Genomic DNA, 113,793 nt, shown 5'->3' on the forward strand with positions numbered 1-113,793 from the left:
ATCTTTTTTGTTAACACCTGCCTATAATAACCTGATCCCTATATCCTACATATCATATCATATGTATATGTGTATTATATGTGGTACGTATAACGTCTCTATGTCCCTGGGTCCCCCGTATTATAGGGTGGTCGCGAGGGTGTGTAAAACGGGGATATCGCCCCATCCTCGACCGACGACCGACGACGAGGCATTCGGTCCTTACTTCTCGTGCAGCGAGGGCGAGTCTGGGGGCCCTGAAGGCAGCTGCGCTCCGTACTGTCGCATTATTATACATATACCTACCCTCTGTGGACTCTGCGGCCTCCCGGCGGCCACGTGCTTCAACTACACTGATATGTTTGCAATTTGTCGTTTATTTTTTTTTTGTTATTTCTATTTTTTATTTTTTTTTTATTTTCTTTATCCTTTTTTTTCTCTTCTCCTTCGTTGACACGCGCGGCGCGTGCATATACACAACGAACGTGCGACGTACACGAACCGTCGCGTACCATTATATGAGCAATACACATATACGCACACCCATAGTATACGCCTCCGCGTCTGGCATAGGTGTATGATACATATATCTATATTACGTGGGGCATCTCTCTATAATGTGATGCATACGTCGAAGGTACAAAGGGTTGCGGCGCGGCGACGGAGTCGAGCTACACGAGGCCTCGCGCGTTCGAGGGTTTCGACGCCAGGTGAACCAGCCGAACCGTCGGGTATAACGTGCTACGGTGCCATAGAACGACTCCGAGAGCCGTCGCCAGCAGCAGGCTCGTCACCCCGTCGCTACCCGTAACTTCCCGCATCCCCGACGCTCCGCTGGTGCATTTTTCGCCGGGGCTACTCTTCATGTTCGCTGAAACACATAGGATGCAATAGAGGATCATGGTTATTTCGATCATTTGATAATTCTGGGGAATCTGGTCTCTTCGTGCGCCAAAATTTCTATCTTGCAGCCTATGCATACCGAGTTATTTTCTTGATGCGCCCAACAGTGATGCCTAATTATAGGCAATTCAGGGCACTCACACACTCTGAGCAGAACTAAGCTCAGAGTTTCATCGGTAGACCCTGGCTGTCGGTCTTCTGCTAGCCATAGACTTATAACTCGGAGATCTGCTCAGAGTGTATGTGTACCCTGAATTGCCTATAATTAGAGATCGCAATGAGGTGCTTTACGGAAATAACTCCGTATACACAACGATGATTGCTGACACAACAGTCGTACGCTACAACGCATGCATAATGTACAATGAGCTACAAGACGAAAGTTTGATTGATCAACGAAGAGCAGAAATTAGGTAATTCTGTTATAACGCTTGGATGTCTATGCGGCATATAGGAAGCGATTTCTAATGACGCATTGCTTCTTAGAGTGGACTTTTTCGACGCAATTCATGCGCACCGCAGTGTCTCACGTTATTACCGCACATATGGGGCGGCAATGACGGAGGTAAATTTCGCGGGCGCGGAAGTATCGGCAATGGGGCGGGAGGGGGGGGGGGGCGTACAAGGGGGTTCCCCTTGCCATCGAATGCGTAGAACTACGCGCTATCGGCTTGACCCGGTCCCATAGCCCGCGTATGTATGTACGTGCTTCGGTCTACAGTGTGTATGCCGTGACGGCATTGATCCAACTCGGGCCGCCGGTTCGCCGCTGCTGTCTCCGCAGGGTAGGGGGGTGTATTGTAGGTCGGATACAGGCAGATAGGGCACATTTCGGTCTCGGTTTATCACCGCTTTTTTCGGCCTTTCGCGCAACGAACGAGACATTGCGAACACTGCAGCAGCTTGGACGCGATCAAACCGACGTCAATAACTCGACGCTCTATAATCGTCCTTTATACCGATACACCTTCAACGCAAATTAGACATATACCCATCGTTAATGAGTGAGCCTATCCTCTTCTGGATTATAAGACAATCATCGTTCGATATGACTAATGTTTATTTTTCCAAGAAAAAGGTCGCTATAATTGCATGATTTCAGTGTTATCACTGTCTACAAACTGATGGTAAATGAACTCATATAGTTAGTTTGTCCCATTGACCAAAGAGATTGCAAGAAGAATCTATAAGAGGGATGCCTGGCTGCTAGGGTGCCAAGAACGGATGGGGCGGGAGGTGCTAGAGAAAGGAGGGACAGAATTTCTTTACAACGCAATACGCCGGCCGTGGGGTCACAGACGATTGGCAGTGATTCGTTTGCCGCGACACGTCCCACAATGGCGCACATAGCCCAGAAAATGATGCCTTTGTCCAAAACCATCGTCCCACCACCCCGACTCTACAACGTGATCGGTACGAAGAAACCCTTTCTTTCGTATTATATTCGTTCTCTGGTTCGGTATTCTTTTTTCTTTTTTCTCTTGAAAAAGCACCAAATTTTCTACCCTTACGCTCTATAATTATAGTCGAACTCCCCGTGCTACGGGTATTCGTGTATGCGCCTATGACGTAGTAGGTATCGGAAATTTGCAGACGTCACACCGACGCGACTGCATGCCCGTGTATGATGGTGTCCGACGTCATAACCCAGTTTAACTCCGGTGTCAACCCCTCTATACGTATAGCCGGCCAGTGACGTCGGCGCGGAGGTAGCAGCGTCATAGTAAACGCAGGGCCAATGACCCCCTCTCATTCCGTTCCCCTTTCTCTTCCCTTAAGCCACCGCACCGTGAAACACACACACATACGCGTACGCATTTGCACACATGCCACGAGGTGCAGTGATCCGCGATCTAGGAACTGCAGGGACCGTATTGCGGAGGGTATGTGTCTGGTACCCGTGGCACCTGCTGCCGTTACTCAGGTTCATATCATGTAAAAATCGGCCTGAGGATATAAAAATAAACTTATCATCACCGCCAATGACTGAGTGTGTATGTCAAAACTGCACGAACCCGTAAGGTGCAGGTCTGCAGTCTACACTATGCATGCCGAGTTGCACGTAGATATGCACTATGCAGGCACTAAGCTCCTTAGACGATATAATACCAAGAGCCTGTGCATACACGTGTATACATATAATGCACATACGTAGGTATGTGTTTTACGAACTCTGCAACCGGCTCCGCAGTGAAGTTAATGCCATTTTTACGAGGGCTACCGCGGCGATGTGTCCATGTATACGTAGGTATACAAGTATCTACCTATAGCATACGTATACATATATTTATGTTGATGGTATACCTGCAGCATTCCGGTACCGACCTAAATTTCCTCTTTGGCATCGCGAATATACGCTGCAGCTGGAACCGCAGCCCATCCCCCCCGCTCTCGGCCTGCACCCTCGCTCTACTTCTTTCAAATGTATAATAATGCCTAATAACTTAGCCGCGCATGGAACGAGGGTGGGTGCGAAGGAGTGAGTTGGTGAGAACATGATTATAATCACGGTGCAAGTAGTGGGGGAAATCGTGGCTGTATCTTTCACGGAATACCTTTGAACATTTTACAGATATATAATATAGGTATACCTATACATATACAATATGTATATCTATATACGATACTGCAGATTTTACTGTGATACAAGAAATATCGAACAGGAGAGTAATTGTACATATAGCTTTATATACCGCACTCACCGGTGGCTGCGATAAGCTGAGGTAGATACTTCTTCCAGAAGGCGCATTGCTTCGACCTGGGACCATATCCAATTTCGGTAGAGTTCGTCGCGAGCGTCAGATACTCTCTTTTGGCGAAGGTGTGTTCAGGCCAGGTCGTCTCTGCCCATGAACCATCGTCCCCCATATTAGGGTTCCTGAAAACGATCGTTTCTCAGTTTCGCGGTTTGAGCCGAAAATTGCCGTCCGCGCGGACGTATGTATGTTACGTTGGTCATTTATTCACGAAGATCCATTCATAATGCATGCATTACCGCGCGGCTGCTGTAGTTCGATTTCGGACCGATGTGAAACAGTTAATAATAATGGAAAAAGAACCTAAAGAAAACACATGTCCTCATGATTTGTCGAAACAGCTCTAATGATTCACGCTGTATAACGTATGATATGTTACATAGTGTCACACACTATAATTACAGGATCGCACAAATTTTCTCACGAGTATCAAGAGCCGTTTTCGCGATCCATATTATACGTACGTTTCAGTTTGCCTTTTTTTTCTTTTGCACACACTTGATATGGCTCTTGCTGAAGTACGAATTAGCTGGAGGTGTGTAGTTGTTATAATTTGCATGCAGCTTACCCAGTTTTAGCGAAGTTGGCCCAGTACCTCATCATCCGTTTCGAGAGGTATACTTCTTCCCGGGTGTAACCCCGAGAGGAATCAAGCGGCTCGCCGAATATGTAGCTTATCTCGTCGGCGTGCATAACACCGGTCCACGAGGGCCATGGATTGTTCGCCGATCTGAGTAGAAGTTATATACGCACGCAATGTTAAAATAATAGATAGGTAGGTATATTGGTGAAAAACAAAATTTTTTCACCGACCTGTGGGTGTAGTAGTACATGTAAACCGTATTCCCGGTCTCGGCATAGCGGGCCGCGAACTCGTTCACGTTGCAGGTGAAGTGATAGTCGCCGACGATCTTGTCAAGGGCGTCCCGGTTGCGGTAGGGATCGTCGGGTCGGAGCCAGTCGGTGTACTCGTAGACGATAGCATTGCGAGCTATCTGGTTGACGTAGGGATTCAGCTCCCTCACAGCCCGGAGGAACTCATCCCGGCTAACCTTGACGTCCTCCGTACCGTCAATCCGGAAGAGCTCTGTCAGGTAATATATGATGAAATAGTAGCCCTCTTCCGTGTTAGAGCCCATAAGGATGTTCGCCCGCTTGAATGAAGGGTTCGTAGGGCTTGAGGCGAGCGAGCGCTGGGGGGTCTCGTCGAGGAAGGCACCGTCTATCACTGGGACGAACGGGAACTCGCATATGCCCAGGGTGCCCCACTCGTTGTTCACCAGGTCGAACGGGTCCTTACTTCGCAGGCACTCGACGGCGCTGCCGAGGGCCGACTCTTCGTGGGGGCAGCCGAGGGCTTCGGCGAGTCGCAGACCGCGGACCTTTGATTCCTCCCTGGAGATCATCGCCCACGGTGCCGTCGGCGAACCGGACTGCATTATCGCCTGACTGAAGAGGTTTCTGCGGAATGACGAGGAGAAGGTTGAGTCTAGCGATCTTCACTCACCGCGCGAACGACCTTGATTATACCTCGACAGGGGTGAGAGCAGGTGGAAGGACACGGAAACTGCGCCGGCACTCTCGCCGAAGAGGGTCACGTTGTCCGGGTTACCCCCGAACGCTCCGATGTTATCCCGGACCCACTGGAGTGCGAGGACCTGGTCGAAGAGTCCCGCGTTTCCGGGAACGTCGCCGGTGCCGAAATAGAGAAAGCCCAGACTGGCCAGCCGGTACTGCATCGAAACGAGGATCACGTTTTCCTCGGAAACCAGCGTCCTGTGATCGTAAACATCGAGTGTCGCGGTTCCGGAGTAGAATCCGCCTGCGAAAGGCGACGGATGGCACGTTAGACGGACTTTTTCCCGAAACCTCGGTGGGAGAATCTGTAGACTGAAATTGACAGGACTCACCGCCGAATATCCAGACCATAACCGCCGCGTTAGTAGGCCGGGGTCGAGGCGTTACGACGTTCACGTAGAGGCAGTCCTCGCTCAGGGGGGTGTTCGGGTTCCACATCGTCGCCCCGGGAAAGTCCCCGAATACGGTGTCGAGGATCTGGACGCAGCTGTTGGGAGGCGTGGTGGTGTTCAGTATTCCGTCCCAGCGTTCCGCCGGCCGAGGATGACGAAACCTGAGGGGGCCTATGGAGAATCGGAGCGAACCGGTGAATCGTACATGTAACTTATAACGAATCACCCTCTTTCGCGTCGAGTTTCATACCTAGCGGCTTCTGGGCGTAAGGGATGCCCATCCACGCGTCGACCTTCTTCCCGGTTGTCGCTGTCAGCGTGACACCTCGCACCTTTCCCTTTCTAGTGCGCACCACCAGCTCGTCATCGGGGTTCAGGTTCAGGGACTCGGGCTTAGGCAGCGGATGTTCACCCTTTGCAATGTCCTCGTGGGAGATATCCGCGTGGTGCCTCCTACCCCGGTGGGGTGGCGAACAGCGCCCTATCTCTCCCATCAGCATCACGAGGAGAACAGTCAGGGCGATCGGGGCCCCGGCCACGAGAAAGGCCGTGGGTCTCCGGCTCCTCGACATCTTTCACTCTTCCAGACTGCGGAAATCGCAAAATTGATTATATTATACTCATTTTCACGATAGCATAGAGTGAAGCGAAGGATGAAAGTTGTACCAGGGCCATTTCAAGTGTGTGCGTACCTTATGAAGTTTTAATCCGATGATCGCGCCCACACTTAGGCAACTGAAGATACACTCAGTGACGTACCCGCTTGCATTTAAGCAATTCAGTCGGCTTTTTATCGTTCGAACTTTGTTTCGAGCTATTGGTTGCATACGGCCCTGTCTTAAATGGATGTCGAATATCCTATGGTGCGCATACTCGAAATTACCCTGCATACATTATACTGAATAAATAATCCCATGCTGTCTAAAAAAATGCACACCATGCGACCTCATTGGTGATATGCAATGGATATTGATATAATACTCCAAGGATCTTCCCCCCTTGCAGTGCAGCATTCTTTGGCATATGTTGCGATGAATAAGTCGCACGAAGGTTCGATGGCTCAGGTCGTAAGTCGGCGGAGTAGAGACAACAGCTGTTTCGCCCACGCTCCAACCCCCCGACGTAGTAATACTCCTCGTACTACAGATCAAAAGCCCACGCTTACGCCTACGCTTACGCGACTGCACGACGCCGCGGCGTCGCGGTCGTATAATACAATATGTGAACTAGTATAGGGAGAGTTGGTCGTTTGACAGCTGAATTTCCAAATTATCCATGCGCGAAATCATGACATAATTCGCATCCTCGCGTGCAGTGTGGAGGCAGTCACCGAAACGAAAAAAATCTGGCACACCAAAGTAGGTGTGTTTGATACAGGGTATAGGGATGGTCGTGTACACGCAATACTGGTCAGCCTTGCGTGATGATGTGTAGTACGACGTCCGCCTCGTTCACGGATTAAGCAAATTTATCCGCGGAGCGTGACGGAAACAGAACTGTGTATAGCTTGCTTCGAACATAAAATTGAACAGATTTATAGAAAGACGAGCCGTGAAGAGGAAAACTTATTGTTAGTTTAGCCAGGAATATTTAAGATTGATCCAGCCATATCTTATGGTTTCCACGACCGCAAGCATATATCTTTCTCCTCTCTCAACAAGAAACACTCTCACGGGACGCGATTAACGGGTCATTTTAGCTGTATACAAATAGTTTCACATGACGAGTGTACGGCTGATTCTACGCATACAACAAAAAGCATCCCAAAAACGTTTACGAAATAATTCTGATTCACGTGTAACGTCCACTGAAACATGTTGCACGGCACGTGCGAGGGCATAGAATCGTATCCAAATTTCGGGAAGCTTTCGTCTCAAAACCGGTAAAACATCCTTTCCGGTCGGAACACCCTGTATATCGATCGGAAAGGACCTACCCCCTGTGGACATACATATATACCTTGATAGCGGTTGGCGACGGTGTCGGGCTGCCGCGTAGGGAAGATGTATAGCCGGGAGGATTGGGAGGGAGCCAGGGAGGAGAGGTAACGGTGGATATTACTGAACTCGATTCGATTTTCGATACTTATTGACCAGTAGTGTGCTTCCTCCCCTCTTACACGCCCAGGTGTACACGTCTGTGACGTGATGGTATAGATTGATCATCACATACCGCGCACACGTGCAGCCTCCATCCCCGGAATTTGGTTTTTATCGTCCGAGCTTGCGCCTACACCCGCAAAACGCAGAAAGCACCGTACACCGGCAAACACCGGATGAAGAAAGCGCTGGCCGATACGTCCGAACACGCGTACCTGCACGCGGCGTATACTATAGGTACATCGTACATTAATAGTATAGGCATTTATAACTGGTATGCAGGAACGGGCCGGGGGCGGGTGGGAGATGACCTAGAGATGTCACTGGGTTAGCGTGCCCAGGGGCCATCTATAACCCTGGAGATATACCCGCACCCCCTGCCGCCTATTCCAGAGCATAGATACGCTCGCCAGTCATCTGTTTTATGATTGTACCTGCCACTCGTCCGCCTACACCCTCGGCACTCGCGAATACATAATACATGATGCAGGGGCAGCGTGTGTCGCACTCGCTCCGCGTGCACGTTTCCCTCGAATTGCGCCGTACAACTCGAGGAACGAAGATCTCAGGCGGACGGACCGCCCGAGTCTTCCGAATCCGCATTGTCAGTCACGCGTCGAACGAGCTCCTCTACGTGCTCGCTCGGTAAAATACGACCGTACGTACATGGATGTAAATATGTAACATGTATCGCGAGGGTACGTATAGGTATACGTACGTGACTTTGCGCGCTGAGCGGCTACCGTTGCAATTTCGTACGCATGTGCCTAATTTATGTACGTCGGCAGTCAACCCGGATGATCCGTGTGACTTAACACCGGTGCCGCGGATATTCCGAACAGTCAGCGAAATGTTTAACAATGCAAAATCCCAACCCTCTGGCACACGATGTACAGGTATTACTTTTACACGAAAGTTTAGCATCAACGGCTGATTAAACGGCACGTATATGGAACGAGGGGCCATGTGGCAAAATCTACCGCAGACGTGGCAGCAGCCAGCAGGATTCGTCAGCACAATTTAGATTCGGTCGGACAGAGATAAACAAAAATACAGTAATCCTTGCTATATTCGTATCTCCCCCTCGTCATTCGTGTGTGCAAAAGCTGATGTGCAGGATTATACGATACCTACCCAAATTCTCAATCGTTGCACATGCGGAATTTTAGTGCATGTGTGTAGCTGTGACGTTTGCGAAACTGCCAGCCAGCCGGCCATGATCAAACTCAAATTATAACTTTCTGTATACACATGATGAAACAAGTGTTACATTCACAGGTGCATATTGTGCGCTGGCTCGCCGCATGCATTTGACGGCATGAGGCGGATCTAGCGGACTCGCGTTCGATCAACCTCCACACATACAGACGTATGACTGTACCGCGTAATACTGCGGATACTCTGCGGCTCAAGCTTTCTCGCGGCGGGTGTCAGAGCCAGGGCCCTTGCTGCACATTTACATATACACCATGGAACTGATAGGGGGGGGGGGGGGGGGGGGGGGGGGTATTCCTACGTCCGCACCGTATTACCGTCACTTGACGAGTCTCCCGAGCCCCCGGCTAATTGCTCGAGTTAATTTACACACCTGCAGAAATTATACACGCAACACAGACCTGTGTGTTGGGACAGCGACAGTAAAGCGAAACGCATTCCTGTGCACATACTTATACATCGGTGATAAAATACGTTGCATTCCTGTATACTTGGGCAACGGTAGCAAGGCGCAAGCAAAGATTATTGTTCGTATCCACTTGTGTAAGGAGCGACATACCTATTCCTACATTCCTGTAGTACCGTTTAAAAACAATAAGGAGCCTGCCAGAGGGGCAGCAGCCCTTGACCCGGTTAACTCAAGTGACCCAAATATTGACCCCGTCCGTTCGCGGCGCGACGCGACGCGATCCCGGATTTACCTGCACCCACCTCCTAGTTGGGGTGTGCAAGCAGATTTACGGATCTTCCGTCTTTTTTCTCGCCATACCTCCGACGAGACACACGGTGGAAAATAGTGCTAAGTGTTACAGCGGGCCATATCAGGACACTTATGAATGTGTCCCTCAATGTCCAGAATTTTAGGGTGATATTACACATTTACTAGAACCCATCATATTGTCTATCACAATCTATTTGCCTTGCGTATTGTTCATCCAAGTAGCACTATTGTATGCTTATTACGATATACGAAATTTAGTATTACGTATTTTGAATAGAATTTGTACTAGAATAATCTCCATACGGTGTGCATACTCAATGAAGTCTATCAAAAATGCCCCGTACGTAATTCTTTGTCAGTACAGGCCAATATTCTAATTAACTACTAGCAAGAGGAGCACATAAGTGGAAGCAAGCCGTTTGCGAGTGCCGCGAGTAGCCAGACACTCGGGAACAAGCCCCATGTCTCACCGACGTATGAAATATGTGTCGCGAATCGCAAGGATTTGCAGGCGGGCACATCCAGGTTAGCGCGCCGGGTGTACGTACGAGTGGCATTGTTTCACGCGGCACAGTAGGAAATCAGGATGCGATCTATCAAGCCGGGAGTCGGCGTGAGGGAATAGAACGGAGACGACGAGGTGCGTGATTTTTTCCCCTGCCTACCATGCGGTATCTCCAAGTCGACACAGGGCCTCGACGCGGCACGCGATCTTTGGCGGGCGCCTGTGTGCGGGCAACCGATGGCGCGTTGGTGTATAGCGATGGTAGGCAGCTAGGGATGGGCCCGTTTGCATCCCCCGCTGACGCGACGCCGGGAGTGTAGAGGATGCGATAGATTAACCTGGTTAGATAATAATCCGCCCTGTACAGACGTGTAGACGTAATTCTATTCGTGGCACACATCCGATTTGTAGTGTGCGCCGGGCGGCACATGCACGCAAGCACCCGCTCTCCGCAGTTTAGAGCCCGCGAGTAGTTTGTCTGACGGCGGTTAACTCCGCATATACCTATATACCCACCTACCTGTACCAGAGTGGGAGCCGACTTAATTTCCTTCCAGTGCCACTTAAACACGTTACGTTGCCGCGATGGATACCATCGCCTCGTGCCCCCCAATCCACACACCCTATACGCCGCCTGAACGCTGGACCGAATTCTTCGACGCCAGCAAAAAAGGTCGGACAGGGTCGAGAACTTCGAGAGCACCCTCAGATAGTACTCTAACTAGCTGTGGGAAAATATTATAACATAGTGGATCTTCTAACGTGGAAAGTTTTCGCCTCAGCGCTGAACCTCTGACCCTCCAATTTACCTTTCCCCGTGCGACGCTCTGCTATATTTCCTCCCGTCTCCCGGCGTTCTCACGTATACAATAAGTCTGCATTAATGAGACGAATTTTCACGGGGACGAGACAGGCAGGGCCGGCGCAGAGGGCAGAGGGCGACAGAGGGCTGATTGAATGATGCTTCTATACCGCGCGCGGGCTATCCGACGGTGGTGGTTTCTCCGGGGAACAGCCACTGGCTCAATATATACATATTACACGCTGTGATACATGCGCATGAATATATGTATCTATAAGCATAGGTACGCTCGACTGCACATCGTCTGTGTACGGAGCATAAGCCCGCCGCTATTGTGTTGTATAACGCCTGAAATGTACTGCCTGCGGCAACAACCATTACATTGTTACATACGATATACCGCGTTGGCGCTATTATTATACTCGTTTCTACGCTGCTCTACGCCACTCGACACACATGCCTATGTATATACGTACATACGTACAGCATGTAGATTAGCGGAAACATTAATTTTATTTGTTGGATGCAGTCTGCCTAGTGACACGGTCACGAAACCGGAGTGAAACTATACTCTCAAACGCAGCGTGCAGCGAAGTTCCAAAAACGTTTTTTTCTTTGCAATGTGGCGGATCGTTTTGCACTTGAAGAGAATCAAATCTGATAATCAAGTCTCTTACTCATTCCTTTTTCTTTTTGCCGCATTACGGTATGAATATTATTATAGCTGGATTTATCTAAAGTGCGTGTGATATCAGCTTTCGATTTGACTCGCAATCACTTTAACGTAATCGATCCAAACAACACCAGGAATGGAAAAAAACCATAACAAAAGCGATCAAGATCCTTGTCTACTACGATTTAAAATGTGATCGAACTATCGGTACGAGAGTTACAGGCATCGAACGTAACGACACAACAACGACAAACGTACTCGGCCTAAATACAATAATCGGAATTCCGAGTCGAGATGGCGCGGTGTTTACGCGATGGTGAAAAGTCTACCCATCGGACCGAGGAACTTACGCGCGTCGGTGGACTGTACAATTCGCCGGAGGACGACGTGGTCGGGTCGAGTTCGGGTCAGCCGGCAGGCAGGACGTTCGGTGCGCCCGCGCCGTGCCGGGCCGGGCCAGGCAACCCGCGTCGCCCCTCCGCCGTCCGCGTGCCCTTATCGAGGATTCTCTCCTCCTCACCCCGACCCCACGCTCCCGTAAATAATTAACGAGCAATTTTTAATCTTTTCAACCTTATCTTTCACCGCGCGGTAAATTATGCAGCCAACCACGCATACCTTATCCCTCGGCGATCGTCCTGCACGCTTAAACGACGCTCCGAGAGTGAAGACCAGACAAGGTAAGCGGTGGGGGCTCGGCGAGCCAGGCTTTATACACACAAGTGTACACGAGCCTATATCTCCCTGAACCACGCACCGAGATCTGGCCGGAGTTCTTCACGCAATCTATTTCGTGTTCTGCCTAATTTCATTTTTATTATCGGCTCGGTTGTAGTGCCGCATTTAACTGCCTAATTTAATCCGGACATTCCTGATTAACGAGCAGATTTGTACACTTGCACATCCAAGCTCATTCGAAGGGGGACTTATTTGTTTTTTCGCAAATCTCACCCCATTATTAATATTAGGATATAATTTGCAACGAGGTCCATGCATGTGTGCAGCGCCTCGATGAAAGGTTTGTTAGAAATTTTTCAATCGCCGGATGGGTAATTATACCGTGTATATGTGTACAATGCAGGAGAGGAGGGTGGATGCAAGCTTTCTGTGCGGGCAGGTGTAGGTGCATGCACCTATTCTATCCTATTTTCGGTGCAGCAGCTCAGGGGGAGAAGGCCAGGGAGTAAAGAGAAGCCGTGAATAGCGGAGGATGAAAGATAAAGTTGGAGTGCAGTCCGGGTGTTATTGGATGCAGTACTCGACGACTCGACGACAATTAAGGCAAGTGGATACCGGATGGAAGTGGGTACGGGATAAACATCCCGTCGAGTCGTGCAGGCAAGAGCCGAGTACGCGGGGTTAAACTGAGGCGAAGGTGTGGTTGGGCCCCTAATCGTGCACCATGCAAAACAAAACAGATTCGTGAATACGGAACGGAACAGTAGCCGAATGAAATATAGAGAAAATAGGAAGGAGTCGTCACCTGGCAACAGCTGATCCTGGGCGACGGTTCACCGGAACGTCGGGCGCGACGGTACGGGGAGAATGACGACGCGACCTGGGGTGGTCGGGCCGCCCTGCGACTCGCCCGGGGATGATTTTTTCGCCCCGCCGGGGGAAACCACGGGTATCTTTCCAAGGGTTGCCCCCGGGTGGCAGGGATCGCGGGGTCCTGGGACTCGACCGGGGCCACGGGGTTTTATCTGCAGGGAGGTCGACGAAAGATGCGGGAGCGAAAACGGCGGACGGGCGAGACTGGCGCGAAGGGGGTAGACCGGGTGTTCGGGCCACACTGACTGCGGAGAGAGCGAACCTCCGGGCTTCCACCCCCGAACCTCCTCTCGGCCCCACCACCCTCTCTCTCTCTCTCTCTCTATTTCTCTCTCTCTCTCTCTCTCTCAGCCCCATCTCGCCGCGGCTCCTCCGTCTCCCTCGTACCCGCTCTTGCGCCCATCAACGCCGAAGCGATTGCGTACGTATCGCACCCTCTTCGTACCAACCAGCCCCCAAACGACAGCGCCTCTGCCGCCGGCGCGGGGAGGTCCACGTCGAACCTCGGGATGGGTACGAAAGGCTCGGAAGGACTTCCGCGGCATCGCCATCCCCTGCAGGGGAAAGTCCGAGGAGGCGTGACGCGTTTTATACGGCTGTCGCGCGGTGCTGCCGGCACGCGTTCAACGGGGACCAGCCTCACCCCCGAAGCGAGCGAAGGTGGGGCAGGGTGGGCAGGGTGGACAGGGTGGATCTTAGGGGGCCACCCTCGAAGCCAAGGTCGAGGCGCTACCCACGGTGCCGCGAGACTTCCGGTATCGGAAGCGAGACACATGCCGTGTGTGCGGCGTACTCGGCGGAGTTACGGACCTGGAGGGTGAACGACAGAGAGAGAAAGAGAAAGAGAAAGAAGGAGAGAGTGGGAGAGAGAGAGAGGGTTATCCATCAGACATACCCGCAACGCGTGTACACGCTTGTGGTGGGGCATTATTGAAATTATACGAATACGTTACATCTCGACTAGACGTAGTACGTGAATTATCGGATGAGATCGTTAAAAGTTTATCCAGTTATCCGCATGTTCTGCACACGGACTCGAAATAATTGTAACAACGTACGATGCAGATAACGACGGCATACCCGTTATCTAATACGTTATTGTTATAACGATTGAATTTTTCTTGTCACATTTGACCGAGATACCGATCGTTTTGATTTGCGCCGCGCTTTGATGCCTGTATACTCGCGATCGTAATTATACGATATGCCTATCTCTAGAGTACGGTATTGTGTATATGTTTCCGATGCCGGCGTTTATCTGAATCATCCGTACATTCGTGCCGCGCTAATTGGCAATCTCCAATTAACGATCGATTCCATTTACGAGCCGCAACCCTCATCATTCGTACCACGATATGAATTTGCATTTCGCGAAACGCGTTTGCTGCTTTAGCGATGTGTTCTTGAGGCGAACCGGGAGCGTGAAAAGAAAAGGAACTCGTATACATGCGATACACTTCCCTGTAATGCCCATACATGGTATGCTCCTGTATCTGTACCTTATACAATATCGGTTATATTAGACGGTATAAGAGTTGGATAAATTATAGGCGCCTAGCGAGCATTAATTATCGGGCCAAGGAGCGAGACGGTTTATTTACACAGGGTTGGTATACACCTGTGTATATAATGTACCTCGTTTACACGTGGAGAGTTGGCACCGAATTCGATCGCAACCCAGGGTCGATACTCAAGTGCGACCCAGGTGGGAACCGATCCAACCTTGTGGCTCTCCTGCTCGTGAGGTGAAGGGAGAATGAATTTGGCGCCTCGTTATGCCGAGTGGCATTGAAAAATTGTCCACGTACATAAAAGAAAACTCCCTGCGACTTGCGTGCAGACGAGGGGAGCAAATGATCTCTGCAGCCTCCGGTTGTTAAACTTTCGGGGCGAAAGAGAGGAGTCACGATTAATTGTCGCATATTGCGATCGTTCAGGTGGTCACCCGGCCGAGATAAGCGACAGATGGATATCTCACCCTCAGGTGCGTGATTATGATCGTGTCGCAGAACGTATATATATATATGGGGGAACATCGTTCGACAAACCAGCAGTGCGTGCCTGTGGTTACAGCTCTACGAATCCCGCGTGAGTATAATAGTAGGTTACAGTTCGTTCGACGAATCTATGAATGGTCAGGTTTTGCCGTCAAAGTTCCTGCACGCATCTCGGTTGGACCTTAACTTGTATATTTCATTGCAACGGGAAGAAATTGATTTCCGTCTCTACGAAAATTTCTACTCTCGCCCATCAGTTTTTAAATACCCTGCGTATGAGTCACGAATCTTTTACACGTTCATCGCGGTTTAATTTCAATTTTGGGATTATTTGGCGATCGTAAACGCCCGTTGAAACCCTTACGAGAGTTTTGCTCGGATATAATTCAGGGAGGAAGATTCCGGTCGATATTCCAGCTTATAAACGTGGACGAGCCACCGTCATCCGTTAGGTGTATGCCCACATGCTGTATTATATATATCTTGACGTCAAAGAAATCTGATACGCGTTCTCCATATCCCATTCGGTAGGTGAGTAAGAGCGAACGCGAAAACTAATTGAGAAACAATTATAGCGGCATGTTATAGATGATTGATACGAAGAAATCAATTCAACCGATCGAAACGCGCATTGAACCTGATTAGTCCGAGCAATCAAGTCCCAATTAGATATGGAATCACGATATAACTGTGAGATGATCAGTGATAAGAAGTGTTCGGTCCGTAACCCGCTCCCTCCTCCCTTACAACCCAGGCAATTATTTTCATTAATTAATTCTATCAAATCGATTTTCACGCAGAGACATGAAATTTTACGGCATAGTTGTCTTCTTGGCGTTTGCCGCCCTTGCCCAGGGAGTGCCCAACAATGGTAAGTTGAAATCAGCTCAGTTTATCACGCTATAATTTGCAATCTAAATAAAATGCGATGAATCAGTGTAATTAGGTAAACGGTAATATGATTTTTATCCTGGCTGATCAACAGCGAGAACGAAGCGCTCGATTAGCGATAATCTGGTGACGTTGGTCGAGAGCATTCAAGCGTTAGCGTCGGCGGCTAACGAAGATTTGGGACTCCCCGCCTTCGACCCCTATACGGCTGATTCCCTTGACATTTCGATCAACCAGACTTTGGCAAAGTGTGTATAAACTTAGCCGCATCTTGATTACCGTCCGCATCTCTGACCGATGTGATGAAAATTGTGTTCGTTTCACGCAGATTGGAAGGCGGACTGACCGACTTGAAGATCACGGGTCTGTCGGACTTCTCGATCGACACATTGAAGTTCAGTCTCATAGGACTTAAGTTCACCTTCGGTTTCACCTGGCCCAGTATTACCTTCAGCACAGGATACTCGATCGACGGCACGGTCGCCAGCGTGATACCGATCTACGGTGATGGAGATGCATCGTAAGTTTTGCACTCGTACGGAACCATTGCTAAAAACCCTACGGGACTTAAGAGGGGATTAAGATCCACAAGAGAGAAAACAGAGAGAATGCCGTGCCCTATGTTTTCTCTGAAGCATAATTGCATGGCGTGTTGGTGACGGTCGGTAAAAAAGAATTCTGGCATGATCCTGCAATGCTTTTGTACCTTAGGCTAGGGTTTTCCTGACCAAATCACCTGGAACATTCTTACCACTGACGCAGGATATTCAACTTGCGTAAATTTCGTAACGCCTCCAATGTATGTTGCAGTGGTGAGATCACCAGCCTGACCGTTTCCGGAACCGCTGGGATATCCATTAAGAATTCGTACCTGTACCTTAAAACTTTGACCAGCGCAGTCAGTTTGGACGATTTTGATGTAAGTGAATTGTGATTTTTACGCCTGTATAAGGAGGGCGATGCCCGTTCGCAGCAGAGTTCGTGGCTTTTTCCGTTAATGACGATTTTTTTCACAGCTCCAACTTACCGGACTCGTGAACAACGACGACGCATCGGCTCTCATAGCAGCCGTGGTCAGTGACACAGTCCCACAGATCCTCGTGGACTTCCAGGAGCAGATCACCGACGCCGCCAACACCGCGATCACCGAATACGTCGACGACTACCTCGGCAGCATGACGTTGGCTGAACTTCTGGCACTTATCAACAGCTAAATTAATTCCTCACGATCTGCGGGTACTTGGTCGAAATTTCAGTGTAGAACATTGCAACAACCAAGCACCAATCCACGCTTTGACTGCAGGAAATGTGAATGAATAAATAAATCATCGAAAATATATACATCATCTTAGCTTGAATGAAATTCGGTTCAAACCAGGGATTACGGGATCTATCGTTTTCGCAGTAAAGGCCATCAATGCTGTACTTCCGTTACTACGACTTCCGTTTGCAATACGAGAATGTTGGGTGCTCGCATCAGGCGCTTCTAATAAACGGAAATTTGACTGCCCGCGAATTAAAAATATATTTTCATTCTACTTGTGAGGTCCAATTGTCTCGTATGCAATTGAACCTCCCGTTGTTCGTCTCATTTTCAGTCGCTATATGGCCCGTGTTAAACTGATCTTGTGTTTATTCGGAAAGTGGTGAAAAAAAAACTTGTGGCTAATACAGGGTGTGATTTTGTCGTGTGTGCAAAATCGTTTGGATCCAGTCGATAGAGAGTCGTATTGAAATATGGTCAACCAGATTTCGTATCAGTTCTTTGATTACAGCATCGAAACTGCATCAGCAATCGCCTTACAAATGGCAACATTTCATCTCACAGCCCCTTACGACAGGCAATTTCCGAACGTTATATTTTACTTCTTTTTCATACCGAGCGATGGCGAGACTAGTCAGTCCCTCGTGAGGGCTTGCTGTGAAGTGAGTTGCGATTGTGGTAGGATGAAAAAATACTGCAGCTATGTGTGCGGGTGTCTTGCACCTCGGATGTAGGTACATAGGTAGATAATAATTTAAGCTTCACTTCCCGGGTCTTGCACCTCGGATGTAGGTACATAGGTAGATAATAATTTAAGCTTCACTTCCCGGATGATGAAATTGCAGTGACTACCGTGCCATTACGTATTTTACGTGGAGATCACGCAAGTCTGAAGTTCGAGATACAGTGCGTCTTGCTGTATATAATTTTCCCTCGACAGGCCGGTTTCGCGGGATCTGCGGTGTAGGTAACTTCCATTTTTCATTTTCCAACGAAAACCAAAAGTGGATATATGAGTTACTGATCCTCACTTGCAGCGTGCAACAGTTTTCCCATCGCCACAACCAGCGAGCTTCATAAATACCATACATACTCAGCAACGATCTTACGCTATTGTCTATCGTACGACAAAACGCGGCCCGCGAGAGCCAGACCTCTTCGGGACGGATGGCGAACCCGAACGGGGCGGGGTTAAGGCGTGGAGATCGTCGCTTTGGTCTGACGTTTCGTTGGAACGAGGACGCGCCGCGCAGTCAGTGCGAATATCCCTGCCGTGCTAAGCCGGCAGTACATCGCCGACTTTCGAAGTGTGAGGGTCGCTGTCGTTCCGAGTCGTAGAGACGAGCCGGCTAACAAGCTTTAACTTGAGAGGTTGCTTGACGTCGGTGGCCAATCGCGTTCCTCCGTTGTGCGAATATAATTAACGGCAAATAATACGTGACAGAGATGCAGATTTCTTTGCCGACGATTTCGCGGTATTGAGTGAAACTTCCTCGAGCTTTTCACGGAAAAATTGTAATCGTCCCAAAATAACGTATTTCCAACGTCGCATCGTTACGCGGAAGTGAGAGGGGATCGGTTCTGTACTCAGCGAAGCAGTGCAGGTTACAGTTCCGTCCGTTGTCTGTGTTTGCAACTCGGCGCGGTGTGTTTAACGACAAATAGCGGACGAGTAAGCGGCGATACGTGCATAGAAACCGATGTGTATCCAGCGTATCCGTCGTCGTTAGGCATACATCAAGGTGGTCACGTCCCTTCTTCTTCCCCGAGTGCACAACGGCGAAAAAGAATAAATAAAGCGGCCGGTCTCCCTTTACGCGTGCACGGGGCGTGGGAAGGACCGAGATTAAATCTTGCCGACTGTCTTACCAATTAGACGCGAAGCGGTAAGTAGTTGAACCAACCGCCCGGCTCTGTGTGTACACAAATTATAACCCCGTATCAACACCGCGTGTCCGAAAAGGATAAGAAAAATAAAAGGATATCCCGTACGACCTGTCTAATGCCGACCGGCCATCTACGTGGGTGAAATTCTGAAAATGTAAACTTCCGAGGGAATATAATAAAATTCTCGATACTCTGTGTTTGCGCGTTGGATAGTGAAGGTGTGCGATCGAAAGGGAGAGAAAGAGAGAGAGATACAGTGCCTGCATCGATCGAGCCTCGTTAAAGATGCGGGAAACGTCGTCCCACGTGTTAATCGCGATCTGCATCACCGTCTCAGCCTGGACATCATGGGCCTTGGCTGAAGAGAGCAGGGACGTAGTGCTGATGGACTATTGTTCGGTTAACAACTTTGAGGGACTCCCGGTGGGACTTGGATTTACGAAGGAAGTCGTGCACGTCGAATATGCGAAACTTGGAGCCTTCAAAGCCATACACTGCTGCCTAAGAGGGTACAGGAGCATAGAATGGTGAGTGGAGGAGGGTTTCTTTCCCCTCTTTTCTTTTCTTTTCTTTTCGTCTCGCTCGTCTCTCCTCGCTGTCACCTTTTCAGCGAAACGGTCTTTCCTGCAATCGCCGCTCCCTGCAGTCAACCGCAGCTGTCGCAGAATCTTGCCGCTTTCGCTTTCTCGTTATAACATTGTGAGTCACGATTTGCCGTTAATATGTGTATATATGTATAATTTATTTGCACGTCGTGCCTTGCAATCTGACGCAACATCAAGGATATCTACTCGCTGAGCTCGTCACGTGAGTATCTACGTATGAAACTATGAATGTACACTAAATTGCATAAAAGCCTTAACCTTCCGGCTGATTTGTTTTCGGTCCGAATCAAAATGCAGGTTCGATTCTATAAGAATCATGTGACAATGACTGGCGATGCAGCCGACATGAAAGATCGGGAGTCGTTGTCTCATAGTTCGTATAGAATCGAAGTCGCATTTTGTTTCGAACCGAAAACAAAGTAGTCGAACAGAGAAAGGCATTAACGACTATTATTGTGCATACATGCATACTTAGATATTTACATACATGATACCAAACGCGGAATAGATTTCGTCCCATCGCGATTTTCCCAAGCTATCGGTTCCTCTCGGCAATGTGCACATGCGTCTACCTATATTTACCTCACCAATTTTGAGTGTCTAGGCGTAAAGGAGAAGTGTTTTATTTCCATCGTCGTTGTCGAAGTCGAAAGTCCGGGTAGGTAGGTAGGCAGGTATGTGGGTAGGTATACGCGCACGGAAATTCGTAGAAAATATCATTAGGCGGACGCGTATCTTACACCCATACTTGCCCGAGCCTAAGCACAATTTTCAACTTCTCGACGGACGTTAAAAAAAAAAAGCGTTACTTATATGCGGTGAAATTGTCTGCTTCCGCATCGTAAGCGACGATTTTTCAGCAATCCCTTGGGATTTCTTATGTGTGCAAATTTTTCGGCGGAATGCAGTGATGACGCGAGGCAACTGAAAGGATTTCCGTGCCGAATATGAAACGTGAATCATAATCCATGTTGGATACAATCCCGCGTGCTTTACAGCCGATCGGACACACGCTACAAAAATTTACTTTCGTCGTGAAGAATCTATAAAATTATAGACGTGGTAGAACAACTCCGTGTTGCCATGTCGCGTCGAATCCTGCCTAACACTGTTCCGTTTCTCGTCGAGTGACCGCGCGGTCATCTGTATAATTAGATGCATTATTATACTCGAGAGTTATTTGTGCGCACATACTTATAGTATCGTATGGCAATACGAATGATGAAGAAAGATGTACCCAAGACAGCGGCAGCGGATACGATTTCCCCGTTATTTGCTCGCGGTGCCGCGACTAGCACGCTCATGTATGATACACCTTGTTCATGAAACTTTATGAAACGATCATGATATCGACAACGAATTCCCGGTAAACATAATAACACGACCGAATTGGCTCACCGACGGTATTGGCCGCGCGTTTTTCCCTCCGCATAATACAACAACTTTAAGTATAGTATAAGAAGGGTGTATATATATATATATATCTCAATATGCCCGCGCGATACCTTGTAGTGGTATTATAATGACCCTGATATTCTCGACTCTCCTCGTGCCGCTGGCTTCGGTAGGACCTCTCATTCTCGAGAGTCCTCGACTCCGATGATCCATCGCTGCTCGCTATCGTCGGCACGGTCGGTTCCCGTTTCTCGCCAACTACTTATTATCCTTCGGCCCTTCGGCTCGTCTTATTGCGCGTTGCCCCTCACCGTCACTGCAAGCCCTATACTTTCGTGGACGACGGTGCAACGGGCAACCTTCGGGGGCTCTGCACGTACATGCACGAATATTACGAGAAAAAAGAGCAATTCCCTCCGAATGCGCAAGCTCGTCTACAATTATCGCATCCGTCTAATACCCGCAGACCGTTGGTATCCCCTCCGGTTTGTTCGTATATATTGTTACGAAGCGGAAAATTAAAAGAGGAAAAGGATCTATTTTGTGACGAAGCTCTCCTTTTAAAGTCTCGAGATAGACTGTTTTTACAATAATGTAGGTGAACGCAGCAACCTTATTCTTTTGAAAGACATAAGAGGTTTATAAACGTCTTTTATCTATGAAGACTACTAGATCATTAAAAAGGGGACAAAACGGGTGATTTCACCCTTTGTAACAATATCTTCAAAATTTCTGGACCATGCGAAGAGTGCAACGGTTTTAATAGGAAAAATTTCTCCATCACTCGCATACTCGACGCTTTTATTACTCGTTATCTCTTGCGACGATGAACATCATAAGCAGGTACTGCTTTTCCACGACAACTGCATCCATACCTGCAATAATTATACCAGGAAGCGTATCACCTCCTGTGCAGTTCAACTACTGAAATGCCCATCCTTATACCCAGATACTACGTACGTACGTATATACACCTTGAATCCGAACCCAGGCCAGAATCTTGATACACCCATACGTATATGGGATAATGGGGAGGGGAGACACGACGGAGGAGAGAGTCGAGTGGCACCGGCACGTCAGGGCGCTGCTCGGCAAGTTTTTGCCAAGTCTCCGATGCCGACGTGCCGCCCTTATAGCTTGTATCAGAAGCAACGTCGTTTGATGGTCAACCTACGAGTTGGATACGAAACGTGTACGTAGGACGGCAGACGTTAACGGTTGAAAGGATCGAGGTTAATTATCGGAAATTCACGAGGTTCAAGTTAGGAACGTTAACGTATCGAAGCATTGAAACGAAAAATTATTATTTCGTACCTTTAGAGGAACTGCAGAAGTTGAATTTGCAGAATTTGATTTTGTTGATGCTGTGTTAACGGTTTGCCAAATTTCAGGTAATCCTAAAGGTGCATCATTACAATAGCGTTAAGGACTTCGATCTAATGAAAATTCGTTGAAAGCGGCTAACGTTACTGCCTAAAAGACAAAAGTGTGTGTTGAATAAATCAATGTAAGCAACGTACTAGAATCCAGTAGGTCACGTGTCATTGTCACATTCTATTACCGTGTCAAATGATTAGAAATCCGAGAATACACGGTCGATCGAGAGGAGGACGTCCGCTGTGTTCGACACGCTGGCATCGACAGCTGCCGCAGGCGGAATACAGTATGGAACAGGTGGTCGTTGTAAAATTGTTTTACCGGATATGAGAACGGGACGTCATTTCCTGTGTTTTACGTGGTCAATACAGGTACCCCGTTCGTTCTCACACCGCGATTCGACTCGACTCGTAACACCTTTCGCTACAACGTACAGTGCACCAGCAAAGCAAGGCTTTTGAAAAAGCCAAGAGCTCGGCATAGGTACACCTTCTTAAAAACACTTCTGCAACCGTTTCACCCGGGACGGTACGTATTAATTTCCCATCTCTATTTGTATACCATCAGAAAAGTTGGTAAGTGACAGAGAGAGAGTGAGAGAGAGAGAGAGAAAGAGGTCGGTCTCTCTCACCTAGTCAGTTTCCTCTTCGCTATGCAAATTGGTCCGTCCGTGCCTCCAGCGTCGTGTATCTCAACACACTGCTATACATATTGGTCCTCTTTATTGCATACCTATCTTGCCTGTGCGGTGGGCATGTATTATATGCACCCCATAACATGTTATACACTGGATATTTTTATATACTTTTTACCTATCGAAAGGAGAATCGCAGTTTTATCTTCCTTGAATTGCCCTCATTCCGAAAAGAGTATGTACGATATAAGAGATGGTTAGATTACCGCATACGATACTCATTGTCACATGCTTATTATATAAGCATCTTCATTGGTATGATGTACAGCCTAATTTTAAACATACCTGTAAATACGCTCTTTTCGCCCATCATCATTGAGTAGGTAGGTATAGTATATCCGAAAACTGGAACCACGGCAGACGGCTGGTGTACCTAATGCAGTTCGTGCATGTATGTGGTAATCGTTTTCGCAGAACCTGCATCCACTACACACTGAAATGACGTGCGAATGTCGGCGAGGCATAACCGTATAACTCTGCCTGCACATGTATGGCGAGCACGAAACGGCGAGGGAGAGTTTACGGTGTAGGCTCTCAGGGTTCGCTCACTTCTCGCGACTCCCACTCTTCGTACTCTTTATCCTCACATCCTGGAGAGTGTTTCACGGTAAGCGCGGCACGGGTTAATACCAGTCGCCTTTGTTCTCCTCGTGCCTTTTCCTCGGCCGACCGTTAAACGCAGGTACAGCTGCCCATCTGAAGTAAATTCAAGTATAACACCGATCCACGCAACTTGGGGATTCGTTGAATAATCGTAATGTTCACCGATCCGTTTACCTCTTGAGATACACATTATTGTGCTGAGTTAACTTTTGTAACAAGATAGTATTCTGTGGTTTTTGGTGTTACTGATTACAAATCTAAAATCAGATTTAAAAAATTCAAGGTGGTGGATCCAGTATGGCGGACGAAAATTTCAAATTTCATCGAATACAGTCAAAAAACTTTATGCAGGGGTTTTCGGGGTCGCTGATTGGATTCGCCATCTGAAATTTTTTAAATCCGATTTCAGACCCGTAACCATCGACCGCAAAAACTTATAATTTATGTAAATCGTGTAATTTTCGGGGAAATGAATTATTCCTTCAATTTTCACGATTTTTTCAATTACTTTATTTGCAACAAAAATAATTTACATTATATCGCAACAATTACTCTCGAGTATTAAAAACCTATCAGTACACTATCATAAATAACAAAAAAATAACCGAAACGAAACGTGTTTAAAGGCTCCCCAAATTTACAAAAAAATGGATGTAAAATAGATGGTAAGAATACTTACCATCATGACTCATAGGGTTAAGGGCCGTATAGATCAACAAACCTATAGGTGTAACTCGTGCACCTTATTAAATTATACCCTACGCGAAGCTGATTCGTAATTAAAATTGAAAAAAATAAATAACACACACGCGCACACAGCTTAATGGTTTCTATACACGAATCGGAATTAATCTTGAGATGATGATAAAGAAAATAAAAAGAAAGTTGAGAAAAACAGCACAGAGGTCACGTTACTTTTTCCTCGCGAAGAAGAAAAATGTATAAGTTGTTCTCTGTGTGGCGGTAGTTCGTGGAAAATAAGATTCTCGGGAAATGCCGCGTGACTAATGGAACGAAGCGGCGGCGGCGGATACGCAGAGGGATATAGAATGTATATATGCATATGTAACGTTTGTATGTGTATCGTAACGGACGCCTACTTGCTTGTCGATTATGTATTAAGGGGGTGTTCTAGTCGATTTGGACATGTCGTGTATATACCTCCAAACATCCAAGTCCACGTATTTCAAACGTGGACATTTACAATTGCGATTTCGCAGAATCCGTGCCGTTTATTTATTTCTGCGTGAAATGAAAATGTATTGGAGTGTTTTTGTTTAGAGTTGCGGCTGTGAGCCCTTTTTCGCGTTTCAGATGGGTGGACTTCGATATTTGAAGATATATACGTGAACGTCGAAATCGACCAGGCCACTCCCTCAATGCGGGCGAACTTGGTGAAATCGCCCCCGAATAACTGCTGCATATATCATGGCTGCTCGTGTTATACCTACGTATACACGAATCGTGAAGAATACTGTATAATGGTGGCGAACATGCTTCTCGTCTACTGGTTATGCGACCGTTCACCCATCCATCATTCCTGCATGTGTCGTGATGCGCGGTGGAAAAAATTATTTCTCTTGTCCCGTTCTCGGAACCAATCAGCAAGCGATTCCCCGAGTAGAATAGACCACGACATATATCCGTGCATGCAGGCCCCTGGGTCCAGTGTACGTACATATATACATACGCATGTTCACATAGCTGAGAAAGAGAAAAAGTATGTCGGTTTGAAGAGAGCAGGGTGTGCCTTTTCTCGTCCAGCCTCCTACCTTATAAACTTGTGCTACAAACACATGTATACAGCACAGGACACTGTCTTATACATTGATTCTACACGCGTGGATACTTGATGGTAAATTTGTGTCCGGCGGTGGCGGCGAAAGAACGGATAACATGGTGTAAAAGAATTGCAGACACCGTGTACAAAACGTATAAGAGACATGATCTTCAAGAGCGGATCCAGGCTATGATAAATTAATCTACCGAAGGTCAATTTATAACGTGATATTGGGTGGTAGAGAGAGTAAATGCTCAACAGTTCTCATTGTTGAAGTTTAATATTATTCGTATTTTTTGTAATTGGCGGGTATACATTTCGGTGAAACAATGATTGAGGGTAATTAAAAAGATTTGAAACTGCACAACTTTCACACACCTACTTGCATAAATTTTATATAGGTATTGGTATAATAGATATACCTATAAAGCTTTTGCTTATTTTACGCTCGGATTTCAACTCTATACGGTTTGACGGAAGATTAAGTCCCTCTTCAGCTTCTGCCGCGTATTGACTGGACAACAATACACTTTATCCACAGACGACTACACGCAGTAGGGCTTTGTATGTGGATAATATTTAGGCGGCCACCCCTGCAGTGTATAGGCTTCACTTCACGGAACATCCCCTTACTTGCAGGTATGTACCCATTTCCAACGATCGTTCGTTCCACCATTGTCATGGTAACACCAGCACCCCTCCTCACTCTGTCCCTTCCTTTCCCTTGTCGTCTCGCTGCAGGGGTCCCGACGAAGGGGAATCGAGAGCTGATATTCCCGGCTGGAAACACAACTTGTATACTCGTGCCGCTGCTATACAGCCTTTGTACGACCGAAATTCTTCCTTCACAATTTTGCGTATACAGCTACTAATGGTAGAAAAAAATTTCTACATGCACGTGACGCGTTCGAACGTCAGAACATTCAAGTATGCACCGCGGGAAAGGATTAGTTGTGTCAAGTGATATTTGTCTGACTCACAATTAAATGCTGTAGTAAAATGCGGCGAACATCTTATTCACTTGATTCAACAAAATACTTTTGTCGTACGATCGACTTGGGACAACTCGATATCGAATTGAATCAAGCCCGTAAGGGAGTGTCTTACTCGATTTCCACGTTGTCGTGTGTATGTATCCAAATATCGAAGTACGCTATCTCAACCGCGAAAAATGGCTTGATAGCCCCATTCTATATACATTTCTGGACAAAAACAATCTCCAGTACATTTTCATTAGACGTAGAAATTAGGAAATGGCACGCATTTTACGAAATTGAAATAGGAAATTATGAACATTAGAATATTTCACTCAAAACGAATTCTTTGAATGATATCTTTTATATTTCTGTTGACTCGAAGCTTTGTGGGGTTTACTCGATATTTAATGGGTAAAATCCGAAATCGTATTGTTGTATACGTTTAAATATACGTTGCACGTGTGTCAATAGGTTTTGATTATTTGTAGCCAATATCAATTTTGATAACGACAAACTTGGTATTATGCTCTCTTTTTTGTAACAGATCCAATTATAAGCTCTTCTCACGTCATCCATATTTGACTTCTTAGCAGACTGCCTGCTTTTATAACTATTTCGGAAGCTACTTCTATAGCGAAAAAGTTCACCGCCTGGTAGCTGTTTCTAGTACCAGTATACCGATGTTTACGATGAATAATATATTCTCTACTTATTTCAAAGCATGTGTTCTTTCTTTCACCACATGACAAATTAGTGCAACAGATCCAACCAGTTGCGCCGCACACAAGCTCCTATTGTAAGCTACTATCACAAGCTCCGGTTACATCAACAAAGTATGGTATTCAATCGATGTAAATTTTTCGTTGGCTAGATTCGTGTACTTGTTTCATTTGAAGTACCTAATTGTTTCTGTCAAAAAACATGCGACTTGGAGAACCAGTACATAAACTTGAAATGAAATAATATTTAGCGGACTCAATGATGGAAACACATCAAAAGATTCGGTCGAATTCACGCTTCACCCAATCGCGATAAGAAAGGCTTTTGCTGAATCAAGAAATTAGTTTGATCAGCTCATTTTGTCACACTAACTAAATCGAAATTGTTGAATTATAGTCATCGTATTTGGAACAAATAAGGGATACTTGTTTGAAGCAAACAGACTCCAACAAAATCTAAATTGTTGGTTTAAGAATTTCTCTGCTTCCGTGTAGCCTCTAACAATGAGCTCGCAGTACCATGACAGTGTGCGATATGTTATACCGTGGATATACGATGCAATCGATGTAGCAATTTGTCGTCGTATGTACATACATGCATACATAGATACGTGTAACGCATGCTTACAGTACACAATGCCTGTGTTATACTTGTATGTAGGTACATGAATATCAAGCATGCAGACGACGTATCGAGTTCCGACAACTGCTACGTGCACAGGAAATACTGCAGTCTATTTGCTTCACTCTAAGAAAATAACGTTTAAACTATGACTTGGACCGACGATGGTGATAATGTTGGATGAAGCGACATGCGGTACACGATGCTAACTTTAATTTGACGATTACAATGAAAGCGGAATTGGAAGAGTTGCTTTGATCATCTTCATCGGAATTAAAAAAAGGATCAAATCCCAATCGGTCTTCGAGGAATTCATCCGTCGTAACAATAACTACCCTTAAGCCTCTTACAAGCTTTCCTATGTATACATTCTACTCAATTTGCAAGAGTTCCTCTAGTCTGTCCAATATGCAGGACGAATAACGAAGGAACTATAATTTGATCTGCCTGCGGTAGCGTTGAATCGCGAACAACCGTCGGCAGCACCGACGGTGGGTCGAAAAAAGAAACGAAGAAATCGAAACAAGAAACTGAACGAGAGACGAAGCAAAGTGAACAAAAAGAAAAGGAGGTGATAGGTATAAGCTGAGTGAAAGAGAACAAACCCGAGGAATCTCTTTTTCGAGATGTTCGCTCACATTATGTTATATACATGTATACCATACACCTGAAAGACCATGCTTCTTCTTCTTCATTTTCTTCTTCTTCTTGGCAGCAGGGTGGGTAGGGGGTGTCAGTTTTTTTCCCGGAACCACGTCCACGCCACCGTCGTCGTGGCGGGTCGTTCGAATTGCAGTAGAAAAGAATGGAGAATATAGCGGACAGGTACGGGGCTAGTCGAGTCTCCCGCTACTTCGACAAACAGGCCCAGCTATTGGGTCCGCGCCCCATTCCTCCGGTTGAATGCCTTATATATGCGAAGAGTTCCTCGCAGGGCGGCAGATATGGCGGTATCGGATTTTCTAAACGTGTGTATACATGTAGGCAGTAGGTATGCAACCTACCGCTCTTTATCCTCGCGCCCGTGCAGAACATCCTGGTTGTTGGTATCCATAAATGGTCCCGTAGGAACGACGAACTAACGAAAAGAGTCCAAGAGAAAAGAAGCGATGAAAAGATAGCCGGGACTCTGAGTATTTATATTGGCTGTGAGGGAAGGGAAGGGAAGGGAAGGGAAGGAAAGGGAAGGGTAGGACCCTGACCCTCGAAGTGTGGGAAACAAAAGATTAAGTCGTCCGGCAGACCATCCCTCGTTCTTGAAACTGTTGGGTACATATACAAGCTCGCTACAGGTATTTTTTTTTTCTTCTTTTAAACCATCAGGTACAGGTCTCGCTACAGGTATAATACCGCACCTCTCTTGCTTTTCCAGCCAAGGTAGGTAGGTAGATAGGTCAAAATGACGGGGTGGGTTGACTGACTGAATGACTGACTGAGTTAACAAACCTGTTGGAACTCGCCGAGAACTACCGCCTGCGCTGCAACGACGACCGATGCGGCGAAACACAAAGATTTCTCAAGCTGTTCACCGCCTGCCTGCGACAAGATGTCCCACAGCTCTGTAGATATAATCATGACAATGAAGAAACGATGTGGTCTTTGATTGAAAAATCTCAGAAGGTTCCTAATTTTGCACTTCTTAGGATTCGAATTTGCAGTCTCGAGAGAGATGAAAACTGCCCGTATTTCATTATACTTTTCGAAAGTTCCGGAAGTATAGACATTACTGTTGTAACCTGAATGCAAAATATTTACACTGAGATCCGATAGAGAAGCTAGACACACATATGTGTATTGAGACGCCCTCTCTAAATAACAAACTTTCTTTGGCCGACGCCAACCGGCGCCAGTTGATAATGAAACACAAAATGTAAATAAATGTAAAAGTCTGTCATTCGTTAATAAACATCATTCGATACGATACCAACTCCTGTGGGACTTTATTTAGGCCAGACGATTCATATACCTACAGCGAAATCCGATGAAGTAACGACGATTGAACAAATCCGTCTCTGTAATGAAATACCTCGAGACAACACCCCATTTGAGCTAGTAGCGTGTTTCCCAAATTTATTTTGTCATTTTCTCATTTTGTCATCGCCATGGTCATTATCATCGCAGGTCACTCTTCAATTCCACGTATCAATTAATCGACGGAAAATATCTACATACATCGAGACGAAGATACATGGCTGGATATAATGAATAAGAACACGCAGAGCGATTCGAAGAATCGTTCGAAAAAACACTTTACTGTAATGAATATAAAATTATAGTACCAGAGTTTGGTGCGCAAAATTGCAGACACGAGTCTTTATATTTTCAATGTATATGATATTGCAATATCGTGTATCACGGAACATTTCCCAACATAATTTCGGAGAATCCAACTAAGGTTTTACCCCGAACATGCGTCATTCCAACACTTTAGCTTGATCCTTTGACATAACCAACTGCCGCCCTCGCGACTTATTGTCAGCGACAGCAAGGTTAATTATTTCTGTACACATTATAATTCAGTATGCGAGGTAACTTTAATCGTGTTTCGAATAATTTCGAAGCACAGCTTCATAATTTCTGGTATCGAAATGCATCTGGCGAATTTTATTTTGCATCTTATCGTTGATCGTATACCTACACCTATGCTTCACGCAGGTTTGAAAATATATTTTCTTCCCCTCGGGCGAATAGTCGAACAGCGAATTAATCTTACACGGCAGAGAGGGTAATAGGAACATTGTGCGCAGAGAAGAAAATTTCATTTGATTCCATGAATCAATTTTGCGATCGCTGCATGCGACCTGCGGGGATCATTATCTAATCATTTGTCTCTTGCCAGTTCCCGGTAGAAGTTACAACCGTGAACGAAGTGTATTACTAGGCATATTATCCTCCATCGCTATATAGTCGTCCGAGGCTTACGTGCGCGTGACGCTGTCCACACCACGCTGCCGATTTCACGTACGAGATCGTTTTACCGAGAATAAAATTAACCTCTATGCGTTCCCACGCACACATTATGATGCTTGTGTGTATATATAAAATGTAATGGAAAGATTATAAGTGTATTCTGGACGTTAGGACTGGCAAGCGGAAAAAATATATTAGCTTCGACATTTTTTTAATTCGTAGCCAATCAAGCTTTGACTGATAAGACTTGTTGGAAACTGGAAATTTTGTTTTGGTAATAACAACAGCAGGTTTTGGATGGTCTTCTAGCGTTTCGATAGTGTATTCAACGAATCAAGTTTCACTAATTTCTATCGTAAACAACCCTCCCCCTTGAGCAGTTTTACGTAAGTTATTACGTAATTAGCTCGTCTTCAGCCCTAGGTTTTTTTATATACCCATCTATAATATCGCAAACTGTAGAGTTTTTTGCCCGGTTCAAATGTACAGCAAATCGATCCTGCACCTCTCCCTGGATAGTAACACGCTTCTTCTTTTTTAGGTACAAAGGCAACATACCTTACCCCTGGAAAGGTGACGATAGTCACTTCATCCTCTACCCGGAGAGCAAGAACCAGACCATATACACCAAGAATCTCCGACAATCGGATGCGGGAAGTTATTCCTGCCTGGCACTAAACGACACTACCACCCTCAATGAGGAAATCGCTCTCAAAGTCATAGGTAAATCGATCTACTTATTTATACTTATATAGCCGCCATACTCGTCTTCGCTGGAAACACGAAATTGGAATTTTTTTCTATCGTATTTCATAACTTGTACATTGTTTCCGTTCTTACTTGTCTTGAGCCATCGGTGAACCGAAACACGAAGGAAAAATATCAACCCAGGGCTCTGCGACACTGATTCGTCCTTGAAAAACGGTTGAGACGACCAGCTCCAACATAGTATTGTTTACAAATAATATCCATCAGAGACTCTATAGATTCTGACCGAAGTCCAGACGGTAACTTCATACTGTCGTTGATTATTTTGCGTGACCGTAAGATTTTTATTTTCGTACTCATGCTTGTGCTGTTTCCGGCGAAGCGAAACTCCGCACATTGCGTGATGAGGTAGCATGCCCTCTCATCGTCGTATTCTTCTTGTATCGAAATTCGAATATACACGTACGTATTTACAATCATTGATCGTTGGGGAAAATATTTTTAAATCAGTGTACAATTTCCACCCATCATCGATACCGTCCGAACCGGCTTAACGTTACAATGCGAATTGCCATTTGAATAATTGAACCATCGGCTTCGCGCAACCGCGACAAGAGTTTCTTATCTCTTCAGTCTTACCGAGAATATACCCGTCAGCGTTACGCCATGCCTTATCGAAGTACACACGTGGTACGGGTCTGCTGAGCATATAATAATTGTGGGAGTACACCTCTTTCTACTACGTGGAAAGCGTAACAATATATTGTCCAAAGCGGGCGATAACCCGCTGCAAGTTATTCACCATAGTTATAGGTAGGTTGGTATTAACGTCTCGCCTACCCAGGCGCGGATCCAGGACAGTTTTTTGGGGGGGAGGGGGCAAAGCCGAGTCTGATGGGTGAGGAGACAAAAGTAAAATTACCACAAAATGACCAAATTTTTATAAATAAAAAAAAAAAAAAAAATACTAGATACATGACTGTATTTTACAATTTCACACTTTCCGTTTTTAAATTTTACATCTGGGTTTGCCTTGATCAAAATTATCACCGAGTACTTTTTCAGTAACTAACACATGAGGCGAGTTAGTAATATAACAGTGTTGACCCAAAAAATTGTACCAAATCGCTCGGATCCGATTTTTTGGGGAAAAATTAATATAATAAACAGAAGTTACCTTTGCAGTTGATATTCAAATGACATGCAAGTTGTAACATACCAACTCAGCCCAGTCTTCCGGACTGTTTAATTAATCTATATGAGATTAATAAAAATCGCAAATTTACAGTAATAAAAACCAAAATATTAATGTGACCATATTTTACATTGTTGAGATAGCTTTAAAAAGACTTTAGGAGGAAAAGTAAAGTGAAAATGCTTCGCGCGAATATCTGAATGATATTTTATAGTAGGATATTGGATAAGTAGGTACTAATAAAATATTAAGATCCTGAAAGTATCAGACTTCAATCTCATTGTCAGTTGTATTTTGTTGAACCTGCAATACTCCTTTAACCAGGATTTCGGCGTGGCTGCCGTGCAACGCGGGTGTTTAACTCGCAGGCGTTTCGGCGATATTATGTAGTTTCCACACTGGAGAATACAAAGTAGATAACAGAAGATATGCAAAGAATGTTATAATATCAAAGCTATCGAGTTTATACTCGTCATCGTTGACCTACCGGATGGATACCGGTATATCTTTGCGTTATTGGAACTCCGTGTTAACCTGATATGGAAGCGAGGAGTGCCCATCCTCCTGACGGAGAACAGAGATCACTCTCTCGCTACCCGAGAAGAAGAAAAAGGTGCGGGTCTGCAGAGCATTATAGGTATAGGTAGACCCAGCCTTATACCCGTCTCCGACAACGACGTTGACGACGACGATGACCAAGCCAAATATCTGTTCCTTTCCGAGAAATCGTACGTCAGCTATTAACCCACCATTATCATCCACAGAGACTCTTTACACGGGTATCTATAACCCGAGTGCATCGCAAGGCACAAAGAATCTCTCTTTTTCGAGGCGTCATTCATTGAAAAGAAAATTATGTGGGTGTATAAAATAAAAATTATAACAGGTTGTGGTCTGCGGTACAGACGTTTCGGTTATTGAATCATAGCATAATCATCGTGAGGCATAATTTGTTGTTTTATTCCAGACGAGGATACCCCCTACACCGGGGAACCTTTGATCACTCATCAACCCAGGACTCAGTTCGCTCCGCTCGGCGTTCCTACACGGCTATTTTGTGAGGCCTACGTTGGACATACCCATCTTCCCGACGTCAGGAACTCCGTTCTGTGGTCCAGGAGCTTCTGCAATGTGACGATACCAACTGACGGGAGAATTTACCAGCACAAAATTACCAGGTAAGTTTTTCGTCTTTAATTTTTACCTCAAAAAAAACATTGTAGCTCCGGGCCGGCGTATATACCGAAAAACTCCGCATAGAACAAGGCAAAGAGGAACAAAACAGACTGGTCGGATTATACAAATTTTTAGTGACGTAGAAAAATGGATTTCGTCAGAGCGATCTACCGCCGTGCACTTGCCGGTGGTTTTCACGGTCCACGGAGCTACTCGTTGTTGCGTTCGGTATATGTGTTCTATGGTTTACGCAACGGGTTCTTGTTGGGGTATAAATTGACTCGCATAAAAAAAAAGGACGAAAAAGAAAAAAGAATTGCCACGGCACGTGTTTCAACATCACTCAATGCATGCGATGGATCGTTTTGTTTTCATGGAAGTAGACGTACATTTATGAGAGAATTTCGTAAAACTCAATTTAATCTTCAAACTCATCGACAGTTTTTGTTTGGGATTCGGTACTTTCGAAAATTTCAAATCGTTTCCAAGAGCTAAATCAGCTACAAAAAATACACGTGAATTCTTGCACAGTTTTCGGAACAATCCAAATGACCGTGGAAGATGAGGATGAGGATCAGGAGGTCATTGGCCCTTCGTCACCTTGTAGTATGCTCTACTTACTTTTCCTGTATATCTATGTATACCCCGAAGCGAATTTGCCACTGATTGATTTCTCTTCAAAGTCGTGTTATGTAAATTGTCATACCGCGTTGATTAGGGTCTTATGCTCGGCCACTGGTTGTTTTACAGGGCAGTATTTTCAACGATCCAGACGTTTTCCAGACGCATAACTTCTTTGAAACCGTTGCCGGTTTTAAATAATTAATAAACATTAAATTTGCAATTTGCCAAAACGAGCTTGTCTACAATTGCGACCGTTTGCAATAGATTACGGGTTGCCAAGCGCGTGATATGCGCGGTAGAAGCGGTATAAGTCTAATAAGGTTCTGCCCCGCACCCTATATGCAGTTCTATGAACCCGTAGATTCCTTTACTAGTTACATTGCTGGTGCAGATCAGCGAAAACTGCCTACAGTGCGAGGATTACACGATTTCCTAGCTTGCTTCGGTTCAAGTATTACAGGTACAGCGATTGTACCGGTTCAACAAAATTTTTATCAGGACCCATCGACCTCATTCTCAACGTGGTGATAATGACCCAGCAATATTTCCGTACTTCTGATATTAATATTAATGATGATGATGATGACGATGATGACGATGATGATTATGATTATGATGATAACGCTGATGATGATGATGATGATAGACATGATAATTAATAAAACGCGTGTGAATTTTCTTTTCCAGAGAAAATAACCAAATCGTTGGATCGTATTTGGTGATCAAGGATGTGAGAGCCGAAGATTATGGGGAGTACAAATGCGAAGTTAGCAACAGTATCGACCAGCTTATAGTCATAACGGCATCTGTATTACCGGAAGGTACGATTATAATTACTTATGAGACGTAGAATTATTATTGATTGTGAGTAAACAGATCTTGATACTGGAAATAATTTCTTGTTACTCAATCGCATCGATGAACATTTATAGTTGCATGTAACTGTTTTACTGCGCACGTACATAATTTAACGACGATTGATTCACAGAAGTGCCAATACGCGGGATGCAGGTTGGATCTTGGCGCAAAGTTGTGCTCCTTGTTGCTCTGGTCATGATCTGCACTCTTTCCCTGGGAGCTTTCTACATCCGATGCTGGTTACCGGTCACCCTGTTTTTCCGCGATAGGTTCTCACCGCTAGAAGAAAATGGTGACAATATTTTGAAATAATTCCATGTTTTTTTTTCTCCTCAAAATAGTGTGGCTAATGATAATTACTTTCACCCAGAAATCCAACTACTCGTTATTATAACTATACTTACCACCACGCAACCTCTGAAGCTATAATTAATAAGAGAAGTTATTTCAATTCTCCCGTTTCACAGATGGCAAGGACTGCGACGCGCTTGTCTGTTATCACGAAATGGACGCGAGTCTGGCCATTGGAGTAATAATACCAACTTTGGAGTCAAGATATTGTTACAAATGTGCGTCTCTGGAGCTGTCGCAAATTACCCGGAATTGTAAGTTCATGTGCAATTGGCATAATTAGTCCAGTGTTCTTGACACCCTGTGGTATACTCATATCCCTGTCCTCTCCAGGGTCCCTCGAGATCGGTCCCAAAAGCAAGACAGCGAGGCGTGTGATCGTCATCGTGAGTCCCGCTGCGGTGCAGGGAAGCACCTGGAACGACGCGACCCTACGAACCGTCTTCTGCCAGCTGGCTTCATTGCACCTGCCACTGAACCGAGTAATCGTCGTTGCGCTGAAAGATCTGCCGATCTCGCTGACGGCACCGAAACTCGCGTCTTCGCGTCACGTGTACGAGGAAGGGGCCGGCATCGGACGGGTGAAAACCCTGAGATGGTGCGACAAAGACGAGACAACGGGCTTCGTCAAGTTCTGGTGCAGGTTGCGCCTCTGCCTGCCGCCCATTCGCCCCGGCGCTCGGAAGACTCAGCAATCCGTCGCGCTGATCGTTCAAATGAAGAGCGGTGCCCAGACAACTACCAGATCTCGCGAGAGCCTCGAGGTGCTTGTATGATACATCAGAACGTCGTGTTGGCATCAGGGAGATTATGGCAAGGCTGAATTGACGACTTCACGGATCGCTAGTAAGGAGTACAACCGAGCTAAGAAGTAACTCCACTTGATTCGGAATGCTCACGTGAGGGTTGCAGCGCTACCATAATTTTCGATATTGCTATTATATGTAGTAATTATTTCTTCATCGGACTGTTTATAATTTATGTGACGTAACAGGAGTAGAATATTCTTACGGATTATGCTAACGGTGTCGCAATAAGAGGACGGATGATTGTGGTTGTCGAGTTAAGTGTGGCCAGTTTTCTGGTGCTTCTGAATAGGCGCATAACCTGGATTTAACTCGGTTGTTACGTATCAGAAGAGACTTCGGCAGACCGGCAAATTGCCACACTAATAAGGGTGAATAAAAATAATGGAATTCGAGGTGTACGTTCATACACCCTCTCATCAGCGCAAACCTCTGTAAACGAATCTTCACTATTTTTTCATACAAATATTTTGCAAGTATAGTGAACATATTATATACGTGTACACTTTATAGATATTTAGATATTATAAACAGACTCTCATTACAAGAGACTCATCAAGGCTTCCATGGAAAAAAAATTCCTAAAATTGAAAATAACGTAAGAACTGAAAAAAAAACACTTCCACGTTTTGTTACAGTAAGAAATTCACTCGCGCAGCAGAATTTTAGAACGACTTGAATACTCTTTCGATGGTCTGAAAGTTCGTAAAGTGTATTCCTTGCATCGTAATTACTTCGTGAACGCTTTTATTTCGTTAATTTTTTTGATCTTTTTTACTTTTCTACTTTTCATGACCTTTGGTGATATAATAAAAGTATTGGTTTCGGTCAAAAATCACTTTTTCTAATTTCGACAAATCTTTACGAGTTCGAAATTCTAAAATCCGAAAATTAGAATTTTAGAAAATGTCTGACAAACTCCTGCGATGATCTCGGAAACAGCTCGATGAAAAAAATCTAAAACTTACAAACTTTTACAACGAAACGATGGGCATGAAAAATTGCCATGTCCCATTTAATTTGAACTTCCAGTTCTACCGGGAATAAAATTATTTTCAATGTTTTACCGGCGAACATATACTTTTTCTAAATAAAAGATTGTTTTGCCCAGTTTATATATTTATATTTAAAAAAGTCTAAATGTTTTGTTTTTCAGAATTTTTTTTGTACCGATTTTTCCTTTAAAACTTTTTCATTTGACTGCCAAGTTCTATCAGTTTCAGATTTTTCACCTGGCCGTTTTCCAGATGATCGTGGAAGTTTGTCAGATAGATTAACGGACTCTTCCCGTTTCATGGTGATGAAAAGCATCGCGAAACAACTGCTTTCAGTCTAGATTTTTCTTCCTAATTTTCGGTAAAAACCTACGTAATTTGTTTACTGTGTGTGTACATACTATACCGAAACCCATAGCGTATGGTTTTCTGTGTATTTATTTAGTTTTTATTATTTATATTATAATACAAGCGTCACATCGACCGTGATATGTATAAATATATATCGTAGGACAGATTATGCGCTACTCTGTGGATGAGTGAATCTTTGATATGAGAAAATTTTTTACAGCCACTGTCGAATAGCAACAAGTTCATCTTTTATTCTCAAACTAATCCTTGGGGACTCGAACTAGAAGTTTAATTTTTATGCTAAAATTAATCTCTTTTGAGGCATATTTTTTATCTATTAATCAAGCGTCGTCGACCATTGAACTATCGGAAACGAACCTCAGATTAAAGATCTATTCTATCCGACAGTTAAGACAATAAATATCACAGTAGCGTACTCGAATCTCAGATATATCGTATACTTATGTATCGTCGCATGTGGTAGTCTCTTTACCATCAGTATTATAAATTGTAATATGTAACAGCGTGTTTTGACTGATAAAAAATTTGCTCAGCATGTATAACGCGCATATTTTATGACAAATATTTGCAAGTAAAGTACATCTTGAAAAAAACAGAAATATATGTTATAGACAAAAAACGCGAGTGTAGTTTTAGTAGTTTGTCCGAAGTGATGGTGTAAGTCGAGGTACAAGTATGTGCGTATAGGTATGTATGTGTGTATGTATAGAAGACGGTTCAAAAGAAGAGAATGCAAGTACGATTGTATTATTATCAAACTAGGATATCATTGAACAATATGAAAGCATTTTCTGAAACTACTAGCGTTTCTCTCAAACCCGATTCAACGATCAGTATTCACAAGCTCGAATGTCTCGCAGTTGACGTGATACGTGCCTCCAACGTGCAGGATTCGAGAGTTAATCACACGTGGCTTGATGATATGCGCAGTGTTTGTAGCCTTTATTGATACAAATAATTTGTTCTATTTTTCTACCTAATTAATTACAAAATCGTGTACTTAAGTCGGATGGAGTTTATCGTATTCCGTCCGTCTGTAGCACCATATATTAATTATTATGTAAATTACATGCGCTACGCGTGTGCAAGGGCAAATATGCACGAATGCACACTGTATTATACATTAGGGTGCTTCGTTTGATACGACTACTTTTTTTCACTCCATAGACGAAATATCACTCTGAACATATAAAAAAAAATTCCCACCAAAGCCTAGCTCTTAATTTTAATTTTAAGTACTTGCTAAATGAATTTGAAATTTTCCCATTTAATTAACACGTAGAAATAATTTTTTTTTGTCAATTATCTATAGCATTGCGAGTTTTCATACTATTTAATTGACCATGGCCGCAAGTTTTAGAGTTTTATACGATGTACATGGAAGAATTGAAAGTTTTGAGTTCGATTCCCCGATGCCTCACTTTTTTTTTTTAATTGATTAATCACAATAAATAGCTAGATTGGAAAAATCTTATCGAGAATATTAAAATCATTAAATGTTAATGTAAATAATACAAAAAAGTGGTCAATAAAACAGTTGGAGGACAAACCTATGTTCTCTGGTTGAGAGTAGCAGTAATTGGCGAAGACCTCAGAATCGTCGAGCGAAGACATTTGAAGATTAAGATACATTACAATCACGTCTATTTTATTACATTTATAACAATTTGGGTATAAAAATTGTCAAATATGCGGATAAAATAGTGATATTTATAGTTTTCTTATGATTATTTAATTTTATATTGGAAACTATCAGTTCTACAGTTTCAGCTGATGAAATTTTTTTGTAGGAAATTAAATTCTCTACAAAAAAGGTTCTCTATAATTTTGCTGTAAAGTTAGTAGTTTAGGAGAAAAATGAAAAAAACCATAATTTTTTAGCAAAAATCAACTTTACAATTTTTTACTGGCGAGATACTTCATAAATTCTAAATTAGCTCTAGGAACTTTTAAAGAGGAAGGATCCCTCTAAAACTTCCGGCCATGGTCAATTAAATAGTATGAAAACTCGCAATGCTATAGATAATTGACAAAAAAAAAATTATTTCTACGTGTTAATTAAATGGGAAAATTTCAAATTCATTTAGCGAGTACTTAAAATTAAAATTAAGAGCTAGGCTTTGGTGGGAATTTTTTTTTTTATATATTTAGAGTGATATTTCGTCTATGGAGTGGAAAAAAAAATAGTCGTCTTAAACGAAGCACTCTATTATACATGCTATATATACACATATATGTATAGATATGTACAGTAAAAATTGAACTTATTATCCTGACTTGTAAAATCTCAGTTGGGTAAATAACTGTCACTTTCTTTTCCTCCCTCCCGTGCACTGCTGACGATAGGGGCCATCCGCATACAATTACTAATCTGTGGCCCAATAATACAAAACATTTTCTACGGATCAGAGTAAACTTGCTTTAGTCCAATACTCGGAAATGTATCTCGAACGTAGCGTAGCACAGTTAACAATAACATATGTCGGAAATTTATTTAAACAGTGATCATGTATAGTATCTAATTGTAATCCTGGACTACGCGAATGATGAATCGTAGTTTTTCTGGGCGATCACGGTCAGCGTGTCCGCCATCGATTTACCCGTCTGATCCACCATGCTGCGGAGGTATCCGTTCTCCTTTTGCAGCAGCACGTGCGGATGATCGTATTCCTGAAAAGAGAAGAAATTTTTCCACAATTATAAGTTTGTATTTTCGACCGTGGAGGATTAAGCATAAAAAAATGTAACCAATGTATTTACCACAACAAATCCAGCGTCCATGACCAAAACTTTGTTACTGTCCATTACCGTGTTCAGGCGATGAGCGATTGTGAGTACTGTACAATTGGCGAACTTGATGCGAATCGTCTTTTGGATAAGCTCGTCGGTACGAGGATCAACGTTGGCCGTCGCTTCATCGAGTATCAGTACGGGGTTGTTGCGAATGATTGCTCTCGCCAGGCACACCAATTGCCGCTGACCAACGCTGAGATTCGAGCCGCCCTCCGCGATATTGGATTCGAGACCCATCTCCTTGAGCTCGACTTCCTCGAGCGCTTGCCACAACGCGCTATCCGGATATTCGTCGAAAGGATCCAAGTTTCGCCTCAGAGACCCGGAGAAGAGGAACGGCTCTTGAGGGATGATGCTTATCTTCGATCGAAGGTCGTGCAGGCCGAGCTTACTGCTCTCAACGCTGTCTATTACTATGTCGCCGTCTATATAAGCCAATCGAAAGAGCGCCGAAACCAAGGAGGACTTTCCTGCGCCCGTCCTGCCCACGATACCGATTTTCTCCCGCGACAAGACGACGAAATCCAGGTCCTTCAGTACATCCGGCTCCTCAGGCCCATACCGCATCGAGAGCTTCTTGAACTCGACCTTCCCGTGGGCGGGCCACTTTGGGTCAGGCTTGTTTTCCGGTGTGCTCTCCAACGGCGGTTCCTGGTCGACGACGCTGAGTATAGGAGAGGAATTTAGCCAAATGATATACATATAATTAGAAATTTCATGGTTGTGAGACTAGTCCCAGCGTCGCGGTCGCCTTACCTGTACTCGCAGATACGCTCGACGGATGTCATCTGATTTTCGAGCTCGGCGCTCTGCCGCATGCCCCACTGGAACATTCCCGTGAGACCGATGCTCTGGGTAATGGCCAGGCCGACGCTACCGCCCGCCGAACCCTGCATATCTGGTAACACGAGGAAGCTGAAGACGACCAAAGCTATGTATATTACGCAGACGATATCCAGCCAGAAGCCGAAGGCACGAGCCGAAGCTATAAATATGAACCAGGCAGAGGAGTGGAGGTCCTGGTGGTGGTCGAACTCCGCCGTGAGTGTTTCGCCGGCTTGAAACGCCCGGATCGTCGTCAGTCCCTGGAGCGTCGCGTTTAGGTGAGCGAAGACCGGGGACCGAGCTTATCGTGTGGAGGGAAAAAAGAGACCGATCAGTTTTTGCGACTACGGCGCGACGACAATTAGACAATTAAATGATAATACGGCATTGATACTGACTGACACCCTCTAGTCGTTTCACACTGCGGCTCGTGGACATGTAGATTATGCGGAATAGGTAAAATATGAACCCAATAACGACGGTGGGTATCATCAGCCAAGGATTGGCTATTGCGACGACAACAATGACGCCGATCAGCCCCAATCCGATCTGCACACAGTCGATCATGGCCGTGGGCAGGAGTTCATCGACCGCTCCCATGTCTTTCGAGAAACGGTTCAGTATCCGACCGGATGAGTTCATATTGAAGAATCGCATCGTAGCACGACTTATGCCACGGAACATCCTATCGTGAAGGCGCTTCGAGGCCCGCATCGCCATACCGTAGAAAGAGAATGACCGGAGAAGAGTTAATACGATCGTCCCGATGACCAGAAAGGTGTATATGTATATGCAGATGTCGCGGCTCAGCCAGCTATCCCAGTCCATGAGCCCTGCCTGTGAAACAGAAAGTGAGCACATAAGCGAAAATTAATTTCAGTGCGCGTATTTTCATTCCGCGACATGAGACTCACATTTGCTTCTTCCAGGTTAACCCACGTGGAAAGGAAGTAGTCACCACCGCTCGCGAAAACCTGACTGAGGGAGAAGAGGAATAGTATTGCCGATATGGCGCACCAGTTGCCAGCGGAATTGAGGTAGGCCGCATACACCTTCCCGTCAACTGTACCAGAACTGCGTACCTCTGCCTCCTGGAGGGGAAACACTGTTATTAGTCATCAGTCGATAGCCTGTACTTTCTAATTCTGACAATTAGGAACAACCGATGAACTTACCTCCAGGGGCGCCTCCTGCTCTATCATGTCCCCCATACCGATCGAATCTACCGAGGAGATGCTGGAGTGCCGCGAAATCAATCGACTCAGCGGTCGTTGTTCGGGTTTATTTTCCTCAGGCGGCTCGAGTACCTGGCCGAAGTCCAATCCTAATTTTTGAAGCTCTTGGTATGTTCTGAAGGTAGAAACTTCCGATAAGGTGAATTAAAGTACAGATTTCAGATACCGCGCAAAACACAGAAATCGATTATAGTATAATTTCTGGCTATTTCGAACCACCCTGTCAACTCGTGCATGTAGTATACAGTTACAGCTTTCTAATATAACTTTAGTTATGCGTTACCCTTGTCCCCATATGGCTCCATCTTTCAACACAATTATCTGATCGACGTGTTTGAGATACTGCAGCTGGTGAGTGACGATAATGCGAGTTTTTTCTTTCAAGTATCCATCCACGCACTCGTCGAACATGTGCTTGCCGACGTGAGCGTCAACAGCACTCAACGGATCGTCCATCAGGTATATGTCTACGTTCGCGTAAACTGCTCTTGCCAGGTTTATTCTATGGGAACGAGTAAACAATAACTCATATATATTTCTCTGTATACAGGAAAACCGTACCGCACCAGCGGCTTGATTGTTCTGTCGAAAAGTAACGGGGATCTAGTTTAGTCGAGAACTATAAGCCGTCTTACCGCGCGCGTTGACCACCGGATAAACTGACCCCCCTCTCGCCAACAACTGTTTTGTCGCCGTAGGGGAAGAGGGTAAAGTCCCGCTTGAGCTGGCACACCTTGACCACTTTGTCGTATCGTCGCGGATCCATTTTGCGCCCGAAAAGTATATTCTGTCTGACCGAACCACCAAAGAGCCAAGGCTCCTGACTGGCGTAGGCTACGCTGCCGTTAACCTAAAACGATCAGCGAATGTCAGACTTCGTTGGAGGGCATAAAGCTGAAATCGCTGTGAACCGACCTTAACGGTACCGGAAGAAAGTGGCAACTCGCGCAAAATCGTGTGGAGGAGGCTAGTTTTGCCGGATCCCACTTGTCCGACGATGGCAACCAGCTGACCGGGCTTCACATTTATATTCAAATTGACAAGAGTATTTTCCGACGAGTTCTCCACCCACTTCGCTGATACGTTGTCTATTTTGATGGACCCCTGGCCATGCTCATCAGATTTGTCCGTGGATTGGGGATTCTTGACTACAACCGCCTCATCGTATCTCATGAAAGTCTGGAGACGTTTGACGGAAACCATGACTTCGGCGGTTTGCGTAACTCCTGCAATATGCAACGGTCGTTTAGTCTTTACTAAAACGGGATACGTGAATATGGATAGCGTATGTTCCCATAGGTGTAACAAATACGCCTCTCGTCTCGCGCGTACCTTGAGGAAAATACACGGTCATAGTTTGCCGTAAGATATTGTAGTAGGCTGTCAGCATGAACACCTTTTCCGCAGTGATATTATTCTCCATTAAAATATAGGCGACTATGGTTATGAAGAGGCTTAGTCTCGTGTTGAAAATTATGAAGGACATCGTTATACCCCTGATGTACGACATGAGCCTTATTTCCTTTATCTCTCGTCTATTGCCGAGAAAAAAATGAATATATTGGATGTATTGGATGTATTCCTGAGAACCATATTTCCACATAACCAATTAATAAGAACCGCCTACTTTCTAGCCTTCTGGATTAAGTCCCCAAATGGTTTCTCCCATGTGTACATCTTTATCGCTTGAATTCCGGATATTATTTCGTTCGTGAGCCTTACTCTCTCATCAGTTTTTAGCGCCGTTCGCAACCTCAGGACGGATGATCGCTTTGCCAAATATCCTGTAAGCATAAATAGATATAGTAACATTACAATTTGTATAAAACGCTGTGCTTCGCAAATCACGCATCGCCCGCATTATGTTTGCGCGCATACAGTGTCTACACGACTTTTGCATATACCTTGGAGGGGTATGAACATGAGAAGCGTCGCCACGCCGATGATCGCGGATACTCCGACTTCGGCCCACATGAAGTAGCTGATGATGATCGTCTCTAGGGGTGCGATCCATATGTAGTTCAAGAATACAATCGCGACGTCAAATCTGTTTACATCGTTAGAAAGCAGATTCACAGCCTGACCAATTGTCGTCTCACCCAGGGCGGTTTTCGACAGTCTCAGCGCTTTCCTGTATATCAGGGTGCAACAAGCGACCCGGATTTTCATTCCCATGTGCAATATCGCCATCATATACGGATGAAGGATGAATATGTTCGCCCCCGAACAAACCACGACCCCTAAACCATAGAGGTAAGCTTCAAGCGTCGACACGTCGCTGCCGTCTGTCGTGCTGAAGTATCGCAGCAAGCGTCCGAGAAACAATGGCTGGACAACCCTGTACGGTGCATGAGTAAGAATATACGAGGTATTCCACACCATTTCACCTAATCGGTGAAGGTCACCGACGCCGATCTTGGTGTCAATTTTTTTCTCAATTCGTCTATCGAAAAAAAAGAACACGTGGTCGGCCGTTTTTCGATTAGGCCAACTGTGTCGATTTTATGAATTTGCCGATTTTTCAACTTTTTCGAAACAGACTTTTTTCAACTGGTTCTATCTTCAAGAGCTTTCATTCTTTTCAAAAAATGATACAGGTATAAAATGTGTCAATAGTCTGAGCTTTCTGAAAAAAATATTTGAAAATTTTTCCAACCACACAGTTCTAAAATTTTTACGAAAAAAAAAACTTGATTGTAACTGGTCGAATGCAAGTAAAAAGTTTCAGGAAAATCGAAGGTGTCGCAATTCAAATAATTTTGATTTTCTTTTTTTTTCGTAAAAATTTTAGAACTGTGTGGTTGGGAAAATTTTCAAATATTTTTTTCAGAAAGCTCGGACTTATTGACACATTTTATAGCTGTATCATTTTTTGAAAAGAATGAAAGCTCTTGAAGATAGAACCAGTTGAAAAAAGTCTGTTTCGAAAAAGTTGAAAAATCGGAAAATTCATAAAATCGACACGGGTGGCCTAATCGAAAAACGGCCGAACACGTGTACGTTTTTTTCGATAGACGAATTGAGAAAAAAATTGACACCAAGATCGACGTCGGTGACCTTCACCGATTAGGTGAAATGGTGTGGAATACCTCATATACACACTCTAGGTGTAAGATCAGATCGTACAAAATATGTCAAATAACTGTCAACTTTTATCACGTACGGTAGGTTATATTAAAAAATAATAATAATAATAAATCGATTTACTTGGTGACGATAAATGACACGCAGATATTATTATGAGCTGTGCAGGCAATTGGAAAATCTGTTAAGTCGTAGCACACGAAGGAGAAATTGCTTATTTCGGAGGTACTGGATTAGTGAATACCAATCATGATATAAAATGATATTGGGTTGTAACATTTGTTTCTTATGTCTCATATCATTGAAAGTCAGGCCTTGAAATTAAGCTCTGCTGCAAGTAGCTATCTTATTGTCTCGAGCCAAGGTGATAGTTACGATAAACTACGGTGTTTGAAATATCATTTATCACAGTTAGGCGTGCGTCAGGGTGGATGGTTTGAACACACAGGAACAAGTACTAGTGTCATAAACAACCCCTACGAACCACGAGATAAGTCTATATTACAACCCAAGATTCTTGGTACGGATATAAAATTCGAGAAATGTATTATCAACCGAAAACGATATTTTAGAGGTAAAAGGGGTGGACTCCGCGCTCGGAGAACTTAACGGTCTGGCTGTATGATCTCGGTCGTAAATGGACTCGATCCCAGTCGCATTCTGCAGGTTGGGTACTGGGGTCAAACGCCGACGGCTTAGTTCTTGGGCAAAGTGCCGGAGAACCAGGGCGAGGAATCTTGGTTGCTGCAACCTGCGTATATAGGCATATACCCGTGCTCATTATAATTACAATCAGCCAAATATCAGGTGCCGTTATGTACCACACGAATTGTATACATGTATTATTGTCGTACGAACCAAGGGTGCCATGCTCGGGCATCTAGATATTCTGTATGGAAACTTGGATGTACCAGATCATCCTTACCTCATCGTTATCTCGAGGACAGCTAGGACGACGCCGTAGAACAGGGTCTCGGCGCCGAAGACCTTTATTAGCACCCGCAGTAGACTCGGATGCACCGGCTCATCTTCGTCTTCGTCTTCTTTCGGGCCCTTGGCCTTGCTCTTCTTCGAATCCCGCTTGGCGGTCAGTCTCTGAATCTCGTTCTCCCATGTCTTCGTTATCTTCTCCCCGAGGAGGCCACTCGTATGCTCCTTCAGCGGAGTGTATAGATCTTCGACCTCGAGGTCACGCTTATAGCCGAGCCAGAAGGTGCCCAGGATCCATCTGTGTTCAAATACAAGGAAAGAAATTTGAAAGCAAGAAAAAACATGCACTGTCAGAGGTTTGTGCTGATTGTTTTAATAGTACACGTATAGGCCCTTTTTGGTGCATGTAGAGAAAAATAAAATAATTACGTTTCATATTTGATTTCACTTATATGAATTAATCAAAAGAACAATGACTGGCAAACAAAATGATTCAGTTTTATTTTTATCACACGTGCATGAGAAGTGGGACTTTGCGTAGCAGTTTAGCGGGATGAAAGTAGCCAATTTCATCTCAGTTTTGTAAAGATAGGTTCGCGAATGCGCAGTCCACAATTGCTTCGCTTTAATCCCTTGGTAGATTTTTTACCACTTTTTCACCACTTTTTTTCACTTGTTATAAAAACTATCGTGTGTGACTCGAGCCAAAAGTTGGCGATCGCACCTCGTGCGATTGCCGCCCTCGTTTCTTTCGGACGCAAACATCGCACTCGTCGCAATCGCTAACTTTCATCCTTTGTCACACAATATACTATCACTGCTCATCACGGTTATCCGAATATTCCATTTTTTTTTTATCCATTATCTCCCTTGGGAGTATAATAATGGATGTTACCTCCCTAAGGAGGTAATGTAATGATGTTCACGCTCAAAATAATAAATTTCCCATCCACTTTAGATGTAAGATAAAGGGCCTATTTTACGCCCGTATGGAAAAAAATATATTTAAAACTATAATTTTAATCATGCCCGAGAAGCAATATTACAAACATATATCTATTGACTTACGAAAAAGTAAGAGCGCTGAGACAGTTGGCCTTCGCCCGCGGATTCTTCACCTTTTCCTGCTGCTCTCTGCCGTCCATGACGTCTGTCAAAGTGTTGTATCCGCCGGGCTGATTGCTCAGCAACTGTGAAAACACACAAAAGAAAAAGAATTTCCAAAAACCCCCACTTGCCGTTCCACCAAAACTATAATTGAGACTGTATGGTCAATCCATTGCAAATACAGAAGCTGCAGAAGATAATTTCTGACGTTATCCCGTCGTATAGGTAGGTGAACAATATCTGACGCGGTATGATAAAGTGCGCACGTTTCTTTGGACGAATCGCTGTGGCACGACCGCCTCTTCGCCGTAAAAGAGACTAAGAGAGTTGAATAAATCCAGGTTCCGCCAACGATTATATATCCGATCGCGATGAGTAGGTGACGCGCGTTACCAGAGATAACAACATACATAGGTGTGACATGTGAATATACGCGCAGATAACAATTTCCATGTCACGAAATTATATAAGGTAAACTTACATACTTATGAGGAAGTTTTTGGTACAGAAAATGTAATTCGTTTAAAATGTAAAACTATTCTATAATTTCTGATCTACGAATAAAATTGTGCATGAAAGTGTATTCTTTTTCTATGTATATTGAGAGCCTCATAATATATACAATCGTAATCTCGCGATAATGATAAATAAATCGTCTATCAGTCAAACAGATGGAAAAAAGTTCACAAAAGATTCACAATTGCAGTTGGAAATAAAATCTGCTGTAAAATACTCGCCAAAATATTGTTAAAGTTACAATTTATAATACATGGATGTTAGGAAAGTCAAAATTTGCTTCATGAAAGATATCAAATATCAAAGGATTTAAAGAGGACCTTGAAACGTAATATTGTGAAATAGTAAAACCTTATCTCTGTTTATTTATGTAGAGGCTATTCGAAGGCAGTGTGGCATGGCTATACTGAAAACTATTTAATCGACAACCAAGGATTACATCCAACACAATGCTTACCGCAAAAAGAAATATTTTCCAACATCACTTTATGATTAACGTGATACTTTGAAGATTAAGTAAAGTAATTAAAATCAGTATTTTCGTCCTATCGAAACTGCAGAAATACTGCGAAATAGACATTGCTATTTGTCTTATATGCAAAATATAGAACAATAAATATAAGCATTTTAGTTCTCTACAGGATTACTAATAAACGAATACCGAAAATTACTAGTTCTCCCAGGGAGAAGGTTACTGATAAATGACTAACAAACGTTACTACTTTTCTGTTGTGAGAAATTACGAAAAAAATCGCAAACATCACAACTACTATTTTATTTCAAACAGATAATGTCAAAAAATCAGTAATAAGCCGAAATGCTTTTCCGCTTGTAACCAAGTTCATCTAAATTAGTATTTTATTCAAGCTATTGATGGTAAGAGGAAGTACTACTTTATTGTGCAAAAGATGTTGCAGAGTTATAAGATTTGTACGTAATAATCTGATAAGGCGAATTAGCAATGCTATCATTTTCGATGTGTAATTCTTACTAAGAGTTTATGAATTTTGTTATCTCGGTGCACACTGTTAATACTCGGACAATATTTATCACCCGCTAGTGGAATATGGAAAATATTAATTATATAACTTCTACTATCTGTGTGATTTACGGAAATTTCACCTACTCTGATCACATTTTTTTTTTTTTTCCATCACTTATAAGTAATTCAAAATATTGAGATGATCTGCCGGCCTTGGCGAGAATGTATTTATGACTGTGTATACATCCGTTCAATTAATCTAACGAATTTGTGCTGTGTCACTGCGGGCTGGCTGTGACGTCATTCGTGTACGAGGTATACGATTTCTTCATCTGTATAGGAGTACGCGCACTTTGTTTCCTTAGGAGAAACTGCTTCCATAATGCTGTACTAACTGTTATATCACATTTCGTTTTACACATAAATGTAGCGATCGACCGTGGTAGCCTTAAAACAAAAAGATAACGAGCAAACAACACGACTCGCGCTTCTCCGCGTTGATTACGGGCTCGACAGATATTACACACCCATAGACAATTCTAAATGTTTCAGTATTATGCGCAAGATGATGAAGAAAACGTGTGAAATGTCACACGCACGTTTCTGCTCTGCACGTTTTCTTTTCGCGCTAAATCCCGACAAGAATCTAGCAGAAACGGCGAATTGTACAACGAATTTTACAACGCACATGATTTTTGAAAACATGAATTCAATCGTTATCACCATAAAGTATGCATGTACGTACATCGACAGAAATTTTGGGTACTACTGCGGTCTGGAATGCGAAAGAACAGTGAAGAACGCAAGTCTTATTAAACTACTATTCTGTCAGATTTGCGATCAGATTAATTTTTCCTTTTCCTGTTATCACATCGTTTCGTGCAACCTCGAATATATTTTTTGCTCTGTAAAAATTTGCGATAAGATAAAATACTTTTTATAATCATGTACGATTGATTTGGCGTGTGCTAGTTTCCCACAATTGCCAGGTGCAGATTCACACAAAACCTTTCTTTCGTGTGCGAAAATTTCTCCCTCAAACTGGGATGAAATTTGTAATTCTGATATAGATTTATGTGCAGTTTGCAATCGTTATCGAGATCTCGCAGTAAAGCCGGTGGCCGCAGCTTAAATAGAATCACAGTTTCAACGGCGTCGTTCAACAATTAGAAGCGAGGTAATTTGATCAGTCAAGAAGAAAATATTCCCCATATTGTTAAATTATACGGAATAGTAGATGTATGTTGAATTCCAGAGTGAGCTCAACGAAATTTCAAGGTACACAGTACCTTGGCTTCGGCCATGATTTAGAGATGAGAAATACACAATAACAATGATTCGTCCATACATCCAGAATTATGCATCGCTCTATGCAGGGGTTTTGCAATCATGTTATTCGCATACTGGTGGTATATTTTAGAATTATATTCCGACAAGGACTTCTTTCAAATATCTATCGTCGATCGTCGCTGTCAAGGTAATTACGCAACAGGATACATGGTAGGTATTTGAAAACTCGAGTCGACCTATCAGATCTCGTCTGCGAGCAGCACAAACGACGCATGTTGAGTCCGCAGGGATTTGATTTTCGCACGGCAAGTCATTTGCCTGAACACCGCGACGCCTTTGATCTTTCCGAAATTATATTACTGTGTTTACGTCCCGTTACATCGTGAAAGCCTGCGTTTAGTGCACGGGCTGAGTAAAAATCACTCGAATATCACGAAGAATAAATGACTCGAAGTGGAAAAACATACCGAACGAGCTTTCGCGGCATAATTTTATATTACTCACTAGTAGTGCATTGCGGCTTCGCCTGCGATTGGTTTAGAATATTTTTTGTGGCAAAACTATTACACACAGCCATATGCTCTCTCGGATGCTTTCCTAGAACCCATCGAGACCTTGAAAAATCTTGAATTAGTCGATGTTCAGATAAGTGTGTTACCCCGTTTCGAGGTATGGCTACGAATCCACGCGCGAAGTGTTGCTGTTATTCTACGTCGGAAATTGTAATAACTTTGACGTCCCTGAAATAATGTTCAGTAGATGCAAACGATATCTGTGACATTAACAATCGTCCGTCTTCGTCATATCCAAAGTCACGTTTTGCTTTTTGCTTAAAGTAGGTTAGGTCATTTGGTTAGTAAGGCGGTATACTCACTGTAATACAGTTGTAACAAAATCAGAAAAAGAAGACGTCCCGAACCACCCAGTTAAGATATCTTCAAATTTAAGCTGGCCTGCATACCGGCACCTCACGAACAGTTTCTTGCTCCGAAAACCCCGGTGCACGCCCACTTGACGAAAGAATCTGAAGCCGATTGTAGGTTTGGCTTCGACCGTGATACTCTCTAAATCACCGGTAAAGACAGAAGCGCCAAGTCATCGTTGGCTCGCGAAAAAAAAATCCCCGCGTCGTAAACTAACAGCGATAAGAAAATGGATTGCCCTAGTTACGTGACAGTTGTTTTTTTTCTTTTTGCTTTGTCTGACCGCTGGTCGTCAGCGAATTAAACTCCCCTTGTGAGTTTCTGCCGTTTTCTAAATTATTATTTTTTTTTTTTTTATCATCTTTTCACTCTTCTTTATCGATACATTCGATTGTGCGTATTCTATGACAAATCTCTCACAGATCGCGCTAAAAGCTAGTCTCTGCGCGCTAGCTGGCCTCGGATCGGGAGGCGGCAAACCGTTTGTAACAGATGTTTCGAGCGGGATCGCACACAAGTTAAACGACACTCGCGAGTAGCCGTCTGATTGTTTCCCGCCAACGAGCTATTCAGCCACAGTTAGTTATCTGATTGGCACCAATTGTGAATCTATTAAAAACTTACCCTTAAATTCAGCATTGTCACAAAAATTTTGTCCGCTGGTGAACAGAATGTAATTTGGACGTGACAAGGGTACCTGTCAGACCTAGAACTGGACGTTGTTTACACTTTTGGGTTTGACAGCTTCACTGAGGAATTGATGTAACGCACTAACAGTGAACATAAGATTCCTCGGTTATTTCTATTGTTATATAGACTGTGGAAAGCGGGTGAAGTGGGAAATTATCGGTCGGGGTCAAAAGTCGTGAACCGTGATTATCGTAGTATGTTTGTTGTTCACACATTAGCGCTCGCAGTGATTACACTAGAGAACACACGTTGGCTCAACATGTGGAGAAAATTGTTATTTTTGGCGTTCTTGGCGGCCTTGAGTTATCGTGGTAGAACTAATGAAAAGCGTTGTTTTGAGAGAAGCGCGTGTAAACATACCTACATACTACGCCCGAATTTTAGATGCACGGTTGTTTTCAATGTTCAATATCTCCATTAATTATTAATATTCATTTTATAAGTACCACAGATTTTCATCCATAAAAATGTGGCAAACAACTTAAAAATGTGAAAAAATGCGGACATTTTTTCAATTCTTCATAAACGCGAATGAAATTTTCACCCCATTTTCAGCTGTCAAAGCCTTCCTAATCCTCCTGAGCTCAAGTCTGCTAATTTTTCAGTTGTTTTTGTGCCAAAATAGAACATTGTACTTATAGGATAAATCGATACAAGAAAAAAATTTCTTTTGTGGTTTAAGCCTTCCTAGTTTTCTTAACATTATTTTATTCCCGAGTTGCTGCTGATTGGTTTAATATTTCATGTTTTACGGTCCGAGCATTTCATACGGTATATTTACGTTGACGGAAGATTCAATTATGCCGCCCAAAGTCGGGAGTAGAGACTAGTGGCGCCTCAACGGTAGAGATGCGCATTATTTGATAATAAGGCGGCGCATAATTGCCAGTAGCGTTGAGACAAATCCGACAAATCTAAATTAAATGTATAAATTGTTTTCACGTATATCCAACCATACCTATGGTTACAGCACACCGATAAAACAGTCAAGCAATGCTTTTTCTTCCGACTTAATTTACACACATTGAGAATTAAAACTAAAATCTTATTTTCATCAAAATAAATTACAGCTAATGTTCCTCAGGGATAGTTCATCTTTTTATTAGTGATTAGTGAAAGAATACTAAACCTATTTTTAAAATAGGTTTAGTAGTTCCAGAGATTATCCCCTACATACGCTAAACAATTTTACCCCTTTATACATTAGTATCGATAACATTAGTATACATAATATTGGTATAGATAAGACGCTGTGCATTGAAATCGGTAATGGACACTGTGTAAGCTAGACGGTGGTGCAACTCGAGTTGGATGTATGATTATTTTACTAATGTAAAGTTTACGAGTTGAGTCCAAGTGTCAGATGCGCCGAAAAGCCACTGCCTGCGAAAATTTAAACCGTCTTTCGGAACACTTTGTATCCATGCAAAAGTTAACATCAACATACAATTCGTCAAGACCACTTTCTAAATAAATTATGATCTTTGAGAGAACCTAACAACGATATGGTGTTTCCGAATGCCGATACCCATGCTGACAGTCGGGTACACAGCAGTATCTTCCCATTTTATTATACTGTAACAACGAGGCAATCGAGAATTGCACCTGACAAATAAACGGCTTCGTGAGCAGAAATGATATGACCAAACACCCACGACATAAAGATACAGGAAAAATGCGTTTTCATGACCACTTATTTTTACACTGTGCCATCAAAGCATATGCGTGTGAAGCATTCAGCAAAACGACGCCATTATCGTTCCATTACTGTTTACATTCTGGCTAGAGTCCCTACAAAACCAGGGACTCTAATTCTGACTTTTTTCATATCATGACGAAATAAGATAAGGTATGTTTCTCCGACGGACGCATTTTCGTTCCGTTTAGCGCTGATCGTATTTGACTATGAGACCAATGGAAGCCATCTTCATAATGTACAACGCTATACATACATCATGCGAAGATTTCCACACTTTAAAATGTACGCCAAATGATATCGAATGCGATTGGTTTAAAATCCAAGATGGCTGTCAATATGTGTGTGGGATGCGATTGCAGGGTAGCGCGGGTAGCGCGATTGGTTCTTAGAGATGGCTGTGCAAAAAAACACATTGGACGTATGTATTTCGAAGTGTGTGATACAATTATAGCGTGTTTACCATGGCTCGTGTACATTTCATTCTCATAAAGGAATCTATATTATAAAATTAAATTTGACCACGCGTAATAACAATAAGTTTAAGGATCTTTCGCGACCTCGTCGCAATCGCTGGGGTCCATTGCCTGCGCCGTCGATCGGACGATAGTTCAGTTTCAGTGCGATCACAGTGTGATACTGCTCCGTGGTCAATCGACATCGAACCGTCGACCTCGTGGTTGTCTCGACACTCCGCGGCAAACTGATGTACATGTAGGTATGTCAGATGTGTTTCGTGTGTATGTATATATATATATATATATATATATATATATATATATATATATATATATATATATATATATATATATATATATAACTGTAACAGTATACATATATTATACAGTGAATAGCCCGTGGTTAGGATCGACGAGCCGGCAGCCGCAGAGCGTGGGAGCGTTACAGATAGTTACATCACAGTCGTGCATTCCAGTGCTAACTCTCTCACTTATCCTCTGTACACTTAGGTATGTTGGAATAGACCCATTGCTTATCGCTATGTCGGATTCGAGCTCCTTGATAAACCCCGCTCTTTGTCAGAGTTACCGTCTTGACGTGGAAGTATGAATGTGCACATCCATGACACGTATTTCAATGCGTAAGAATCATGTTGCGGATTGCAGGTGCCGCGTGAACGAGATCTGAGCTTTACAGATCTCTCCTTATCGCCGAAGTTCTATCCTGCAATATAATTAACAGTTGATCTTGACGAGTACCTTTCAACACGACATGTTTGCCTCGGTATCAATATACCTGTTCGTGTTTGTGCGTCCGTTTACGATAATTAGCGTAAAAAATTAATGTACGTACGTACGTGTGATATATTGAATTTACTTAATTTCGTTACTGTACGCTTATCGTGGACAGATAAAGTTGTCGTCGGAATTGTACCAGTTATCGTCGCGTACGAATTACGACTACATTACATTTACGATTACATTTATGGAGGTAAAGCAAATTGTAATGGATGTACGAGTATACCTATTGTTATCATAGTAACTCGCTCAGCCATGCTCTCGCGTCGACAATTTACGTGACACTTAACGCGGGCACGCGTTAAAGTAGTTGAGTAGTGGTCGCGACTCGATTAAATTACGTATATTGAATTGCAACTCTCGCGTTCGTATATAATCGTACTGTACACGCGGTTCTCAGTTGGTACTGATGTCGACATGTGCACATCTGCACCGTGTATAGTTACATACACGAACTTCGACTTTCCTAAACGATCGCATGCAACAATTATTTAAACATAGACCGCTATATCGTGTACTTTTCTGTCAGATTCATTTATTTTTATATACTTTTTCCACTATATCAGGCGACACTCGCAGACAACCGTCGGAAATCGTGATGTTACTGTGATGCGCGAAATGCGAAGCCTCTCCAGTACCACGCGTCGCGTGCCGAGTGGAAATTTTACAATCCTGATATGCCTTGTCATTCTAGGCTAAATTGTTTGACGACGAATTCGGGAAGCTGGAATCGGTATAAAGATGTATAAATACACAAAACAAAGCACAATGTCTACAAGCCCCCAAATCTTCATAGTCCCCTCTTTCCCCCTTATACCCGTATTGCAGCGTATTAATTCTTATATCATGCTACGTATTATCGTAAATTGGGGGCGTAATTATCGCGTCACGCTTCAGCCTCACCGTCATCACAAGCTCGAAATATGTATAAGTATAGTTTTCTGAGGGTCAAACGAATTGTCGGTCCGATCGAGGAAATTACTTGAAAGATTATTTGACGGAGTTTGAGTATGCGTAGAAAGATTATGGCGCTCGTTTTTTTTCCGTCTAATTCAGCTCATTCCGTAAACACTGAAATGCGGCTAGAGTAACCTTGTCGAATTCTACCTGCAGATACACTACCATACATGACGTTTTAAAGCAGGTAGTAATGACTTGCAGTTCTTTCGTGATTGGCGAATGACAACACTGGTGGGTAATTGTTCCGTAACGACGGTCGGCACAAGTTTCTCAAACTGTACTTCATCCTTACTAACAGTACAACAGTTACTAAATGGCACGAGTGAACGTATGTATTACGTATGTGTGCGCATAAATATAGTCGCGTGTATGTGGAATTTTGGCCTTGACAGGTTAGGTTAAACAGAGATTCAGTTAATGTATCTCCCTCCTCGTATTCGGATCGTTTCGCGTGTGCCAACAGTTATTTATCAGCGCTAATGCACGCTAGCCGATATATTGAACGACAGTGACTACTCTGCTTCAGAATTAGTCTGGTTGCTTTGCCTCTCTACAATATTTCGTTATCGACCGTATGTCCTGATACATTCTTGAATTCAATTACTCCCCGTGTCCGCGTACTTTGCTCGTTTGAACGATGCCTCCACATCTGCAAACAATGGTCAATCGAGTGGCCTTGGCAGCTGAGAGCTATCGGTTCAGTCTTGACTAGTTTTTGATTAATTAACTCTGGTGAGTGGCGATCATTGAAGGGTTAATCAAGTGTCCTTGTTTTATATTTTAGTTACTTCCTGCCTGCATCCACCGAAAGGCATCGCAAGTCGTTGTGGATTTAAGGAAGAATATTCTGCCAACGGGAAAACTTGTAGGTCACATTGTATCTCGAGACGAATTAAAAGACAAACGAGGAATGACTTGAAATTGTTTTACCACTGTCTGAGGAGATCGATATATTTCAATTGGGAAGCTGGTTGGTATTATTGCTTTGTTAACAAGCTTTGATTAAGTATTATTGTAATGCTGATTCTTCACCCGAGTTGGAACATTGTACAAAGAATCTAGTAACTTGCTTCACATATCAATTATTAAAGACAAGATTGGGACCCTTCTGTTTAGTTGAGCTTATCCAGTTCGCCTTTGTGTAGTAGCAATTACTCAAAATGAATGCAAGTCATCTTTGCTTGAACAATGTACCTGCCGCGTACTTTTTGTTGCATACCCGGTCGTTTAAAACCTGCTTACTCATCTCGGCGAATCCGGGTAATACTTGAAACTATTTTTCTCAGCCTGGCACAAGCATGGTACATCTAATTTTATTTAGATAACATTGCGTGTGCTTGTAAATTTTTCATTGCTCGCGGAAATTGCATCTTTTTGCTTTGCTCGGATTTTGAATAAAATTATTTATTATTTTGCTACAGAATTTCTACGCCTTCAAGACTTTTTCCAATAAATCTAAGGCACTCTAGCAAACACCAGATTTCAATGAACAAAAGAAGCACTTCTGTGATTGCCGAGAATCTGAGCAAACAAGTAATGAAACGTTTGAGATAACACTCGTTGTTATAAATATACTTGTCGTCACACTGATTCTATTAGAGCTCTGAAACTTCCAGGAACAACAATCGTGATAGTCAAGCTGAGAAACTTCAAATAAATTTTGTTTTCAAACTTATTATTTAAACAATACAGTTGATGTAAAGTAAAGCAGTTGTATAAATTCTGTAAACTTTGGGTGCTTGACGGAAATAGTTATCAACGAGCTGAAGAAGCATCCTTGTTTACTGATATGTAACAAAGTGGTTCAATAAGTTTCATGCAATAACTATAAAGTGTTTCATTTTTTATAATGAAGCTTAATCAATGAACATACGATAAATGAATAATCTGATAATAGAGATCAATATAGTTGAAATTAAGTTTCTTTTGTGCGACAATAATTTTACTGGTAAATTATTTTTGTCCCATTATCCACGCATGTATAATATCTTCGACGTGTTATACTTGTGGTAATTTGTCTACACAAACACTGAATGGGAATGCTACAGTTGAGATATGGATGCAAGTAAAACAAGGAGCACACCTAATCCTCGAAAAAAGGCGAATATTGTTTCTGTACTAACATGGTGGTGAGTTATATCTGATTTTTTCAATTTCTTTACACCTGAAACAAACCCAATATTGAATCCATGCTGATCAGTCACAGCTGTAAGATTGTTCTGTTAGCCGTTTTAATAGCCACGTGTAGTTCTTGTTTGTATATAGCTTTCATGTAATATCCTAGAGGTGTGCAGAATTGGGCAATAGAATTTCGAGACACACTTGAGTTAGGAATCATTTTTTTTGTTAGCTGTGGAAGTTTCGTCAGCTTTTCATTAGGAATCTTCAAATCGTGGGTAAACTCTGTCTGAATTTTTTTCTCTTTTTTTATCCTCTACTCTAGGTGGACGATAGAATTGTTCAAGAAAGGGTACAGAAAGATTTTGATTGCCGATGACTTACACGATCCTCTATCAGAGGATAGGTCAACGGCTTTGGGCGACAGACTAGAGAAGTAAGTGTGTCAATCCTTTCACAGATGGTTAGTACTGAGAGTCACAGACTGTTTACTTGTGCAGTTTAAATTGGAAGATTTCACATTTCGTTTTTACTAATAAATTGTCTGCCCCATTTTCTCAGGCAATGGAACTACGAATTGGAGACTGCCAAGAAATGGGGGCGGCAGCCAAGCCTTCTCAAAACGATTTTCCTGACTTTTCGCTGGGAGTATTTTTTGCTCGGTTTGATGCAAGTTTTGAACGAATTTGTCATACGGTGAGGAGTTGAAGAACAAATTACCTGCTCATTGTTTGTCTGGATACCAGATACCTATGGCAGTCACAAGTTCTTATCTGTATTGAAATATGACTTCTCTTGTCAACAGACTGGGTACGCCAATATTGCTGGGAGGTTTGCTCAGCTACTTTAAGAAAGACTCGAACGTCATGCTTGAAGAAGCGCTCTACTATGCAGGCGGTATTGCTTTAGCGTCGGCGGTCAACGTCATCACTTTGAATCAAGCCATATTTGGTGCTTTTCACATTGGTGGCAGAATCAGAGTAGCTGTATGCTCTCTTGTGTACCGAAAGGTAGGTTATTTTCTCATGTAATTGAAAGGTGGTGAACGCATTGACAAATCACCAGTAAATATAACCCAGAATTTTGTTCCAGGCATTGAATCTCAGCATGACAGCCCTTGGAGAAACAGCACCTGGCAAAGTCGTAAATTTGGTCGCCAATGACGTCAACCGATTCGATGTAGTTTCTGTTTTCTTGCATTATTTGTGGTCCGCCCCTATCTCTACACTGATAATTACCTACTTTTTGTACAACAAAGCTGGATGGGCAGGGATCATTGGTATAGCTGCGGTTTTCATCGTTGTTCCTCTACAATGTGAGTTGAAGCGCTTATTTTTTTCATTCCCATCCCAAAATGATGCCCATGCCTAATTGATGATTGTTACCAGCATACTTGGGAAAACTCTCTTCAAAATACAGGCTTCAAACAGCGCTGAAAACGGACGAAAGAGTTCAGCTGATGGATGAGATCGTATCTGGGGTTCAGGTGATAAAAATGTATGCCTGGGAAAAGCCGTTTTGCGCATTAATAGAATTGGCCAGAAAGCTTGAATTGCGAGTTGTCACCAAAACTTCATATCTTCGTGGAATCTACATGTCGTTCAATCTTTTCACCACGAGAATGGCATTGTGGGGCACCATGATTGCAATGGTCCTTTTTGACCAAGAGCTAACCGCAGACACAATTTTCGTTATTTCCGCTTATTTCAACATCTTGGCCCAGACAATGTCCAGCATGTTTGTCCGAGGTGTCGCTGAGACAGCCGAATGTATGGTAGCCGTGCGACGACTTCAGTACTTCCTCATGTATGACGAGTTTCAAAAAGTTATCGGGCACACCAAATATTCTTCTGAAAATAATATCAGCCGTGGATCTATGCAGAGCGTTAATCAGGCTCCAAAATCCGATCTTCCGTACATTGATGATGAATTGACGGATAAAAGTGCAGTTCCTGACGATTATTCTAGAGAAAAAGCAAACGGAGTGGCAATACTTGCCAGCGACCTGCTGAAGGATACCGTCGATCTTGTCAATGGTTAGTGACTGTTTACCATTCAAGTATATTGTTTTAAATGTTGATAGTTTTATTAACAAAACATGTACCTTGCCAACTTACATCCGCATTTGTATTCGTGTTTGTTTTTATTTCATACCTATGCAAGATGGGTTCTGAACTCTACATGTCAGGTTTGATTGCACAGAAAAATCTAAAAGCGTGATGGACAACAAGATAGCATTGAACAAGGAGCAGTGGGCAATAAAGTTGACCAACGTTACCGCAAAGTGGGAACCCTATAGTCCTGAGAACACGTTGGACAGCGTCAACCTGCAGTTTGACAAAGGGAAACTGTACGCTGTGATCGGAATGGTGGGAGCTGGGAAAAGTTCGCTACTATCAGTGTTACTGGGTGAGTTACCTCTCTCAGAGACCAAGGAGTTCAGTGACGTCATAGTGAAAGGTAGCCTGAGCTACGCAGGGCAAGATGCCTGGGTATTTGGTGCTACCGTTCGCCAAAATATCATCTTTGGTCAGCCGTACGAACGTCAGCGTTATCACAGAGTGACAAAGGCCTGCGCCCTTCTCAGCGATTTCGAACAGTTTTCTCAGGGTGATTTAACCATCGTCGGAGACCGTGGTAGTTCTCTTTCGGGTGGGCAACGCGCAAGAATCAACTTGGCCAGAGCAGTCTACAGGCAGGCTGATATTTACCTCCTCGACGATCCACTGAGCGCGGTATACCCACTGCTCCCATTAATATTCGTGTCCTTTTATGTCAAATCAAATTTGACGATTTATTTTATCCTTATTAATTCCGAATTTCAGGTAGACGCGCACGTGGGTAAGCATCTTTTCGAGGAGTGTATTCAACGCTACCTCGCAGGTAAGACAAGGATACTTGTAACGCACCAGCTGCAGTACTTACAGGGGGTTGATGCTATCATCTTGTTGAATCAGGGAAGAGCAGAAATATTTTCTAACTATCACGAATTATTGGCATCATATCCCGACTACGAAGCACTTGTCGGTACCATGGGTGAGGGGGATGGATCTGCCAGCGAACGAGGCTTACCGAGTGAAAAGGGTATGCGTCGTCAGTATTCTAGCACGAGTCATCGAGTAAGTTCAATTATTTCTCGTTTGGTTGGAAAAATATAAAAATTAAGCAGTCATAGAGGTTCATGTCCTAGACTCAACTTAAGCTCGTTGATCCTAAAAATTTAGAGTCAAACACCCGATGCCAGCGGCAGCATTGACACAGATATGGAAGATGAGGAGGAAGACAGCAAAGGCCTAGATACAGTAGAGGGGACCTCTCGTGGCACCATTCAAGGCTCCGTTTTTCTCAAATACTTTCAAGCTGGCGGTAGTTTGTTCATCGCCTTCATTGTCGCGGTGCTGTTTATCGCCACTCAAGTTGCAGCCAGTCTTAATGACATGTTCGTTTCCTACTGGTGAGTCATAAATTTGCCACCATGATTGGTTCCTAATAATTTCTTTAATCCGCTTGGCAATTTGGTAATGTATGCAGTTGTGCACAAAAATAATTTCCAGATAGAAAGTTACCAAGTATGTCTGTACATGGTCATTTTTCTACAGGGTCGATAAGGAAGAATCTCGTAGAATGATTTCACTCTCTTCTCATGAAGGCCTCGACATAAACGATACCGGCGAAGGAACAAACACTACGAATTTACTTCAGCTGTCTAGAGACACGCAGATCTTGTTATCGACGGAAACGTATATGTACATATATACGGGGATATTGGTCGCCTTGTTTGTGGCCGCAATCGGCAGGTCTATGCTTTTCTACAAGTTGTGCATGTGGAGCAGTCAATCTCTCCATGATCGAATGTTTGGGAGCTTGATAAGAACGAGTATGCGGTTCTTTGACACAAATCCCAGTGGCCGGATCCTGAATCGCTTCTCGAAGGATATGGGAGCTATAGACGAGTTACTGCCCAAAGCACTTCTGGATGCTGGTCAGGTCATAATGTTGATGATTGGTTCGCTGATTGTTGCTTCTACCGTTAACTACTTGTTCCTTATTCCGGTGGTTATCATGGGTGCTATTTTCGCCTGGATACGCAAGATCTACTTAAGAACCAGTAAAAACGTGAAACGACTGGAAGGAATCAGTAAGTAATCAATCGTCGGACCTGAGTTTGCTCGCAGTTTTATCCCACAATGCTTACACTCTTGTTATTTTCAGCACGATCCCCAGTATTCACTCATCTGAATGCAACCCTTAATGGCCTAAGTACAATCAGGGCTTACGGGGCGCAGGACATACTTAAATACGAGTTTGACAAACATCAAGATCTGCACACCTCATCGTGGTATATGTTCATCACAACCAGCACGGCTTTCGGCTTCTCACTCGATTTCTTCTGCCTGATTTTCATAACTCTGGTTACATTCAGCTTCATACTTATCAAAGGCAGTGCGTATTCCTTGTGTTAAATGTGTTATTACAGGCTAGTGATCAACCAGGAAGAGTCAGTGAACTTTATGCAAGCAAAATTGCCGCCACCCTGTTATATAAACATTGAGGGCTAGAAAAACAGGCTTAAAAACTTGTTCATCTTGCTTGCAGATTTTTCGGGGAGTCAGGTCGGTTTGGCGATAACACAGGCAATGGCGCTAACCGGAGTCATTCAGTGGGGAATGCGTCAGAGTGCAGAAGTGGCCAATCAGCTGATGTCCGTTGAGAGGGTAATTGAATACACTCAGCTGGCACCAGAGCCCAATCTGAGGGACAAGGGTATCACCAAAAAACGTAAAGCGAAATCAATGTCCCAGCAGCCACCCCCACCACCCCAGGATTGGCCGAGTTACGGTTGCATTCGACTCATCGATGTATATATGCGATACGTTGAGGACGAGGCCCCAGTGCTCAAAGGATTGAATCTCGTTATTCGCCCTGGTGAAAAGGTTAGTACACACTTGTCGAACTCATAATTAATGTAATTCAGTTGATCCATGACATCACTGAAATATACTCTACTTACAACGCACGCCGCGTATGCTTTATCCTAAAGTGGAGCGGGCCAAGAGAGATAGCAACTGTTAGGGTTCAGATAGTGATGTTGCCTTTTTTTAATTCGCTGCACGCGCATCAAAATACAGCAAATTTAAGAAGTAAGTTAAATATTCAAGATTCATCAAATATATACGTATGAGATGCACCACAATCTTTAAAGGAATAATTCAGTCGGACAACAACTAATACTTGCATTCCATATTATCTGTAACGCATTGCTACGCATGAGTTTGATCTAAGGTGCTTTTCATTTAATGGATATGAGACAAAGATTTATATTTGCGGGTGGTTGTAGATTGCGAGTGGAGATAACTCAAGGTCACGCTAAAGCTGCATGCTCAAAATGGGCTTTTTTGCGATCCAGTTAGGGTATATTTTAGTGCTACACATTGACGATTTTTCGAAATCCATCTCACACTCTTATAGGTCGGTATAGTCGGGCGAACTGGAGCGGGCAAGTCCTCGTTGATTTCAGCATTATTCCGCTTGGCAAAGATCGAAGGATCCATGCAAATTGACGACATAGACACAGGGTCCATCTGCCTAGAGGATTTGCGTGCACGGATATCCATCATTCCTCAGGATCCAGTTTTGTTTTCAGGAACACTGCGGCGGAATCTTGATCCATTTGAAGAGTTTCCGGATCGACTATTGTGGGAGGCTTTAGACGAGGTTTGTTAACTTCATTTTTGCGTTTTTTCATAGTTCTTTATATTCGAAATCTTGGTCTACGCCGACATCCTGAAAATGTTTCATTCCCTTCGCGCATGAACATACAGGTGGAGCTCAAGGATGCTATAACGACTGGTGCTAACGGACTTGACTCCCGGGTTTTGAAGGGAGGCAGCAACTACAGCGTCGGTCAGCGGCAACTGGTCTGCCTGGCTAGGGCAATACTGCGGAACAATCGAATACTTATGCTAGACGAGGCCACTGCCAATGTCGATCCTCACACCGACGCCCTCATCCAGCGTACCATAAGAACCAAGTTCGCGTCTTGCACGGTACTCACTGTCGCTCATCGCTTAAACACCATCATGGATAGCGACAAGGTCCTTCTAATGGACCGTGGCCGAATGGCGGTGAGCTTTTGTGAAATTATCGTTGTTCTGATATAACAAGGACCATCTCCCTCCTTCCATCACTTCTAATCATTTTGAAACACGATTTGTTTTTGTAGGAATACGACCACCCATACTTACTTCTGCAGAACGAATATGGACACTTCAGCTCCATGGTGAAAGAAACCGGTCGCGCGATGTACGAGCAACTAGCCAAGATTGCCGAACAGTCTTATAAAGCTAAGTAATTACTCTAACAATTGGTAGTGTTCAATTTTTAATTATAGTTACGATATTACCTGGCGCAATGAGAAAAGGTATGTTTATTCATGAATAAACATACCACGAAAGTAGATAGAGATCCGGATATCCAATGTAGGTCAAATATTCGTGCTTTGTGAAATACTGTATTTTATCAAATTTTAAATTTGGTTTACGGGTTTTCTTGACAAGATCTTAATCACCGCTTAGTTCACGTACCTTCAAACAAATGATCGCATTCATTGATCTGCAACAATCTAGTTTAGTTTTGGTTTATTTTTTCATAGATCCATCCATATACAGCTATTGCAAAATTTACATCTATCACTGACATCAAAAAGATGACCGAATATCCAGTTGCGGTAAAGACTCCGAAGGGGCAATAGTGATGATTATTGCATTGCAAATAGTACCTGTACCTACAGGGTAGATAATGTGGATATCTGATTGTTAGGAGTTAATTTTTGCAAATATATTGGCCCATGCTGTCCCATTGCAATATTGTTACCAGAACGGTTATCAGAGTGAATGATCATGTAACTATGAATCGACTGTCTTGGACAGCTGTAGATGAATGGTAGTTATGTAATAGTCAAATCTGTACATTACGTATGCAGGTATATTTTATACTGATGGAAACTGAAAGTTTTTTTTTTTTAATAATTCTTGTAATATCGATTTCGGGCAGTTTAAACCATTGTGCCTTTGTTACTTGTTAAATAATCTGTGGCTGTCATTAATTTACCCAGCTGTTTTATAGACTGCGGTACATATTTTCTTATTACGATCTTGTGTGATGTACTTCTAGTTATTATTACCATTGTACGTGCTTTAATAGTGTATTTTTTACTCATTATATAATTACGTAATATTAGTATTCATCCAACAGTTACTGATCCCTGATCTTGTAACTGCAGTGAAACTTCCATGTATAGGAGAAACAAACATGTCTAACGTTGTTGAATATACTTAATGAATTACGGCTCTGTGTACAGTGATCCGAACAAGTTCTCAAAGAGTGTGAACCATTAAGGCCGTAGATACACAATAGGGTACTTTTTTTTGGACTATTTTTTTTTTTCGGTCCCATCGTGAAATTTTGTTGGAAATACAACAAAAAAAATTTCCTGAAAGATTGAGCCCTTAATATTAATATTAAGTGCTCGCCCAAGGCATGTAAAGATTTCCCGCTTAAAATACACGTAAACTTTAATTTTTTTCTTTAAAACATCTACAGTTCAGAGGCATTCTATGGTGTAGTCTAGGACGTCAGTAGGTTTTCTTCGGAATGAAATGCTCTACAAAAGTGCTCAGTGCGGTGAAGTCGTAACTCACACCGGCGAAGTCGTACGGGCCACCCAAACCCAATTTTTTCATGAAATTCTTGTCTTTTTGCCCGTATCTCGTAAATAACAAGAGCTACAAAAAAAAATATTCAACAAATTTGTAGGAAATTTAATTTTTTTTTTTTTAAGGCTTTTAAGGTGAGGAAGTATGGAATTTTGATGAATTATTGAGTTAAATTGTTGAATTATTGATTGTCGAATATTTTTTTGTTTTGTAGCTCTTGTAATTGTAATGACAAGAATTGTAATTGTAATGACAAGAGCTACAAAACAAAAAAATATTCGACAATTTAAGTCAATAATTCATCAAAATTCCATACTTCCTCACCTTAAAAGCCCAATATCTCAATAAATATCGATGTTAGCAATTTGGTTTTCTGGAACTTTTTTGTAGGAAATTAAATTTCCTACAAATTTGTTGAATATTTTTTTTTGTAGCTCTTGTTATTTACGAGATACGAGCAAAAAAACAAGAATTTCATGAAAAAATTGGGTTTGGGTGGCCCGTACGACTTCGCCGGTGTGAGTTACGACTTCACCGCAATGAGCACTTTTGTAGAGCATTTCATTCCGAAGAAAACCTACTGACGTCCTAGACTACACCATAGAATGCCTCTGAACTGTAGATGTTTTAAAGAAAAAAATTAAAGTTTACGTGTATTTTAAGCGGGAAATCTTTACATGCCTTGGGCGAGCACTTAATATTAATATTAAGGGCTCAATCTTTCAGGGAATTTTTTTTGTTGTATTTCCAACAAAATTTCACGATGGGACCGAAAAAAAAAAATAGGCCAAAAAAAAAGCACCCTAATACACAAAAATGGATTTGTTAACTGGATCACTGTATGTACTTACAATTAGTGATTGACTACTGCCGCTGCATAACTGTATGTATGTACATTATTACTCTTTTAAATTATACACGTATATATTATATGCATAGTATGCATTACTGTATGGTACTGAACGTTGAAATAGTAACTGGTCACATCTCCTGAAATTATATTCGGCGAATATGAACGGTTTGATTGAAACGATACAATACTCTACCGAAATACGCATGCACTTCAGCCGGGACGCGGTAGGTGCAAACCCACCTTATCGGGTCGCACGTTCATCGTAGTATGATATTTAATAATGTTAAAGCAGTGGAACCGTTTATGAATAAGTAGTTCAAATGGAATGAGGAAAATACTGGTACCTCTTCGATCGCACTTTTATTCAATTAAATAACGAAACAAATTCATCGATACACATAGTTGCGGTGGAAAAATACAAGACAATCATACCGTACAAAACGTTGTAAAAATAAAATCTGTACATCTTAAAAAAAACATCTACCGGCACCGCCAGTGGCGATGAAATCAAACAACTCATGTTTCATGCCACAATAAATATTACATGCAATATGTATAACTGACTTCGTAGAGGCCGAGCTTTGGGAACAAAATTATCTTACCTTTGGCTCTATGAACTGTCGCTGCTCTCCGAGAGCTCGGCCTCACTCTTGATTTTGCGGGCAGTCCGTTTGGATCGCTTTGCGTATCCTGGGCCCTTTTTTGATTTTCGAAAAACCTCGATAGCTCGTAGCTTGTTCTTCAACGCGTTTGCTTTGTCCTTTTCCCGTTGTGGTATGCACTCTGGCTTGACAATAGGTAGCTTTGTAGCCATTTCCGTTGAAGGAATTATCTTAACAACGCCGACGGCGGATGATTCCTCTTTTTCCTCGATTATAGGTTTTAGAAGGTTCGGCTCGCTAGACTTTGGTTTGCTTTTTCTAGTGCGTTTTTGCGGCACCTCGAAGTCGGCAGTTTCCTCCTCGCGTTCGCTTCCACCTCCCAATCGCTCGACCGCCTTCTGAACTCGTTTGCTAAGCGTTCCTTCTATACATTTCCTAGAAATCTTCACCTGGAAGTAGTCGTCGATCCCTTTCTGCTTCTTCGACTCTGCCTGTCGCTTCATTATTGGATTGAATATAACTTCGAACTTGGTTTTCGTCCATCCGAATTTATTTCTCGTAAAATCGGCCAGTAGCGTCGTGTTCGGCTCGTTCCATGTGAATCCCTCTTTTGATTCGTCGACAGTCGGGGCGAGATATGCCTGGACAACAGCTTCGCTGGGGAAACCTGAAAATTAGAAGCAACGACGCGTTCGTGACTTGAGGATTGAAAGTTAATGTAGCGAACGCCCACCTTTCTCGACGTGAACATTCTTCAATTTCGTACGTAGAGATGCTTTTCCGGGACCTGCTGCCCTCCCGGAATTTACCCAGTAGCGGAAATTGGTCAAGCCTCGCAACAGGTTGCCCCCTTCGGCCGGAAAAGCAGCGAGAATTTCGAGCCCTGTGACAGGACCGATTCCCGTCACTCCTACGGTGTAGTCACTGCCAACTAGAAGCGCAAGTTGCACCATTTGCTCTCTGGTGAGATCTGTAAAGTGGAGAAAACACAAGAAATGGTTGGTGACCGTGTACAGAGACGAAAAACAAAGTCACCGTCATTCGGCACTTACTAAAATGGTGGCGAATGTCGCTGGAGCGGAATTGCATGACGTGTTTGTTCAGGTTGAAAAAGTTCTTGTACACGCAACGACCGCCGAACAACCATATATCTGAATCGTCTGTTATCGTGCCGTCGGTTAGGTTGATCGTTTCCAAATAAGCACACTGAGCTTCCGCTTCCATCGGCGCAATCACGTAAGGAATTCCGAAAAAACGTAGAAGCTCCTGAGACACACGAACTTAATTAGGCTAATATAGAGTGGCAGTGAAGAACGTTCACATATTTTACCTTCAATAATTTTCAAAGAATTTTTAGATATAAAAATTTGGGTTCAGAGTTAAACAAACGATGATGATTAATCATACTGAAGATCAGTAACACACTTGAGCTTCCATACGCATCTGATCCGTAATATCAGTCGCTTGTCTCTCTAGGCGACCGAGAGTTCCGCTTAGCTCTTTCTCCTCGGTCTCTAATTGCTCCTGCATCGTAATGAGTTCTTCCCTCCGGGTAGGAAACTGGAAAGCTTTCTTCTTATCCTCATCCACGACGCTTGGTGCCGGCTGCTGATCATCTTTCGCTTTGTTGTTGACAGTCAACGCCTCGACGTTTCCGGCTTTTTCATCGATTTGAGGCGAACTGATTGAATCAGCTGCCATGTATTCGTCTGCTGCTCTGTTCTCCTCACTCGTAGTCTGAACCGATAGTTCTAGTGGTGTTTCGTGTACATTTTCGTTCACCTTTGATTGCTCTGGTGACGGTACTTCAATTTGGCTACGCCACTGGTCTGCGAGATCGCTACCGCGCCGCATTTCATGTACTGGAGGCTGTGTAACTTGAACCAGGCTCGCATTGTTAGCAAAAACATTAGCAAACATGTCATCTTCGGACTGTAAATTTTGCACAATTGTTATTTCGAGCACGGGTTTGTTTTCTTTCATTGCCGAATATGAGATATTTGGTACAGGGACATCTGTAACCTCGACAAAGTCATCTGATTCGGAGCTTGACGTTGTGACTGCTTCTTCGTTAACCGTCACATTCTCGATTGCGTGATGAGCAGCGGGCTTAGGACATTTGTTGTTCGTGGATTCGGAAAACTCTGTAGCCGCAAAATCGGGACACTCAATGGGAACATCGATTGGCGAGTAGCTGCGAGAATTCGTGCTCACGGGCACGTTATCCGTATCTGGCTGAGATTTTCCATCTTCGCTATCGGCGGGTTCGGTTTTAATGATGAAATCCAGAGCTTTCGAACATCGCTTAGAATCTCGGGGTCGATTGCGGCCCGACGACTTCTTAGACTTGTTTTTACTCTGCTCAATGATACACAAAATTTCCTCTTGACTTAAGCCGCTATGTTCCAGCATATACATCATCGCAGGATTGACGTCGCTGGATTTCATCAGCTTTTTTAATTTTTTCGATTTCATGACTGTGACTTCTGGCTCATCGCTAGATTCCCAGTCACTCTCCCAGTCTTCGTCAAGCTCGTATTCCTTCAAATTTTCAATTATCTCCACATCATCGTCTTCTGACGGAATCCCGTTACTCTCTGAGTTTGAACTCAATGAACTGACTTTGGTAATGTCAGGTTTTTTGGCTGTCAGAACGTCCTTATTCACACCTGAAAATCACAAACAACAGTAGCAACTGTTCAATATGAGAAAAATATGGGTAAGATATTTACCATTGATATACACAAATCTTGTCAAGTTGTCAGCTGCAATGCGACTCGCATTATCAATCTTTGTAGTTGTAGCGATCCCCTGTTCAGTGAGAAGGACATCCAATTCTTCCAAAGTCATGGTCTTGCCTCCCATCTCTCGCTCAGCTTCCTCTAAACATTCCTGAACATTTCTCCGCTTAAGCAAACGCTTCATTTGGTAGTTTGAAAAATCATGAGTATCCTGAAAAGATTTTTCAATCATTCTAAAATCATCCCTATCTTTAAATATTTCGTTTATATAGTCAAGAGCAAAGCAAACCTCAGGCATTTCATGAAGACATCCCCAAGAGTTTTCCTTCCTCGACGCCTTTAGATCGGTTAGTATGTCGTGACGGACATCCGGTGGCAATGCCCTAAACTCTGTGCTGCTGACATCAACACTGTGGATGTTTCCTTTCCATTTGGCTTGTTTCCTCGGACTAAGTTGAACAGATGATTCGGTTTCTGTCTCCGGATCATCTTCGTCCTCCGAAACAAACTCGCTGCTACTGGGAATGACGGGTAGCTTGAATAAATTCAGAGACGAATGTACAGAGGATCGATCGACTTTCTCTCTGGTTTCCCCCTTTTCCTCCTGCTTCTCAGCACTTCCAGCACCCAGGGCACCCTTGACTACCGTACGTTTAAGCAAATTATTTATCAAGTCGTTCTTCATTTTTTGCGCCTTACTAGATGCCATAGATTTCTGCTTTCTGCGAGAAGCCTGGACAGGGGGATAAGACAATAGAATAATTAACTCCGTTCTCTCACTACCTTATTCCCACGCTTAGCCTAATTGCATTTTTACATACTTGCATTAAAATCAAGATAACAAACTATATTCTGCATATGATATAGCATGTGAATGCTCGTATGTTATATTCGTTTTAGGACATACAAAATAGAAGTTTGAAACTTTAATTTTGCCATACCAAAAGTAGAAGAGAAGGTGTCTTATGTGTAGCTATATTTACTCAACAAACATGAAAATCTGCACCATCTATTCTTGACGAAACTTACAATCGTGTTCTTCTTGAGCAGAGGTACGCCGCCATCAAATACAAACACAGGTTTGATCTTATAATACAGTAATTTACATATTCGATTGAATAACCCAAGAAGATGAGCATTGGGCAGAGGACTTCCGTGCCCATCCTGATATCCTTGCATCACTTGATGCAACCAAATGGAAACATCTGAAGGTTTAAGTCAAGATAAATGTAGAATGCAGACGTGGGTATATGAGTATCATTGCCATTGAGGTAACCAATGATCGAGTTTGGTTGATAATGGGTATTGAAAGGATACCGACGGCGAGAACTTTTCCCTCCAGTGTTTCTAAAGCCACTGGTTTTCCAGCAGCATCCAGCAGTCGCCACAGACCATGAACGCCCATGGTGAATAATTATATATCATTAATTCTGAGGAAACAAATTTCATATAACACTTGTCGGAAACATTTACATCAGTTGTAAGTTATTGCTTTCGCGGTTTTAGTATAACATAACCTCAATTATTGATGGTACTGACACGGATGTTATGGTCGTTATTCACGATTGACGTTACTCACCGAAACGACAGGGACGAGACGCATCTTTGCTGATCGTCGCTCTGCGTACTACGTAAAATTATTCGCGGTTAAAAAAATGTAGCTCATGTGCGAACATACCACCCCAGTAGTCTATGTCGCCACGACGCGATGCGCAAAGAAGTAGAGGCATTGAATGGAAGGAAACCAAACATTGAATCCTATGTCTTTATAAATGAATGCATATCACCCGGTACATATTCAAAAGCTGGGGAGGATACATACAGACCATTCGGAAGAAACGATGAAGCGATTATCCGACAAATGCAGGCCTACACGCAAGCATCGCATGTTACAGGTATACAGTATAGGCAACTTTGTATGTATCATAACTACTAAGTATTCATATGAATAATGGAAGTATGTGGCATAATTATCGTTTTATGTATTACGATTTGTCAACGAATTCATAGTCAGGTTTACCCGAGTCGAACAGCGTGTTATATCTTACATGGTAGCATCAAGCGAGCAAGATGGAGCGCGTTGTATGCATACACACGTCACACGGTAAATACTGTACATACGGATGTACATCGACACGCGTGTGCGTGAATCGTGGTCATCATAACCACGCAGCTAGAAGTGGAATGGAGCGGACCGGAGTGGAGTGAGTGAGGGAGTTGAGGCCACCCACCCACTCTTTCCCACAGCAGGTTTTTCCCACGCCCTCGAGGGTAACCCCAACATCCTTTTGCGGCAGCAATTCCAGGCGTTGTAGCTGGGAAGTGGGGCCGGCGGGGTCGGAGTAGAGTGGGAGACGAGTGCCCAGGCCAGACCGGGGCATTGTAGAACAGTAAAACAATAGAAACTTCAGCCACTTACGATGGAATAATAACTCTACGCCGTCGCGGGGGATTGTTTAGTTCCATCCCAGACTCTGACATTGAACCATCATTGTCCAGGCATACACACGTCCGTATGTATGTAGCATACATGTGATAAAATGTTACACACGGCTTGGACCACTTTTAACTAATAAAATCTATCGTCGCTGCCGCGAGGTGACGGCGGCGAGTCTCGCGAACTCCGTTTTTAATTGCCGTTCAGCGCAACACTCGCCGTCCCCTTGTGAGTAATTGTTCTCTGTCAAAAGTTCTTCGGGTCGGAGTGTCTCGTAGCAGTTTTCTTCACCGTAGAACCGGCGACGCATGTGTGTAGTACGTACGTATGTGATACATGCATAGCTCATAGATACGCTCGTAGGGCCAATCGACGTCGGATGGTGCGGTGAGTTTGCGCGAGCGTTGGCAGAACTGTCGGAAAACTCGTAAAGTGAACAGGTGTTTTTTGAATGGATTAATTGTTAGGAAAAGACAGGCAGGCAGGTAGGCTACAGTTGTGTACAGTGTATTGCAGTCAGTTATTCTCGGGACCGCCACAATGCTTCCGAAATAGTAATAGCTAACGAAACGAGGTATGGATGCCGAAACGGGCGTCTCTACCGAAAACATTTCTCACCCTCGTAGTTACCAAATCGAAAGAACTGACGAACCACGGCTGGACATGGATAAAGCCGTTCGCAGCAGTGGGAAATGAGGTAGGCCTGTTTGTTACCCGTACGTTTTCACCCTGTCTGCAATGCAACCTATCGTAATCTCGCCGTAATTCGGTACAATATATTAGTAAACAAACGTCTCGTATATGAGTACGCTCGTAAATACGTAAATGCATAGGTATAGAATACGTGCGGAATGATATATGCATTCACGTGTATATTTGGTACAAGTGAAAGCATGTTTTTTCCGAGCAATCCTGTTTCTTTACTACTTTGCGATGCTTGGATGATAAATGTTAAATTCAACATTAAATTTGCAAGTACGCTTGAGAGTAGAAATAATTAAAAATATTGCGTTGTCATTACCGACAGCGTGCTCGTTAGGGCCAGTAGAGCAAACGTAGCTAAACCCGCTCCATCTAGGCTAAAGCGAGAAAAGCTGGCAGTGTCTCGGATTGTTTGACAACAATTAACCGTCGCGCGTGAAAATTCGTTTATCTGCACGCATGTAATTTCTGTGATTTAATTCAGATGCTTTCATTCGCCGGGTTTGATATCAGCTGGGTATCGCCGAGCGATGGTTGCTACCGCGTGTGATACGCGCGTTTTGCCTTTTAACATAGTACGTTTTTAAAAAGTGAGATTATGTAGGTTTAAATCGTACAAAAAAAATCAGAAAAATAAAGAATAAGCAGCTGTATCTTTGTCTGTAACACGTATTGTTTTCCAGATGAAGAGCTGACCTGCGGGCAAGTGGCAGGGATCATATCCACACGTGCAAAGATGTAACTGGTGCTCTAAAAAGTGGTGCTCAGAAATTAGTTTCCTGCCTAGATAGTAACGAGTGTAAATATGCCGCATCAGTTTGGGCTGCCTGCAATGGCGCACGGCATGCAGTCCCCTCCATCTCCGTCAGCTGTGTCGTCATCCTATCCTAGATTTGCCTCCTCCGGAGTGTACAGATCTGATACAGACCAGCGGCTGACGCGTGAAGCGATGGAGCGCTACCTCCGCGATCGAAGTGACATGGTGATAGTGATCCTGCATGCCAAGGTGGCACAGAAGTCGTATGGCAATGAGAAGCGGTTCTTCTGTCCTCCACCATGCATATACCTCTTTGGGGATGGGTGGAGGATGCGCCAGGAACAAATGCTACGCGAGGGGGAGTCCGAACAGTCGGCACAGCTATGCGCCTTCATCGGGATTGGCAACTCAGACCAGGACATGCAGCAGCTGGACCTCAACAACGGGAAGCAGTATTGCGCTGCTAAGACTTTGTACATATCAGACTCTGACAAGCGAAAACATTTTATGCTGTCGGTTAAGATGTTTTATGGTAGCGGACATGACATAGGTGTATTTCACAGCAAGAGGATAAAGGTGATATCGAAGCCTTCAAAGAAGAAGCAATCCCTCAAGAATGCCGATCTATGCATTGCCAGTGGCACCAGAGTCGCCCTGTTTAATCGTCTCAGGTCCCAGACTGTCAGCACCAGATACCTCCATGTCGAGAACGGCAATTTTCACGCCAGCTCAACCCAGTGGGGTGCCTTCACTATACATCTGCTCGATGATAATGAAAGCGAGTCCGAAGAGTTTCAGGTATGCTATCTTCTATCCTGTGAGATTAATTTTACACCATACACAATGTCATGCAAGATCTATCATGGTATATTGTGAGATTTGCAGGTTCGAGATGGGTATGTTCACTACGGAAGTACAGTAAAGCTGGTTTGCTCGGTAACAGGCATGGCCTTGCCACGTCTGATAATCAGGAAGGTAGACAAGCAGATGGCAAGTTTAGAAGCAGATGACCCAGTTTCCCAGTTGCACAAGTGCGCCTTCTATATGAAAGACACGGATCACATGTACCTCTGTCTGTCCCAGGAGAGAATAATACAGTTTCAGGCAACGCCGTGCCCCAAAGAAGCCAACAAGGAGATGATCAATGATGGCGCCTGCTGGACCATCATAAGTACAGACAAAGCAGAGTATCAGTTTTTCGAGGGAATGGGGCCTGTCCGTTCTCCCGTAACTCCAGTCCCCCTGGTTCACAGCCTGCACTTGAATGGTGGTGGCGACGTAGCGATGCTCGAACTAACCGGGGATAATTTTACACCAAATTTACAAGTGTGGTTTGGCGATGTTGAGGCCGAGACGATGTATAGGTGTCAAGAGAGCATGCTGTGCGTTGTTCCAGACATTTCTTTGTTCAGGGGGGAATGGCTCTGGGTTAGGCAGCCCACACAAGTCCCAGTTTCGCTAGTCAGGAATGATGGGATTATTTATGCGACGGGACTGACGTTCACTTATACCCCTGAACCTGGGCCACGGCCACACTGTCCTCCTGCTGACGAGATAATGAGAGCGCCGAGGTCCATGCATGATCCGAGTCTGCCCCCTGCAATTGCCGATGTTCCTTGGAATATTCACCATCAGCAGCCTCAGTCGGGACTCTGATGTATCGCACACTGCCAGAATCTGAGCAGTGGATCGGCTTCTAATGACAGCTACAGTGACAGTGACGGTGAGAATAGCTCTAGTGGTGAAAGTTTTTTGCGGCAAGCTGACGAGACTTAGGGAGATGAGTGTGACATGTGCAGCGACAATTTTAGGTGATGCCGAATTGTAAAAATGCTTATCATCTACAAAATTTGTATGAATCTGGTCACTAAGTACAGTGCTGCTGTTCGTAAAAAAGATATAGAAAAAGAGGGAACAACAGTTATGAAGGGAAGAAAAAAAATATAGAAACGGTGAATAAACTTTATCCTCATCTTCAGCTTCATTGTTCTCCCTTATACTCGATCTGATTTTCTATGAGTAATTCTAGAATCTGCATTGTATGAAAACTATTATTTCTAATAAGTCCCCCCTGCCATTGAAGCAATGGGCCGTAACAGGCCGGAAAAACCAGGAATCATTGGAGAACTTTCTTAATCTAGAAAAGTCCAGGAATTTAATATCACCCGGTCATTTATTGCCACCCTGATTATGGCTCCTCGTAAGCGTGTGGAGTAACAAACTCGTATGTACAAGAAATAATACCAAGAAGACATTTTGTAATATTTTTCTTACCATATTTATAATCTTTTAGCTAAAAATGTGAATATCTGTTATTTCTTCTACACACGAATCGAAAAGCGATACATATGCAATTAGCCTTTTCGTAATATACGGTGTAGATGTAATATGTACGATATACAGAAATAATATGCAAAAATCTGAATCCTGGCCGAGAAAATACTTGTATAAAAATACCTCAAGGGTCCATTAGTATATACACGTGGTATGAAGTGGGACACGCCTTGTTTCAATTATTTTTTACGTCTTCAAAAGATATTGAGAAAAAATATCCAATTAGAATACTTCTTTCTATTTTCAAGTTATAATTGTAGATATACATAATGCATATAACATGTGTTTGCATAATGGAACAGCACCATTTATAACAATAATACAATGATGAATACAGATAATATTTCAGTATATCGCAGTTTATGATTGAATGGATATGTATCTATGTACATATATATGTACGTACCGACACCTCCGCGAATTTCCACAACACTTTATGTTGCAAGATTTCCTGTATGTATAGTATATACATATTGGAGTTTTTTAAATTTTTCTCAAGGCATATTTCCGTTTTTTGAACAGGTATGTATTGTATATTACTGGTGAGGAAACGAGATAAGATCGACTCGAATCTGCCTGTCTCCATGTGATATGCTCTATTGTTAGCAAGGAATGGAAATGTGGCATCCCATGGGAATTTACCCACAATTAACATTCTCGTTGCCTCACAGTGTCGGGTACTCGACAACAGCAGTGAGGCACGTTTATCTTTCTTATTCGCAACACGGTTAAATCCGAGCTTACAATAATTACATCCTCCTAGTGTATACATAATTGTGCATAATTCTCTGTGTCTCTCTCTCGCTCTCTATACACACACACACACACACACGCACACATACATATGTATGTATTTATTTATTTATGTATAATAACCCGAGACTGGACGGATACAATTTGTATGGGAAAACCTTAGAGCATTGTATATGCTCCAAGGGGAAGACTTGGATGGGAAGTATGACTGCTTGCCCTAATCAGCTGCTTTTCATATTTTCTCGTTTTCCTTTCCATGTTGTATGATTAATATATTAAATATACTATATTTTAGTTGCATAATCGAAATAGATTTAAATCCTAAATAATAATAGTGATAATAACAGACCATGGTAGAAAAAAACAATTGCACTTAATAATACGATCGGTTTATATCGAGATATAGTATGAAAAATAACATTCTCAAAAATGCGTTGTTATACATCGTACTGTCGGTAATATTTCCTTTTGGAATGAATTTTTGCGAACCATAAACTTCTCAACCAAACGTTATTTTATTCTCATTGTACGCTGCTTATTCATATTTGTTAGCATTAATGATATGTACGATGTCAATAGGTCGTCCATTTTGTAGCCAAGAGAGGTTTCGCACAGCAATTTCGACCCTCTCACCAGGTTACCGATGGTCATGTGAAAGTATGTGTTACCTGACGACCAGTTTGAGATTCTGGTGAACGGATGTGTAACTAGGATATCCTGGAAGGTGGTGGGTAAACAAAACTAGCGTTAGTCTGCGAAATTAATTACAATACTTAGCGGATATGTTAAGAAACTTAATAAATCGACACAACGCACCTTTGTCTGCGGATGTATCAAGCTCACTCCATGTTTATTGATAGCAATCAGCAACATTTCTGGGTAATTTGGCTCGGTACTTTGCTTTACTTCGAAAAATGCAGATCCGAATGTCGGCCAGCGATATACTATTTTCAGAAATGTTATTTTCGCGTCCTCTGGACTCATTCCTGCAACGTGTATCGTCATTCATGAATCCCCGGTGCTTAAATATCACAATTTTGAACTTAAATTATCAATCTTATGCCATATAATTACCCGCGTCTTGGTTGTACGACCCAACGATCGATCTCTTCCAATCATTTGAACTCTGAATCTTTACCAAATCCGCGGGCACCAATTCTCGTAGCATTTGTCTGAAACGGTATTATTATTATTATTGTTGTTGTTGTTGTTGTTGTTGTTGTTGTTGTTGTTGTTGTTGTTGTTGTTGATGTTCGTATATTATCCTTAATATTGTGCATTCGAAGAAATACTTACGGGATCGCTTGTAATTCTTGTTTACTTTCTCCGAATCTTACTCTGTAGACGAGAGCTGCAAGTCGCGAGGCTTCCTCCTTAGTACATTTATGATATCCTGCAACATGCAAGTATATACAGTTTATCTGGGCTTCGATAAAATGATAAATCAATTTCCTCCAAGTATTTCCTTAGCCATATGAACAATTGAGCAACTTTCCAGTCTCACCTCTCAAGAGCTTTGGTAGTTCTTGATGAAAGTGAAATATCAGGTCGGCGTTTCTGTCTTTCCCAGGTACCGTGTTCGTCCATAACTTTTTCATGAAGAACACTTGATACGTAAATTGAGGAGACACACCTGTTCATTGAAAGTCAAAATATTAGGCAACTCCCGGAGAAACAGTTTTCTTAACTCATATATATCTATATATAATCATATAATATAATATTAATATACTAATTTGATAAACAGAATATAACCAACCGTCTCTCGATGGTCGGGCTTTTCTTATCCAGTCAGTCAAATGCCTGACGAAATCGAAGAAAAAGTCACCCTCGGGCACGGAGATCACTTTGTCGGCAATTTTGACGAACAGGCTGAATCCTTCCCCCGAGCGAAGGTTCAAACGTTGCGCTATGTTCTGGCAGAAGTCTTTCGCCCTTGTTGACGAATCCACCTCAAACGCCTGGGCGATAAAATTTAAGCAAGGCAAAATTTGCATTATAATCATAGTTTTGTGGATAGTTTATCAATTTATTCAATAATAACACGACTCACCTCGTCCGTGTCGTCAGGGAAATAAACTTTGTGAAATATCTGCGTCGTCTTATGCTGGATTGCTTCCACCTCAACCTGATGAGGGGGATATTTTCTCTGACCATTTCGCAACGTCTTCTGCAGCCTCTGCAGGGAGTCTTGCGATATCGGATGGCGTCGTGTCCGCAGAAACAGGGTCAATTCCTTGAAAGTAATAAAATGTAATCTGCTATTCGAGGGGCGAAATACTTCCATGGCGAATAACGGGCAGCTCTGAATACCTTGAGAAGGCTTTGACTGCAGGTGAACAATCCGGTGGCAAGCCACATCAGCTCCCAGCCGCGTTCCTCGCTGAGTCTGTTTCTGTTGTCCGTCAACTGCTTCATTATCTGGCAGTATATCTCGTCGCGAAGTATCTCATTCTTTAACGGGCCGTCGAAAATGTGATCTGTATACTCGTTACCTATGCGCGGTCTCTTCGTCGGCAAATCTCCCATGTACTTTAGTATGGCGTTGAAGGCAAAGCACGCCTCCTCCGCGAGCTCCTCCTTTGATATCAGTTTCTTCAGCAGTGGCTGTTTTATCGGATCCCTCGAATGTCGCCATAACTCGTCAATGTGACCACGGCGTGCTGTCGTCAACGTCAATGCTTTCGACATCGTCCGCTTTGGCGGTGTTCTGGAGAAATACATTTACCAATCAACTTTATTCGGAAGTGCCGCAGTGAGTGGCATTACCATATCGTTGCAGGATTTTCTGGGGCGATATACGACACGTACCTGAAATGATCTATTGCGTATTCGGCCAGAGTGTGCAGCTTCTCTCGAGATTCCACTCCATTCATTTGCTGTGGATAAAGACGGCGCCCATGTTCCGGCCCTTCGATGCTGAATAGTGCCTGCAGCGATAGGAAGAAATTCAATGAAATTAGAAAGCTGATTTCTTCCACGATGAAAATGCACCTGATCCAATACGTTCATGCGTGTGGTGTGCATTACCAGGATATCATTCGGTGGTTTAGTCAGGGATGGCAAAACGTAAACCGTTTCGGCAGGAAAGTCTCCCTTCTCGCCGGTCCTCTCACAGCAACCGATACACCATCCGGAATTGAGAACTGTTTCGCCCGTACTCTCTTCCTCGAGAACGATTAGATCGCCTTTTTGGAAACTGAGGAAAGACGAGGCGTCCCCGGGGGCCTTATAGTCTTGCAGTGCAATTACGTACTTGCTGCGTTTCTTCAAACCTTCGAGGAAGTAAACCACCAGATCACGGATATCTTCCGCGTTGGGACTCTGAAATGTGAATTCTTCTCCTCGCACCGTTGATAAACTAAACGTCTGGGTGAAGACCTTGTTTGTTCTGAAAAATAAAGGACAAATTGTAAGTAAACGATTATCCGCATCGTTGGACAGAGATGCAATATGTTGATGTCGCTGCATTCCGTAGAGCAGATAATTTACTTTTGACTAGATACGGTGGTGATTTCGGGAAAGGATAACTCCAGGAGCACTTTTTCTTGATCGTCAACCACATAGACACCGGTCCAGTTAACGGCTATAATAACGTCGTTTTTAGGCAAGTTTGGTCCGGAATTTCGATACGCCTCGTAAAATCGCGAGAAGAGCAGAGGCCACTTGAACTTGGCGTAGCTGACAACGTCCTCCTTCACGCGAATCGAGGGTACCTTCTCTTTCAAGTAATAACTCTGATAAAACAAAAAATATGTCAGGATTAATTTCTCCGTAAACGAAGGAAATGAATCTAAATTATCACCACCAACGAAGCGAACGTTACCTTTTTATACGCTTGAACAACGAGGTGTCCCCACCTGTCTATAGCCTTATCAACACCCGTAAGGCAGTAATCCGGTATGTAGTTTGGTAGCAGGGTGAAAAGTCTGTCAACGTTCATGTCAGTGAAGTATTCGATGTAGTATTGCTGGGCAGCTATCATGGCGAGGTCTTCCTCCTTGTCGCACCTGTATTCTCCGAATTTCACGCCTCTAACGACCTGCTGATATATCAGATTGGTGGCGACCTGATCCTCGGTGGGTTCGTGCCACGGGGCGAATATTTCCTTCCTGAAGAAAAGCCTCCAAGGCGCGTTTCTCTCCTGCGCCCCTTGCTCCTTGGCATACTGTTCGCACTGAGATATCGCATCCATCACGTGATCTCCGCCGCTACCAAGGGATGAGACTTTGTCAAACAACGCGATGTACAGAGAAAAACCGAACTGGTCCCTCAAGGATATTTTGTCAGAAAGCTGGTTGCATAGCTCCCTGGCGGTCGTCGCTGAGTCGGCCAGCAACGTCTTGGTATTGCCATCCATGAAGGTGATCGGCAACATTATCGGTTTCTTCGACTTTGTCGCCTGGAGTTCGAGCCAGCTCGGCGGCTGGTTTCTAGTTCCGTTGTTGAATGTTCTTTTCAGCCTGTCTTCGCAGTAGGGCGCGTATCCGGGTGGTCCCTCTCTGATGAATGCGCGTAAATAGCTCACGAACTTTTCCGATGGCGCAAAGCAACCGACGCAGAGAGACAGGAGAATCCAACCCCTGGCGTGCGATGATTTGGATGGGTTATTGGAAAGCTGCTTGCATATCTGACAGTAAATTTCGTCTCTCAATTCGGCGCGCAGGATACCGTGACCGATTATAAAGTGGAGTTTTTCAAGGTTTGACGTTGGCCTCGCCTCAAGCCAAGACTGATAGCTGTCCGCCGTGTACTCGTCGTCTTGCAAACGCCGACGCACGTCCTCACCAAGTTTGTTTTTTCGCTTTAGGGTCAGCGACACGAGCTTATGCCGAATCGAACGAGGCTTTTGTTTTAGGAACGTCTCCTAGAGAGGGATATACGTTAGGGCTTATTATTAGAATTTAAGATAGTTTTGAAATACGGTGTTCCATCATATTAGAGCCCCATGGCCGATACCGAAAAAATATACAACTCACGGGATCCATTCCGATCATTTGCGCCTCCTGGAACTCTTTGCTGCGTATGAAATTTCGCCCCAACGTCGCCGTCACCTTTGACATAACAGACGTGTTGTCCCTGTCCATCGTGTGATAACGGGGCTCGGGCAGGTCTCCGGTGAACCGTAATATCGTTATCCACAAAGCTTGAGCAGCCTGGAGGAAATAATTAAGGATAAAATATTTTGTTTACCGAGAATCATCGGGTTATTGCTTACCAATTGATCTCCCTGCGTGTGCAGCGGTAGCAACGGATGCTTGAGCGGCTTCCGGGAGTACTGATGAGTGATGTTTCCCTGGAAGTAGGTGGCGGCGAACTTCTGGAACTTGTATTCCGAGAGATCCTCCTCATCCTCGGATGGCATTTGGATGGGGCTGATCACTTCGTGCTGATCGGCTTTCGGCGCTGGTAAATCCTGAGTAAGAAATCGTTGTCAATTCAGGGTAAAGAATTCTTACTATTGCCCGATTTTGTTCCACTTGGTGCAACATTCACTTTCAACGCATTTTGCGGCGCACTATTTTACTGTAAATCGGATTCGCTATTATAGATTCAGTCTCACGTTAAAGACAGAGGTTTCCCTGGCCGGAGTCGGGGCCTCGCTACTCGAGTCTGGAAGAAAATCGAACATGGCTTCAACTAGCTTGCTGTCATCGACCGGCTCGTCCTGCTTCTTCGCCGCGTCGTTTATGAGGTTTTTCTTAATCTCCATTCGTCGCCTATCCTCTATCTCCATCTCTATCTCCTTTCTCTCCAGCTCTTGCATTCTCTCCTGCGCGATAGAAATCAAGGTTTAATAAATCGCACCTCGTATCGGGCCCGCTCTGAATAGGAGGAAAATATGACATTACCCTGTAGTTCTGCTCGGCAATTTCCTTGGCCCTTTTGTTACCCTGGTCTTTGAGCTCCTTCTCTTCCTTCTTGCGGAGCCTCAGCACTTCAATATGATGCCTATAATCGTATTTAAGCTTTTTGAACCTCCGCTGAGCTATCATCCGTCTGACGTGAGCCTGGATCTTAACGATAGCCCACATCTTCTTGCGATACATTCTGCGTGTCAAGTAACCCCTCGCATGTGCTTGCAGCCCGACGATGTGCCCCCTGAGGTGTCGGAACCTGTGGGATAGAACCCTCGACCGAATAAGAGCCTGAAGCCGCATATACCCGATGCGCATTCGCTTGTATCTCTGCCGCTGGGCGTAGCCCCTCCAGCACTTTTGGATCTTGACAGCAGCAGCCCGCATCCGTAGGAATCTCCGCCTATATACCCAACCACGAATGTTCCTTTGCAGAATCAGTATTTTGCGCGTGAGTACGCGGTCCCGTTCCTGCTCGAGGAACAAGTCGTGCGCGTCCTTTAGGAAGACTTTGGTGTGCCCCAGCTGATAGTCGGATCTCCCAAGCACCGCCTGACATATCCTAAATGTTGCAGCTCGGCATTCGGTCTGCAACGAGTTAAACACGTGTGCGGACATTCAAGGGCTATATTCTTCGATGGGGTCATTAAAGAATATACGTTCTCAACTACTCGTTTACGATCATACCGACCTTGTGAGCTGGAGGGATGCCGGCTATGAGAAACCTATATCTTTCGACAAATTCGTTGAAGGAATGTCTGATTGGGTAGCCAGCTCTTCGTATTCTGATGGTCTCCATCATGCCCGAGTATCTCAATTGACGACAGCAAAGACCTCGGTCGAACATCTGCAAAATACGTGGAAATGAGAGTAACTTGTTTGTACTTGGTCAAATAATAGAGTATGAAAGAATCGTTTTGTTAATTACCATTGGCTTTTTGTACTCGTTCGGCTTGATGCACCTTATGAAAAACGGTTGGCAACTGCACAGGGTTTTCATTAGAGCATCCAGCGACTTTTTAAACTGGGTCGACAGTGTTGGAGCCCTCTTGCGCGTCTCTGAACCCATTCCGATGTCCTCGGCGAAACAGACTTGCAAAAATTTGTTTGTTGATATGTGAATAAGCTGGAGTAAATCGGCGCTGAAAGTATCTCTGTTCTTCTCCAGGAAACCTCGAGTATCATAGAAAACGACGCCAGCAAAGTGGTTCAGACCAAACGACGTGTTTATATCCGATTTTGGCTTCAAATAGTTACGATGACTGCCGTGGGTTTTGTGAATTTTAGCCAGCATCGTTTGGTCGGTTCCCTGAAATTTAGCACGGGTGTACAATTGATAAGCTGCAATGTCCGTTGTGAAGGAGAAAGGCGAAAGAGCCGATTCTTGTGCCTTACCTTGGGAAATTTCGACTCCTCGTCTATCAGGGCCATGATATTGAGCTGTTTGATGGCTATCAGATCGAGAGCATCCTGATTATCGACAAACTCGATGTGCTGCCAATTGATGCCCTCGTGGTTGTATTCCTCCTGCTCGAGCTTGAATATGTGCTGAACAAAAAATTGTTGAAGGTTCTCGTTGGCGTAATTTATGCAGAATTGTTCAAAGCTGTTGTGATTAAAGTTTTCGAAGCCAAATATATCCAGCACTCCGATGGCGCTTCTCGCCATATTCTTCGGCCGGTATATCGCTTCGTTTATCTTCTTCACGATCAAAACGAACAGCCGGCCGTAAATGCCTTTCACAAAAGCATCGCGGATGTCGACTGACTGATCTCTCGATAACGTGGAGACCTGTTGATCAGAAAACTGTTGTCGAGGTACTTGGGATATCCACTCAGAAAATGTAGTTACAATAACAACAACAATAATAGTAATAACTACCACCCCCTCCCCCCAAAATACCCGATAGAGTATATTCCCATGAGCCGTTAGGCTTTTGCGGGTTAAAGGAAGGAATGGATTACTGAGCATCATTATGCGACTGCAGACGCCGATCTCGTCTTCGTCTTAGGCCAAATTTGATTAATTATAGGTATAACGTACCACTGTTTCTCCATGAGCGAATATCGTACGCCTCGTCAGTGCAGCTATCAGGGGTTGAACAGGAACTCCTAGAAGGCTGGCGACTCGCTGCACATTGGTTTGCTCCGGTATTTCGGTTGCGTCAAGATTATCTACAAAAATGCAAAAAGTAACGTGCGTTAACAAGAATCCTATGCAAGTTTTGTTGACATAATACGGGTCATTTTTTTAAATATCTTTACGTACCTACGACAGTTGCTTTGTATTTGATGTTTCCGGTATGCAACAATGCGGCCAGGAGTTTGAGGATTTCCCATATTTCAGCGTCAGTGAACAGCAAGACTTTCATCGCCGATCTAATGTCTGCGAATTCTGCAGCATCATCTCGTCCCTCGCACGTGATGCTTCCACCCTTCCAAAGCCCAAAATTTTCAGATTATCATCAAGTAGGTAATGATTTGATTTCTATAAAAGTCTGCATGGCAATTGATTATACGCATTCGTTTCACGGTAAGAGAGGTAGATCATCAACGGCAATATGTAATATTTACCCCTGTCAAGTATTTGTATGTAGAAGCATCGTCCAGTTCTAACTTTGTCTTCTCTTCTCTGGAAAGCCCGGCGAGTATGCAGTAGAATATATGATAATTCCTTTCATCGGTGCTCTGCGATACGATGCGTGATTTCTCAAGGAGATACTGCTCTATCTTGGCTCCCTCGATCACCCCGAGCTCGTTGAAATGGATGTCAATGTATTTGCCAAATCTCGACGAATTGTCATTTCTTACCGTTTTTGCGTTTCCGAATGCTAGAGACAGCGATTAAGGTTGATCGGGTAAGCGATTGATTAGCAGAACAGTTTAAGCATGATAATATGTAAAGAAATAGCATATTCGGAATCTCCTTGCCTTCCAGAATGGGATTAGCCTCGAGTATCTGTTGCTCTATCCAAGAATGTTTGCCGCTAATAGCAGCGAGGTATTGAAGTATTAGCTTGGTGCTCTCAGTTTTTCCGGCCCCGCTCTCTCCGCTGGATGAAAAAAAAAAGAAAAGGAATATCACGGCCTGAGTAATTTTTCCCTAATTCAGCATGCCCGGGCTTCATGATCTCGATTAACTGTAAGTTTTTGGAAGTACCTGATCACAATGCACTGGTCCTGCCCATATCGTTTCATGTGCGTATAGCTATTGTCTCCTATGGCGAATATGTGAGGCGGCAGTTCGCCTATTTTTCGATCTTTGTAAAGTTTTATTTGTTCTGCGGTGTAGATCGGCAATATTTGATAGGGGTTCACTGCGACCAATATGGACCCAGTATAAGTCTATAAAAGAAAGTGAGGATCATTCGGGTGCAGTGAAACTATTAATTGAGCCCCACTGGTTACTCTCGAATTTGATACTCCACAGCGTTAGTTTATTATTTAGTCTATTATCAGCAACACAGCGGAGGGAGGGAAAATATTTAAGCCCTGGTAAAGACTCGCTCCTAGTCCATAATCGTCTCGAGCATGGAGCAAAGATATGTGTTTGCTTTATGAAACGAGTGATAAAGTTATAAGTGAATTGCACCGTTATGTCTTACTCGGAGCATCGTCTTACGTGGAAACCTGCGGAATGTTTTATCTCACAGATGGGTCTAGACTAATGAAAACTGCTTACATATATGAGATTCTCGTTGTAGCGGATGAGAAGATTTCTCAGAATACCAGCTTCGTGAAGGTCTCCGAGGCTGATCATGTCTTCTACGCCCTGGACGGACGTAGCGTGCATCGCCTTTATCCTCCGCTCTGGGGTCAGCCATTGTTCCTACAACAAGGATAACTAACGAGTATGAATAACCGATCAACGATTACCACCTGCAATATTTCGGTGTTCTGCGAATACCTTATTGTCGTCGTCTTTGACCTGGATTCTTCTACCCTCGGCCGATACGACGCGAGCCCCGATCGCTACGTCGAACTCCCTTCCAGATACGGGCTCGATCCATATGTAATCTCCCTATGAAATTAAGAACTTTTAAGGTTTCGCGCGAGCGCCGATTGAAAAGGTAATCGGTCAATTGGTGTTAATTGATAATCAACGAAGCAGGCTTCAAGTAACTGATGTAAATCATATCTTTCTCCACAGTATCGTATCATACTAGTTATATCAATAGTGGCGTGTAAACAGATCTTGACAGCAGTCCGAGCAGCGAAAGATCCTCGTTAATTCCTCGGCCCATTTGCTCAGCCACCGGAACATCGGAAGAGCACTTCCGCGCTCGGAACTGCTGCGGAGGTCGCCATTGCGGCCCACGCCCGTTCGGCATTCACCATTTACAAATTCGGCTGATCACTGTTTATTTTTATTTTTTTATTTCTTCTTTTCAATGGGCCAATAATCCACAGAAATCAATGTACACGTATAGCTGCATGATATAATGCATAAAACGGAGCGAATCAGATAATAAATAAATGGAGTGAATAATTTGTACACAACGTCGGGTCAACCTACCCGCGTGACGATGACCATCTCTCAAATCTTGGCCGCTGTCCCGCCACCTGAAACAATAATCTATAACGTTATTTCACGATGATTGGTACACGATTGTTTCCCTCATCATCTCCGAGCGCGTAAAAGTGCGTATACTACGTATTATAATAATACGCGCAGTAAAACGACATTTATGGCACAAGCGTATGTAACGCGACAAGGCTGTTTATCAGGCAGCCTTCGAGTATCATAAAAATCCATCATCATTACATAGATCCCGCATTCCCGCGGCATATCTTACAGCCCACAGCGACTTGTAACGGGCACGGGTTTAATTCAAGATGCGCGTGTACTGTAAGCCTGTAACTTCGACGGTGTTGAAGAGGATGAGGACGTCGATACACGCACGTATTGTACGTTGTACGCGTAACATGCATACGATGCCCGGAGTTTCGGCCTCGTACGCAAAACAATCACCGGCCACGAGGTGCAACGTGTTTCAGTGTCGGGCGTCGGGGATGTAATTACCATAAGCAATTATCGCGCGAACCTGCACCGGTACTTACAACAGTAGGTTGCTGCTGTTGCTGCAGAATACCTAGATCGAACCTAGATATTTTATTCATTTAACGTGCGCAAACGGGCCCCTTTCCGTTTCTCATACCGATGCTGTTCTTCGAGACCCGTCGCGCCGCGGCGAGACAGGGGAGTTGTTATCCTGGTCAATCACCGTTAGCGCTCACGGTATAAGAGCCAACTTTAAACCTGTTGCGAAGTGGGTTAGATATTCTGCCTGTATACATTTATACACGTACAGTAAGTGTGTACACAGCCGCGCAACCCGGCTGGATAACACCATCGTCGTCGGTTATATCCGCTTACGCGTTTATACATATAAGACTCGATAGTCGATAATTCGCGTCAACTGTACCTATGCTGAAAAATGAAGCGCACATCCGATTCGCTGACGACGATGTTTACGTGTGTGCGTTATGTCTAGTGCTCCGGACTAAATTGCAGATCTTTTCTTTTCCTTACCCTCCTGCGGCTCTCTTCCTCAACCGCGGTTCATTTTCAATATAGCTAATTATCACCAATCTTCATGGTACGTGATTCTGCACGTCGAGAGAGGGATGGTGAGAGTTCGTTGTATTGTTTACACAACGCGTAGGTATATCGGAGTGCGTGCGGTCATATTTCTATGCACTGGTTTATCGGATATATTATATGTCTTGTCTGCATGTGGCTGTATGTGCAGGAAGGTACTAATGAGACTGAAGTTAGTAACGTTAACGCCACGAAACATTCAGGGAAACATGATGATTTTCGCTAGTTTATAGTGACTTTGAAATAGTTCAGTTTTCGAAATATGAATGCGTTTTGTCTTATAATGATTTACTGCATTTCAGACATTTCTGCAACTGTGTAATAACGATTGTTTCGAAACGTAAATCATTACAATAACGTTACTAACTTCAGCCTGATATGTACTACGTAACGCCGCGCGCACGTGCGCGACCCGAGTTAAGCACGACTCGTAGATGTGAATGTATAATTCATACCTAGGATAGGTATGTACATGCATACATACACATCGAAACTTGGATTTCGAGAATATCAGGCATTCAAATCACATTCGGAGCTCAAAATAATGTAATTAAACATACAGCTAACAGGTCTCAAAGTGAATCGGGATGGTTGAAACGGTCAACCACTACATCGGGTGGCGCGTTTAGTTGCTGTTATAAAAACATGGAAAATCTCAGTAATTGAAGCAATCAGAGGTTAACAAATACTCTAATAGATATCGAAGGATCGTATACTTGTATGTGCATTATAAGCACACGCGCAACTGTGCCAACATTGATCATATGACATAACGAGCTGATCTGACCGAATGCCGCGTTTCCTGGGTACCTTATAAGTCATACCTAATGCATAGTATACATGCTTACATCACAGTATACATACGTACTGAAATTGCGGGATCGTGGCGACGCGATAATTTTACACGACGTTTAATTATTACTTTTCTCAGGTATGTATGACTCATACTCATAATTGTTGTACCAAAAAAATTTGCACGCAACTATATTATACACCGTTTAGTACTGTAGGGAGGAAGGAAAAAGGTGTCTACGGTAGAGAAACCGGAGTCTGAAAAAATTGTTCTCCGAGTGTACTTGGCGCGAGAGCTTACCGAGTCTCTCGATACGCCCGATCGGGAATCCCGTACAACAGCCAAGGTATTAAGCAGCAGCAGCAGCACAGCAGTCATTGACTGCAAAAATATATGGGGAATTCACGATGAAGGAAGGAACGGTCAGCGGTAACGGTAGGCCTTACAGAGTTCGATTCCTGCTAGACGCGGCGGAGCGTGAGAGAGATGAGAAATATAATATTTTCTATACACACGATCGTGTATCTAGGCGAAACTATTGAAAAAGCAATTGACCGAGCTTCAAAAATCGGGCGTATCAGTGTATAATCCCTAAATGAAATACAGATCGCCGTAGTAATTTTCCAGTGTCTCGTGCAGAGATCAAGGTCCCTGTCGCTTCCCACAATATTACGTGTATGTATTAACATCGATTTGTACGTAACAGATGCTTAGCTCACCTTGTTGAATACGCGTAAGTAATTGCGGGTGTATTAATCGGCTAAATCCCAAGACTCCATAAGGCGGCACACTGCAGAACACTGATCGGTACTCGGCGACCTTTCATTCCCAAAATATTCACCGTCTATTACAGGTGTGGAAGATCGAATCGTTAAAGTCGCGGCGATTTACGTAAAAGTACAGCGCTAAGAAGGCGCGCGTCGCGTCTCGAGACCGAGGGTTCGCCGATAACAAGATAATTGTAATGAATCAAGGGTAAAGGAACGATCGAGAATAATATCCGAGCAGTTTTTAACGCCGAAGTCTACCTTTAACCACTTATACGGCTACAACGGGCCGTACGGGGTACGCGGTCACCGGCACATTAACACCACACTCGCTCGGGGAGGTTCGGTTTAGATCGGAAAGTGACTGTGGCTGTCGCCTGCCTTATGCCTACCTGTAGCCAGGTGGAAGTGGCGGCGTGCTGCTCGCTGTGCTAGGCGAGTAAGGCGAGGCGCGGCAAGGTAAATAGCTGACTGAATGTTGACTGAATGGAGAGCGCGAGTCACGGCGACTCGACGACCGCACCGCGTTACGGCAGGTGAGCGAGAACAGGGGCAATGCTTCGAGGACGAGAGGCCCCACCTGACGTCCCGATTTGAACTCACCAGGGGAAGAAATCCGGAGAAGGAACGAGGATGCAACGACTACCTGCCTGACCTACAGACCGCCTCGCTCTCACAAGGCGGATTCCCGATGATGATGATGATGATAACTGATTCGAGGATGAAGAAGAAACCGAAGCTCGATCGGGAGGCAGTGTTTAGATTACACGCGTTTCTTAATTCTTTCCATTCGTGCTATTTAGGCATCGCACTTATTCCCGTATGCGAGTGAGGAAAACTTTCTTCCTCAGCCTCTTGCGAGATGAAGACAATTCATTTGCGAATTGTGATCAAAGTAGATCTTAAGGAATCGGAGCTTAATGTTAGTCAAGACGATACCGATTCTTCAATAAACCCAAGTTTTAATCATTGAAATAAAGGGGAACCCCAGGCCTACTGATGTATCGACATTGTATGTGGGCATTCACATTATTGCGCATGATGAATCAATTCCACGCAGTCCGAAAACGTTGCGAGCAACATATCAAGATTAGAGCCGAGAAACGAAAGATTTCGTTGGCAATTCCACTGCTGTTGGACTCACGCTGTTTTTGATGTCTTTTTCTGCTTCCTGACGGTCCAATTAGTGGAATAAGAGCACTGCAAAACGAATCTCAGACGAAAACTTTCCGAGCTCTGAAAATTGCACAAACGCAAGGAAAGAAACCCCTTTGGATTTTTTCAGTTGAAATTTAGCCGATTTGAAAAAATGGTTAAATTAATTCTTTGTGCACTATATCGACGTAATTTTTCGAGAGGAATCGATTGCACACAGTTCGAATACGGTGCGAGCATCTGATCAAGAGTTCCAGCCGAAAAATGAAAGATTTGTAATCTCTCCATTGCTGGTCTGTTGCTCGCTTTGCTAATATTTGTGGTCCTGAGGGTCCAATTAGTCTACAAAGAGCCATACAAGACGATTCTAGGACGAAAAAATGTTTTGCTCGAAAAATAAGACTGAATTTTTACTGAAAGTTTTGACAATTTTGAAAAATGCTGGAATCAACTCTTTGACGCGCTATAGATCATACATAAATGGGGCAAATAATAATCGTAACAATTAAGTTAACAAATAATTCTTTACTGTTCAGTATCTAGTATACAATATAATACAATTTATTTTTCACCATCCTTGATTCATGTGGAAATTTGCTGAGTATAATTATATTGGTGTGATTAAAGAATCACGGGTAATTATCCTCTATCGTATGTCGATCAAAAATCGTTTTCTCAAAGATAAAACCCGCATTTTTGTGATCAATGGGAAATAAATCCTCTTTTGTGATGTGTCAATTTGGATCACCGATATTGAATATCCGGGCAGTGGAGTCATCCGAGGTGGTTAGCATTGTCTTTCCATCGCTATAAAACCGAATCGGTCAATTAATTTAGCTTTCGTTTACGACCGTATAAATCGTTGATTGATTCTTACCGAGAGATTACCAAATCGAGAATATCCGCGTGATGTCCCGTATAGGAGCGAAGCTCTTCACCAGATCTTGCGTCGAACGATCTCACCACTCCGTCAAGACCCGACGAATAAAACCGTGTTGTGTTCAGGTGCCAAACCAGCTTGCTTATGCCACTGCTCTGCTGGATCTCGTGCCGAATCATCTGAGTTAAGAAATTCCCACATTTAGGCATAGCGAATGACAAATAATCTTGCGATTCCACCTTCACCATTGGGACCCACCTGTTTTGCGATGTCCCATATGAATATCTGTCCGTTTACTGTGCCTGAAACAGCAACTGGATACTCTGGATCTTTGCAAAATGACACCGCTTCCACCCAATTTCCTTCGTTTCCCTCAGCATCTTCGTCGCCATCAGCAGAGACATTTGTTTTCAGGTCTTGAAGGACACGGGTGACCTGATATTTGTTATTTGAACAATCAACGGACCGAGTTTTTTAATAACTTTGTTTCGAGCCGAATGAAAAATTAAGAGCGTTCTTACCTTGCCAGACTGTGAAGTAGTGAGAATAGTTTTTCCATCCATTCCACCTGATATTAGCAGATTATTATCAGAGTTACAGTCAAGGGTGGTTATCGTAGAGCTGTGACCAAATTCACAGGAAATTGTTGACAATACTGCTCCGGATTTCAGGTCGAATACTCTCAGTGTACCGTCTTCATAACCAACCGTGATCCGTTTGCCTGTTATTGTATTGTAGAGATATAAGTAGGTAAATCTCGATGCGGTGATAAATATCTGATATCACCTTACCATCATGCATAATAACCCCTTGTTCAACCCGCTGACCGTGACTCTGAAATATTTTACATTCTCCACTAGGTATTTTCCACATGTATAAAACCCCACTTGATGCTCCAGCAAATAGAATGTTAGCCATCGGATGCCACCGCATCCACTACAAGATAAATGAAATATAAAGAAAACTTAACCATCCAATGATAATGGAGAAGTTAATTCTGAGATTGCTTGATAACCGGAAGGACAGTAACATCGTATTTTGTGCTGCAATTCAATTGCAAGCATTTCCTATTACTTAATTTTTCAAATTTGTTCAATAAATTTCAATTCAGCAGCAATCCAATGTAAAATTTACCATTTATTAAGATGGAAAAAGTTAGGAATGTGATAAATAAGCCTACCGTCATATCGCCCATGTTGTAGTCCCAGATAAGAATCCTGTTGCTCATTTTCCACACCTGAATAATGCCATTCATATCTGCAGTTGCCAGATAAAACCCATCATGGTTGAACTCCGTAAAAGTGACACTATCCGAATGACCGGTGCAATTGAGTACAACTCGTCCCGAGGAAACCTCCCAGACATATGCTTTATCATCTTCCCCACCAGTCGCAGCTAGCGTTCCATCTTTATTCAAAGCTCCGCAGAATATAGACCCTGGACACCGGAGTGAAGGCTTGTGTAGACGATAATCAATGTTGTCAGAATTACGGGATCAACAAACCTTGACAAATGGCATAAGGAGACTTACCTTCGTGGTTACGAAAAACATAGGCAGCGTCGTCCTTAATCGGTTGTTCCTCGTAGCTTTCGGCCTCTTCCTCGGAGTCTTCGGTTCTCTCATCTCGTTCGAGGGCTTCTATGACTTCGTCAGCATCTCCGACGTATACCAGCTCATCCTCGTCCATTTCTACGTCGACAGAAGGAGAAGACGGCGGCGTGTCCATCAGTGTCATATTGTTCGCCGTTCAAACAGTTATGAGGCCACGTGAGATTATGCTTTACTTCATCAGCACGCGTGTCTGGTGTCCTTTGTGGAGGTTAGAATACCACGCGACTCAACACGGAAGATCAGTTTAGGTTAAGCATTACACATATACAGGGTGGTCGGTAAAATCACCCAGATGAATATCTCCGGAACGAAATGAAGTATGGTACATGAAAAAGTTTGATACAAAACTTGGAGGGTTTAAAGGAGGAAGGATGATGCTGATGTCATTTGGATTTTGCAAGTAACGTCTGATTTCAGATAGGGAACACGTATTATGGGTATAATCAGTTCTGCTTTTGAAATCAAATTCTCTTGCACACGCTCTGAAAAAACTTGAGTGTCTTCGCATGGAAATACATAGAATCCCACGCATGATAACACGCCACTTGCCGCCCGCTAGGTCAGTAAACTTCTTATATGGGTGAGAGGACCTAACTCTCGCCTATGGAGCTCGACCTTGCTCTTATATTTTATATACGCAAATTAAGCACAGAAAACTGCCACACTTCGGTCGCGTTTTCGTTAATTCCGATCGAACGAAAATTGCAGCGAATACCTACACCGGATTCAAAATTGTACAATCACATGACTTATTGCTGTACTTGTCAATCCATTGTGACGCGTACGGAATTTTTGTTGACTTTCCTTGATTAGGCGGGGGCGAGGGAGGGCGGAGGACGTCGTAATTCTACAAAACTATTCACTACGTGATAAACAAAGAAAGGTCAAATTATATTAGAATATTCTTTTCTTTTTATTCGGGAGAGATAAAACGAAGCTTCTTAAAACTTCGAGTGTATTTTAACACATAATTTGAAAGGTATGAGCAAAAATTTGTATCATCCAACTGTCGCAGAACAGCAGCGTTATTAGCTGACCCGATAACTGAAGAATATATCTTTAGTCAATGGTTGACCATGGAAGGGCCTAGACGCTTGACTCTGGAATCGGCAGGAAAGATAAAGTTCGTATTTCTTGTCTGAAATGTAAGCACTAATATCATTATACATCATATCGTATCATCATACATCATACATCTTACATCATATCATACATCATACATGGTATTAAAGTTCGAAGCCAAAGTTTGGATGTTCGGATTTTCAGAAAGTGACGTCACTCAAAATTTTTTTTCTCTTGACGTCATCGATCTACAATAATCAGCTAGCCGAATTCCTCAGTCTGGAAACAACCGCGCAGTAGAGCGGACATATGAAAATCGCGCTCCGCAGATTTCGGGTACCGGCTACTCTACCTCTTGGATCCTGCGCTGTGGGTCCGCTTCCTGGTGTGCCTCGAGTTCCAGGACAAGCGCTCCGTAGTTTCGGCGTGCCAGCTCCACTAACTGGTGAAACTCGGCTTCTAAGACAAGCGCTCCGTACTATCGGCGCTCCAGGTCCGTTACCTGGTGAAACTCGACTTTAAGGACGAGCGCTCCGTAGTTTTGGCGCTCCAGGTCCGCTACCTGGTGAAACTCGACTTCTAGGACGAGCGCTCCGTAGTTTCGGCGCTCGAGGTCCACTACCTGGCGAAACTCGACTTTTAAGTCAAGCGCTCCATACTATCGGCGCTCCAGGTCCGTTACCTGGTGAAACTCGACTTCTAGGACAAGAGCTCCGTACTATCGGGGCTCCAGGTCCGTTACCTAGTGAAACTCGACTTTAAGGACGAGCGCTCCGTAGTTTCGGCGTTCCAGATCCGCTACCTGGTGCAACTCGACTTCAGGGACAAGCGCTGCGTAGTTTCTGAGCTCAAGATCTACTACCCGGTTAATCGCGACTCTCGGAGGACGAGGAAGACGAGAACAAGGTGGACGAGGATAACGAGGATTTCTGCACGGTGAGTATAACATTTTTATAATATTTAATTACAATTTTGATTATATTCTATCTAGAATTTTTCGAACTTGTCTTGTTTACAATGAATTATTTCAATTCATTTTTCGCGCAAGCAGAATTTCAGTAGCTATAAATGCGCTAATGAAATTTATTATATTATTAATTAATTAATTGATTATATTAATCCTTACACAATATTTTTTATGTGTTCTAATACTGCAAATATTTATTAGTATTCGAGGTATAACCCGTGGTGGTTAGCGGTGGTCCTTGGAGGCGGTTGGCGGTGGTTTGAGGTGGTCGGAGATGGTTAGGGGTGGTTGCGGGTGATCGAGGTAGACGAGGAGCAGGACGAGAAGCAGGAGGACGAAGAAGACGAGGAGAACAAGGTGGACGAGGATTTGTGCTCGGTGAGTTTAACATTTTTGTAATATTCAATGGCAATTGTAATTATATTTTATCTAAAATTTTTCAAAGTTGTCTTGTATACAATAAATTATTTCGAATCATTTTTCGCGCAAGCCCAAATTCAGTAGCTCTCAATGTACTAATAAAATTTCTATCATTTTCTCATAATCTTCTTGCTAAAATGTGTCACTTACAAAATTATGCAAATTCTTACACAATATTTTTGATGTGTTCTAATCCTGAAAATATTAATTAGTATTCGAGATATAATCCGAGGTGGTTAGCAGTGGTCGTTGGAAGTGGTTGGTGGTGGTTGAGGGTGATCGAGGTGGACGAGGGAAAGGACTCAGAAAAGGAGGACGAGGATGACCAGGATTTGTGCACTGAAAGTGTAAAATTTATATAATATTTAATAGAGTAGAAGTAGGAGTAGGATCAGGAGTGGGATCAGAAGTAGGAGTGGGAGTAGGATTAGGAGTAGGAACAGAAGTAGAATAGGATCAGAAGTAGAAGTGGTAGTAGGATCGGGAGTGGGATCAAGAGTAGGATCAGGAGTAGGATCAGAAGTAGAAGTGGTAGTAGGATCGGGAGTAGGATTAAGAGTAGGAGTAGGAGTAGAATCAGGAGTAGGAGAAAGAGACTACCCTACCCTACTCGACCCTACCCTACCTTACCATACCCCCTACCCTACCCTATCCTATCCTACCCTTCCCGCCCCTACCCTCCACCTATACTTCTACTTCTACTCCTACTCCTACTCCTACTCCTGATCCTACTTCTACTCCTACTACCACTTCTACTTCAATCTTACTCCTACTTCTACTACGATCTTACTCCAATTCCTGATCCTACTCCTGTTCCTACTCTCACTCTTGAACCTACTCCTGATCCTACTCCTACTCCTGATCCAACTCCTATTCCTACTCCTAATTCTGAATATTATTGTTATGTAATATATAGACTGCGTGTCGAATTGAATCCCATATCAAAGCGAACAATTTTTTTATTGTCATATTATAGCCGATTATAGTAGATAATCTAGTATGTTTCCTATGAAATTATGAAATTTGTAGTATGCATCACGTATTAATCATAAATAAATCATATATATCAATGTCGTACATAGACCGTATATACATTTATACTTTTTGGTCTCTGCATCATTATTACATCTGATCTATTTTTATTCAAGATCTATGTATACATTATTCTCTCGGGTAACTATACTTTGATTAAATCACTGTTTTGCTACGAATTTTGAATGATATTTATTGTCATTATTAATTTCTTGTATCACCGACAAGTCGGTAAGTAGACTCAAGCCAAGTACTGGCATGGGCTCACCATTGCAAAAACTGTGTTACTCTGAACGTGAATGCAGCCGGCATCATGTCGAAATCGGAAACTCTGATGTTCTGCAATCAGTTCTCAACTCTACCATTTGAACATCTCACGGAGCAATTTTCGGTTGTCAGATCAAAGCCCATGAGGGCAACTATCTTTACATTATTCATCCAATGGTAAGACTAACCCCTTTGTATTTTTGGCGAAAATTTTGGCGATTTTGAAAAGTGCCGGAATAAATTCTTGAATGCACTATTCCGACGTAGTTTTGCGAGAGAAATCGATTGGGCGCAGTCCCAATGAGGTGCGGTCAACGAATCAAAAGTGACAGCCGAATAACCTGAACCTAAATTTTCGTAATTTTTCAGCTTGTACTCCTTCCGTCGTTATTTCTCTGCTGTTGGTCCGACGCACTTTCTGCTGCGTTTTCTGAGTTCCTGGGGGTCCAATTAGTCAGAAAAGGTTCATACAAATCGAATCTGAGACCAAAAATTTTTCGTCCAAAAAATAAGTAAGGCTAACCCCTTTCCATTTTTGGCGAAAATTTTGGCGATTTTGAAAAGTGCCGGAATGAATTCTTTGATGCACTATTCCGACGTAGTTTTGCGAGAGAAATCGATTGGGCGCAGTCCCAATAAGCTGCGGCCAACGAATCAAAAGTTACAGCCGAATAACCTGACGCTAAATTTTCGTAATTTTTCAGCTTGTACTCCTTCCGTCGTTATTTCTCTGCTGTTGGTCCGACGCACTTTCTGCTGCGTTTTCTGAGTTCCTGGGGGTCCAATTAGTCAGAAAAGGTTCATACAAATCGAATCTGAGACCAAAAATTTTTCGTCCAAAAAATAAGTAAGGCTAACCCCTTTCCATTTTTGGCGAAAATTTTGGCGATTTTGAAAAGTGCCGGAATGAATTCTTTGATGCACTATTCCGACGTAGTTTTGCGAGAGAAATCGATTGGGCGCAGTCCCAATAAGCTGCGGCCAACGAATCAAAAGTTACAGCCGAATAACCTGACGCTAAATTTTCGTAATTTTTCAGCTGGTACTCCTTCCGTCGTTATTTCTCTGCTGTTGGTCCGACGCACTTTCTGCTGCGTTTTCTGAGTTCCTGGGGGTCCAATTAGTCAGAAAAGGTTCATACAAATCGAATCTGAGACCAAAAATTTTTCGTCCAAAAAATAAGTAAGGCTAACCCCTTTCCATTTTTGGCGAAAATTTTGGCGATTTTGAAAAGTGCCGGAATGAATTCTTTGATGCACTATTCCGACGTAGTTTTGCGAGAGAAATCGATTGGGCGCAGTCCCAATAAGCTGCGGACAACGAATCAAAAATTACAGCCGAATAACCTGAACCTAAATTTTCGTAATTTTTCAGCTTGTACTCCTTCCGTCGTTATTTCTCTGCTGTTGGTCCGACGCACTTTCTGCTGTGTTTTCTGAGTTCCTGGGGGTCCAATTAGTCAGAAAAGGTTCATACAAATCGAATCTGAGACCAAAAATTTTTCGTCCAAAAAATAAGTAAGGCTAACCCCTTTCCATTTTTGGCGAAAATTTTGGCGATTTTGAAAAGTGCCGGAATAAGTTCTTTGATGAACTATTCCGACTCGGTTTTGCGAGAGAAATCGATTAGGCGCAGTCCCAATAAGCTGCGGACAACGAATCAAAAATTACAGCCGAATAACCTGAACCTAAATTTTCGTAATTTTTCAGCTTGTACTCCTTCCGTCAGTTGAGTAAGGCTAACCCCTTTCCATTTTTGGCGAAAATTTTGGCGATTTTGAAAAGTGCCGGCATGAATTCTTTGATGCACTATTCCGACGTAGTTTTACGAGAGAAATCGATTGGGCGCAGTCCCAATAGGCTGCGGCCAACGAATCAAAAGTTACAGCCGAATAACCTGAACCTAAATTTTCGTAATTTTTCAGCTTGTACTCCTTCCGTCGTTATTTCTCTGCTGTTGGTCCGACGCACTTTCTGCTGCGTTTTCTGAGTTCCTGGTGGTCCAATTAGTCAGAAAAGGTTCACACAAATCGAATCTGAGACCAAAAATTTTTCGTCCAAAAAATAAGTAAGGCTAACCCCTTCCCATTTTTGGCGAAAATTTTGGCGATTTTGAAAAGTGCCGGAATGAATTCTTTGATGCACTATTCCGACGTAGTTTTACAAGAGAAATCGATTGGGCGCAGTCCCAATAGGCTGCGGCCAACGAATCAAAAGTTACAGCCGAATAACCTGAACCTAAATTTTCGTAATTTTTCAGCTTGTACTCCTTCCGTCGTTATTTCTCTGCTGTTGGTCCGACGCACTTTCTGCTGCGTTTTCTGAGTTCCTGGTGGTCCAATTAGTCAGAAAAGGTTCACACAAATCGAATCTGAGACCAAAAATTTTTCGTCCAAAAAATAAGTGTGGCTAACCCCTTTCCATTTTTGGCGAAAATTTTGGCGATTTTGAAAAGTGCCGGAATGAATTCTTTGATGCACTATTCCGACGTAGTTTTACGAGAGAAATCGATTGGGCGCAGTCCCAATAGGCTGCGGCCAACGAATCAAAAGTTACAGCCGAATAACCTGAACCTAAATTTTCGTAATTTTTCAGCTTGTACTCCTTCCGTCGTTATTTCTCTGCTGTTGGTCCGACGCACTTTCTGCTGCGTTTTCTGAGTTGCTGGGGGTCCAATTAGTCGGAAAAGGTTCATACAAATCGAATCTGAGACCAAAAATTTTTCGTCCAAAAAATAAGTAAGGCTAACCCCTTTCCATTTTTGGTGAAAATTTTGGCGATTTTGAAAAGTGCCGGAATAAGTTCTTTGATGCACTATTCCGACGTGGTTTTGCGAGAGAAATCGATTGGGCGCAGTCTCAATAAGCTGCGGCCAACGAATCAAAAGTTACAGCCGAATAACCTGAACCTAAATTTTCGTAATTTTTCAGCTTGTACTCCTTCCGTCGTTATTTCTCTGCTGTTGGTCCGACGCACTTTCTGCTGCGTTTTCTGAGTTCCTGGGGGTCCAATTAGTCAGAAAAGGTTCATACAAATCGAATCTGAGACCAAAAATTTTTCGTCCAAAATATAAGTAAGGCTAACCCCTTTCCATTTTTGGTGAAAATTTTGGCGATTTTGAAAAGTGCCGGAATAAGTTCTTTGATGCACTATTCCGACGTGGTTTTGCGAGAGAAATCGATTGGGCGCAGTCTCAATAAGCTGCGGCCAACGAATCAAAAGTTACAGCCGAACAACCTGAACCTAAATTTTCGTAATTTTTCAGCTTGTACTCCTTCCGTCGTTATTTCTCTGCTGTTGGTCCGACGCACTTTCTGCTGCGTTTTCTGAGTTCCTGGGGGTCCAATTAGTCAGAAAAGGTTCATACAAATCAAATCTGAGACCAAAGATTTTTCGACCAAAAAATAAGTAAGGCTAACCCCTTTCCATTTTTGGCGAAAATTTTGGCGATTTTGAAAAGTGCCGGAATGAATTCTTTGATGCACTATTCCGACGTAGTTTTGCGAGAGAAATCGATTGGGCGCAGTCCCAATAAGCTGCGGACAACGAATCAAAAATTACAGCCGAATAACCTGAACCTAAATTTTCGTAATTTTTCAGCTTGTACTCCTTCCGTCGTTATTTCTCTGCTGTTGGTCCGACGCACTTTCTGCTGTGTTTTCTGAGTTCCTGGGGGTCCAATTAGTCAGAAAAGGTTCATACAAATCGAATCTGAGACCAAAAATTTTTCGTCCAAAAAATAAGTAAGGCTAACCCCTTTCCATTTTTGGCGAAAATTTTGGTGATTTTGAAAAGTGCCGGAATAAATTCTTTGATGCACTATTCCGACGTAGTTTTGCGAGAGAAATCGATTGGGCGCAGTCCCTATGAGCTGCGGTCAACGAATCAAAAGTTACAGCCGAATAACCTGAACCTAAATTTTCGTAATTTTTCAGCTTGTACTCCTTCCGTCGTTATTTCTCTGCTGTTGGTCCGACGCACTTTCTGCTGTGTTTTCTGAGTTCCTGGGGGTCCAATTAGTAAGAAAAGGTTCATACAAATCGAATCTGAGACCAAAAATTTTTCGACCAAAAAATAAGTAAGGCTAACCCCTTTCCATTTTTGGCGAAAATTTTGGCGATTTTGAAAAGTGCCGGAATAAGTTCTTTGATGAACTAATCCGACTCGGTTTTGCGAGAGAAATCGATTGGGCGCAGTCCCAATAAGCTGCGGACAAGGAATCAAAAATTACAGCCGAATAACCTGAACCTAAATTTTCGTAATTTTTCAGCTTGTACTCCTTCCGTCGTTATTTCTCTGCTGTTGGTCCGACGCACTTTCTGCTGCGTTTTCTGAGTTCCTGGGGGTCCAATTAGTCAGAAAAGGTTCATACAAATCGAATCTGAGACCAAAAATTTTTCGTCCAAAATATAAGTAAGGCTAACCCCTTTCCATTTTTGGCGAAAATTTTGGCGATTTTGAAAAGTGCCGGAATAAGTTCTTTGATGAACTAATCCGACTCGGTTTTGCGAGAGAAATCGATTGGGCGCAGTCCCAATAAGCTGCGGACAAGGAATCAAAAATTACAGCCGAATAACCTGAACCTAAATTTTCGTAATTTTTCAGCTTGTACTCCTTCCGTCGTTATTTCTCTGCTGTTGGTCCGACGCACTTTCTGCTGCGTTTTCTGAGTTCCTGGGGGTCCAATTAGTCAGAAAAGGTTCATACAAATCGAATCTGAGATCAAAAATTTTTCGTCCAAAATATAAGTAAGGCTAACCCCTTTCCATTTTTGGCGAAAATTTTGGCGATTTTGAAAAGTGCCGGAATGAATTCTTTGATGCACTATTCCGACGTAGTTTTGCGAGAGAAATCGATTGGGCGCAGTCTCAATAAGCTGCGGCCAACGAATCAAAAGTTACAGCCGAATAACCTGAACCTAAATATTCGTAATTTTTCAGCTTGTACTCCTTCCGTCGTTATTTTTCTGCTGTTGGTCCGACGCACTTTCTGCTGCGTTTTCTGAGTTCCTGGGGGTCCAATTAGTCAGAAAAGGTTCATACAAATCGAATCTGAGACCAAAAATTTTTCGTCCAAAAAATGAGTGAGGCTAACCCCTTTCCATTTTTGGCGAAAATTTTGCCGATTTTGAAAAGTGCCGGAATAAGTTCTTTGATGAACTATTCCGACTCGGTTTTGCGAGAGAAATCGATTGGGCGCAGTCCCAATAAGCTGCCTACAACGAATCAAAAATTACAACCGAATAACCTGAACCTAAATTTTCGTAATTTTTCAGCTTGTACTCCTTCCGTCGTTATTTCTCTGCTGTTGGTCCGACGCACTTTCTGCTGTGTTTTCTGAGTTCCTGGGGGTCCAATTAGTCAGAAAAGGTTCATACAAATCAAATCTGAGATCAAAAATTTCTCGTCCAAAAAATAAGTAAGGCTAACCCCTTTCCATTTTCGGCGAAAATTTTGGCGATTTTGAAAAGTGCCGGAATGAATTCTTTGATGCACTATTCCGACGTAGTTTTGCGAGAGAAATCGATTGGGCGCAGTCCCAATGAGCTGCGGTCAACGAATCAAAAGTTACAGCCGAATAACCTGAACCTAAATTTTCGTAATTTTTCAGCTTGTACTCCTTCCGTCGTTATTTCTCTGCTGTTGGTCCGACGCACTTTCTGCTGCGTTTTCTGAGTTCCTGGTGGTCCAATTAGTCAGAAAAGGTTCACACAAATCGAATCTGAGACCAAAAATTTTTCGTCCAAAAAATAAGTGTGGCTAACCCCTTTCCATTTTTGGCGAAAATTTTGGCGATTTTGAAAAGTGCCGGAATGAATTCTTTGATGCACTATTCCGACGTAGTTTTACGAGAGAAATCGATTGGGCGCAGTCCCAATAGGCTGCGGCCAACGAATCAAAAGTTACAGCCGAATAACCTGAACCTAAACTTTCGTAATTTTTCAGCTTGTACTCCTTCCGTCGTTATTTCTCTGCTGTTGGTCCGACGCACTTTCTGCTGCGTTTTCTGAGTTGCTGGGGGTCCAATTAGTCGGAAAAGGTTCATACAAATCGAATCTGAGACCAAAAATTTTTCGTTCAAAAAATAAGTAAGGCTAACCCCTATCCATTTTTGGCGAAAATTTTGGCGATTTTGAAAAGTGCCGGAATAAATTCTTTGATGCACTATTCCGACGTAGTTTTGCGAGAGAAATCGATTGGGCGCAGTCCCAATGAGCTGCGGTCAACGAATCAAAAGTTACAGCCGAATAACCTGAACCTAAATTTTCGTAATTTTTCAGCTTGTACTCCTTCCGTCGTTATTTCTCTGCTGTTGGTCCGACGCACTTTCTGCTGTGTTTTCTGAGTTCCTGGGGGTCCAATTAGTAAGAAAAGGTTCATACAAATCGAATCTGAGACCAAAAATTTTTCGACCAAAAAATAAGTAAGGCTAACCCCTTTCCATTTTTGGCGAAAATTTTGGCGATTTTGAAAAGTGCCGGAATAAGTTCTTTGATGAACTAATCCGACTCGGTTTTGCGAGAGAAATCGATTGGGCGCAGTCCCAATAAGCTGCGGACAAGGAATCAAAAATTACAGCCGAATAACCTGAACCTAAATTTTCGTAATTTTTCAGCTTGTACTCCTTCCGTCGTTATTTCTCTGCTGTTGGTCCGACGCACTTTCTGCTGCGTTTTCTGAGTTCCTGGGGGTCCAATTAGTCGGAAAAGGTTCATACAAATCGAATCTGAGACCAAAAATTTTTCGTCCAAAATATAAGTAAGGCTAACCCCTTTCCATTTTTGGCGAAAATTTTGGCGATTTTGAAAAGTGCCGGAATGAATTCTTTGATGCACTATTCCGACGTAGTTTTGCGAGAGAAATCGATTGGGCGCAGTCTCAATAAGCTGCGGCCAACGAATCAAAAGTTACAGCCGAATAACCTGAACCTAAATATTCGTAATTTTTCAGCTTGTACTCCTTCCGTCGTTATTTTTCTGCTGTTGGTCCGACGCACTTTCTGCTGCGTTTTCTGAGTTCCTGGGGGTCCAATTAGTCGGAAAAGGTTCATACAAATCGAATCTGAGACCAAAAATTTTTCGTCCAAAATATAAGTAAGGCTAACCCCTTTCCATTTTTGGCGAAAATTTTGCCGATTTTGAAAAGTGCCGGAATAAGTTCTTTGATGAACTATTCCGACTCGGTTTTGCGAGAGAAATCGATTGGGCGCAGTCCCAATAAGCTGCCTACAACGAATCAAAAATTACAACCGAATAACCTGAACCTAAATTTTCGTAATTTTTCAGCTTGTACTCCTTCCGTCGTTATTTCTCTGCTGTTGGTCCGACGCACTTTCTGCTGTGTTTTCTGAGTTCCTGGGGGTCCAATTAGTCAGAAAAGGTTCATACAAATCAAATCTGAGATCAAAAATTTCTCGTCCAAAAAATAAGTAAGGCTAACCCCTTTCCATTTTCGGCGAAAATTTTGGCGATTTTGAAAAGTGCCGGAATGAATTCTTTGATGCACTATTCCGACGTAGTTTTGCGAGAGAAATCGATTGGGCGCAGTCCCAATGAGCTGCGGTCAACGAATCAAAAGTTACAGCCGAATAACCTGAACCTAAATTTTCGTAATTTTTCAGCTTGTACTCCTTCCGTCGTTATTTCTCTGCTGTTGGTCCGACGCACTTTCTGCTGCGTTTTCTGAGTTCCTGGTGGTCCAATTAGTCAGAAAAGGTTCACACAAATCGAATCTGAGACCAAAAATTTTTCGTCCAAAAAATAAGTGTGGCTAACCCCTTTCCATTTTTGGCGAAAATTTTGGCGATTTTGAAAAGTGCCGGAATAAGTTCTTTGATGAACTATTCCGACTCGGTTTTGCGAGAGAAATCGATTAGGCGCAGTCCCAATAAGCTGCGGACAACGAATCAAGAATTACAGCCGAATAACCTGAACCTAAATTTTCGTAATTTTTCAGCTTGTACTCCTTCCGTCAGTTGAGTAAGGCTAACCCCTTTCCATTTTTGGCGAAAATTTTGGCGATTTTGAAAAGTGCCGGCATGAATTCTTTGATGCACTATTCCGACGTAGTTTTACGAGAGAAATCGATTGGGCGCAGTCCCAATAGGCTGCGGCCAACGAATCAAAAGTTACAGCCGAATAACCTGAACCTAAATTTTCGTAATTTTTCAGCTTGTACTCCTTCCGTCGTTATTTCTCTGCTGTTGGTCCGACGCACTTTCTGCTGTGTTTTCTGAGTTCCTGGGGGTCCAATTAGTCAGAAAAGGTTCATACAAATCGAATCTGAGACCAAAAATTTTTTGTCGAAAAATGAAAAAAAAGCAAGGCCAACCCCTCTGTATTTTTGGCGAATATTTTTGCGATTTTGAAAAGTGCTGGAATAAATTCTCTCCGGCACTATTCCGACGTAATTTTGCGAGAGATATCGATAAAGCGCAGTACAAACACGCTGCGAGCAACGGGTCAAAAGTTACAGGTGAAAAACCAGAACCTGTTTTTTTCACATTTCTCAGCTGGTGATCATCTTGTCGTCATTTTCCTGCTGTTGGTCCCATAAGTAGATTAACCATTTTTTTTATCAATCAATTGTTTAATTTAAATGCCCTCATTCATATTCAATTATAATAATGTATAATTTTTATATATTTTCTATAAATTATAATTCAAAATTATTTTTGTCAAGAAGAGTATGAGGAGGAAGTTTATTATTCAATATTTTGTCAAATATATATATATACATATCTATTATAATTTTTAATAAATTTTCAAGAAAAGAGAAATTCAAAAAAAAAAAATAATTTACAATAATTAAATTTTAAAAAAATAAATATAATTATCAGAAAAATCTTATATATTTTTTATCATTTGCTCACATTTTAATCAAAATAAAAATACATATTATTCATTAAAAAAATGCCATATAATGTACTTTATGGAACGTAAGTTGTATCATACATACAATGGATTAGAACTTATTGAAAAGTTTAAAGAAAACATACAGATTGATAAATAATTAATCATTTAATATTATATTTTTAATTTTCCAAAATTAATTATCCAATAATCTAAGAAAAATAATTTATTTAGACTAACAATTTTTCTTATTATCAAATTATTTAATTCAATTGCGTCCATATATATTCAATTATAATAATGTATAATTTCTATATATTTTTTACAAATTATAGTTTAAAATTATGTTTATTAAAAAGAGTATGAGGAGGAAATTTATTATTTTATATTTTATTATAGATATAAATAATACACACACACACACACACACACGCACACACACACACACACACACATATATATGTATATAAAAAAAGATAGGCTATTTAAGCTTATGGGTTTATATCTCGCAGATAAAAATTAAAATTTTTTTATTTTTATATAAAATGCCTGAAAAAGAGTTATTCTGATGGAATAAATTATGTAATATAATAATCACATTCATAGTTATATGTAATATAAATTATTATAATTTCTAATGATAAATTTATTTTTTTTTAAAAATTCATGCAATTAATTAATTTAAATAAATATTTGTATTCAATAATAATTTTTGGTATTTCAATTACTGATAATTCTTCTTCATGAATTGGTGCTTGGATAGGAATGGAAGTTAATTCATTATCATTTATTCCTTCAATTATAAATAGTAATAATAAATTATTTAAATTTCCTAATTCCTCAATAATATATGATATTATTCAAGTTGGAGCTTCTTCCTTTTTATTTATACGAATTTTATTAATAAAAATAAATTCAATTTTCATAAATATCAATATTTTTATACTCTTATTACAAATTAGATTAGTTTTAAAATTAGCTGCTACTCCATTTCATTGATGATTAGTAAAAAGTATTAATAATGTTAGATGAATAAATTGTTTTTTGAAGTCAACTTTACAAAAAATTGCTCCATTATTTATTCTAATCAATATTAATAATAGATTAATTATTCATATATCAATAATTTTATCTGGATTTATAGGTTCATTATTAGGATTAAATGAAACATCATTAAAATTGATTATAGTTAATTCTTCTATTAACCATATTTCTTGAATGTTTATATCAATATTAATTGATTTCTATATTTTATTAATTTATTTATTAATTTATTCTCTAAATAATTTAATAATTTGTATTTTTTTTAGTTATTCTAATATAAATTATTTGAATCAAGTTTATAAATTTAATAATATGAGTTATTTTATGAAGTTTTTAGTAATGATAATATTTTTATCAATAGCTGGTATTCCCCCAATATTTGGATTTATTCCAAAGTTTTTTGTTTTCATGTAATAGTAAAAAATATATTTTTTATTGAATGTTTGATATTTGTTATTTTTACATTAATTGTTTTATTTTATTTTATAAATTTAATTTCACCTTCTATATTACATTTAAAATTACTATTTAAATTAAATTTGAGTAATGTTATAATTAATTTTATTTTTTGATAATTGTTTTATTCAATGTTTTTATTGTATGAATAATTTATTTTATTTCATTATATTTTAATTATTAATTTTTAAATGAATTTCAATAATTTTTATAATTTTAAATTTGCAATTTAATGTTATATATTTAACTGTAAAATTAAGATTTTAAGTTAATTAAACTAATAACCTTCAAAGTTTTAAATAAAAAGTTGTTTTTAAATCTTATTTATTAATAATAGAATTAAACTATTTCTAAAGATTTCAAAAATCTTTGTGCTTATTACACTAAATAATATACTCGTGTATATATATATATATTATAATTTTCATTTATTTTTTATTAAACTTCGATTTTGTTTTTTATATTAGTATTATTTTTTTTTTGCATGTATTTTTTTAATTAATTAAAAATATTTTTTGCAGCATTTAATTTTAATAATTAAAGAAATTTAGAATTATGAATAATATAAAGTATAGACAAAAAAATTGTGCCAGCAGTAGCAGTTAAACGTTTTATACAAATTAATATTTTTAATTAATAAATTATATTAATTTATTTATTTAATTAAAAAAAATTTCATGGTGAAATTAAATTTTTTGATTATATATATATATATATATATATATATATATATATATATATATATACATATATATATATATTATTTTATGAAATCTAAAATTCAAACTAGGATTAGATATTCTATCATTTTATATGTTAATATTATATTTTAATAATTAATAGTTATGTTCTTTAAAATTAAAATAATTGGCTGTATTTAAAACTAATTAGGGGAATTTGTTTATTAAACGATAATCCGCGATAAATCTTACTTCAATTAATTGAGTCTATTTATTTTCGTCAACAGAATATTTTTTTAAAATTAATAATTTTCATTAAATTTTATAAAAATTTCATTTCAGATCAAGATGTAGCTTGTATTAATGTTTAAATGAATTACAATAAAATTTTAATTTTTGGATATCAAATTGAAATATTTATTTAAAATTGGACTTAATAGTAAAATTTAAAATTATATTCATTTGAATTAAGAATTAAATATGTACAAATCGCCCGTCACTCTCATTATAAAATGGGATAAGTCGTAACAAAGTAAATATACTGGAAAGTGTATTTAGAATTCAAATTATTTAGAAAAAATTTTTTATTTACAATAAATTACATAGATGTTTAATTCAACGTAATTTGAAATTAATAAATTCTATTTTTCATATTTAAAAATATTTTGTTAATAAAAATATTTTTATTAAATTTTTAATTTTAGTATTGTTAAAAGAAAAAATAATTTTAATTATAGTTTAATTATATTGATAGAAATTTGAAATATTTTGAAAAAATACCGTACCCCATATCCTACCCTACCCTACCCCATATCCTACCCTACCCTACTCTACCCATACCCTACCCTACCCTACCCTACCCTACCCACCCCACCCCTTCCTGCTTCAACTTCCACTCCTGATCCCACTCCTACTCCTGATCCTATTCCTACTTCTACTCCTGATACTGATTCTTCTCCTCAACCTTCACCTATTCCTGATTCCACTTCTGATCCTACTCCTACTCCTACTCCCACTCCTGATCCTATTCCTGATCCTACTCCTACTCTTACTGATCCCACTTCTGATCCTACTCCTACTCATACTCCCTCTCCTGATCCTACTCCTACTCCTACTCCCTCTCCTGATCCTATTACTGATCCTACTCCTATTCCTACTCCTGATGCTGATCCTAATTCATCAAATATTATAAAAATGTTAAACTCACCGAGCACAAATTCTCGTCCTCCTCGTCCACCCTGTTCTCCTCGTCAGCCTCGTCCTCCTCCTCCTCCTCCTCCAGCTCGACCACCTCCAACTACCACCAACCACTCCAACGACCACTGCTAACCACCTCGGGTTATACCTGGAATAGTAATAAATATTTTCAATATAAGAACACATCAAAAATATTATCTAAGGATTAATTTAATTAATTAATTAATTAATATGTAATGAATTTTATTAGCGCATTTGAAGCTACTGAATATGTGCTAGCGCGAAAAATGAATTGATATAATTTATTGTAAACATGACAACTTTGAAACATTTCAGATGAAATATAATTACAATCGCCATCAAATATTAGAAAAATGTTAAACTCACCGTGCACAAATCCTCGTCCTCCTCGTCCACCTTCAACCACCACAACCATCGGCAACCACCTCCGGTTATACCTTGAATAGTGATAAATATTTTCAGTACAAGAACACCAAAAATATTGTGTAAGGATTAACATAATCAAGTAATTAATTAATAATATAATGAATTTCATTAGCGCATTTGTAGCTACTGAATTTCTGCTTGCACGAAAAATGAATTGAAATAATTCATTGTAAACATGAGAAGTTTAAAAAATTTGGAATAAATATAATTACAATCGCCATTAAATATTATAAAAATATTAAACCCACCGAGCACAAATCCTCGTCTTCCTTGTCCTCCTCAACGTCCACCCTCGACCACCGCCAACTACCGCCAACCGCCTCCAACCACCATCGGTAACCACTTCGAGTTATACCTAGAATAGTAATAAATATTTTCAGTATAAGAACACATCAAAAATATTGTGTAAGGATTAACATAATCAAGTAACTAATTAATAATATAATGAATTTCATTAGTGCAATCATAGCTACTTAATTTCTGCTTGCGCGAAAAATAAATTGAAATAATTCATTGTAAACATCACAAGTTCAACAAATTTTTGAATAAATATAATCACAATCGCCATTAATTATTATAAAAATGTTATACTCACCGTGCAGAAATCCTCGTCATCCTTGTCCACCTTGTTCTCCTCGTCTTCCTCGTCCTCCGACAGTCGCGATTCACCAGGTAGCGGACCTGGAGCGCAGAAACTAAGGAGCGTTTGTCCTGGAAGTTGAGTTCCACCAGGTAGTGGACCTTGAGCTTAGAAACTACGGAGCGCTTGTCCTGGAAGTCGAGCTCCTGGAGGTAGTGGACCTGGAGCTCAGAAACCACCGAGCGCTTGTCCCTGAAGTCGAGTTGCACCAAGTAGTGGACCTGGAGCGCCGAAACTACGGAGCGCTTGTCCTAGAGGTCAAGTTTCACCAGGTAGTGGACCTGGAGCGCCGAAACTACGGAGCACTTGTCCCTAAAGTCGAGTTTCACCAGATAGCGGACCTGGAGCGTAGAAACTACGGAGCGCTAGACCTGGAACTCGAGGTGCATCAGGAAGCGGACTCGGAGCGCAGGATCCAGAAGGTAAAGAACCTGGTACCCGAAATCTGCCGAGCGCGATTTTCATACGTCCGCTCTACTGCGCGGTTGTTTCCAGACTGAGGAATTCGACTAGCTGATTTTCGTGTATATAGATCGATGGCGTCAAGAGAAAAAAAATTTTGGGTGACGTCACTTTCTGAAAGTCCGATTATCCAAACTATGGTTTTGAACTATAATACTATGTATGATGTATGACGTATGATGCATGATATGACAAGATGTATCATGATTTTAGTTTACACATTACAAAACTTTTCTGCCGATTCAAGCAGCTAGGTCCTTCGATGGTCAGCCTTTGACTAAAGACATATATTCATCAGTTAACGGGTCTGCTAATAACGCTGCCGTTCTGCGACAGTTGGATGATAAAAATTTTTGCTTGTACCTTTCAAATGTGTGTTAAAATACACTCGAAGTTTTAAGAAGCTTCGTTCTTTCTCTCCCTATCAAAAAAAAATCCCCGTCAATCACCTCTTTAGATCTTCAAATCAGGACACTGCGTTAAATACTGTCTCATATACGGAGCATCCATTTTATCTCGATAAAAATTAGCGCATACGTGATGTATTACAGTTACTCTGAATTTTTTTCCATACGAAGACTTTTTGAAAACAATTCTGCTTCTCTACCCAACGGAGATACTTCACTCGCGACTAGCCAAATCAGCGTTTCGATTCTATGCGTAAGAAAATTCAAGACCGAGAGAGCAAATGAAAAGTTGTTAGAATAATTATGAATATTATTGTTATGGAATACATCGAGCGCATGTCGAATAGAATCCCATTCCGAGATAAATAATTCTTCCATTTTCATATTATAGCCGTATCATTGTAGATAATATAGTTTGGCTCCTGGATAATGGATCCCATATATTAGTATTGTATGTACGTGGACCGCATATACATACATGTATACATTTTGGTCTCTGCATCATTATTACATCTGATCTATTATTATTTATGATCTATGTATACATTCTTCTCTCGGATACCTATACTTCAATTAAATCACTGTTTTGCCACAAATTTTGGAAGAAATTTATTCTTATTATTAATTTCTTGTATCGCCGCCAAGTCGGTAAGTACACACTAAGTCCTGGCTTTGGCTTACCATTGCGAAGCTGTGTTACTCGGAAGGTGAATGCAGCTAGCATCTTGTCGAAATCGGTAACTCCTGATGTTCTGCAATAAGTACTCAACTCTACCGTTGTAACATCTCAGGGGGCGCAGGCGTACGACGATTTTCGGTTGTCACACCAAAGCCCATTAGGGCAACTGTCTTTATATTCTTCAGTCAACGTCCCAGATCATATGACCGACTGTTACGCGTGTTAGGTTGCCTCTCGAAAGTGTGTCAGGCGCATTGCACTATACAAGTCTATTTCGCGACGTTTCACAGAAATGAGGGACAAATGCTGTAAAACATCGTTGACAAACACTGACAATGTGTGAAATTTCTTCCCTCTTCTCTACGGCCGTGTAGGAATCCGGTATTAGTTCGAAAGTTGTACTGAATTTTTGAAAAAATCTGTACTGTGGTCATGGTACCTAAAGATCCAAACAAGCAGAAGTGATTTTCACCTGATTTTACGTTGAGGACTTGGCTATTCTTTCCCTTACATGAATTGCTTCCGATGGCTATGTTTTTTCAATTTGAGTTTTGTGTATGTCTAATTTCTAAGGAAGAGCCCTGGTCAATGGGCCGAAACATAAACGAGAATTTTGTGTCTCTGTCTGATGTACGAAACCGAAAAACATTACTATACATCCTGGAAGTCAAGAACCCTTAAATATATTGAATGTTGCTCAAAATCAGTAACGATTCTTTCGTTGATGTTATCGATAAACGAAACGTGTTTTCGATTTGTCTTTCACTTACAGTTTGTTTCGTAAATTTCAAGCATATTCGAAATACGCAGAATCAATTTATGCAAATGGATTATACTGCAACCGTAATTTAGATGAGAGAAATCTTGCTGTATTTTGCCAGTCGATGACCCTACGATGTTTTGCCAGCAAAAGTCTAAATCACAGAGTATGAGTATAATATGTGTGTAATTACTAAAATTTGATATCCTACATCGACGAGTAAATTTAGAGCTGAATATATATCATATGTCGCGTCGGCGTAAGTCTTGAGTCGACATTCAGTAGGCATTCAGACATACAGCATCAACGATACAATTATTCAATTATACAATCCCCTTGTGTGAGTCACTTTTTCGGATGTTAATCGCGACGTGATGGAAAGAATTGTGGGTGTTCCGACGCCTGTTATATTTTTTGATCACGTTCAAGTACCACATCACAGCTCTTCGGTCCTGTGCGTGTGAGAAGTTATTTGGCG

General features: G+C 42.4%; 9 protein-coding genes and 3 long non-coding RNA genes across 41 annotated transcripts; 6 read left to right on the top strand and 6 right to left on the bottom strand.

Annotated features, from left to right (window-relative positions):
- Positions 1 to 303: 303 nt before the first annotated feature.
- On the bottom strand, positions 304 to 13,424 carry LOC124304898 (acetylcholinesterase-like). Of its 3 annotated transcripts, none has more exons than XM_046763675.1 (8): positions 13,107 to 13,424; positions 5,859 to 6,196; positions 5,549 to 5,779; positions 5,169 to 5,460; positions 4,452 to 5,099; positions 4,207 to 4,368; positions 3,585 to 3,760; positions 304 to 850 (listed from the first exon to the last, which is right to left on the bottom strand). In XM_046763675.1, exons 2-8 carry the CDS (start codon positions 6,178 to 6,180, stop codon positions 651 to 653), a joined length of 2,031 nt encoding a protein of 676 aa, XP_046619631.1. In that variant the 5' UTR covers positions 6,181 to 6,196; positions 13,107 to 13,424; the 3' UTR covers positions 304 to 650. The 3 variants fall into 3 exon arrangements, with proteins under 3 accessions (XP_046619631.1, XP_046619633.1, XP_046619634.1); XM_046763677.1 differs by lacking the exon at positions 13,107 to 13,424 and adding an exon at positions 8,842 to 9,099; XM_046763678.1 differs by lacking the exon at positions 13,107 to 13,424 and adding an exon at positions 6,301 to 6,717.
- A 1,598-nt stretch (positions 13,425 to 15,022) lies between these two features.
- LOC124304916 (uncharacterized) lies at positions 15,023 to 17,401 on the top strand. Its single transcript, XM_046763726.1, has 6 exons — positions 15,023 to 15,262; positions 15,972 to 16,042; positions 16,157 to 16,310; positions 16,391 to 16,582; positions 16,873 to 16,981; positions 17,079 to 17,401. The coding sequence occupies exons 2-6, from the start codon at positions 15,976 to 15,978 to the stop codon at positions 17,274 to 17,276; spliced, it is 720 nt and encodes a 239-aa protein (XP_046619682.1). The 5' UTR covers positions 15,023 to 15,262; positions 15,972 to 15,975; the 3' UTR covers positions 17,277 to 17,401.
- Positions 17,402 to 18,420: 1,019 nt separating this feature from the next.
- On the top strand, positions 18,421 to 40,006 carry LOC124304904 (single Ig IL-1-related receptor-like). Of its 2 annotated transcripts, XM_046763701.1 has the most exons (8): positions 18,421 to 19,212; positions 19,427 to 19,740; positions 31,437 to 31,618; positions 33,766 to 33,976; positions 35,286 to 35,419; positions 35,587 to 35,748; positions 35,924 to 36,061; positions 36,141 to 40,006. In XM_046763701.1, the coding sequence occupies exons 2-8, from the start codon at positions 19,499 to 19,501 to the stop codon at positions 36,581 to 36,583; spliced, it is 1,512 nt and encodes a 503-aa protein (XP_046619657.1). In that variant the 5' UTR covers positions 18,421 to 19,212; positions 19,427 to 19,498; the 3' UTR covers positions 36,584 to 40,006. The 2 variants fall into 2 exon arrangements, with proteins under 2 accessions (XP_046619657.1, XP_046619656.1); XM_046763700.1 differs by having other exon boundaries at positions 18,422 to 19,740.
- Positions 37,802 to 56,380, bottom strand: LOC124304888 (probable multidrug resistance-associated protein lethal(2)03659). Of its 3 annotated transcripts, XM_046763645.1 has the most exons (16): positions 56,211 to 56,380; positions 55,857 to 56,031; positions 47,916 to 48,037; positions 46,843 to 47,145; positions 44,738 to 45,171; positions 44,461 to 44,617; positions 44,166 to 44,368; positions 43,749 to 44,059; positions 43,469 to 43,683; positions 43,117 to 43,335; positions 42,774 to 42,948; positions 42,513 to 42,689; positions 41,997 to 42,435; positions 41,530 to 41,899; positions 40,741 to 41,437; positions 37,802 to 40,650 (listed from the first exon to the last, which is right to left on the bottom strand). In XM_046763645.1, the coding sequence occupies exons 3-16, from the start codon at positions 47,990 to 47,992 to the stop codon at positions 40,516 to 40,518; spliced, it is 3,912 nt and encodes a 1,303-aa protein (XP_046619601.1). In that variant the 5' UTR covers positions 47,993 to 48,037; positions 55,857 to 56,031; positions 56,211 to 56,380; the 3' UTR covers positions 37,802 to 40,515. The 3 variants fall into 3 exon arrangements, with proteins under 3 accessions (XP_046619601.1, XP_046619599.1, XP_046619600.1); XM_046763643.1 differs by lacking the exons at positions 55,857 to 56,031; positions 56,211 to 56,380 and adding an exon at positions 52,290 to 52,436; XM_046763644.1 differs by lacking the exons at positions 55,857 to 56,031; positions 56,211 to 56,380 and adding an exon at positions 51,617 to 51,933.
- LOC124304920 (uncharacterized) lies at positions 42,312 to 43,602 on the top strand. The gene is made up of 4 exons (XR_006908286.1): positions 42,312 to 42,449; positions 42,528 to 42,635; positions 42,755 to 43,292; positions 43,384 to 43,602. It is a non-coding gene; the product is annotated as an uncharacterized LOC124304920 (long non-coding RNA).
- LOC124304886 (ATP-binding cassette subfamily C member 4-like) lies at positions 54,445 to 65,391 on the top strand. Of its 14 annotated transcripts, XM_046763638.1 has the most exons (19): positions 54,452 to 54,769; positions 54,899 to 55,019; positions 57,052 to 57,237; positions 57,689 to 57,800; positions 57,884 to 58,396; positions 58,711 to 58,821; positions 58,947 to 59,081; positions 59,191 to 59,395; positions 59,478 to 59,700; positions 59,774 to 60,421; positions 60,588 to 61,120; positions 61,211 to 61,504; positions 61,610 to 61,839; positions 61,985 to 62,523; positions 62,598 to 62,828; positions 62,982 to 63,319; positions 63,855 to 64,100; positions 64,208 to 64,510; positions 64,609 to 65,391. In XM_046763638.1, exons 5-19 carry the CDS (start codon positions 58,323 to 58,325, stop codon positions 64,735 to 64,737), a joined length of 4,239 nt encoding a protein of 1,412 aa, XP_046619594.1. In that variant the 5' UTR covers positions 54,452 to 54,769; positions 54,899 to 55,019; positions 57,052 to 57,237; positions 57,689 to 57,800; positions 57,884 to 58,322; the 3' UTR covers positions 64,738 to 65,391. The 14 variants fall into 14 exon arrangements, with proteins under 14 accessions (XP_046619597.1, XP_046619595.1, XP_046619594.1 ...); XM_046763628.1 differs by having other exon boundaries at positions 57,689 to 58,396; XM_046763630.1 differs by lacking the exon at positions 57,689 to 57,800 and having other exon boundaries at positions 58,316 to 58,396.
- A 1,903-nt stretch (positions 65,392 to 67,294) lies between these two features.
- On the bottom strand, positions 67,295 to 72,825 carry LOC124304891 (DNA excision repair protein ERCC-5 homolog). 3 transcript variants are annotated; one of them, XM_046763653.1, is made up of 10 exons: positions 72,345 to 72,445; positions 71,876 to 71,923; positions 71,614 to 71,726; positions 71,326 to 71,501; positions 70,586 to 71,029; positions 70,288 to 70,507; positions 68,981 to 70,224; positions 68,608 to 68,821; positions 68,289 to 68,525; positions 67,295 to 68,222 (listed from the first exon to the last, which is right to left on the bottom strand). In XM_046763653.1, exons 3-10 carry the CDS (start codon positions 71,699 to 71,701, stop codon positions 67,564 to 67,566), a joined length of 3,282 nt encoding a protein of 1,093 aa, XP_046619609.1. In that variant the 5' UTR covers positions 71,702 to 71,726; positions 71,876 to 71,923; positions 72,345 to 72,445; the 3' UTR covers positions 67,295 to 67,563. The 3 variants fall into 3 exon arrangements, with proteins under 3 accessions (XP_046619609.1, XP_046619611.1, XP_046619610.1); XM_046763655.1 differs by lacking the exons at positions 71,876 to 71,923; positions 72,345 to 72,445 and adding an exon at positions 72,716 to 72,825; XM_046763654.1 differs by lacking the exon at positions 71,876 to 71,923 and having other exon boundaries at positions 72,345 to 72,469.
- Positions 71,922 to 76,867, top strand: LOC124304903 (suppressor of hairless protein). Of its 7 annotated transcripts, none has more exons than XM_046763699.1 (3): positions 71,922 to 72,191; positions 74,119 to 74,990; positions 75,078 to 76,867. In XM_046763699.1, the coding sequence occupies exons 2-3, from the start codon at positions 74,241 to 74,243 to the stop codon at positions 75,846 to 75,848; spliced, it is 1,521 nt and encodes a 506-aa protein (XP_046619655.1). In that variant the 5' UTR covers positions 71,922 to 72,191; positions 74,119 to 74,240; the 3' UTR covers positions 75,849 to 76,867. The 7 variants fall into 7 exon arrangements, with proteins under 7 accessions (XP_046619655.1, XP_046619653.1, XP_046619654.1 ...); XM_046763697.1 differs by lacking the exon at positions 71,922 to 72,191 and adding an exon at positions 72,685 to 72,809; XM_046763698.1 differs by lacking the exon at positions 71,922 to 72,191 and adding an exon at positions 72,698 to 72,813.
- A 785-nt stretch (positions 76,868 to 77,652) lies between these two features.
- On the bottom strand, positions 77,653 to 90,785 carry LOC124304884 (myosin-VIIa). Of its 3 annotated transcripts, none has more exons than XM_046763624.1 (28): positions 90,691 to 90,785; positions 87,653 to 87,699; positions 87,044 to 87,157; positions 86,819 to 86,965; positions 86,297 to 86,481; positions 86,068 to 86,189; positions 85,711 to 85,967; positions 85,406 to 85,571; positions 85,181 to 85,311; positions 84,533 to 84,928; positions 84,066 to 84,446; positions 83,829 to 83,984; positions 83,132 to 83,725; positions 82,843 to 83,052; positions 82,498 to 82,695; positions 82,259 to 82,435; positions 81,106 to 82,146; positions 80,772 to 81,016; positions 80,310 to 80,670; positions 80,091 to 80,209; positions 79,593 to 79,989; positions 79,333 to 79,515; positions 79,039 to 79,240; positions 78,784 to 78,912; positions 78,576 to 78,672; positions 78,354 to 78,451; positions 78,096 to 78,265; positions 77,653 to 77,996 (listed from the first exon to the last, which is right to left on the bottom strand). In XM_046763624.1, exons 2-28 carry the CDS (start codon positions 87,668 to 87,670, stop codon positions 77,790 to 77,792), a joined length of 6,501 nt encoding a protein of 2,166 aa, XP_046619580.1. In that variant the 5' UTR covers positions 87,671 to 87,699; positions 90,691 to 90,785; the 3' UTR covers positions 77,653 to 77,789. The 3 variants fall into 3 exon arrangements, with proteins under 3 accessions (XP_046619580.1, XP_046619579.1, XP_046619581.1); XM_046763623.1 differs by lacking the exon at positions 90,691 to 90,785 and adding an exon at positions 90,251 to 90,671; XM_046763625.1 differs by lacking the exon at positions 90,691 to 90,785 and adding an exon at positions 90,251 to 90,671 and having other exon boundaries at positions 87,653 to 87,712.
- Positions 90,786 to 91,958: 1,173 nt separating this feature from the next.
- LOC124304907 (angio-associated migratory cell protein) lies at positions 91,959 to 94,316 on the bottom strand. Of its 2 annotated transcripts, none has more exons than XM_046763711.1 (7): positions 93,865 to 94,316; positions 93,514 to 93,789; positions 93,125 to 93,269; positions 92,855 to 93,054; positions 92,592 to 92,768; positions 92,331 to 92,512; positions 91,959 to 92,260 (listed from the first exon to the last, which is right to left on the bottom strand). In XM_046763711.1, exons 1-7 carry the CDS (start codon positions 93,955 to 93,957, stop codon positions 92,188 to 92,190), a joined length of 1,146 nt encoding a protein of 381 aa, XP_046619667.1. In that variant the 5' UTR covers positions 93,958 to 94,316; the 3' UTR covers positions 91,959 to 92,187. The 2 variants fall into 2 exon arrangements, with proteins under 2 accessions (XP_046619667.1, XP_046619666.1); XM_046763710.1 differs by having other exon boundaries at positions 93,514 to 93,770; positions 93,865 to 94,314.
- Positions 94,317 to 95,295: 979 nt separating this feature from the next.
- LOC124304923 (uncharacterized) lies at positions 95,296 to 96,342 on the top strand. Its single transcript, XR_006908290.1, has 3 exons — positions 95,296 to 95,943; positions 96,184 to 96,238; positions 96,332 to 96,342. It is a non-coding gene; the product is annotated as an uncharacterized LOC124304923 (long non-coding RNA).
- Positions 96,343 to 110,317: 13,975 nt separating this feature from the next.
- Positions 110,318 to 111,400, bottom strand: LOC124304544 (uncharacterized). The gene is made up of 4 exons (XR_006908220.1): positions 111,289 to 111,400; positions 110,963 to 111,048; positions 110,616 to 110,722; positions 110,318 to 110,378 (listed from the first exon to the last, which is right to left on the bottom strand). It is a non-coding gene; the product is annotated as an uncharacterized LOC124304544 (long non-coding RNA).
- Positions 111,401 to 113,793: the final 2,393 nt, after the last annotated feature.

This window comes from Neodiprion virginianus, chromosome 5, assembly GCF_021901495.1.
Source record: "Neodiprion virginianus isolate iyNeoVirg1 chromosome 5, iyNeoVirg1.1, whole genome shotgun sequence".
NCBI classification, from domain to species: Eukaryota; Metazoa; Arthropoda; class Insecta; order Hymenoptera; family Diprionidae; genus Neodiprion; species Neodiprion virginianus.

Coding starts and splice junctions, on each gene's coding strand:
- LOC124304898 (XM_046763675.1), bottom strand. CDS start 6,180: ATGTCGAGGAGCCGGAGACCCACGGCCTTTCTCGTGGCCGGGGCCCCG. Junction 5,780..5,858: donor TTACGCCCAGAAGCCGCTAG/GTATGAAACTCG, acceptor GATTCTCCATAG/GCCCCCTCAGGTTTCGTCAT. Junction 5,461..5,548: donor TATGGTCTGGATATTCGGCG/GTGAGTCCTGTC, acceptor CGCCTTTCGCAG/GCGGATTCTACTCCGGAACC.
- LOC124304916 (XM_046763726.1), top strand. CDS start 15,976: ATGAAATTTTACGGCATAGTTGTCTTCTTGGCGTTTGCCGCCCTTGCC. Junction 16,311..16,390: donor ATCAACCAGACTTTGGCAAA/GTGTGTATAAAC, acceptor CGTTTCACGCAG/ATTGGAAGGCGGACTGACCG. Junction 16,982..17,078: donor TCAGTTTGGACGATTTTGAT/GTAAGTGAATTG, acceptor TTTTTTTCACAG/CTCCAACTTACCGGACTCGT.
- LOC124304904 (XM_046763701.1), top strand. CDS start 19,499: ATGCGGGAAACGTCGTCCCACGTGTTAATCGCGATCTGCATCACCGTC. Junction 19,741..31,436: donor GGGTACAGGAGCATAGAATG/GTGAGTGGAGGA, acceptor CTTCTTTTTTAG/GTACAAAGGCAACATACCTT. Junction 31,619..33,765: donor AATCGCTCTCAAAGTCATAG/GTAAATCGATCT, acceptor GTTTTATTCCAG/ACGAGGATACCCCCTACACC.
- LOC124304888 (XM_046763643.1), bottom strand. Junction 44,618..44,737: donor CATGTTCATACCCCTCCAAG/GTATATGCAAAA, acceptor TTATGCTTACAG/GATATTTGGCAAAGCGATCA. Junction 42,949..43,116: donor GGAGCCATATGGGGACAAGG/GTAACGCATAAC, acceptor TTCTACCTTCAG/AACATACCAAGAGCTTCAAA.
- LOC124304886 (XM_046763628.1), top strand. CDS start 58,323: ATGGATGCAAGTAAAACAAGGAGCACACCTAATCCTCGAAAAAAGGCG. Junction 59,396..59,477: donor GCTCTCTTGTGTACCGAAAG/GTAGGTTATTTT, acceptor ATTTTGTTCCAG/GCATTGAATCTCAGCATGAC. Junction 61,505..61,609: donor ATTCTAGCACGAGTCATCGA/GTAAGTTCAATT, acceptor CTAAAAATTTAG/AGTCAAACACCCGATGCCAG.
- LOC124304891 (XM_046763655.1), bottom strand. CDS start 71,701: ATGGGCGTTCATGGTCTGTGGCGACTGCTGGATGCTGCTGGAAAACCA. Junction 70,508..70,585: donor GTCTTCATGAAATGCCTGAG/GTTTGCTTTGCT, acceptor AAATCTTTTCAG/GATACTCATGATTTTTCAAA. Junction 68,526..68,607: donor CGACATTCGCCACCATTTTA/GTAAGTGCCGAA, acceptor TCCACTTTACAG/ATCTCACCAGAGAGCAAATG.
- LOC124304903 (XM_046763699.1), top strand. CDS start 74,241: ATGCCGCATCAGTTTGGGCTGCCTGCAATGGCGCACGGCATGCAGTCC. Junction 74,991..75,077: donor GCGAGTCCGAAGAGTTTCAG/GTATGCTATCTT, acceptor TGAGATTTGCAG/GTTCGAGATGGGTATGTTCA.
- LOC124304884 (XM_046763624.1), bottom strand. Junction 79,516..79,592: donor GCAGTCAAAGCCTTCTCAAG/GTATTCAGAGCT, acceptor ATTACTTTCAAG/GAATTGACCCTGTTTCTGCG. Junction 78,266..78,353: donor GTCGTACAACCAAGACGCGG/GTAATTATATGG, acceptor TACACGTTGCAG/GAATGAGTCCAGAGGACGCG.
- LOC124304907 (XM_046763710.1), bottom strand. CDS start 94,069: ATGACACTGATGGACACGCCGCCGTCTTCTCCTTCTGTCGACGTAGAA. Junction 92,513..92,591: donor TATGGGACATCGCAAAACAG/GTGGGTCCCAAT, acceptor TTCTTAACTCAG/ATGATTCGGCACGAGATCCA. Junction 92,261..92,330: donor CTCGATTTGGTAATCTCTCG/GTAAGAATCAAT, acceptor TCGGTTTTATAG/CGATGGAAAGACAATGCTAA.